This window comes from Coloeus monedula, assembly GCF_965178545.1.
Source record: "Coloeus monedula genome assembly, chromosome: 3".
Taxonomy (NCBI): domain Eukaryota; kingdom Metazoa; phylum Chordata; class Aves; order Passeriformes; family Corvidae; genus Coloeus; species Coloeus monedula.
This window is the reverse complement of record NC_138783.1, coordinates 31444566-31579889: the sequence shown is the minus strand read 5'-3', so window position 1 is coordinate 31579889 and position 135324 is coordinate 31444566. Positions and strand designations below refer to the sequence as shown.

At 43.5% G+C, this 135324-nt stretch overlaps 7 protein-coding genes across 11 annotated transcripts; 5 read left to right on the top strand and 2 right to left on the bottom strand.

The window, feature by feature from the left end:
• Positions 1-1018: 1018 nt before the first annotated feature.
• On the bottom strand, positions 1019-2139 carry LOC309571371 (mid1-interacting protein 1A-like). Its single transcript, XM_082278789.1, has 2 exons — positions 1677-2139; positions 1019-1395 (listed from the first exon to the last, which is right to left on the bottom strand). Exon 1 carries the CDS (start codon positions 2094-2096, stop codon positions 1695-1697), a length of 402 nt encoding a protein of 133 aa, XP_082134915.1. The 5' UTR covers positions 2097-2139; the 3' UTR covers positions 1019-1395; positions 1677-1694.
• A 4199-nt stretch (positions 2140-6338) lies between these two features.
• LOC309571736 (mid1-interacting protein 1A-like) lies at positions 6339-7369 on the top strand. Its single transcript, XM_082279507.1, has 2 exons — positions 6339-6801; positions 7083-7369. Exon 1 carries the CDS (start codon positions 6382-6384, stop codon positions 6781-6783), a length of 402 nt encoding a protein of 133 aa, XP_082135633.1. The 5' UTR covers positions 6339-6381; the 3' UTR covers positions 6784-6801; positions 7083-7369.
• A 4340-nt stretch (positions 7370-11709) lies between these two features.
• LOC309571373 (mid1-interacting protein 1A-like) lies at positions 11710-13164 on the top strand. The gene is made up of 2 exons (XM_082278791.1): positions 11710-12157; positions 12902-13164. Exon 1 carries the CDS (start codon positions 11746-11748, stop codon positions 12133-12135), a length of 390 nt encoding a protein of 129 aa, XP_082134917.1. The 5' UTR covers positions 11710-11745; the 3' UTR covers positions 12136-12157; positions 12902-13164.
• Positions 13165-17890: 4726 nt separating this feature from the next.
• KCTD14 (potassium channel tetramerization domain containing 14) lies at positions 17891-21299 on the top strand (the record flags this gene model as incomplete). The annotated part of the gene is made up of 2 exons (XM_082278797.1): positions 17891-17950; positions 20628-21299. 2 exons carry the CDS (start codon positions 17891-17893, stop codon positions 21297-21299), a joined length of 732 nt encoding a protein of 243 aa, XP_082134923.1.
• A 4839-nt stretch (positions 21300-26138) lies between these two features.
• INTS4 (integrator complex subunit 4) lies at positions 26139-59359 on the top strand. Its single transcript, XM_082279446.1, has 23 exons — positions 26139-26205; positions 27000-27194; positions 29144-29261; positions 29952-30058; positions 30264-30449; positions 32313-32363; positions 33025-33113; positions 33371-33491; positions 34004-34075; positions 35070-35244; positions 37341-37546; positions 39857-39999; positions 40930-41045; positions 42897-43030; positions 43809-43966; positions 47237-47330; positions 49515-49595; positions 51370-51500; positions 52404-52463; positions 54135-54294; positions 54613-54756; positions 55493-55613; positions 57905-59359. Exons 1-23 carry the CDS (start codon positions 26152-26154, stop codon positions 58096-58098), a joined length of 2910 nt encoding a protein of 969 aa, XP_082135572.1. The 5' UTR covers positions 26139-26151; the 3' UTR covers positions 58099-59359.
• Positions 59360-61365: 2006 nt separating this feature from the next.
• AAMDC (adipogenesis associated Mth938 domain containing) lies at positions 61366-74417 on the bottom strand. Of its 3 annotated transcripts, none has more exons than XM_082278296.1 (4): positions 73796-73866; positions 70184-70334; positions 65842-65937; positions 61366-65089 (listed from the first exon to the last, which is right to left on the bottom strand). In XM_082278296.1, exons 2-4 carry the CDS (start codon positions 70313-70315, stop codon positions 65069-65071), a joined length of 249 nt encoding a protein of 82 aa, XP_082134422.1. In that variant the 5' UTR covers positions 70316-70334; positions 73796-73866; the 3' UTR covers positions 61366-65068. The 3 variants fall into 3 exon arrangements, with proteins under 3 accessions (XP_082134422.1, XP_082134421.1, XP_082134420.1); XM_082278295.1 differs by lacking the exon at positions 73796-73866 and adding an exon at positions 74289-74417 and having other exon boundaries at positions 61370-65096; XM_082278294.1 differs by having other exon boundaries at positions 61371-65096.
• Positions 74066-134506, top strand: RSF1 (remodeling and spacing factor 1). 3 transcript variants are annotated; one of them, XM_082278291.1, is made up of 16 exons: positions 74066-74351; positions 99136-99227; positions 103540-103632; positions 104236-104441; positions 106366-106523; positions 110315-112044; positions 114439-114636; positions 115809-115913; positions 117274-117353; positions 122030-122084; positions 123375-123481; positions 126398-126465; positions 127548-127755; positions 129483-129706; positions 131665-131856; positions 133579-134506. In XM_082278291.1, exons 1-16 carry the CDS (start codon positions 74153-74155, stop codon positions 134151-134153), a joined length of 4290 nt encoding a protein of 1429 aa, XP_082134417.1. In that variant the 5' UTR covers positions 74066-74152; the 3' UTR covers positions 134154-134506. The 3 variants fall into 3 exon arrangements, with proteins under 3 accessions (XP_082134417.1, XP_082134418.1, XP_082134419.1); XM_082278292.1 differs by lacking the exons at positions 74066-74351; positions 99136-99227 and adding an exon at positions 100478-100509; XM_082278293.1 differs by lacking the exons at positions 74066-74351; positions 99136-99227; positions 103540-103632 and having other exon boundaries at positions 104316-104441; positions 110275-112044.
• The last annotated feature ends 818 nt before the right edge of the window (positions 134507-135324 follow it).

The window sequence follows — 135324 nt, the reverse complement described above, 5'->3', positions numbered from 1 at the left end:
CCACCCATTCCTTGTAGTTCAACACTGGCTCTGCAATCAGCATGGAGGCAGAAGAGCTCCAAAGGCAGAGCTCCATCAAGGCCCAGCCAGAGGTGGCATTGCCATGGGGATGGCCCAGGTCTCTCCCAACATGCCCCTCATGCTCCATTTTCTCTGGATGAGGCAAGGCTGCGACTCTGCCGAAGCTGAGGACGGACACAGAGAGCAGATCAGCTCCGAAATCCTCTCTGGCTGCAGGGAACTGTGTTTGCCCTCATGTGGGGAACTTGCTGATTGGCAGCTGCTTTCCTAGAAAAGCAGCACTTCTGGGTGCTGGTGCAACGAGCTCCTTGGGTCTCTGTGGCCACGGAACTGGTGTTTGGGCAAGCCTGCCCCGCGAGCCACCATCCTCCTGGGGAGCCCATCCCAAGCCATGGCTCAGGAGGGGGGAAACGTCACCTCATGTGTCTCCAAATGACCCCCTGTTGTCCCCAGTAGCTCCTGCTGACACATCTCCCATGGCTCTGACTGCCCCAAACCCCTCAGAACTGTCCTTGTCTTCCGTTGAACCTGACCAGGACCCTTTCAGATGTGGGGCACCTCTGGGTCTGGCTCAGCTGCCTCCTCCAGAGTCCCCAGTCCCCTCAGCTGCTCACTCAGCCACAGCTGGCTGGAGACCCTGTCCCCGCTGCCCACACTCGGGCAGGACAAGCCAAAGCCAGAGTGGTCTCAGCAGCTGGGAGAAATAGCCTGATCAGGTGAGAGGAGATGGGAATCTCCAATGTGGTTGGACACAGCTCTGAGCTACCTGCTCTGGTGCAAGATGTCCCAGCACACAGGACGGCATTGCACTAGGTGGTCTCTGAAGATCCCTTCCAACCCAAACCATCCCATGACTTTGGGATTCTTTGTCCCTTTCTAATTCCCCGTTACTGTCCTGGGAAGTTCCCTCCCCACAGAGCCAGTGTCCCCCTGCCCCGCTCTGGGGCACTCCATGAGTGAAAGCACCACACTGACAACGGCTTCACAGGGCTTCTTTTATTAGCAGAAACAGGGGGAAGCGCCCTTGGAGTCCAGGTACCAGCTGGAAAAGGGCTTGGCAGTCTCAAGGGACTGTTGGAGGCCGGGGCCACCTCAAAACACCCCCAGCTTCGTGCCATTCTTTGAAAATAAAGAGGAGGGCACAAGCCTGCAGCTCTTCCAGTGGCCTTCCCGGCACAGCCAGGTGCTTCTTCCTATGAGGATACGGCACCATCTGGATCTCCGGTGGTCACAGCCATGGCCGGTGTCAGGGCCAGTGCCGGTGCTGGGAGGTCAGATCAGCTGCCACGGAGTGGGGAGTGCGAGTGTGACTGGGAAGAGCCTGCGCTGCTCAGCGATGGGGTCGTCTTCTGCTTCCTGACACCAGCACCTGTCCTGCAAGAGCAGCATTCCTTAACTCCAAGGATCATCCCAGGGGGACACACAGTCCACCAACCCTGAGTCCACAGACCCTGAACCCCCGCAGTTTCTGCACAGAGCAATGGCCTGCGTTCACTTCTCCAGCGTGGAGAGGGATATCTGACCCCAGCTGAGGGGCCAGCCCCCATTCCAAGGCTCTTCCCAGCAGGTTCCCACCCCTGCACTGTTGGGGACCTCTCCAGGGAGGCCACCCCTTGTCTTGCTGCCCCTGCACTCTGCATCCCCCCAGCTCTTACCTGGTGGCCAGCACAGGGTCACCAGCTGGGCTGCCCCTCGCTGAGGTTGATCTGCTCCAGGATCTGGCTGTACCTCCGGGTCAGGGCGTTGGTGTCCCTGGTGAGGTGGGTGAGGACCTGCTGCAAACCACTCAGGTGGTGGGACAGGCGCTCCTCCAGCTGGGCGTCCCCGGCCTCGTTGCTGTCCGAGGATGCGTCCATGTCGGTGTCGGCACCGGTCGGGCTCTGGTCACTGACAGAGGCCAGGCCTTTCTCCACCATGGGCTTGATGGCCTTGAGGAGCTGGTAGCGCTCGTAGAGGTCCGTGTGGCTCTCGGCGTCTGGGGCTGCCCCCTCCTGCTGCGGGAAGACCCCTCGGAGCAGGCTGGGGAACATCACCTCCTGCTCCATCTTCTGGGTGGCTGAGAAGTACTGCTCCATGGCCCCTCTCCTACAGCTCTGGCAGTGCTGCTCTGGGCTCTTCTCAGAGTGCCACCTGCTCCCTGTCCCTGCTGGGGCCTTTTTATGCAGTGCTGGGACCTGTCCCTCCTCTGCTGTGCCCTGCTGTCCTCCCCTGCCAGCCCTGGTTGGCCTGGATGGCCTTGGGGTTGGGCTTGGCTCCAGCCCAGCTGGGGCCCGGCCATGCCATGTCCCTGGCTCTGCAATCTGTCCTGGCCCAGCCTCCCCGTGGCCTTCGCCCGAGCTGGCCGGGGGTCCCGCTGCCTCCCCATGCCAGGAACTACGGGGCTGTAGCCAGGAGGAGAGGTGCCCAGGGTCTCTCCCATCCTATACTATCTCAATCCTCCAACACATTCAGTTCTGGGCCCTGTGGGAGTGGGTCCAGCTCCTGCCCCACGGTGTGGGCAGGCTGCAGGGGACCGTCATCTCCCCTCATCCTGGCTGCCATGCGCTCAGGACATGAACACTCCAGGGACATTGAGCAACCCCTTTTGCAGACATATGGAAATCTCGCTGGAAATACACTGGGACATGGGTGTCTGGGCAGAGTGGAGCCTGCTGGCATGCAGAGATTGGGGTCCCCAGAAACATCCCCTTGCCCCGGCCCCTCCCCGTGAGCTCGGCTGGGATGTGGACAGGGACAGGGACCTGGCTCTCTGAGTGTAACTCCTGTGGCAGCAGCAGCACAGAGCCATTGCTGCCCCCAGGGGACTGTGGACATGGGTCCCCTGCCTCTGTCCCCATCTTGGGAGGGCAAAAGCCACAGCCAGAGCACCAGCCAGCATTGCCTGCCCCCGCATGTCCCTGTGGCATGTGGCAATCAGGGTAGATGGTTCTGTCTGGGGAAAGGCTGTGGGGTACCTCGGGCTGAGCTGAACTGGGGTACCCAGCCCTGGTTTGGGCCCCAAGGAAGCTGCTGCAGACCACCAGGGCCCCCGGGAGCTGCACTGAGATCCTCAGGTCTCTGCTGCCAAAGACCCCCAGATCCGGGCAAGCCTACCCCTGACCTGCCACTCCCCCGGGCATCCCCACCCCAGCCCCAGCTCAGAGGGCGGCCCGTGCCACCACATGTGTCCCCAAGTGTCCCTGTATCATCCCTGGCACATCCTCCTGTCTTATCCCTCTGCGGCACCAGGGGAAAAGAGTGTGGCACCATGCTCAGCACGTGGAGCACCAGGGGAAAGAGGGAAGAGAGGCACAGTCGGAGTGCTAGCAGCTGCCTTGCCAGGTCACCATGACATGCAATGGAGCCCTGCTCTCCCGCAGGTGGCTGAACACCTGAGTGCCTGTGGGAAGTGCTGAATGAATTCCTTCTTCTGCTTTGCTTACTTGTGCAGCTTTTGCTTTGCCTATTAAACTGTCTTTATCTCTACCCACGAGTTTACTTTTCTTACCCTCCCGATTCTCTATCCCATCCCACCTGGGCAGGAGTGACAGAGCAGCTGAGTGGGACTGAGTTGCCAGTGCGGGTCAAACCGTGATACCCACAGTGAAGCTCCAGGCTCTGGGCAGGTGTGTCCCACCCCCAGCCCACCCTGCGGGGACACTGTGATGTCCCTGCACCTCCAGGAAGCTCCATGGTGGCCCAGAAGTCCCAAGAGCGTGGAGCTGGCAGTGTGTGCACACACCTCAGTGCAGCCCCACTGGGCCCCACTGCAGGACACCCAGGGATGCCACGGGCACCCAGAAGGGGAGAAGAGGAGCCGTGGGTTCAGGTCTGAGGGGGAGAGGGCAGGTGGCAGAATGGGCACCTGGCTGGGGTATGAGGGGACAGCGGGAGAGCTGCCAACACTGAGGGTTGCAAAAGGGATGAAGGACCCTGCGGTCTTTCCCAAAATAGAACCATTTCCTCCAATTGCCACACACTGCAAGATAAGAGGGGACAGGAATTGTGGCCATCGACCAGCCCCAGCCTCTGCTCCAGAATGGCAGTACTGGAGTGATGTGGGCAATGATAACTTGCATGCAGCCAAGCACTCCCAGTGAGATGTGTCCACACTGGTGTCTGCTGCCCTGTTCGGCTGGCAGTCATGGACAGAGATTGCTCAATGTCCCTGGAGTGTTCACATCCTGAGCACATGGCAGCAAGGAGTGGGGGAGGTGATGGTCCCCAGCAGAACTGCCGCCTGCAGCCTGGCCACACCTGGGAGCAGGAGGTGGAACCACTCCCACAGGTCCCCAAAACTGAACATGTTTGAAGGTTGAGATAGTATAGGAAAGGATAGGAGAGAAGCCAGGGACCTCTCCTCCTTGCCACCCCTGGCTCTTGGCCCAGCCTCTCTGTGGCCATGGCCTGAACCCACCATCACCCCCAGTACCACCATTCTGGAGCAGAGGCTGGGGCTGGTCGATGGCCACAATTCCTGTCCCCTCTTATCTTGCAGTGTGTGGCAATTGGAGGAAATGGTTCTATTTTGGGAAAGACCGCAGGGTCCTTCATCCCTTTTGCAACCCTCAGTGTTGGCAGCTCTCCCGCTGTCCCCTCATACCCCAGCCAGGTGCCCATTCTGCCACCTGCCCTCTCCCCCTCAGACCTGAACCCACGGCTCCTCTTCTCCCCTTCTGGGTGCCCGTGGCATCCCTGGGTGTCCTGCAGTGGGGCCCAGTGGGGCTGCACTGAGGTGTGTGCACACACTGCCAGCTCCACGCTCTTGGGACTTCTGGGCCACCATGGAGCTTCCTGGAGGTGCAGGGACATCACAGTGTCCCCGCAGGGTGGGCTGGGGGTGGGACACACCTGCCCAGAGCCTGGAGCTTCACTGTGGGTATCACGGTTTGACCCGCACTGGCAACTCAGTCCCACTCAGCTGCTCTGTCACTCCTGCCCAGGTGGGATGGGATAGAGAATCGGGAGGGTAAGAAAAGTAAACTCGTGGGTAGAGATAAAGACAGTTTAATAGGCAAAGCAAAAGCTGCACAAGTAAGCAAAGCAGAAGAAGGAATTCATTCAGCACTTCCCACAGGCACTCAGGTGTTCAGCCACCTGCGGGAGAGCAGGGCTCCATTGCATGTCATGGTGACCTGGCAAGGCAGCTGCTAGCACTCCGACTGTGCCTCTCTTCCCTCTTTCCCCTGGTGCTCCACGTGCTGAGCATGGTGCCACACTCTTTTCCCCTGGTGCCGCAGAGGGATAAGACAGGAGGATGTGCCAGGGATGATACAGGGACACTTGGGGACACATGTGGTGGCACGGGCCGCCCTCTGAGCTGGGGCTGGGGTGGGGATGCCCGGGGGAGTGGCAGGTCAGGGGTAGGCTTGCCCGGATCTGGGGGTCTTTGGCAGCAGAGACCTGAGGATCTCAGTGCAGCTCCCGGGGGCCCTGGTGGTCTGCAGCAGCTTCCTTGGGGCCCAAACCAGGGCTGGGTACCCCAGTTCAGCTCAGCCCGAGGTACCCCACAGCCTTTCCCCAGACAGAACCATCTACCCTGATTGCCACATGCCACAGGGACATGCGGGGGCAGGCAATGCTGGCTGGTGCTCTGGCTGTGGCTTTTGCCCTCCCAAGATGGGGACAGAGGCAGGGGACCCATGTCCACAGTCCCCTGGGGGCAGCAATGGCTCTGTGCTGCTGCTGCCACAGGAGTTACACTCAGAGAGCCAGGTCCCTGTCCCTGTCCACATCCCAGCCGAGCTCACGGGGAGGGGCCGGGGCAAGGGGATGTTTCTGGGGACCCCAATCTCTGCATGCCAGCAGGCTCCACTCTGCCCAGACACCCATGTCCCAGTGTATTTCCAGCGAGATTTCCATATGTCTGCAAAAGGGGTTGCTCAATGTCCCTGGAGTGTTCATGTCCTGAGCGCATGGCAGCCAGGATGAGGGGAGATGACGGTCCCCTGCAGCCTGCCCACACCGTGGGGCAGGAGCTGGACCCACTCCCACAGGGCCCAGAACTGAATGTGTTGGAGGATTGAGATAGTATAGGATGGGAGAGACCCTGGGCACCTCTCCTCCTGGCTACAGCCCCGTAGTTCCTGGCATGGGGAGGCAGCGGGACCCCCGGCCAGCTCGGGCGAAGGCCACGGGGAGGCTGGGCCAGGACAGATTGCAGAGCCAGGGACATGGCATGGCCGGGCCCCAGCTGGGCTGGAGCCAAGCCCAACCCCAAGGCCATCCAGGCCAACCAGGGCTGGCAGGGGAGGACAGCAGGGCACAGCAGAGGAGGGACAGGTCCCAGCACTGCATAAAAAGGCCCCAGCAGGGACAGGGAGCAGGTGGCACTCTGAGAAGAGCCCAGAGCAGCACTGCCAGAGCTGTAGGAGAGGGGCCATGGAGCAGTACTTCTCAGCCACCCAGAAGATGGAGCAGGAGGTGATGTTCCCCAGCCTGCTCCGAGGGGTCTTCCCGCAGCAGGAGGGGGCAGCCCCAGACGCCGAGAGCCACACGGACCTCTACGAGCGCTACCAGCTCCTCAAGGCCATCAAGCCCATGGTGGAGAAAGGCCTGGCCTCTGTCAGTGACCAGAGCCCGACCGGTGCCGACACCGACATGGACGCATCCTCGGACAGCAACGAGGCCGGGGACGCCCAGCTGGAGGAGCGCCTGTCCCACCACCTGAGTGGTTTGCAGCAGGTCCTCACCCACCTCACCAGGGACACCAACGCCCTGACCCGGAGGTACAGCCAGATCCTGGAGCAGATCAACCTCAGCGAGGGGCAGCCCAGCTGGTGACCCTGTGCTGGCCACCAGGTAAGAGCTGGGGGGATGCAGAGTGCAGGGGCAGCAAGACAAGGGGTGGCCTCCCTGGAGAGGTCCCCAACAGTGCAGGGGTGGGAACCTGCTGGGAAGAGCCTTGGAATGGGGGCTGGCCCCTCAGCTGGGGTCAGATATCCCTCTCCACGCTGGAGAAGTGAACGCAGGCCATTGCTCTGTGCAGAAACTGCGGGGGTTCAGGGTCTGTGGACTCAGGGTTGGTGGACTGTGTGTCCCCCTGGGATGATCCTTGGAGTTAAGGAATGCTGCTCTTGCAGGACAGGTGCTGGTGTCAGGAAGCAGAAGACGACCCCATCGCTGAGCAGCGCAGGCTCTTCCCAGTCACACTCGCACTCCCCACTCCGTGGCAGCTGATCTGACCTCCCAGCACCGGCACTGGCCCTGACACCGGCCATGGCTGTGACCACCGGAGATCCAGATGGTGCCGTATCCTCATAGGAAGAAGCACCTGGCTGTGCCGGGAAGGCCATTGGAAGAGCTGCAGGCTCGTGCCCTCCTCTTTATTTTCAAAGAATGGCACGAAGCTGGGGGTGTTTTGAGGTGGCCCCGGCCTCCACCAGTCCCTTGAGACTGCCAAGCCCTTTTCCAGCTGGTACCTGGACTCCAAGGGCGCTTCCCCCTGTTTCTGCTAATAAAAGAAGCCCTGTGAAGCCGTTGTCAGTGTGGTGCTTTCACTCATGGAGTGCCCCAGAGCGGGGCAGGGGGACACTGGCTCTGTGGGGAGGGAACTTCCCAGGACAGTAACGGGGAATTAGAAAGGGACAAAGAATCCCAAAGTCATGGGATGGTTTGGGTTGGAAGGGATCTTCAGAGACCACCTAGTGCAATGCCGTCCTGTGTGCTGGGACATCTTGCACCAGAGCAGGTAGCTCAGAGCTGTGTCCAACCACATTGGAGATTCCCATCTCCTCTCACCTGATCAGGCTATTTCTCCCAGCTGCTGAGACCACTCTGGCTTTGGCTTGTCCTGCCCGAGTGTGGGCAGCGGGGACAGGGTCTCCAGCCAGCTGTGGCTGAGTGAGCAGCTGAGGGGACTGGGGACTCTGGAGGAGGCAGCTGAGCCAGACCCAGAGGTGCCCCACATCTGAAAGGGTCCTGGTCAGGTTCAACGGAGGACAAGGACAGTTCTGAGGGGTTTGGGGCAGTCAGAGCCATGGGAGATGTGTCAGCAGGAGCTACTGGGGACAACAGGGGGTCATTTGGAGACACATGAGGTGACGTTTCCCCCCTCCTGAGCCATGGCTTGGGATGGGCTCCCCAGGAGGATGGTGGCTCGCGGGGCAGGCTTGCCCAAACACCAGTTCCGTGGCCACAGAGACCCAAGGAGCTCGTTGCACCAGCACCCAGAAGTGCTGCTTTTCTAGGAAAGCAGCTGCCAATCAGCAAGTTCCCCACATGAGGGCAAACACAGTTCCCTGCAGCCAGAGAGGATTTCGGAGCTGATCTGCTCTCTGTGTCCGTCCTCAGCTTCGGCAGAGTCGCAGCCTTGCCTCATCCAGAGAAAATGGAGCATGAGGGGCATGTTGGGAGAGACCTGGGCCATCCCCATGGCAATGCCACCTCTGGCTGGGCCTTGATGGAGCTCTGCCTTTGGAGCTCTTCTGCCTCCATGCTGATTGCAGAGCCAGTGTTGAACTACAAGGAATGGGTGGGCACTGGTTCCCAGTGAGGTGAGGACCACGGAGGTGGTGATGTCCCTCTGGTGGTTTTCCTGGTTGGAGCTCAAGGATGGGACCTGTGTCCCCTGGAGAACAGGGCTGGCTGTGCTGGTTTCGGCTGGGGTAGTGATGATTTTCTTCCCCGTGGCTGGCATGGGGCGGTGTGTTGGATTTGTGCTGAACACAGGGCTGATAATGCAGAGATGTTTTGGTTATTGCTGAGCAGGGCTTGCACAGAGCCAAGGCCATTGCTGCTTTCTGCACTGCCACGCTGGTGAGGGGACTGGGGTGCATGGGAACCTGGGAGGAGTCACGGGTGGGATAACTGATCCCAACTGACCCAGGGGATATTCCAGACCATATGACATCATGCTCAGTATATAAGGTGGGGGGAAGAAGGAAGAAGTGAGCCACGCTTGGAGTGGTGGCCTTTGTCTCCCCAGGTCACCGTTACCTGTGATGGAGCCCTGCAATCCTGGGGACTGCTGAACACCCACCTGCCCGTGGGAAGTGGTGAATGAATTCCTTGTTTTGCTCTGTTGGCATACATGGCTTTTGCTTTCCCTATTAAATTGGTTTTATTTCAGCCCACGTGTTTTCTCGTTCTTCCCCTTGATTCTGTCTCTGATCCCGCTGGCGGGGCAGTGAGCGAGTGGCTGTGTGGGCCTTGGGGGCTGGCTGGGGTTAAGCCCACCAGTGTCACAGCGGGGACAGCCTGCAGTCACCTGCAGCGATGGCTTTGGGCTTGGGCAGCGTGCTCAGCGGCTGCAGAGGCTCGTGGTGCCCCAGGGAAGCGTCACAGCAGGACACGGGGTGAGTGCTGACCACGGCTGCTGAACGTGGCCAGTGGGAGATACAGGATGCCCCCAAAGGTCTGTGACCTGGGACAGCTGGAAGGGCTTGCTGACGTGTTGTGGGCCGCTTGCATCCCCCCAGGAGCCGTGGGTCTCTCTGAGAGCCGCTGTCCCTGCAGCTGGCTCCGAGCCCGGTGTGTCACAGGAACCTTCTGCCTGCTCCGATTGCAGGGCATTGCATCACGCTGCCCCAGGGGCTGCGTCAAGGCCTGACGGTGCCCTGCTGCTGGCCACCGCTGCTGGCCAAAGCTGATAAGAGGTTAGATGGCCACAGAAGACTTCTTTGTCCTGGGATAACTCAGCGCTGGTCCCAGTGGGATGCTGGCAGACAGAGCAGATCAGGCGTCTCCGGTGTGGCAGGGGGTGCTGGCTCTGCACTGCCCTGGACAGGCTCCCAGGGCATCCGCACTGTTGCCTGCCACCACGGGGAAAGGGTATTTCCTTTCACTCTGTTGAAGCAAATCAGGGTGGCAGCACTTCTTTTAAATCTGTTTAGGGACTTCATATCCATCAGAGAGCAGTGACCTGGCACAGGGGCTCAGTGTGAGGCAGACAAGAGATAAAGCACAGTTTTCACCCAAAATGTTGGATGAGTATGAAACCCCAAATTCCCTTCTCTAACCAGTCCCAAGATGTCCTAATCACACAACCTCCCCACCCCCAACAATGGGGGGGCTGCCACTACCCCTCCCCTCCCAAAGGGCAGGATCCCTGCCTGTACACCTTTCAATTTGTGGGGTGCTCGGGCCTTATCTCTGCCCCCCGCTGCTGCTACTGCCTTCCTGGGCAGATGCTGGGGGAAAGCACCCCACACATTCACACCTGCTCACCCCTGATCTGGCTCTGTGGTCAGGCAACTTGGCTGAAAGTGAGCCAGAAAGGTGTCCTCAGGGCAAAGGCAGTGAAGGGAGGGGATTCTTCCCTTCTGCTCAGCCCTGGTGTGGCCTCACCTGGAGTTCTGTGTCCAGTTCTGGGCTTTCTGGTACAAGAGAGACATGGACATACTGGAGAGAGTCCAGTGAAGGACCATAAAGGTGATAGAGGAGCAGGAGTATCTCTCATATGAGGAAAGGCTGGGAGAGCTGGTGGTGTTCAGACTCGGGAAGAGAAGGCTGAGAAGGATCTGATCAGTGTTTGTAAAGATGTGAGGGAGGTCAAGGGCTGAATTCAGAATCTTCCCACTAGTGTTCAGTGACAGGACAGGAAGTGAGTGATGGGCACAAACTGAAACACAAAAAAAAAATCCCATCTAAACATGAGAAAACCTTTATTTTTCTCCTAAAACTGAAGGTGCTCGAACATTGTCACAGACTACCCAGAAAGGTGGTGGAGTCTCCATTCTCAGAGATATCCAATATCCATGGTCCCATTGTTGACCTTGCTTGAGCAGTTGTTGAAGCAGATAATCTCCAGAGGTGCCTTCCATCCTCTCCAGCACTGACTCTGGCTCTGTCCCTGCCTCATGCCCCTTGTGCTGTCAGCCCAGGAGCTGGCTGCAGGCTGCTCACAGCAGCTGACCAGGAGGATGCCCTCCCAGGCCTGGGTGGAAGCTGGAATACTGGGAGGGCTGCTTTGGGCTGGGTCCCACAGTCTCTGACTCCTGTCACTCTCCCTCCAAAGACACTCCTTCAGACTTGGAACTTTCATGTTTCTCCTCAGGCTGACAACTTCTGAATTTTAAAAGTACCTTCTCTAACTCCCTAGTCACTTTTAAATCCTACTGCTGGTCATATTACTCCTTTAATAAGCAGTTTGGGGCAAGCACCCTTCAGACAAGTATCACCTGTTCATTATCACCTTCTTTTAGCAGGGCTCTCTAGGCCAGTTGCCATGGCTGGGCTGGGTGAGACTGCCAGCACAGAAGAAGGTGGGTTTTCAGGCAGAGCACATGGGAGACCCCCTCTCTGGATAAACCCATCACTTGTTCTCCATCCCCACTCCTCAAAACTGCCCAGATCAAAGCAGCTTTCCCATGGTGCTGCCTGCAACCTGTCTGCCCTGGGGGAAAGGGCTGGACTCACCATCCTGGGCCTCCAGGAGTGGTAGGGATGGTGGTGACAGGGCAGGATGGAAAAGTACCTGACAGACCCCAGGCACCTCCTCACCAGCCCACTCAGAGCACGGGGAGGCGGTGGGACCTTTGGCCAGCTCGGGCGAAGGCCACAGGGAGGCTCAGAAGAGGCTGCACAGAGCCAGGGACATGGCATGGCCGGGCCCCAGCTGGGCTGGAGCCAAGCCCAACCCCAAGGCCATCCAGGCCAACCAGGGCTGGCAGGGGAGGACAGCAGGGCACAGCAGAGGAGGGACAGGTCCCAGCACTGCATAAAAAGGCCCCAGCAGGGACAGGGAGCAGGTGGCACTCCGAGAAGAGCCCAGAGCAGCACTGCCAGAGCTGTAGGAGAGGGGCCATGGAGCAGTACTTCTCAGCCACCCAGAAGATGGAGCAGGAGGTGATGTTCCCCAGCCTGCTCCGAGGGGTCTTCCCGCAGCAGGAGGGGGCAGCCCCAGACGCCGAGAGCCACACGGACCTCTACGAGCGCTACCAGCTCCTCAAGGCCATCAAGCCCATGGTGGAGAAAGGCCTGGCCTCTGTCAGTGACCAGAGCCTGACCGGTGCCGACACCAACACAGCCTTAGATGAGGGTGCAGACAGCAATCTGGAAGAGCGCCTCTCCCATCATGTCAATGGATTGCAGCAAGTTCTGACAGACCTCACCAAAAACACCAAAGCCCTGACCCGGAGGTACAGCCAGATCCTGGAGCAGATCAACCTCAGTGAAGATCAGTCCAGCTCTTGAGCCTGCACTTCCCATCTCTGAGGTAAGAGCTTGGGGACATGCAGTGCCAAGGAAGAGCTGGCTGGGGCATGACATACTTTGTCCTCATGCCCCATCAGCTGTGTGGTGTTATAATGTTTGCATCACACCCCCAAATCCCAGGAGTTCTGAGTTTGCATTTCACTGCTCAACAGAAGCATCCTCCTGGATTTGTTTTTCTCAGTTGCCACTGGTGCAAGCTGTGTCAGTAACAAAGGCAACTCTGTGAGCTCCACACTGTCCCCAAGACTCCCCAGTTTGCAGCATTAGGAAATGTCTTTCTGCTGCTGGCCAGACACAAAAGATCCCAGGGACAAAAGGGATGAGTGGTTGAAGGACCCTGAACTTTGGACTCCAGGAGCTGCCAGACACTGGTGCTCTGGCTATTTCTCTTTTTTCTCTGATGGAAAATGCAACAGTCATTTTTAGGGAGGAGTTTGGCACTTCCAGGTCTCCAAATATCTAACTGACACACCACCTGCAAACAGCTCAGACACTTCAATCCCACAGCCTGAAAAGCAAACCCATTCTCTATGCTGGTGGGACTTTCATCCCTGAGGCCCCTGGGGAGACATCCCCACGATCCATCAGAGATGGGGCTCATGGCCAAGGTCCTTGTAGTGAAATGGAGAGCGTAGAAAAATGACAGCAACAACAGAGGGCATTAACGGGACTTTACACTTATTTAAGAAGACACCCAGACAGGAATGAGGACATCCTGACCAAACCCTCTGCATTATCCCCACAGGGTTCTGCTGTCCAAGCCCAGCGGCACTTCTTCTCCTGCGCCAGGTCCCACTGAGGAGCGTCCTTCGTGAGCAGCGCAGAGCGTGGCCGTCTGCCTGCCGGGTGCCATCTCACTCGTCCCGCGGCCGATCCTGCCGGCAAGCTTCCTGCTTCGTTTCACCCCTGTCCCAGGGGGATTTCGGCAGGACAGAAATGAGTGGTTTGTGTAGTTGCTTTGCAGAAGGCGTCTGTAACTTTGAAGCGATGCTTTTCTGTGTGTGCCTAAACCCCTCCAAACCGTTCTCTTTGTAATGTAAATGAAATGCAAAGCCTTGTGCAGAGGTGTCCTGTGTTTCCTACCAGCTGTCACTTCTGTCACTTCTGTAGAACTACCCTTCACATGTAGAACACCCAGCACATGAGGGTGAAGGACCTTGGCCACCAAGGCCAGGCTTCAGTGCAGGGAGACAAGCTGGGTTTCTTTGGCAGGGCTTTGAGATGAATGTTCCCCCAGCTCTCTGTCTCTCCCACCTTGCAAAACCTTGGTGTAATCCTGCCACCATTCTGTGCTTGGGGCTAGATCCCAACCTGCTCCCCAGCATACTTCCTTCCCTCCCACAACATCTCCTTCTCTCCTGGATTCCCAGCTTCTCAGTGCCCCAACCCTATCAGTACCTGCACATCCCATCCCTTGTCCTACACTCATCCAGCCCTTCATATCCAGCACCATGTCCTCTCCTGTGGACAACCTGTTGGAATCCTCACAAGCCCCAGCAAAACCTAGGTGGCAATTCTGCCTCCTCCCTGCTTAGCTGTGACACACTCCAGAGCTGGGAGCAGAGGAGGAGGTGGGAATGCTCAGCTGGGGTAGGAAGGCAGGACTTTGCTCACCTCTGATCCCTGTGAGCTGTGGGGAGACCAGGGGCAAAGCCCTCACTGGATGAGTAGGCAGGAGCTGCAAGCTCTTCACAGGCAGGTTGGAGCCTTCAGGACAGGCTGGGTCCCACCTCCAAGTGACTCCTTCCCTCCCAGACACACCATGCTTGGGAAGTCCTACTGACCTGGGCACTAGAGGGAGGTGTCCCATTGCCTGTTCAGAACATTTTAAAAAAACCTCAGCTGTTGAAATAGTGCTCCTTTGGCTGAACAAACACTGGTTCTCCATTAACTTTCCACTTCTGATTACAAAACTGGAGATCTCTGAGCATCTGTGGTGAGAGGAGGATTGTCACTATGCGCTACGTTGCAGGTCTGGTTGTGTTGTTTGTGTTGCTACATGTGCTCTTCGAATATGCTGTATCACAAAAGTGAAATAATATCCTTCAGACTGAAGTCAGAGACTCATCAGCTCTAAAAGTCTCCATCTAAAATGAACAGATATTCTGCAGATGGTATCCCTGTTTCTTCCATTCACCTGGAGGCAGCTCCATGCCTTGCTCGTGTGTTCATGTTAACCCCTTTGGTGGGGCCCTGATTGCTCAGCAGCAATTGAAGATCCACAGCACTGTAAAAGGAAGAAAAGAGCAGGAATTTCCTGCCTTGCTTTTATTTTAGTGAAACTCTAATTGCACAGAAAATAAAAGCGAAAAATTGTTCTGCTGTTTAACTGTGGAATGTACTGTGGCCAGCTCAGATCTCAGATACAATCCTTCAACCATCCAACCTGAGAAAGTGGGTGGGGCTGATAAATGGCTGGAAGGCACCAGTTAGGAATGCTGACAGTGTTTGCACATGGTATTTGATTTAGGAGTGGTTCTTGAACAGCTGAGTCTCTTAAAAAGAGGCTGCCAATTCAATATATTAAGGAAATAAATAATTTATAAATACTTTTATGGATAGTACTATTCTCCAAACTGATGCATAGTAACAGAATCATAGAGTGGTTTAGGTTGGAAGGGACCTTAAAGATCTTCTAGTTCCAAACCCCTGTGCCATGGGCAGGGATGCCACCCACTGGATCAGTTTCATCAGGTCCCCATGCAACCTGACCTTGAACAATTCCAGGGGTGGGGCAGCCATAACTTTTCTGGGCAACCTGTGCCAGTGCCTCATCACCCTCTGAGTAAATGTGTGTACCAGCACAGAGACATTCCAGCTCACTGTTACATACATATTTATACCATTTTCAAAAAACCACATATTCATTCCCCACAAAGCCACTGTCAAGTATTCTTCTTTGGTAAACCCAAATTTCTAAGCACTAATATTATTATTATGATTCATATTGGGGTTGCTCATCCAAGGCCCAGGCACAGGCTAATTCTTTCATGCAAAAATAGGGAAAGGATGGTCTCTGCCTGAAAGAGCTTATGGTCTTGGAAATATCCTTTTTACATCAAACAGAAACTGTGGGCAGAGGAACCAGACCAGTGTGTTTATCACACTGAAGGACCAGTCGTGGTTGGTGCAGCAGTAGAAGAGAGTTGTGGACATGAGCTGGCAACTATTCCTTTTGCTAAAGTGGTAAGGATTTCTGTTGCGGCATTGAAGGTTTGGCCTCAAATGCCATTAGTCACCCTTGATTATGATTTGGGGAAATCTCTCAGATGAGCAAGGTAAGCTCATCTACTGCCCTTCACCCTGCCCTGGTGAAAAGCTTGTGTGAGCAGAGAGGTGATGGCCTACCTGTCTATCCAGTTCTGCAGCTGCAGAAGGAAAGAGAAGCACCTCCAGCATCGAAGACGTGGTGGATGTGAACTCTGTCAGCTATATCCAGGATATTTTCTGAAACACCTCCATAAGCCAGCCCAAAGAATGGGATTTGCAGCACTTAGAAGTCCAGAACATGAAGACCTTCCAGGCCTCCCTGTTTTCCAGTATGCATTTATCTTTTAAAATTTATTTTAAGTCACAAAACTTGGTGTCCTAAGCAGACCCCACTGGTGCATCCAGCACTACCAATTCTGCTGGTCTGGCATAGGGAAAATTCATGCATTTGTATTCAAAGCAGCAGAGAGAACTCAGAGGTTCTCATTGAGGATCCCTCAGGATGCTTCAGAGAACCAGAAGCAAAATGCAAGATGGGTTTAATGACAGGTTTACCCAAATGCACAAAGCATTCAAAAGACTCTGGGCCCAGCTTTGACAGAGCCTTTCGTGAGGCCAGGCTTTTTTCTCAAGGGAAGGGAATGAGTCTAAATCGTAATTGTTTTTCCCTCTGTGCCTCAAGCTCCTGCTCAGATCAATGCTTCCTTCTGTGAGGATACAGATCCAGCAAAATCCCGGAGTATTCAAAAGCGACAAAGCTGGTGTCCATGAGCACAATGCAGATTTTGTGCAAATGATTTCCTTATACACCATGCTGTCAATTTTCATCATTAATATCTCTCCCCCAGGAAGATTTTTAGGAAGCGTTGTATTTGTCTGAGATTTTTCCTTTGGCTGCTGGTACAGCAACAAAAGAGAGTGAAGCAAGGTTGGTAGAGGAGGTAACACCTTTTATTACACCAACAGAAACTGGAAAAAATGGAAAAAAACCCCAAAACAAGCAAGTTGAAGCAGAATCTGACAGACATGGGAATGCCTCATGTGCCCTAAAGCATGGATAGTTTTATCCATCTGTATCAGGTGATCTAATAAAAGATATTGTCTCTCATTCCAAATGTTAAGTTACATCTCTGGACAATCATGCCCATGGCAATTTTGCCACCATAATGAAACAAAGACACAGAAGTGATGAGTGGCCTGAAGATAAATTTGAAAGCAACAGTGCACTTAGAATCACCTAGAATGAAGTAAAGGAGACCCTGCAGGGGTGTGGTCTGGTTCTGGAGAGGTTATTTAGGCTAGCTCTGATGTGATACTCTGCATTTAATAAATTAACACACAGAATCATCATAGAATCGCAGAATGGTTTGGATTGGGAAGAAACCTCAAAGATGATCTAGTTCCAATCCCCCCTCCATCATGAGTAGGGACACCTTCCACCAGACCAGGTTGCTCAAAGCCCCATTCAACCCAACCTTGAACATTTCCAGGGGTATCCACAGCTTCTCAACCTGTGCCACTGTCTCATCATTCTCACAGTAAAGAACTTCTCCCTTCCATCTAATCTAAATCGCTCCTCTTTTATCTTCAAGCTGTTCCCCCTTGTCCTGTCACTATGTGCTCAGGCAAAAATTCGCTCTCCTTTTTTTATAAGCCCCCCCTTTAAGTACTTTCAGGGTCACCTTCACTACATCCCTGTGAGTGTTTTGATTTTGTGATAGTCTTACAACCACTAAACCTGTGGTGCTGTCCACATTCTGTATTTGGTGGATACAGGATATTAGAAAACAATGTCATGCAAAGATAATAATCCAATATTTATGGCCAATTGAAAAGAATGGTTTATGCTCAAGCAGAGATTCAGGTTTGATTTTATTCACCTTGCACAAATGACTGTGTCCAGAGATTGTATGGGTGAGGAAGAAAATGCCACCACCTCAGACAGATTGTAGACACCCTGATCTGTCACCAGTGGTAGTGACAAATGGGATCAGTGAAATTGTTTGGGATAAACTGTGCTTTAAAGCAGCAGAGCATGGAGGCCAAAGAGCTGTGAAACTGTTTACTGGTTTTGATACAAGCAGTTGTCAAGGCAGAGGTGGACACCCAGGCACACGTCATGGGGCTCCTCGGTGGTGCCCTGGGCACTGGGCCTCCCTTGGAAGGGGTTCTTCGGCCCTGAGTCACTACTCAGATAGCAGTGCACGAGGTGTGTGCTGGCAGCCAGCCCGAGTCCGCCCTGAGCCCTGCTGGTTGCCAGAAAACTAATGAGCAAATACTTCTGCTTTCAGGCTGTCCCCTCCCCTCTCCCTGCACCTGCAACTGGAACCAAGACTGTGCCTGGGACAAACTGGAGCCTCCGTGGCTACAGCTGGGCTGGGAGCAAGGGAATGGTGACCCAACAAAGACAGAGCAAGTGAAAGAAGATTGGAGCACAGCTGGGAGCCATCCTGTGTGTGTGGCAGGACACCAGCACTGAGCAGCAGCTTTTCCCAAGCAGCTGAGCCCTCAGCTCCTGGGGAAGATGAGTATTCCGTCGGAGCACAAGCCCCTCGGGAAGCAGCTCACCGGCAGCCTGCACACGGTGAGTAAGTTCTGTGCTCAAGAGAACAATTCCCTCATGTGGGATCAAAGCACCCCTGCTGGGCTACATTTGAGTGGGTTTTTCCCCCATATGTTAATCTGAAGACACCAGGGCTTGCCAAATATATCCCTAAGAAGAAGATTCTAGTTAAAAAGCTGTGTCTGACTCTGGCCTGTTTGCACCTGCTGTGTCACAGAAGGGCCAGCTCTCTCCCAGGCATCCAAGATCTGACAACAGCAAATAACCAGAATGGTTCTTCTCCTTTGGCAAGAGATGGAATTCAATTAATATGAACTTTAATTGATCATGTCCCTAAACAAAAGCCTGTTGTAGGTTTGGGGGGGGTTTCAACAGTTCTTGTGAATCTCTAATAATGCAAAAGCTGCCCTGTGTTGTTGACATGCAGGATCATCAGCTGGAAGCAGTAGTTTTTCTAGCTATAGGGAAAATTAATGGCAGTCTCAGACAAGCAGCATGTTACTAGGAAGAAATCAATGATGAGATGATTTCCTTTTACTCTCCTCTGCCCTCAGTCTATTGCTAACCAGCTTGTCTTCCTGGGTGAAGCTGAACAATCTCTTCTCCAGACCTCTCTGTATTAAAAAAAACCCAACCTTCCTGTGTTGCACTTTTCACACGTAGGTTGCAAAATGCTTCCCCGTGGAAGTAACTGTTTTACAGATTAACAATCTGGGGCACAAATAGATGGAATGACTTTCCTGAGTGTCACCTTGCTGGCTAATTACAGAATTGGGAATCAGCTGGTTCCAGTACTTCCAGTCCACTGGGAACCACTTTGGTGCCAGGCTAAAACCATTAATCAAGATTTAAGGACATGAAGTTAGTTGGGCTACTGCGTTAAGGAATAACATGTTATCCATTTGTATTAGTGACAAACAGCATGAAACATCTGAGCTGCCATCTGAAAAAGGAGCAAAGGCTCAAAAACCTGAGACCCTCCTGTCAAGTGATCCCTGGTGGGGAGAGCTGTTGGTATCACTTGGACTAATGGCAAATCTCCTAAGGAGAGACTTTACTATAGAAACAGCTTTGGGCTGTGTTTTTCAGTGGGTGGAAATCACAAGATAGTCTCAGACAGAATAGTACTTCTCTCCTTGATCCAAGTGTAAATGATTGCTCTTGAGATGAAACTACCCACACTAGTGCAAAGCAACATTCCAGCAGGGTCTTTAGCCTGAATCTGTTGTTGTTTCCCTGGCTTGCTTAGGCTGTGAGCAAATTTCTGCTAAATCTGACAGTTTGCTCCTGTTTAAAAGGAAGGTCTCACCCTGCAGCAGGCTTTCCTTTCCTAGTCCCATCCTTTTGTCAGCTCTGTGCTTGTTAAATCCTCTGCCAGCCAATCCAGCTCACTAAGATGAAAGAGCAGCAGAGCTGGCATGAGGTGAGCAGCAGAGCACGTAGGTAGGTGCAAGAACAGGACGGGGAGAGGGCATGGGGCCCCCCCTTCTCTTGGTGTGGGTTGCGAGATCAGCTCACGTCATGGGCTGTACCCATGTGATCCAGCTAAGCACTTAAGTACACACTTCACCTGAGGCATGTGACCAGCAGCACTGAGGCAGATCCTTGTGTGATGGGATCCAAGGAAGTGCAGGTGAGCTGGAAAACGGGGCTGTTTATTGACTCACGCCTTCCCAATGGCAGGTGTGGCCCTGGCCTGGCTTGTAACTTGCATTGCAGTAGTTCTGGCAGGAGGGAAAAGAACTGTCTTCTTTCTTCCCTCTTCTTTTCATCTGCTGAGTACTACATAAAATGACCAAGTACAAAGGGAAGCTAGTAACATTTTTCAGAACTGAACTTACAGGAAGGTCCCAGTGAACACCAAGTCCAGCTTTCCAGGTATTCAGGCCTCCTCCAATTCAGATAATGGTGTTAAGACAGAGGGTAAAAAAAATGCAAACAAACCCACAAACTTTCCATTCTTCTCTCTTAAATCCATGTCAGTTGCATGAAATGTTTCCTTTACTTCCTAGCTAAAGCCATCATACATTTTTAAGTGCTTTGCTGAGCAGCTTCTGTCCTGTACCTGTGACATGATGGATTTTTGTGTCTTACTTCAGTGTTTGTAGCTGAAGCTCCAGATGAGTGGAAGCCAATTCCACCTATTTGTGAAGTTTTAAAGAGCTTTATTTCCCCCTTTGAAGAGAAAAGAACAGTTCAGGTGATAAGAATGAAGTGGCACAGCTTTGGGCTCTATCCTTGTCCGTGGGGTGGGTGAGAGCTCACATAGTGCTCTTGCTGTAAGGACAGTGGCCCATAGGGACAGCACTTGTGAGTGACTTAGGAGATCAGTGTTGAATCCTGTAGTCACTCACCATTTCCCTGGGCACAGTACTTCTTTTCCCTCCTTCCCACTGGGAAAATGACACTTTCCTACATCCCAAAGATGAAGTGAGGACTTGGCCATTTAGAAATGTCCACGTCTCTGCTGCTCTGGTTGCGAGGGCTGTATAAGCATCCTGCATCTGCTTTTTGCAGTAAATCAGGTGGAGGTTCCCACCTGATGCCCAAGAAATGGGAGCTCATACTGCTCTTCACACCTTCATTCCGTCCTCCAACCACAATCTTTTCCTTCCTCTTTTCCTTTCCTTTTACTTCCATGTTGATGACCTCAGACTGGTAACACACATGGCTTTTTGTTCCCTTTTGATACTTGCAGTTGTCACCAATTGTGGAGTTAAATGTGGGCGGGGAGATGTACACGACAACGCTGAGCACCTTGAAGAAGCACCCTGGCTCCAAGCTGGCAGAGATGTTCACCGGCCAGCCCAAACTCAGGACTGACTCCGAAGGGAGATTCTTCATCGACAGGCCGGGCACCTACTTCAAATACATCTTGGAGTACCTGCGCAGTAACCAGGTGCCCACGCAGTGCATCCAGGACGTCTACAAGGAGGCGATGTTCTACAACATCGAGCCTTTGATCAAGCAGCTTGAGGACTCCCCGCAGATCTTTGGGGAGCTCGTGGCGAGGAGGCAGTTTCTGGCTCGTGTGCCCAGCTACAGTGAGAACATTGAGCTGATGATCCGCATCGCGAGGGCAGAGGCGGCTGCATCCCGACAGTCCAGCGTCATCGTGTGTGTGGTCAGAACTGAGGAGGATGCAGCGAGGTGTCAGGATGCCTTGAACAGTTTGGACATGGATAAAAAACCCGTGGTGAAGTTTGGCCCCTGGAAGGCTGTGCCAAGTATTTCTGATCTGCTGGACTGCATTCAAATGGATGTTGAAGCCAAAGGGTATAAAATATCCTTTCAGCCCCACGTTGCTGACAAAGGTTTTCGTTTCAAGTCGCACGACTTCTTCTACAAGTTCCTGTTCACCTGGTGGTAGCAAAGTGCCACCATGGATAGGGAACGTTAGAAAGCAATTATTGGAACAAATGAACCTGGGCTGTGGAGACTAAACCATGGCCTACCAGAGGGACAGGAAGAAACATGCAGGCTAACGAAAGGATCTCCTTTGGCTGTTTGCCATATCAAAGAGCACTTAAGAGCCACTTTACTTGGGTTTTAGGGGATAACTTTTTAGGGGATTTAAAAGGCTTCAGGAAAAGGAGGAATTTTACTCTTCACTGTTGCTTACTATTCATTCAGTTCAGAGAGATGGCTCTGTGAATTGAGCCAACCTCACTCAACCTAAGGGAAATGAATAATGCCAAATATGTCTCATGGACATGTAGAGTTACTCTCTCTGTGGAAATGGGAACAGACCACAACTGTGCAAATCCTGACAGAGTGACATTACTCTGATATGACTCGAGTCCCATGCTCAAATTACATTTGGTTTCTTAATGAGAAGGCAAAAGCTATTCTTCTCCCTCCTTTCTACACTAGAATCTCAGCTAAAAGGAAGGATTCTGTGTCCTATGATCTTTTCTTATTCCTCCAGTAGACAGCCTACTCTCTAGTCAATGTATTTATTACTAATATTCATTATTTGTTCTGGAGGAAAGACAGAGAGCCTCAGCTACGGTCCAGGACCAGCAAAAGGCAAAAATACCATCACCTCCATGTGAGGAGTTTATAATCTAAGGACATGCACTCCTTTTTCAGACCACACAATCTCTTTCTTATGACACTCATTATTACAATGATGCTATTTCTAACTATATAAGCTTCTGGAAGAACTGGGAAAACCCACCATGATTTGGTGGGAAGGAAGTGGTACTGAAACAACAGCCTGCAAATTCTCTTTTACAGAACACAAGTTGCATTCTACATGGTGTTTAAAAAGTCTTAGAATTTGAAAGTTTATTTTTATACTGGAGATGGCTTGGGTTTAATCACTCTGAAAATAATAATGGCTGATTTGATAAAGATCATATTTCCTTCTCAGAAGATGGATTTCTTCCAGTTAAGGACAATAACCACAGAATGGTCCCTGGGATTTCAAAGAAATAACTTTTAGATTTTTTTTGAATGATGCAGAAGTGCTTTATTTACTGACGTTTTCCCCTCAAGATCCCCAGATTCTAAAGACCTGAAGTTTTGTCTATAGGGTAACAGATTTGAATCACTCCTAATTAAGCTGTGTTTCAGATGTGCTTATCCTAGCATGGACCTCCCCTGAGTGACAGGCATGAGTCACTCCATGGACTGCAGGGCAGTTGTGCAGAAGGTGTGAAGGGACTCTGAGATCTCCCACATTCAGAAGCTTGGTCAGAATGGACACAGTCAGTGTCTGAGAGGACAAAAAGGTTTAGGGAATAGGCTCTTTTGATCATAATCAAGTGTTCAGTGGTGCTCAGCCTGGAAGAAGAGAGATTGAGGGGGCCTCCCAATAGACAAAAGGCTGCTTTAAAGAGACCTGTTACACTTTGTACATACTAAGGGTGGGTGTCATAGGTTAGCAAGCATAGTCCCGGAAGGGATGTCCTTGCTAAGGGGTGCTTACAGTTTCCTCTGGCACCTGGTAGAACCTATCAGCTGGCCAGTTTGAATATGGACAATTCTCTAAGCCACTTAAAGTTGTGAACACCTCTGTGATCCACATTTAAGAACAGACAAACTCCCCCCCAAGCTCTCTCTCGTTTCCGGCGCTGGCACAGGTGGCTGCGGGCCCCGTGTGGGGGCCAGCGGGCACAGCCAGGCCCTGCTTGGGCCAGGCCGGGCCGGGCCACGGCCATCCTGGAGCCATGGACCTGTTCCAGCCATGGAACCCCCCCCACTGCCTTGCCGTGGGCAGCCGGAGCGGCTCGGCTCTCCCCCCTCTCCACTGCGATAAGAAAAATTCAACATTCCAGCTGCAAGGCTGCAAGGCCGAGGTGAGATTAACCCTTTTACTGCTGTGAAGAGCTGAAAAGCTGAGGGAAGAGAGAGAGGAGATGCTTAAAGCTGAAATTCTGTTGTGAAGCTATGATATATCAGAGTATCCTGTTGTAATTTCATGAAGATATGGGGGGTGGAGCGTTCAACTTGTGAGCAAAAGCACCTGCACTGAGATAGGCAGATGCTGACGCAGCTGTAATTTCATGAGAAGTTTGGACAGGGAGAGATGAACCAGATGAGAACTTTTGCTCCAAATGGGAAAGGAGAAAACCTCAGTCCCTAGAGATGCTCCCAGAGAGTCCTAACGATGAAGATGAGGAAGACCCTTTGCTCCCAGGGAAGGAGAAGGGCCTCTGTTTTTGTTTCTGAACAGCTCAACCTTAAAATTGTACCCCAAGAAACTTCAAGAGTGGACCCTCGAAAGCAGTTGTGGGAAAAACTGCAAGTTGGGGGAAGGGACTCACATACGAGCAGAGAGACTCCTCTTCCTAAATGGACTGAACAATATTTGGAAGTGGGTGGCTCTCTCGTTGTGATAATGTTTTCATAGCACAAGCAAGAAAAGACTTCTCTTTCTAAATGGACTGAACAAGGTTATTATGGAAGTGGTAAACAGAATGAATATCTTTTTACATTGTCAGTGGGAGAAGGGAGGAAGGTGGGGGGAGGAAGAGAGTTCTGAAGGTGGTATAAGTTTTTTCCTTCTTTTTAGGTCTGTTAATAAACTTCTTTATATTCTTTCAAGTTTGGTGCCTGCTTTGCATTTCTCCTAATTCTTATCTCACAGAAGATAAACAATAATGAGTATTTTGGGCCAAGCCACTACAGTGGGGAAGCTGGCTTAAGGCACAAAAAGGGAGGTGGAAATTAGGGATCAGGAGAAAACAATCTCAGTAGAGAGTAATTAAAGCCTTACACCAACCAACCTCCTAAGTCTATAGGACTGCTGCCAGGAGAAACTTTAATTGGCACGCACTCCAATCCTGTGTTCAGTTTGGGGCCCCTCACTCCAAGAAGGACATGGAGGGCCTGGAGAAGGGCAACGAAGCTGGGGGAGGGCTGGAGCACAGGTCTGATGAGGAGCAGCTGAGGGAGGTGGGGGTGTTTAGCCTGGGGAAAAGGAGGCTCAGGGGGACCTTATCACTCTCTACAGCTGCCTGAAAGGAGGGCATAGCCAGGTGAGGGACAGGACAAGAGGAAATGGCCTCAATTTGTGCCAGGAAAATAATCAGGAAAACCTTATTCATCGAAAGGCTGGTCAGGCATTGGAACAGGCTGTTGAGTCCCCATCCCTGGAAGTGCTCAGAAAACGTGTAGATGTGGCACTTGGGGACAGAGTTTAGTGGTGGGCTTGGCAGTGCTGACTTAATGGTTGGACTTGGTGATCTTGGAGATTTTTTCTGATTTTAGTGATTCTATGATACTGATAGAAATTATAACACTTTTCTAACTTTTAAAATTCATTGTTTTAGTTAACTTTTAAATTGTTTTAATTAATCACAAACAGTGTATTATTCATTAGCGTTTTATTAGTCTTAAGTCACTTTTAGCCAGCACATAGCTAAGTTTCTTTACACAGGCTGTTATTGTTAGAGTTTGATTGGGAAAAGCAGCAAAACTTGAAGTTTTGCTAAACTAACCCTGATATGCTTTGATGAACAAAACCTGGGAGAGAAAGATGTATTTCTAAAATCCGACACAAGAAATGCAGAATTTATAGACTACACGGGCATTTTGCTGAAACCGGAAGGTAACAGAGAGACTAACAAAGAATCTTCAGTTTGTGCTGCACAACTCCCTACCTGGGAAAAAGAGAACAAAAAGACGGAGAAATGTGGACTGATTAACATGAGAAGCAAGAATAAAAAACCAATAGAGCACGGAATACTCATTAATGAAGAGAATTGTGAAAAACGAGGTTCACTCTTTGTAACATTTTAGGGAAACAATGATGTAACATGCGAAAAGCCAACACCACAGTACATTTGTAACAGAGGGATCCGCCGGAGGGACCCGCGGTGATGCGGTCCTGGCCGCGGAAGGATCCTCCGCAGGGATCAGCGGTGATGCGACCCCGCCCGCCGAGCTGGGAAAAACGAGGCTCGCTCTTTGTAACATTTTAAGGAAAGTTTAATAAAAGGGACAATTAGGAGACAACAGCGAACAGGGTGTTACGGCCGGGTGCTTCGGCAGAGATCCAAAGGCACACCTTTACATCCAAAAGATCGTCTGTAAAAGGACATCGCTTATTCCGTATTCATCACCATCGTGCAGAATTCATTAATTCTGTGGAGTTGCTGAGTATCATCTTATCAGTCTTATCTTTTTCCTTGGCTCCATTCCGTCTGGTCTCGGTTTTTTTTTTTTTTTTCTTCTGATAAGATTTTCCAGGAATGTGAAGACCCCCCCCCCCCCTCCCCATCCTTCCCAAACTGACCACCCAAACCACAGACATTCCACAGCGTTACATTACAGAACCCCGGCAAAGCTTTTCTAACATTGAGGAACATGAAAAAACCGACATCCCGATCCATCCATAACAATTCTGGAACACGCGGAAAGCCAGCACCGCAGTACATTTACAACAGGGTGACACCATTCAGAACCGATGAGCATTAATTTCTCTCTCTGCTCACAAAGCAGGAGGAGGTGGGAAGGCTGCCCTTAGGCCGCGTTCCGGTGAGGCCGGCGCGTACCCGGCAGCGCAGCGAGAGCCGGGCGCCCCGGGCCGGGCCGGCAGCTGAGTCCGGCTGCGGGCCGGGCCGAGCCGCGCCGCCATCTTGGGGCCGCGTCGCCGTGGCAACGGGAGGCCGCCGGAGCACCGAGTGCGGCCTCCGGGCGGAAAGAGAGGACGCGCCTGTGGCCCCTCCGTGCGGCTGCTCCGTGCCTTCTGTTCCGGGTTGCGGTGCGGCGTCATGGCGGCGCACTTGAAGAAGCGGGTGTATGAGGAGTTCAGCAAGGTGGTCCAGGTAACACGTCCTCCCCGGGCCGGGATGGATGGCTCCGAGCTCTGCCATGCGGCGGGAAGTGCCGGCGGGTGAGGCGGAGCTGTGGGGAAAGCCGCCAGAGCAGGCCGGGGCCGAGCCTGGGAGCGCCGGCCGCCCGCCGGGCGTCGGCGTTGGGGCGGCCCGTGAGGGGTTGAGGAGGAGCGGGACGGGTCGGATTCGAGTTTAGGGAGGCTGGAGCTGCCGGAGGGGGGAGGTCTGAGAGAGGGTTTTCCCCTCCGTGTGGGGAAGGAGAGAGATTGTGCAGTCTCCCTCCCTGGAGATACCCAAGAACCGTCTGTAGGCAGCCGTGTGCAATGTGCTCTGGGACGACTGTGCTTGAGAGGGAGGTTGGAGCAGATGATGATGCACTGTGGTCCCTTCCAGTGAGCCCCGTTCTGTGAATCCGTGAGCTGGGTTGGGCTGCGACTGCTGCGGGGAAGACGCAGCATCCTCCAGCCCGGGAGTGGGGAAGGAGCTACGGCAAGTTTATGGGCTGCTCTCGGCCGGTGGGAGTGCGAGAAGTCGTGTTTGCCGTGGGTTGGTTGTTTGGTGTTGGAAGCAGCATTTGACCCAGGCTAGGGTGGGGAAAGGCCGTGCTTCCCGGGGATAGGGACTGTCTGGGCAGGTCAGTAAGAGCCGCAGCGGTCTGAGGGTGTATTTCTTGCTGAGACAGATGAAGGAGAGGCTAGTGCTTGCCGTGGGCCTCCCCATGTTGAGTGTGGGAAGGAGTGGGTCTGGATTTGCTGTGTTTCTGAGCCGTGTCCCTCTGCCCACAGCAGCAGCATGAGGAGCTGTCCACCAAGAAGCTGCGGCTGAGCAAGCCCAGTAAGTCAGCAGCGCTCCACGTGGACCTGTGCAAAGCCACCTCACCTGCAGATGCCTTGCAGTACCTGCTCCAGTTTGCCAGGAAGCCCGTGGAAGTGGAGAGTGTGGAAGGGGTTGTCAGGATCCTGCTGGAGCATTATTACAAGGTGGTGAAGCTGGGAGCCAAGCATGCTTGCTCCTTGTGCTCTTGTTTTCTTGGTGTGGGATGTTCAAGAGGGGCTCCCAGGCTCCTGTGTTGCTGACTCAGTTGCCAAAAGCCTGGGCTGAGAGTGAGGGACTGCAGCCCTTTACCCAGGTGTTTCTGATTGTGTTGCTTGGTCCCTGTGCTGATGGTTTCAGGAGCCTGTGACAAGGGTGTGGAAGTGTTATCCCTGCACATGGGCTGTGTGGAAGTTACCTTGGCAAGGGACAAAAGGCATGTCAAGTTTTCCTGGGAGCCCATCTGTCCAGAGCTGTTTCAACTTGTTCTAACTCTTTCCTGACTGCTGTTTCCTTACCTTGTTCTTCATTTCCTCTAGCAGTGGAGAAACCTTTTAGCTATTGCTTATATTGTGAAAAACAGCACTTTTTAAGTCATAGAATCATGGAATGGTTTGGGTTGGAAGAGACATTAAAGATCATTCACTTCTGGCCCCCCCCCGCCATGGGCAGGGACACCTTCCACTAGACCAGGTTGCTCAGAGCCCCATCCAGCCTGGCCTTGAACACTTGCAGGGATGAGGCAGCCACAGCTTCTCTGGGTGGCCTTCTCTGGGACGGTACCTTACCACCCAGTCAGTAAAGAATTTCTTCCTACTATCAGGTCCATGAAAAAAAGTGTAAGGGATCAGTCTCTTCTCCAATTAACACGCAATAGAACAAGCAGATGGCCTCAAGCTGTACCAAGGAGGTTTAGAGTGGGTATTTGGAAAAATTTCCACACTGCAAAGATTATTAAGCTCTGGAACAAGCTGCCCAGGCCAGTGGTTGAGTCAGCATCCCTGAAGGTGTTTCAAAGATGTGTAGATGTAGCACTTGGGGACATGGTTTAGTGGTGGACTTGGCAGTGCTGGGTTAAGGGTTAGACTTTATGATGTCAGATGGCTTTTCCAACATAAATTCTTCTGTGATTCTATGAAATACAGAGTTCCTGGACAAATAACACATACTATTTGTGCTTGAAGTTTGTTTTGTAGCCTGTGTTAGAAGAGAGACTCATGAAACTGCAGACGAGGTCACACTGGCAAGAGCACAGTCTGTTACAGAATGCAACTCTTAAAAATACTGCTTTTTAACTGCTGTAGCTGACATTATTTTACTTAAAGACAAAATCTTCAGAAGAACTTGCTTCTTAGTATCTCTGTAAAACTTGCACTTTTGATGCAGGAACCTGACCCTGACAGCTGTAACTGCAGTGGAAGTTATGTGATGATTTAGTTGTTTGGACTGTCATTGTTTTGTTTAAGATGGTGCTGCAGCCTCCTGCTCCTTCATCCCTAAATATTTTGGTAGGGCAGTCCCCATGCAGTGCTGATGACAGTATCCATTGTTCAAACACATAACTTCAACCCTAAAAAAACGCTTCTCAGTTCAGTTGAGAAAGGCACTACTCCTTTTGGTGTCACATTTGTCACTTGGAGGCTGTGTGTGGCACTAAAGTCTTTTTTAAACCCTTGAAAGATACAACAGTTGGAACGGTGAAATTCCTTGTTGAAAGATGGAGTATTTGTTACTGTACTATTTCTGCACCTCTGTGTTCAGTGTTGCCCAAATGCTTGGCAAGATCCAAGTGTGACATCCAGATGACTTTTTGTCTTTCTGCTCTGTATTGGATATCTTTGGCAATACAATGAAAGAGGAGCTTCCAGTTATGACCAGGAGCCTTGTGTGCAAGAGTCTGTAGAAGCCTCAAAATGAATCTTTTAAATGCATGAACTTTGGAAATTAATTTTAAAACAATATTAATTGATGAGGCTTACTTATGTAATTATCACCTGTGACAGCATTTGCTGTTTCTTAAATAAGTAGATGCATGCAGGTAATATATGCTGCTTTTTTTTTTTTTCCTTTAACCGTGCTGTTTTGGGGATTTTTTTGGGGTGTTGTTTCCTTCCAGGAGAATGATGCCTCTGTAAGACTGAAGATTGCATCCTTGCTGGGATTGTTGTCGAAGACTGCAGGATTTTCCCCAGACTGCATTATGGATGATGCCATTAACACACTTCAGAATGAGAGTAAGGCTCACTTTTGATGTGGTACTTGAGATCAAGGTGGAATCGTGCTGTCAAAGCATTTGGGACATGGCAAGGCCTTACATCTCAGGTGTATGATTGGAAATTGCTGGTTAGAGTATTTATTTTCTGGTTTTGTGAATGATGACAGATAACACCGTGTTCTGAGGAGGAGAAAAATGTTCCTCTGACCTGCCTGCTGTATATCTTTGTTGTAAAGGAGTGCAAAGTTTGCTTTTGCATCTCCATGTGAGAGCTGTTGCTTCTGAAGTTCTCTGTTCTACAGGACAGTTTTGCTTGAAATGGAAATGTGTTTGGAGTTTTTTTTTATACCATGCTAGAGGCCAGCTCACCAAGCTGTACCAACAGGAGTGTAGCCAGCAGGTCAAGGGAGGGTATTATGGCCTTTTACTCAGCACTGGTGAGGCTGCATCTGGAATAGCTTATCCAGTTTTGGGTTCCCCAGTGCCAGATTAGTGCTGGTGAGGTTGGGTGAGTTCAGCAGAACCACTGAGGTAGTGGTAGAGGAGTGGAGTAAGTGATGTGCAAGGCACAGCTGAGGGAGCTGGGCTAGTTCAGGACTTGGAAGGAGAAGGTTTCAGGATGGCCTTCCACCGTGGATCAGTCTGTGATCCTGTAGCTGGTAAGAGTTCAGCAAAGTGATCCATAGCCTTTCACTGTCTTGTTTTGCAGAGTCTCACCAAGTCCTTGCTCAGCTGCTGGACACCCTGTTAGTGATTGGCACAAAACTCCCAGAGAATCCATCTGTCAGGATGAGGCTGGTGGAGGTAGCCTGCAAGGTGAGGCGGCCTCCCTGGGGTCGGGAACTTTTGTTGTTGCCACAAGACAAAAAGAAAGGTAGTCAGTATTTAAATTATTTTCATTTTTCTCAAGAAACTGTTACAATACCAACGTGAGTAACTGCTAGGAAACATAAGATGATGTTTCAAAGGGCTGAAAGAAGGGTAAGAATCCTGTTCCATCTGCTTGTCTCTTGTTCCACAGCATCTGACAGATTCTTCTCACGGTGTAAGGAATAAGTGTCTTCAATTAATTGGCTGTCTTGGCCCAGTGGAAAAAGGTGTTGCAAAAGAGGCTGAAAGCCAGGCGGCCAAAGATGTGCAGAAGATCATAGGAGATCATTTTAATGATCAGGACCCTCGTGTTAGGACTGCAGCTATAAAAGCCATGGTAAGTGTTGCTAGTACAGTGGAAGAAATGGTTTGGGGTTGTATAAGGAAACTGAGAGAGGGCTGGAAACTAATGCAAAGAGGTTTGGTTTAGAGACCATTTTAATTAACTTAGTAAAAGTCCATTTAGTGTTTCAAAATTAGCTGGAAAAGTAAGATAGGTCTTGAAATATGACAGTAACATGAGATCTCAAAGGGCATTTGAGTGATTCATAACTTCGGTTTCAGCTGTAGCTGAAGAAGCTTTTCAATTTGTGGACTCCTTTGAGTGTGTATAGGCTCTTTCTTTTAGTGAGAGATTTATTTCTTGATTTATTGTTAGCAGAACTACAATAAGCCTCTAGTGCTCCAAAGTGCAGTAGGTAGCTGCTTATGACAGGAAACCTGCATGATAAGTCCAGAAAGAATTTTGTTTGTTTTAAAGCAAACATTTATATTTTGCCTCATGTTTGCATTCATTAGCATTCTCTAACTGTTCATGAGATATACTATATACTGGTTTTTTGTGTGGGAGCCCTTCAGAAGCTTTTAGCTTTGAAGAAATGCAAGCAAAGACTATGCATTTCAAAATATTGCTTAATGTGAGTTGTCTGTGAGTTTATGGGGATGCAGAAGTTTCTCTATTACCCTTAAAGTTGATAACAATGTTCCATCTAATGTGATGGTCAACAAGGATCTTTGAATTAATGTTACCAACCTCCAAACAAAGAGGGAAGATGCATTTGAGGAGATCAGATTGCACTTGAATCTCTCTGAAATCTCCCTCTGCTGGACGTTGTACTTACTCATCCTTCACAGAATCATTTAGGTTGGAAAAGACCCTTAAGATCACTGAGTCCAACCTTTAACCCAGCACTAAACCCTGTCCCTAAAAGCCACATCTGTATGTCTTTGAAATCCCTCTGCAGATGGTGACTCTGCCACTCTCCTGGGCAGCCTGTTCAGTGCTTGACAGCCCTTTCCGTGCAGAATTTTTTCCTAATACCCAATCTAGACCTCATCTCGGTCCAATTTTTGTTGGTACAATTTTTTGAAAGTAATTTGCATGACTTTTGTAATGGTGTTCAGCCAAGTCCGTAGCAAGATTTATGACCTTGAGTTTATAATTATAGCAGAAAAAAAGCTGTCTTTCTGTTGTTTGAAGTATGGGAACATCTTGTATGAATTCAGGGTCACTAACCACTTTTCAGCCTTGGTGATCATAGTTTTTCTTGCCATGTGTTTGTGGGTTTTTTCCTTTAAATCTGTGTTGTACTTTGAAGGATATAGAAAAGAAAATATTTCTGGTTGACTTTATTCAGCCAGATACTGTTCCTCTGTTTATAAGCCAGATTCATGACACTGTTACTCTAAAACAAAACAATGTAGGACTCACCTGGAAGATGAGTTTATAAGCCAGATTCATGACACTGTACTCTAAAACAAAACAATGTCCCTCTGGTTCAGTAATGGAAAGATTTCCAGGGCAGGAATACTCATCGTCAATACTACTTTTGACTCCATGTTTCAGGAATGGTAGGAATTATTTTGAGGATTCCTACATCTGTTTTAATTGTGGTTGAATATGGCTAACACTAAAGAATGTTTGAAGGTTGGGAGAATGGACAGACAGTGTATTTGTATAAATTGCTTTTCCCTAATCAAAGTATGAATGACTCTGAAGCTAAACAAACTATACTGAAGTCAAGGATATTATTTAAAACACTTAATGGTCAAGATAGTGCAATATTTTAATTATAGCAAGCAATTGAGAAATGCAAGTAGCTGAGTTTACTCGAACAGAAAAACAGTGGTGAAAAGTTAGTCTGTGTCCCTTAAACCTATAGTTACATTTTGTTGCATTGTTGTTTTTTTTTTCCTGTAGCTACAGCTTCATGAAAGAGGATTAAAGTTACAGCAAGCTATTTATAGTCAGGTAAAACCTTGTATTTGTTTTGTACTTGTTTGCATATGTTTCTTTGAATTCTCTGGCAGTGTATTTTGTGAGGAGGAGGGCACTGAGCAGAGGTGGAGTATTTTGCACTTAGGTTGCCGATATTCCTTGTTGTCATATGGCAGTGGAAATAAAAGGGTATTTTGCATCCGTGGTGCTTAAATGCACTAAGGCATATGCTTTGTTATATATTGTTTGCTGGGGAGGTGATCATGGGAAGGGCAAAGTGTGATGAAGTCATTCCTGTCATCTGACAGTCATAGTGGTAAAGTCTTAAATAGTCCTGAAGGCTCAAACCCTTGTTCATTGGAGAGTCCCCACGAAGCCTGTATTTGTTATGTCAGTAAAGCTGTGCAGCTGCAGCCTGTGTCAGATCAGGTCTATTGCAGACTCACATTTCATCCTTCCTCCATAGCACAGGCAGTTCTGGAGTTTCACACCATGTGCCTTGGTTGACTTGATTAGGACTAGTCTGCCTGATGGAACTTGGAAACACTAGGGAGTGGAAGGGAAGATTGGATTCATCTTGATTTTTAATCTGTCCTGACTGTTTTGTGGCAAGAATGCTGATTACACTGTGGGAAGTGAATGACAGCTCAGCTGGAGATGTTTCAGGAATATTGGACTGTGAATCTTCTTTCAGGCCTGCAAGCTCTTGGCAGATGATTATGAGCAAGTGCGCAGTGCTGCAGTTCAGCTGATTTGGGTCCTCAGTCAACTTTACCCTGAAAGGTATGTCCTGCATGCACTCTCCTCAAAGTACTGGCCAAGTAATCATCCTCATCCTGAGAGTTTTGTGCTAGTAGGTGTGAGGAGTAGCTGTTAGGAAAGTGATGTGTACAAATGGCTGATGCCTGATGGGAATGCACTGCTGCAGGGAAGTTTGGTTCCTGGTATTTGTTGCACATTCACAGGAATTCAGCATAGTTGTTTCTTATTGATGCCATCCAGTATGGAATGCAATCAACAAACTGATTTTTCTATGTCAGCATCGTCCCTATTCCTTCTTCTAATGAAGAAATTCGCTTGGTCGATGATGCCTTTGGAAAAATTTGCCATATGGTTAGTGATGGTTCCTGGGTTGTAAGAGTACAAGCTGCTAAGTTATTGGTAAGTTGCATTCTTTTCTTCTCTAGCAGAGAACAGTCCCTCTTAAGTTACTTTACTTTTCATATACATTTGAAAAGAAAAGTGGGAGGATGTTTCAAACTGTATAGGTAAATTTCTCCCAAAATTGTGAGGTGAAAGAAATGAGGGAGGTTGAGGAAAGCCAACACTTTTTCAGCTCAGCTGTGCAGTGATTCTTTGCTTGAGAGTAGATGGCTGAGCATTAAAGAAAAAAACAGATCCTTGTCGTAATTCCCTGCCCCTATTTCTCTGCCGCAGGACATGTGAAGCAACTGAACTCAAGAAAAGCCATATTAACCTCAGTGGGAAAATAAGATGTTCTGCCTCTTAAGTTCATTTTTTTTAGACTCTGACGTACAGTAGTGTCAGGCATTACACAAAGCTGTTAGAATGAGTGGGTAAGATTGGATACCCTGTTGGGATAAGTCAGGAAATGATATATATGGTGCAGTTCAGAATAATCCTGTTTCTTCCTTTTGATTTTTTTTCTTTAGGGTTCTATGCAACAAGTTAGCTCCCATTTCTTGGAGCAGACCCTTGACAAGAAGCTCATGTCAGATCTGAGGGTATGTAAATGTTTGGGTTTGTTTTCCTGTGTGTAGGTACTAAAATGACACAAGAGGTATGTTAATATTGAGTGTGCTTGTTCACCTTGTCCTTGCCTGAGGCCTGTTGAGAGTTAATTGGTGATGACAGGTTTTGTTTTAGATTAAAGTCAATGAAGCAATTGCTAGTTTTAGATTTCATTAACCGAGCACGTAAGAAACAGCTCTAAGCTATTCAGGTTTTGCAGCAGCTGAAAGGTAAATGTTTGTGGTGTTCTGATAGGTTTTTTGGCTAAAAGCTTTGTCCATTGTGTATGGAAAGATTGCATCCTAGTTCTAGGAGCAAGCTCATGGAAGCATGCTGCAAGATCTGATCAAAAAACATCACCATTTCAAGAGACATGAGTAGCTAAAGGCTACTTGGCCTTGTAGGCAAGATTTTTCAGTAGCATTCCTTCTTTAAGCAACATGCTCAAGGTTATGTTAATTTTTTTCTGTCTACAAAAGAATGGTGAAGAGCTGCTGTTTTTTGTGGACTGCTTTGTAAAGGCTGTTAAAGTGCTGCACAGCTTTATTTAGAGTGTGGGGAGAAAGGAGACAGCCTAGCAAGCACAATGAATGAATATGGCATTTTACACATTGCTGACCTCTGGATAGTATTGATAGCATTGAAGTATTTAATTGCAAAGTTGTAGCATTTTTGCCGATCACTTATTGGCTTCTTAACTAGATGGGCCTTTGTTCTGACCCGGTTTGGCTGTTTTTATAATGGATGTCTAAGAATCTGTTAATTGAAATGCATTTGTTATTATCCTTTCCCTACATCAAAGCTACAAAGAGTGACTGGCAGTCAGAAATAGCTGTAGAAGGGCAGGTACTGTTTGCTTTTCTTAGCACTTGCCTGTGTGTCAATGTCTAAGCCTCCAGCTACATCTGTTTTCAGATCCAGTTTAATATTTTGTTGAATCACCTTTTGAAGTTGACATGGTTGTAACTGAAACCCTTGTTTGGCCAGAGGAAGCGCACTGCACATGAACGAGCCAAAGAGCTCTACAGCTCTGGGGAGTTTTCCAGTGGCAGAAAGTGGGGAGACGATGCTCCCAAAGAGGAAATCGATACTGGTGCTGTGAACTTGATTGAATCAGGAGCTTGTGGGGCTTTTGTTCATGGCCTGGAAGATGAGATGTATGGTAAGTGTTAACTGGCCATGGAACAGCTAAAGGGAGAGATGTGTGTTAGCTGATAAGCATCATTGTGATCTCTGATATGGCAGTTGTTTCAAAGGTACTGTAGTGTTGCATGGAATTTTGGATAGAAATGTTCAGTTGAGTAGCCAAAAGCAAGTAGCTTCCTAGAAATTGTAAAGTTTTAGTAACATATACGGTAATAAGTGGTTTGCTTCTGTTCTGCAGAAACCCACTGGGATTATTTGTTGGTTTTGTTGACTTAATTGTAATAGTTGCGTGTGGCTCTAAATTGGCAGTTAGTTGCTGCTGTTTGAAATTGGTGTTTTGTCAGCAGGAAAAAAATTTCATAGAATCGTTTAGGTTGGAAGAGACCTCTAAGACCATAGAGTCCAAATGTTAACCCAGCACTGCCAAATCCCACTAAACCATGTCCCTAAGTGCCACATCCAGATGGTTTCTGAACACGTCCAAGGATGGTGATTCCACCACTTCCCTGCACAGTCTGTTCCTGTGATTGACAACCATAATGTTTTCCCTACTATCCAATCTAAACTTCCTCTGGGTAAACTTGAGGCTGGTATTTGCATAAACCATGAAAATTCCAAGCTCTGAATGCTCTTTCTGAATTTGCCTTTAATGTTACTGGAAGGACGAGGTTGAGTTAAAACGTACAAAACCACCATAACAAAAATATTGCTGTAGATTGTGTTGTAAAAGTTGGGTTATTGTTCCATGACTCCTGCAAATAAATGCATGTTTTCCCAATAGCTAAACTCTCCCTGAAGCTTGAAAGTGCACTTTTTTTTTTTCCTAGTAACAGTAAAAAATGTTTCACTGGTTCAGCCGCTTGACCTGTGAAATAGTTCTCTGGTTTCTTGTGCCACAGGTCTTGTGTCAGTATGATGCTGTTGAGGAACGTGGATAAAATTATCAAATGGGGAATATACACGGATCTCTCTCTCTCTCTCCACTGCAGCATTTTTAAATACTGCTGAGCTCCCCCTGCCTGGCAGCACTGCTTCATGTCTTGAATTCCGTGTTGTACCTTAAATCTGAATTAGTGTGTCAGCTTAGGAGAGCAGTATCGGCAGAATGTTTCTCTTCTCTTAATACCTGGGTTTTAATGACCATGGAGACTCAGAGTTGTGACAAAAAGCTTCATTACTGAGCAAGCAGGGGTCTTGCTGTCTGTGCCTTTTCGTACTTAATCAGAATCCTGAGGAGTCAGAGGTCTTCTTTAAGAACAATAGGCCTAAAAGCTCCACACAAGTTCAAGTGAGTGTTTTCAAGGCAGCTAATTTGAGTGAAAAATATAAGTATGTTTAAAACATTGTTGCAAGACATCAGATGAATTACCATTTTTATGACTCTAGCACATAAATGTTATGGAAGCTAATGAGGATGATTTTAGGGAAGAGAATCTCACCTCTGCCTAACCTTGTTATATCTGGGTATTCTTCAAATTCCTGCAATGTTTTACAGCATAAGTACACTCAGGATGCTTTCTGATGCTTTTTTTACTTTCATTTGAATAATTTTAATATTTAGATGGCACCTTTTTCCTTTGTTTTGAGGAATCTGAAGTCAGAAAGCAGAGGAATTTCATTCTGTTAACTGCCAAAATGTTGATTCTCTGGGGCTTTTCAGCAATTTGTAAAGTGCTACGTAGCAAGTTAAAAATGCAGTGAAAGCTCCAAGCAATTAAAATGTCAGGAAGAATAAAACAACCCCAGTTTAATTAACTGAATGAGTTTGCTTAAAATACCAGTGTTGATGCTATGCTTGCAAAGCACGCTATGAAATACACAGTGTTTATTGGTGGGTTGGAGACCTGTTTGTCACCTGCAGGTCCCTTTTGCAGATGTTTATGGCAGCAGCAGGGGCTCTGTCAGAGGTGAGACTTTTGATTTGAAGACTTGCCTGTGAAAAGATCCCCAGTGGGTCCCTGCTTAGGCTCTGTTGCCCTCAGCATTTCCTTAGCATCTCCTGTCCTTAGGCCAGCCCTTGAGTAGTACAAGACCTCGCTGTTGGGTGCATGTCCTTTAAAACCAGACAGTTTTAATTAATTGACAGTTAATTCCCTGCTCCTCTTTTAACAGAGGTTCGAATCGCTGCGGTCGAAGCCCTGTGTATGTTGGCTCAGTCCTCACCTTCTTTTGCGGAGAAATGCCTGGATTTTTTGGTTGACATGTTTAATGATGAAATTGAGGAGGTGAGGTTGCAGTCAATACACACAATGAGAAAAATTTCCAACAATATCACGCTGCGGGAAGACCAGCTGGATACTGTGTTAGCTGTCTTGGAGGTAAGAGATTCTTGAGGAGGGCAAGAACTGCTCTCCTGCTTGCTTTGGGGTGCTTAATTATGTACTGCTAATCAGTCCCTTCCTCTGAGAGCAAACCCACCTTTTTGTTGGGTTTTTTGGCTCTTTAAACACTGCCAGAGTTTTCTAAAATCTGGTACCTCGTGAGCCCCAGGACAGTAGAATAGTTCTGAAAGAGACAAATTTTAGATAGAAACTCTTCCTTTGATCACTGTGCTGTTGCCTCCATGTGTTTCTTTCTGTCTTGTGTTATGCTCCAGCACTCTGCACCACTTCATGTTGAAAGCAGCTTCAATTTCTTTCTGCTCCCTTGACTCAGCTGCTTTGGCTACAGCTTTGCTCAGCAAGCAGAGCTGGGCCATGGGCCTGAGATGTCCTTTCTGGCTGCTCAGAGAGTTTGTCAGTGCGCTCTGCCATATGATTTTGAGTTTTCCCAACCAGCATCCTCCCAGTCAGTGCTCAGCCAGGATTCAGGGAACAGCACGAGTCAGCTGCTCTTCCTGGTTGATGAGGTTGATCCAGGAAGAGGAAGAGATTTTGGCTGTGTGAACGGAATTATGTCAAACTGCTTCCTCTTAGACCTGATTGATTTGCTGAGCTATAGCCCCTGAGGCGCTTTTTTTTTATCTGCTGCTTGTAGTAGGCAAGTTTCTGCTGCTTTTGGGAAGTGTCCCAGCCTTGGGAGGTGGTGCAAATCCTCTATTTCTGTCTCTTCACCTTCTATTTCCTTGACCCAAGGCAGCAATTGCCACTCCCAGTTGTGCCTTAGGAAGAAGCAAACTAATTAAACCTATTTTATCAGTCTGTAACAAATGCTGTGGAATGTGATCTGGATTTGCAAATGCAGCAATGAGCTTTAGGTGCTTCACGTTTTTGTCATTATTTGCATTTGTTTAAGCTGTGGACGTGTGCATTGAGGTATGAAAATGTCCTGGTTAGGCTGGCTCTTCTGTCCTGACTTGCCATGTGTGATAAACCCTAGATGTATTGTGGTTTACATTATCATAATTATCATAATTATCATCAGACATTAGGATAGTGTAAGTGTGAGAATTATTAACGTTTTAATGGATTTATCTGATTCTGAAAGATGCTGGTGCTTTTCTGTAAAATCCCTCTTGCAGTGCAAAAATAAAGGATGTGGAAAAATACTATTAATTTTGGTGCCTAAATTGGATCCAGCAGTGTAAATATGGATCTCTTGGGTGTTGGGGGTGACTTCTTTTTTCAGAAGTTACTGCTTTCATTTCATCAGAATAACTGTACCAGCTACTCCTGCTTTTCTAACCAGACTTTGGAATTTGCTTTCCCTGTTGTCCTTGATCTCAGTTTCTGTTGAGTTGTGCTCACCTCTGTCTCTTCATGGTCTTCTGGCTCATTTGTCTCGGTACCACCTTTCTAGTGGGCTTTCTTAGTGGTCTGGAGTGTTTTATGTCTGTGGTCATTTCATTCCAGTCCTTAGAGTTTGTCTTCTCTGTGGTCATAGTTTGTCTTAGACCACCAAAACCCCTTTGATCATCTGTGTGTGTTGGCTGTCATTTAAGAGCCTTTACAAGAGGATTCTCTTTCTTATTTTGTGTAAGACAGTGATGGATGAGCTGTTGATAGTTAGCAAATTATAATTTCAAAAAGGTAAAATCCACCATTGAAAAGCATCCAGCTCTTGTATCCTATCAAATTTTCGTGTTGTGTCCAGCAGCACCAGGCAAATGCTGATAGCAAGGAATGTGGTGATACATGGATATGGAATGTCATTATGGTTTTTGGCAGAAGGAATGTCATTAATTCAGCTGAATGTTCTAGTCTGTCCAGCCATTGGCATGTCCTCAGTGTTTACTCAGACCCTCTGGAGGCTGGTGACTGGGCTGAAAGCCTGTGCAGTGGAGCTCCCTGGGTTGAAAACGATAAAAGGCTGCTGTGAAAATGCCAAAACAATCTTTGGTGATTGTCTTACTGAGCTGCCCAACACCTTCCTTTTCTGTGACTGCAAAGATACAACATCAGCCAAACCAAGTAGTGATTTTTGCTCTGCTTGAGCAGGTGAGCGGTGAAGCAGTTCCTGTTCATTCCAGTAAAGGAAGCACATAGGGGGATGAGACCAGGAGAGCCTGCAGCACTTGCCTGGTCACTCCATCTGTGCTTAGCTCTGGTAACTAGAAACAGACAGTGCTTATCACAGACCTCTTCTATTAACTCAGCCAAGGAACAGAAGCTGCCACCTTTAAAGTGAATGTGTGTGCAGGCACATTTCTCTCAGCACTCAGCAGTGTCTGGGTTGGGTTTTTATTTTAGGATTCTTCGAGGGACATTCGGGAAGCACTGCATGAACTGTTGTGTTGCACCAATGTTTCAACTAAAGAAGGCATCCATCTTGCACTGGTGGAGCTGCTGAAAAACCTGACCAAGTATCCCACAGACAGAGAATCCATATGGAAGTGAGTGTGTTCAGTGTCCTTGTGTGTCTGCTTACTTTGCTATTCTTTTTAGTAAGTGAGGTGCTAGGAAATACTGAGCTTGCTAAGGAGGTAACAGGTGTAGAAACTGGTGTAGAAACTCTGTGTTGTTCTTGCTTGTCAGTACTTGCCCTGGGAATCCAGAACTGATGACCACTCATGGAAATACCACCCTATTCCAGGCACTCAAAGCATTGACAGAAAAGATTAATTCAGTTTTCAGTTTAAAACCTGATCTCTTCTACACAAGTGTTTTTGCTTACTTGACTCTGTGTTAAATAGTAATATTTACCCGCAGTTGACTATATCAGATGTGCTAAGTGGATTGGCTGTGTGACATTGTGCTGTCCGAGGGAATTTTTTCTGTCTAAGCAAAAAGAAGGAACTTCTGTGTCAGATTTTTTGGTTGTTTAATGGAAGCAACAAAAGAAGTGGTGCTCCACAGACATGGTTTGAGATGGAATTCTTAGGTATTATTGGAAACACATATGTTAGCCTTAGCTTCCTTTGACTTCCAGTGTACTTTTACATTGGTTTTGGAGTTTGGTGGAGTTTAGGGGCTTTGGGTTTTTACCTCCTAACTTCCTTACTTCTGAAAAAAAAAAAAAAAAAAGGCACTCATTCGTTAGCCTTTAGTATAACAGCTTTTCCTGGATTGCACAACTCCAGGTGTTAAGTATTTTTTGGACAGTTTAAATAAAAAGAAATTTAATACTGCTTGTCCTTTCAGTTTTCTTGGATCCTATAAAATATTAATGCAAATGGTCAGTTGTAAAGAAACAGCTTGGACAGCAGGATTTTTCTTGCTGACTGTCTCAAAGTGTTGTGCAACATAAAGTAGTAATGCTTTAGAAGGTTGTATTTTGAAATGTGCCTGTTCACTAACATATATTTCAATCTGTGTATTTGCAGATGCTTGAAGTTCTTGGGAAGCAGGCATCCCACTTTGGTGCTTCCATTGGTCCCAGAGCTGCTGAGCACACATCCCTTCTTTGACACTCCGGAACCAGACATGGATGACCCAGCCTGTATCTTTATTCATGAAGCCAATTGATAATTTTGACTGTAGTAGATTTTATTAAGGATTTCTCAACACTCACATTTCTTAAACCATTTCTCATTGTAGCAGACAAACAATCCCGTGCCTATTTCTGAATCCTTTTGCACTTAGTTTGTTACTCAGCAAGTGATGGAATAACTGTTAGCTGGAACCATCTTCATAAGTACCAGTGGACTATAATTGGCCTTCTTTTTATGCTGTGATGAATAATCAAGCAATTTGCTATGGTTTAGGCTTTGCAGATGAGCCCTTTGATGTCAAAACATTTGTCTAGTTTGCATTCATTTTGAAGATGCTTTAGCTTTTAAATAAGAAGGACGTTTTTTCATGTCTGTTTTCTTTTTAGGTAAAACTTTTGCTATTCTCACTGTTGTGGAGTTTATAAAACAGAGCCATCTCTTAGTACAGCAGTGCCTGGATCCCCATAATGCTTTGAATTTTTCATTTTTTTGAGATAATTCTATGTCAGAAATCCTTATATTAATGTTGGCTCTTCCAGTGCTTTAGAATACAAATGACTATTGATACACTGTTATCCTCAACAACAGGAGACACCTTGGAAATCCATTTTTCCATTTTTATTCCCCTTGCTTCCCTTTTGTGCAATTGCAGAATATAATGTTATTTCTGATGCATGCTGAGACACATTGGACTGGAACCTTCCTCTAGAAGCTGCAGCTTATTTTTCTCACCAGTCACAGGCCATCGAGCAGAAATTCTATCGAGATTAAATGAGTGCCTTGTGAGGATTGAAACGGGTTAGAATCAGGTGGAGAGAGATGAATGTGTAATTACATGGTTTAGTAATAATTTGAGTAAAGTTGTCCTGTGAGTTGAGAGTTAAAGGAACATTGCAGGGGGAAGAAAGCTGTTGTTTAACTCAGTGCACCTTCCTGCCAGGAACCAGAATTATGTTGGAGAATGTTTTGGAGGTAACTTGCCACCAAATTTTACAGAGGCATATTATGTGAAGACAGGCCTGTGAGCCAGAAACTATGAAGTAAACCTGAATAGTGTGTTTCCAGTGTAAACTGATATTTAAAAACATGGTTTTGTTTACTTCAAAGCACTTGGGAAATTTGAATCAGAGCTTATGCTTGGAATCAGCCGTGTTGCAGGTGTCAGCCTTTGGGCTAACCGTGAAAGCCTTTGGCTGCTCTCTATTTCTACAGATCTCAGACTGGGAAAATGTGTTTTCTACTTCAGAATTCTCTTTCCATGTTGATTCTTTGGGTTGCTTAAAGTCTGCATAGAGTGATGTTTCTCAGGGCATCTTAGGTAATGCAGCAATGTTCAAAGACTTGGCAGTAAATGTACAATTTTAGATGTTGTTAGGGCACCAAAAAACCTGAGCAACCTGGTCTAGTGGGAGGTGTCCCTGCCTATGGCAGGGGGGGTTGGAACTAGTAGTCTTTAAGGTCCCTTCCAACCCAAACCACCCTATGATTCTGTGGTGCAAACTGGTGAGCACAGTGTAAGCTGTGAGGAAGAGTGAAACTCCACCTAATGCGTGTGTTCTGCATTTGGGATCCGTGGCTCCTTTCCTCTGTGTTGCTTCTGAGCCATCCCCTGTTGGCAGTGACACCCTCTCTCCAGTATGGCTCACTGTGTAATGTTTGCACTTTGTACTTGGTTTTCATCTGCTCAGACAGCTGTTTCTTTGGGTTTTGCTCAGTATTTTCCAACTATAAAGAACTTCTAGACAAATCCTGACCAATGAAAGAGTTGTTGAGTTGTTGTTGTTGTTGTTTTAACTTCCCATCCCCAAGTAGCTCTTCTTGCTGTTGTTTATTTTTCTTTAACAATGCATTTGTAATAGACATTGCTGTTCTGGTTCTGATTTTTAATGCTGCTAAAAGTTGCCCAACAATGCCTGCCCTGTTCTCTGACCATACGTTCAGACATTACGCGTATCTTCGGGACAGTCTCTCTCACCTGGTCCCTCCGTTAAGAGTGAGTTGAACCACTTGATTTGCACTTTGTCAGGTTAGGAATATTGCTGGTCTCTTCCGTGTCTGTCTGTGTGTAACACTTAAATTCTAAAAAGTTTTTCTCCTATGCACCACGGGAATTAATACTGAAATGTTCATTAAGGCAGGAGAGACAAATGTTAAATTGTTACAGTATGGATTTTGTAATATTTTGGGGAGAATAATAGCGTTGTTGCTCTCAAGTGAGAATAGTACATGGTTTGCTGGTTAGGTAAGAATACTGGGAGGGCAGTATTGCTGGGAGTTTTCAGTAGCTCTGGCTGTGTGTCTCTGGGAAAGGCCTTTGTAGATCTTCCAACACTTCCCTTGTGTCCTACCTGAACAGTTTATTTGTGGGTGAAATATGTTCCGTTCTGCTTTGCAGCATGTTTTTCCTGCACGGAGGTATGGGTGGGTTAAAGTTGGCTGTAAGTCTTATCACAGCTCATAAAATGAGTGGTGGTTTGTGTGGTCTTGGACTTCCCTTGACTTCACAGTGTCAAAGTTAATAGATGAGGAAGATGTTTCCCTACAAGGGCTGTTGATGTTTAACCTGAGGATCTCTAGTGCAAGTGAATTGTAAAGTGGGGAGAGTAACTAACAAAGATGCAGAGTTGAAAGCCTTGGTATGAATTTTGAATTTGAGAAATGAATTGGAGCTCTCAGTTGATCGTTGTTAAATAATATGGCAACATTTGAAATGTTATTACCTGTGTTAGACTTTTCTCTTATTTTTTTTTGGTGTGTGTGTTCTTGTTTAGTTGCCAGGTAGAAAGCTGGTGTCCTCTGCTGTCTCTCCCAGTATTAGCCCACATGAAGATCCTTCCCAGCAGTTCCTGCATCAGAGCCTGGAGAGGGTTTACAACTTTCAGCACCTCGACCCACAGGGCATACAGGAGCTGCTGGAATTTACCATCCGGTAGGGCCCCAAGCTGACCTGTTTATGGAAAGATGTGTTAGGATTCCAAATTTCTCTGATGCAGGTGCTTTGCTTTTGAATATCAGTGTTGTAATTTGCTGTCCAGCACTTAACTTGAGCCTTCCTCTAGAGACTGTTGTGCTAAAAGAGTGTTCATGACCTGTTTAAAATCAAATTGATGGTCTCAGGTCTGGCACTGCCCCACAAAATAATCAGTGTGCATTTGTGAGGGGGGGCAACTTTTCAGAGCGTGGTAAGAGTTAGGTAAAGGTGTTCTTTTTGGACTGATCACTTATGCTAAAATACACTCTTCATTTTTATGGTTTATGGGTGACAGCCTTGTGTGTCATTCTCAGTTTTGTGTCCTTGTAATTTTGATCATATTCTTTGTAATGTACATGCACAAGGTTTTCTTGTTTTGCTTTTCTGGGGGGAAAGGTGGTGTCCCCTTTGCTCTTGCATTTTCTGGGTCCTGTGACCTTTCATTCAGCAGGAAAAGACCTGCTTCTGGTGCTTTGGGTTCTCGCTGCCAGTCTCACTGACAAAGGACTTGGGCATTCCTCATCAGTTTTCAAATCAGAGAGCTTTTCCAGGAATAGACAACATTCTTGCATGCTGCTGTCTGCTGCTGTGTAGATAAGGAGGGTGTGTGGTGTTGCTTCTCAGTGTGGGTTTTGTGCTGCCTCTTCCATTTCATCTCTAGACTGATTTACACAAACAAAACACTTGAAAAGGGTCCTTTCAGTGTGATTCCTCTGCTTGGAAAGACCAAAAGAGCCTGATTGTGAGAATTAGAAAAACAATCCGAAATGCTTTGTTTGGAATATGAAATTCAAAAAAAAAAGCTTAATTCTTTTTATTCCTTCAAAATAGCTGCCTTCTGTTGTGTGTATGTTGCTGTGAATCACTGTCCCACCCATCTGCAGCAGAGAATAAACAGCGTGCTCCTCACTGTAAACCCAGCTGTGGAAACGGTGAGGTTTGTCCTCAGCTGTTTTGCAGCTGCTCTGTGCCAGCCTAAAATGCAGTCCCAAAGCATTTAATGCACTAAACACTTGAAACAGGTAATCTCTTGGCCAAGCATCCAGAGCCTTTCAGGCATGAGGGTGTGGGAACTCTCAGGCCATGACTGTTTCCAGTTTTTGAGTTGATGGAAATGATTGGCTTGGCTTTTTTCCTGATGGGATTGCCCCCCAGGAAACCATAGTAAACCAGCTGCTCTTTTCCATTATTAAGAGAAGGGAGAATTTGGACAAAGCCAGAAGTGTTAAAGGTTACTTTGCAGAGGGCAAGATTTCCCTGCACCAGCAATTTGGTTGCTGAGAGCAAAGGAATGGAAGCAACTCACAGCAGTGGATTCTGCCGTGGAACATAACTCCCTCCTCCTTTCTCATGATTGCCATCCAAGGAAATAACAGACCTTGTGGAGTTTGTGTCTACTTGGGACTTAGAGTTTTGGCTGCAGAGCCTGAGGGGAGCATCAGTCTGCAGTGTGGTTAGAAGTGTAAGACAGGCTGTTTAGCAAATCTCTCTGTGGTTTAGTTCCTCCATCTATACGAGAGGAACTTTTTTTTTCTTACAGAGATGTTGAAATCTGTTTAAGATTTGTAAGGAAATAGAATTAGTGGAATTGGGAGCTGTGTAAGACTAGGAAATTGAATATTTGCCTAGCTGTTGGTTGAGAGATGACATCCTCTTCCTCATTAGTACGTTGTGATGGATTGTGACATGGGAATTAAGCACCCAGGAGCCTCCTCTTCACTGCTGTCTGGTAAAAGATGAAATGGAGTATCTGTGTAAGGTTGAGGTTGGCTTGGCTGTTGTTGCATTGTTGTTGAAGGAAAGCACAACCCCTGACTATGAGAGACATTGAGGTGCCTGGAGTGTGTCCAGAGAAGGGCAACGGAGCTGGGAAGGGCTGGAGCACAGATCTGAGAAGAAGCGGCTGAGGGAGCTGGGAGTGTTTATCCTGGAGAAAAGGAGGCTCAGGGGGGAACCTTACCTCTCTACAACTCCCTGAAGGAGGCTGTAGCCAGGTGGGGGTCAGTCTCTTCTCAGTAACAAGCAAGAGGATAAGAGGAAATGGCCTCAAGTCATGCCAGTGGAGGTTTAGTTTGTATATTAGGAAAATGTCTTCATGGAAAGGGTTGTCAAGCACTGGAAAGGGCTGCCCAAGGAAGTGGTGGATTCACCATTCCAGGAGTGATTTGAAAGACCTGTGGCTGTGGCACTTGTGGTGGGCTTGGCAGTTCTGGCTTAATGGTGGGACTGGATGGTCTTTTCCAACAAAAATGATTCTATGATTCTCTGCTTAGGAAAGATTTTCTTTGGCTGCATGTTATACAGATAATCTCATGGATTTTTGTTAATGTCTCAGGGCTCAGCAACTCTCTGGTTTGGCTGAGCCAAAGTTTCAGAATTGCATCCTAAATGCAAAGATAAATCTAAAATAAAGAAAAGGAAATGATCATCTGAAAAAAAATATTTTAATGATGCAGAAGGAAATGTGGAATTAAAGTGACAATTTTAGTAGACTTTGGATCTAAGCAAAATCCAGAGAAGAACAGACACATGTTGAAACCACGTCAGCCAACCTATTTTCAGTTCTGTAACAAAAATTAATTTTGTTTTCTTAATGCACACTTTGGATCTGAAACATGGCTAGCAGTAGAGAACTAAAGCCTTTTTGGGTTCCATTAACTGACAATTTTTTTTGATCATATTAAAAGCTGCTTATATGGCTGTATGATTTACAAGAAATACCAGACAACACACACCATCTAGTTGGGCAAATACCAGTACATCAGATTCCAGCTTGGCTTAAAAGGGCAGCTCTGTTTCAGATACACTTGGTTGCATGAGCCTGACACGTTCCAACCAACCTTTCTTAGCCAACGTGAATAGTGTGATTTCCCAGCAGTGTAACACAAATGGGTCGTTAGCTGCTGTTGAAGGCTGGAGTGTTTTAAGTTAAATCTGGAACTGCCACTCTGCATGGTTCCCATGGGGCTGCAGAGTAATGTGGGTTGACAGACTTACTGCTTCCACTGCTGTGCTGGTGCCAGCTTCCCAGAAGAAGGGACATGCTGAGTCCCAAGGTGCAAACTGGTTTGTAGTGTGTGTTTTGCTGCTGTTTCTGGTGCTTGCTCTAAAAAACGCAGGCAGCAGGAGTAGCTGGATTTATTGTGATTGCCTTCTGAGTGTGTTTAGATTAAACTGTTCTGTCTCACTGTTATTTTTTTCTTTTTTTTTTTTTTTCACATGCTTCAGTGATCTTCAGAGACTTGGGGAACTGCAGTCAGAACTGGCAGGGATGGCAGATTTCACTGCAACTTACCTTCAGTGTCAGCTGCTCCTCATCAAGGTTTGACTTCATCTGGGTTTTTTTGTACAGTTCTTCAAAAATGCCCCCAGTCCATCGCAGTGGCGTGCTTTCTTGTTTTGATGTTCATGCTGAAAAGTGATGTGTGATGAAAGAACAGGTTCTGTGGATTTCTGATAATCCTGTTTCCCTCCTGTGGCAAATAATTATGCAGTAACTTTGCCAGTGCAGACCTCTGCTGCTGTACCTAGGGCTTATGTTGGTTCACGTGCATTTTGTCAGTGCAGAGTTTATTATCTGACAGGCTGAGGGCAACTGTGTTAGGAGAGTAACTTTTCCCTGCTGGTGGCCACTGGAATGTTTTTTGTTAGACTGCTGCCATGAGTGCAATTTTTATTGACAGTGATTTGCAGACAGCTTTATTGGCACCAGTGCCAAAGGAGCTTTTAAGACTTGATTGAGCTAAATATCAGTCAAGCTTTCCTTCATAGTGCTGAAATTACCTGTTTAGTATTAGCAGGTAAAGTGGCTACTTAGACACCATGACAGCAACCCTTTGCAAAAGCCCCTTTTCAAAGTTAGCTTAGTGCTGTAAACAGGAACTAATTTTTTGCTTCACAGAGCCATCGAAAATCTTGGGTTGGAAAGGACCCTCTAGTTCCAATGCCCCTGCTGCGGTCAGGGATTCCACTGGATCAGGTTGCTCAGGGCTGTGAGCTGGCAGTAGTGTTTAAGTCTCCTGGCATTCTTTGGTGTTTGAGTGTAACTTACATACATGTAAAGCAAGAACTAAAGCAAGCAGCAAACAGGTTTCCAGAAGGGACTCCATGAAAGCTCTGTTATGTAAAACCAAGGAGGGATTTCAGGTGCTTTGCTAATGCATAGCTGCCAGTTGGCACATCTCATGGCAGGTCCCAAATCCTTGGAATATGTTTATCACCCAAAGAAGGTGTTTCAGATGAGCAGTGTTACAGTTCGGTGCAATCCAGCTGAATCCCAAGTGAAATGTGCTGTGGAGGCAGAGGACTAGCATTTGGAGATAGCTTTGTTGCCCTTCTCCAGGGTTTGACTGGAGTGAACCAGATGGTTTTTGCATCTGGCAGAGGAGTGCTCTGTTTGGAAGAAGGGTAAAAGCTGTATCAGCCATTCTTGGCTTGAGCTGTAGAACAGTCAACAGATCAGTGATGCAGAGGAGTCGGTAACGTGCATGGAATGAAAAGTAACTGATAATACCAGGAATCACAGAATATCTTGGGTGGGAAGGGATTTTGAGAATCATCTAATTTCAGACCCCCTACCACAGGCAGGGACGCCTTCCACTCATACAATACAATTAGAAATTCTGATACTGCAGAGAGAACCTGAACGTCTGAGTAGCCCTTTTCAGTAGATTTCTGTCCAGTCGCTTCTTTCCCCAAGAGAAAAAAAGCTGCTGGGGGAAAAAGTATCTTCATTTCCCAGCCTCTCAAGGATCAAAAGGTTCCAGACCTTTAAAGGCTCTACATACCCTGTGATTCTAGAGGTAGTTAACTGGGATTCTTGGGCCAGCCTGGGTGAAGGATACAGTCTGTACATTCTTGAGCTTTGGCTGCAGCCAGCCTTGTGCATAGCTGTATCTAGGGACAGGCAGCTTCAAAAAGGAGGCAGTGATACCAATCATCCAGTCAGGCTTTCTACGTTTTTATAAAACGTCAATCAAAAAGCAAACAGAGCGTGGTAGGTGGTTGGGGTTTTGTTTGGCGTTTTTTGTTGGTTTGGTTTGTTTTTTTAATACCAATATCAGTGGTTGAATTAGACACAATATTTGTAGCAACTCCAGGATCTTTGGTGGGGCAGAGACTGTCAGCAGGAAAGTTCAGAAATGTGGCTGTGGAAGGAATTGTGTTTCTGAGTTATTATTGTTTCCACTTTTTGCCTGCACTCTGAGATTGCCCTGATCTTGGTCTCAGGGGTGTGATAATGCAGTGGGCTTTTGTTTGTCTTCATGAAGTACCAGGAGTTTGGCTTGACGAGTCTCTCATTCACAGCTTTGTTAATATTATTCTCAACTTCTTTTATATTTTCTGGTTGTATAGGTATCTCTGTGTCTTTATAGAACAATGTATATTTTGGGAGCTTTGGTTCCCTGTGTTGTATTTAAAAGCACAAAAGCTTTGGCATGCTTTTTCAACCAACTGTTTAGACTGAATTAGATATTTATCATCATTTCATGGTTTTTTCATGTAGGCCTTGCAGGAGAAGTTGTGGAATGTGGCAGCTCCCCTGTACCTGAAACAGAATGCGTTGGCATCTGCTGCAGCAAAGCAGGTGAGGTGGAAGCAGCTGAGCCTGCATGGAGGCCAGTCCTTGGGTAGGAGTCCTTCCTTGGCCATAGAACAATAGTACGCTTCTGGCCTTCCACTGCCATAGTCTGTCCAAGTAAATCTTAGTCCCCCAAACTGGGGTAAGTTTCCTTATCTTCAGAAGGTGAGTGGTGAGGGAGGGAAGTTCGTGACAGCTGCAAAAAAGCAAATATCACACTCATCTTCCAGAAGAGTAAGAAAGAAGATCCAGAAAACCATGGGCTGCTTGTCTTCCTTGCCTCTTTCCTGGGGAAGGTTATGGACCAACTACTTTTAAAAGCTGTTTCTAAATAAGATCAACAAAGCTACTTGGAACAGCCAAAATGCATTTCTCAAGAACAAGTTACGACTGACCACCAGCACTGCTCTCTGTGGTGAGGGGACTGGTGCTCTGAACAAGGGGAGGGCAGTGGGCATTGGCATCTTTGACTTTAGCATGACTTGACTTTAGCAAAGCTTGGATACAGTCTCCCATCATTTCTTTTTCACCAAACTTGCAGGGTTGTGGCTGAATAAGTAGGTGATGAGGCTCCTGCAAGTTGAGGAACTAGTTGATATGCTGGAGGGCATGGCTGCTGGTGTGGACAGACTGGGGAACTGGGATGACAGGAACCTCATCATGTTCAGTGCATTGAATATGAGGCACTACAGGAGGTCAATGGCAGCCGAGATGTCTTGGTTTGGGAAATGATCCAGCTCTGGGGAGATGACATCTGGAAGCCTGTGTTGTGTGCTGGGCCTCCCCAGTAGAAGGAGGATGCTGACAAACTGGGGCAAGTTCAGCAGGGGGCCACCGGTGTGGTCAGGGGCTGGAGCACATTACCTGCAAAGAAAGGCTGAGGGAGCTGGAATTGTCCAGCCTGGAGAAGAGCAGGCTTCAGGATGAATTTACTTCTGTCTACCATTGTATCATAGGATATAAATGAGACAGAGCCAGACTACTCTGGACAAGAGGCGGTCAGCAAACGATGAGAAATTTTGATCAGCTTTAAAGGGAAAATTTACTGTAAGGATGGTTAAATACTGTTGCCCAGAGAGGTGGGGGGAATGTCTGTCCTTGGAAGTGTTCGCAATTTGATGTGGCCCTGACTAACTGGATCTGAGACCTGCTCTGGGCAGGGGACCAGGCTAGATGACCTCGGGAAGTCCCACCCAATCTGGGATATTCTGGTTCTGTGATATATAAATGATCAGATCCTGGGAAAACTGAAGCTAAGCCCTAAGAAAAGGTAAAGAAGCAAGCAAGCTATTAAATAATCTGATAATAAATCAAGGGTAGAAGCAAGTTCATGGATCTGTTGGGAAACTCTGCTGACATTTTGAGTCTTAAGGTAATTAAGATGTAATAGACAGATACTGCTCTGCATCAAAGCCTTCTCTGCTGTTGATTAGTAGAAACAAAAGCCATCCAGCTTTTGAAATCTTCTCTGATTGAACTGTTTTTCTTGGGTGCCCTCTTGAGTAGTTTGTGAACCTCTGGAAAGTGTTACCTGTTGTGATGGTGAATGTAGGTCACTTGCTATCGATGCAAGGTGAGGGGGTATTTCCTGTTAAAGAACTTGCAAGTTCTTGGCCTCTACACAGTCATACTGAACTCAACTGTATTAATTTGGGCACTTCCTCTTGTCTGCTTAATGTGTTCCTCGGTATGAGATAAAAATACCAGAATCTGGTGATCATAGTTGTGCTGGAGTTTAACAGTCTGATGGTTTTTTATCCCTGTTCTGTCTGTCTGGCAGATCCTGGAAGAAACTTACAAAATGGAGTTCATGTACAGCGGAGTGGAAAGTAGACAAGTGGTCATTATTCACCACATGAGACTGCAAGCAAAGGCCTTGCAGCTGATAGTGACTGCCCGCACCACAAGAGGGTAAGGATGACCTGGTCTAAGGATCTTCTTAGGGTTAGCTCTAAGATTACTGTCCTTAAGTTTTGTTTAAAAAAACCAGCAAGGATAAATTAGACACATGACAGGGCAGCATGCCAATAACCATTTGCTAAAGTAATTCAGAACGAAGAACCTTCTTCTGCCTTTGATACAGCTGTATAGCTACACAGTCCTGAATTAGATGACAAAACTATTGGGAAGATGAGTTTTGGGGGTTGAGTTCTCTCATTTATGAACATATAAATAGGTTAAAACATAGTAGAGTTGATATTTGGGACCTGTTTAAATGAGGAAAAGTCATGTATCAAAAGAATGCACCAATCATGTTTGCTTCATTAGGTATTCATTGCTGAATTTTTAGCATCAGGAAAGTATTGTCCTCTTGACTGATCTGCAGCTACTGTGTGGGGGACTCAGAAACTGCTCCTGTGCAGGCTTAGGTACACGAGAGTCTCCGAGTGGTTTGTTTTGGCTGCTGAAGTTAAAGAAGTGACACGTGGTTGTAGAATGAGAACTCCAGCTGGTAGAATTAGAGCAAATTAGTTACTGTCCTAATTTACTTCTGTTTCAGGTTTGTTGCCATCAATTTACTGTGTTACTATGGAGGTCCATAATATATTTGCCTTTTAACCTCTGTTTTATAGGTAGAAAATGAATATTTTCTAACAGTGGCTTTGGGAACTTAATTAGTGCCTTATGCAAATGGGGTTTTTTTTTGTGGGAGGGGGATATAGACAAGTGAGGAACACTTTTTTAGTTCAAAAACAGTAAGATACTTCCATTTTTAGGAGGTTTAATGGGATTCCAAACCACCTAAATGTTTATAGCCGTAGAGCCATTTTTCTTCCTTTAAAAGTAAACCAAGGAATATTATTTTCATTGCAGAGTGGAGCCCCTTTTTGGGATGTGTGAAAAATTCCTACAAGAAGTGGATTCCTTTCAGAGGTGACAAACTCCATTGCTTCTTCACTTTATGTTAGAAAGTCCCACCACCATTGTCATCACGGGATACTCACTTTGTTTTTCATCTCTTCACATCTCCCTTCCCTGCTGTCCTACATTGGGAACTGTCATGGGATAATAATAAAGCAAGAAGAACCTTCGTAGTTGAAGTCCTTAACATAGAGATGTTATGCTGGTACTTCAGAAACATGTACTCTGAATTAATTTTTATAGAATAGCTGATTTTTTTTCTTGTATTTTTAAGGATTTATCTACTTTGAGTGGATGCTGTTTTGATAAATACTTAATTTTTTGTTGTTGTTATTCTGTCTCCTGGAGTCCTGATAGCAATTTGACCTTTCAAAGATTAATAAAAAAACAGATTACCCTTGATGTCATCAACATGGAGCAATAAGTCAGACAAGAATTCTGCAATATCTTTCCTGGCCCTGTCTACTGTTTTTGCCACCTCTGAGTAGTCACCTTTACTTCCAGGGAGAACAGATGTATTGTGTCAATTTGCATGAACAGATTGACTCTAGTGGAAGGTGTCCCTGCCCCTGGCAGGGGTTTGAAACCAGGTGATCTTTAAGGTCCCTTCCAACCCAAACCGTTCTATGGTTCTGATTCTATGAAACAGTGATGAGTTCTGCTGATCCTGAGGCTCAGTGTGAGGGAAAGGTGTACAGGAAATTAACAGTTCTGTTCTCCAGCTCCAGCTGAGCATTGGGGTAGGGCAGATTTGGTCCCTTTTTCTTACCAGTTAACCAGCCACAACTGCCAAGCCTATGGAATACAAATAAATGTGAATTTAATCAGAACTAGAAATAAAATTCTGCTCAGCCAGCTAAGGATGCCTGTATCTCTGGACTAGCTATCCAATTCCTTGATGAGTCATAAAATCATAGAAACACAGAGTCATTGAATGGTGTAGGTTGGAAGGGACATTAAAGAACATCTAGTTCCAACTCCCCTGCCATTGGCAGGGACACCTTCCACTAGACCAGAGCTCCATCAAGCCTGGCCTTGGACACTTCAGGGATGGGGCATCCACAGCTTCTCTGGGCAACCTGTGCCAGTGCCTCATCACTCTCACAGTGAAGAATCTTCTCCTAACATTGAATCTAAATTTTTCCCCTTCTAGTTTAAAACCATTCCCATTTGTCCTATCATGATCTGCCTGTGTAAAAAGTTACTTTCCCTCTTCTTTATAAGCCCCCTCTAAGTACTGAAAATTTGCAGTGAGGTCTCCCTGGAGCCTTTTCTTCTCCAGGCTGAGCAACCCCAACTCTCCCACCCTGTCATCATAACAGAGGTGCTCCAGCCCTCTGAGTATCTTCACGGCCTCCTCTGTCCGTCTTACACTGGGAACTCCAGAACTAGACACAGTACTCCAGGTGGGGTCTCAGGAGGGCAAAGAAGAGGGGGAGGATCCCCTTCCTTGACCTGCTGCCCACACCACATAGCCCTTGATGGTGTCAGTTTGAGCACGAGGCATGGTCCCAACATGTAGCCAAAGTCATCTCTTATGTATGAGACACATCAGAAGAGGAATGTAGGTATCTGATTCTGTCATTATAACTAAATATAAGGATTAACTAGCTTGACTGAAAATAATAATACTGTGGAAAAAGTTGAAAAAAGTATTTGATTTTTAATCTATTCTTGACACAGATGTTTCATCTCTGAGCTCCCACATATGCAAGGCAGTTTTGTAGATAAATTGCTGGACTTAATGCCCAGACTTGTGACATCCAAGCCTTCAGAAGTGGTCAAGATTCTTCAGACAACACTGCGGCAAAGTACCTTCCTCCACCTTCCTCTTCCAGAGCAGGTTGGTGTAACAGAAAATTAAAATGCAATATCCTTGTGGACTGTCTTGGCATCTTGACTAGTTTCTAATATACCATGAAGCTTTTAGAAGTCAGGGTCTTGGTCAGACTCAAGTGTTACTTATTTCTTCTTTGTCTTCTTATCTAGTATCCTCAGGACTACTGCTAAAAACCTGGAAAACTTACTAATTCCTGGCAGTATAAAAAAAAAATCCGAAGTTCATGCACATCTCTGTTAAGAACAGTACTAATTACAATTTTTTTTTTCTTTCCTCTTTCACCCACCTCCTTATTTTTGCCAATCACTTTGCCCCTAACAGCTCCATAAAGCCACTGCAAATATCATTGAGCCTACTGGTGAATCTGATAATCCCCTGAGGTTTACATCAGGGTTGGTTGTGGCACTGGATGTTGATGCAACTGTGGAACACGTGCAGGATCCCCAAGGAACTGTTAAAGTTCAGGTAAGAAGTCACTTGACATAAATGCAAACAAGATTGTGTCTTGGGGGGAGTTTCTTTAAGGATGTCAATACTTTTAGATTGCAAATAATGATATACTTTATTAGTAACGATGCTGGATTTCTGTGTTTTGACCACATTCAGAACCTGGTTTGTCTGTAGTGCACTGAGAGTTGACTTGGGTGCAGTTCTGAGAGTTTGCTCTGAGCGCTTGGATGTCATTCTGTTCTTCCTCGTGCACTGTGCACATTGTGGACACAAACGCCAATTAATGCTGGTGAACTTCCAGCTGGTCTAGTGGGAGGAGGAGGAGGGGCAAAAGAAGTTGTTCTGAACGGCACACAAATACACAGGCTCTTGGCTCTCCAGCTTTTCTTCCTGCTGCTGAATCACCAGTTTTAGATGCAGCTGAGGAGGTAGGAGTGGTATGATCCAAGTAAAATACGCAAAGTCACTGCTTAACAAAGAAACAAAAACCTCAGTTACAATGCAGAAGAAGCAGCTGATGTCAGTGTGGCCTTTTTTCCACCTGTGCTGTGGGTTTGAATTGCAGCATGTGGCTGTTACATCTGGGACAGCTGAACTCCTGGCTCCAAGCTAAAGCCCACTTTTCTTGCTTTCCCAACTCAAACAGAAAATACCCAAGTAACACACTGTGCAGACAGATCCCCAGTCCAGTTGTCATTCCTTTGTTGTTTTCTCTTTTTTTTTTTTTTTTTTTTTTTTGGTTCTCCTCTAGGTGTTGTATCCAGATGGACAAGCACAGCTAATCCATCCTAAACCAGCTGACTTCCGAAATCCTGGCCCTGGAAGGCACAGGCTGATAACTCAGGTTTACCTCTCGCACACAGCCTGGACAGGTAACATTAATGATACAAGTTAACATGGTTGTGTGGCTGTGCTTTTATTAGACACAAGTAGGGTACCCACAGTCTGGGGGTGCTCTGAGGATCCTGGAGTTTCCAGCTGTGGTTGGTACTGCCCTTAAGTGTCAGTCAGGCCTTTGAGCAGTTACAGCTCCCTGTTTACCAGGCACTGCTGCTCCATAGGGAATTAGAGGGGCTGCTGTCTTGGGAGAGCCCTGGGAGCCTTCACATGAGAGCTGGGTTCAAGGTGAGGTCACCCACTCGTGTGCAGAGCAGTCAGCTGTAGGAGCCAGGTCTGCCTCCTCAGGTAAAGGCAAGGGGTCACAGTAAGGTCACTGACTTCTTGTAAGTCATTGTTTTGGGTCTGACAGGTGTTTGAGCATGGCAGAGAACAGTACAGCAGTACAATTGCACTGCTGATTAAACTTCCATCCTTTTAATGCCCTAAAATCCCACCCTTTAGCTCTAATAATGATGTGACTCCAACATTCACCTTCAGTCTCAGCTGCTGTTCACACTTCCCCATGGAAGCACTTCAGTAACTGGCTTGTGGACTTCAAACAACAAAAGCAGAGTGTATTTCATTCACAGCTCCCTTTGTCCTGTTTTCTTTTAATCCCTACATTTTTACTCAAATGTGGGGTTTCCTCTGAGAGGTTTTTTTTGAGCAATTCTTCATTGGATTGGGTGATTTTTTTTTTTTTTAACCAACAGAATTTTGTTTATTGCTGTGTTCCTTCAGATACTTATTTTTGTATAGTGCTTCCATGGTGTACTCACTCATCCTGCTGTCTTTGTTTTGTTTTGGAGAAGAAAACATGGTACTGTTTCTAGGACTGGAAGTATCTGGGTTTAAGGGTTGATCCTGTACTTCATCAGATGGAGCTGAAATCCTTATTTCTACTTCTGCAGCATTCACTGGAAGGGCATTTTAAGCATGGCCCTGAGGGATTCTCTTCTGGTGTCTCCTCTAGGCATTATTTTGTTCATTAACTTTGACATTGGCACTTGGGCATATGAAACAAGGGGAAGACACTGAGCTGGGGGGGGCTCAGGAAATGGTCAGAATTCAAAGTGGAGAAATTGCCTTAATGCAAGACCATGAAACTTGTTAAAGGCCAGTAGAAAGAGTGTGCTTGGGAAGGAGAATGCAAAGCACGGATTAAGTGCCAGGTGTAGAGCAGAAGAGAAAGAGATGACTCCAAACTGCAACTAAGAGTGGAGTGATGAAAAGGTGAGCTCAGGGTGGTGTTGGTTGAAGTGTGGAGTAACTGTGCAAAAGGGTTATTTCTTGTGTTCTGTCTGGTGCTGATGATGTCTCAGCTGGAGACCCACTGCAGTTCTGGATAGGGCATCTTAAAATCCTGTGGGTTTCAGCAGGTTTAATTTAGGTTTCATTAATGTAGTCCTGTTGTGGGTTATCCCTGGTATCCAGTTAAGCCCCGCAGACCACCTGGTGCTCACCCCCCAGTGGGACAGGTAGAGAATCAGAAGGGCAATGTGAGAAAACTCCTGGGTATTACACTGTGCAGGAATAGCTACAACATCCCTGTGTTATTGACACTATTTTGGTCACAAATCCAAAACAAGGCATCAAGCGAGCTACTATGAAGGAAAACTAACTTTATCCCAGCCCAAATCAGTACAGTCCATAAAGAAAACTTAAACAAACCTGGTTTTCAGTCTAGAAAGGAGAATTTTGTTGGGGATGTAAGTCCAGCACTAAGTCCAGAGTAATACTATGTATACTGAAACCCCACTTTTGTTATGACCACAGTGAGAAGAGTAAAGTGAAATCATCCTATGGACAGTATTAGTAACCTTGCTCTGCCCAGCTGCAGAGTGAAAGAGAGGAAGAGTCTGTCTGGCGTGCAAAAACTTCCAACAAAAGAGAATCTTCAAGTAATCTCCTGTGCCACAAGTCTTAGCAGATGTCATCTGGGCTGATCCTGACATACAGTGAGCAGGGCCTGCTAGTTCTGTGGGGGTTTTAATGATTGTTATTATTTCATTGGAGTTACTTTCAAACAGTTATTTTTGAAAGTTGCAAGTTAGTGGTAAAATTTCTTAAGTGATGACAGAGGGGGATAAACCTAGAACAGTCCTTAGTTCTGCTGTGCTGAATGTAATGCCAGAGGTTTGTTTTCAGACACTAGACTCGATTCTGGTCAGCCCAGAACAGCTCTGTACTTACCCAGCATACATGAAATTAAAGTTCATTTGATGTTGATTGTTCACTGTGCAATGACAATCACGTTTGGATTGTTCTATTTTTTTCTCTGCAGAGCCATGTCAGATTGAAGTGCGATTGCTGCTGGCTTACAATTCCAACAAGAGCAAAGCATCTACCAGAATTCCTAAATCTACCTGGAGTGACAGCTCAGAGACTCTCCCACCCTCTGACAATGGCATAGAGGGGACCATCCCCTTCAGCAAACCTGTCAAGGTGTATATAATGCCCAAACCTGCCAGGCGGTGAAGGCTGGCGCTGAAAGAAACCTATTTATGGGTTTGTTGGGTTACATGAAAACAAGATGCTGTGTCCAAGATAGCAGCAAACCAAGGCAAAACAGCCTTTTATGTGCATAAAAGGAGTCAGATGTCAAAATAAAGCTGCTGGTGGTGTCCTAAGCAGCAGGCAAATACAGGAGTTACTCGGCTAGTTAGGAGTGGTTTCAAGGAAACACAGGTTTTTCTATATTGACTCAACAGAAACAGGACAGTTCTCAATCAGCATTCCAGTAGTAATTTCGCTGGGCCGTACCTTCAGTTTTTACCTATCAAAAGTCTGTCTCCAAGGCCTCTAGGTTTTCTGCTATGTACTTACTATGTAAATACTTGGGCACATAAATCAATGTTATTTTTACAGTACTCTGAAGGGAAGCTGAGGAGTTCAGCATTTTGTGGAGGGTTTTTTGGGTTTGTTTTTTGGTTTTGGGGTTTTTTTTGAATGTCTAAAACTTGCATTTGTGCACTGGTACCTAATTTCTTAACACAAATATAATATTCTAAAAAGTACTATTCTTGTGTGGGAACAGCACCTCGGAAGGAAATTGTCAGTTGCTGTTCTACATCCTCTGTGGCTGTGCTGAAGCTGGTCCAGCTCTGGGGAGGGCACAGGTTGTTCATGGTGCAGGGGGAGGAGGAACCTGTTTGTGCAGGTGGCAGAACTTCAGTCAGCAGGACGTGGAGTTTAACTGAGCTACAGCACCAAAACAGTTTGTCTCCTGTTGCACCTTTGTACAGCTTGAGGAACAATGGGATTAAGTACCAGTTGGAAAATTCCTAACCACTTCCCTCTAAGTTTTACAGGATCTATTTCTGTGTGATAATCCTGGCCTGAACCAGTCTTAGTGGGATGTGAAAATCAATGTTTTTCAATTCAGCAGCACTTCCGGTACTCAAAGTCTTTCTTGTCAGTTCAAGTAGCCAAACAGACTCTGTTCAGCAGCAGTTGGGCAGCTTGTCAGTGTTCCCGTCTGCAGGTGAGCTGGGAGTACAGAGGGGCAAGAATTTAGTTAAAACATGATCCCATCTGGCATTCCTGTCAGGAAGTGTGTCTGTGTATCACTTCTGTGTGCCAGGCTCAGCCGACTGAGGAACCTCCTATGATTTGTAGCAATCCTTTGGTAGGATTTTTTAGGAGGACCTAACGTGTGAAACTTTCTAGTGCAGCAGCCAAATGTTACCTGTGTTCATTAATCAGTTGGGGTTTTTTTCTTTTTACAAAAAGGTGTATTTTTAGCAAGTAAACAAAACAGTGAAGAAATACTTTTCAGCTGTATTTAGTGTAAATAACCCCTTACATGCTTTCCTATAATAAAATTGGCAAACTCATGCTATTCTGATTCTTTTTTATAATATGAGGGAACATGGATGCCTGCATGGTCCTTGGCTAATAAGATTACTGCATGTTTTTTGTGATTTTAATTTTTTAGCACTGGTAAGTTGTAGCCCAAAGGCTCATAACCATAAAACTTTGCTGCTGCTTTAGGTATTCTTGAATTAAATACACTTTCTTAGTGCTTCTGCTCTTACAGACTGGTTTGTGGTGTTTCACCTTTAGGGCACTGCTTTGAAAATCTCCTGCCCATCTGACAGCTGAGTTGTTATCGTCTGACTTGTCTTCGGCATCCTCAGTTCAGTTCCCAGCAGACAGGGTTGATGGATCTCTCAATTAGGAAGCTGTGTCTGGGCAGATGCTTGACAAGTTGAGTGAGCTCATTACAGACTTTTTTCTTCCTCTCATTTTTGCATTTCACCAGTATTTTGTGCAGTTTGTCATCTCAGTACTGTTTCTAATTTAAATGGTGTCCATAGGCTCCAGACCACAATGGATGGTGTGGTAGGCACAGTTGATACTTCCAATATCAAAATGTTGGCATCTTTCTCTCTTTTTCTAAGTACTGGATCAAATTTCTGCTATTTTGTTCCCCTCATGCTGTCCTTGACCTCCTTCCATATAACATACCAGGCAAAGAGTGAGTGCCTTCTGTATTGCCACCAAGAATTAAATACTGCAGGGCTGTGGAAAAGTTATTCCATCTGTAATTTCAAGATGCCTAAAACAAGCTGAAAATGTAAGGCTGCTATAACATTTCCAATCTCTTAATGAGAGCATTCTGCAGTTGGCTTCTCTTCTGTAGATTTTTCTCTGATTCCTGGTTTGGATCATGGAAGAAATCACAGCTTTTGTTTTCCTTCTTCAGTTTTACCTGTGCAAGCAGATGACAATTCATCATCTAATCTAAACCTTCCCTCTTTCAGGTTAAAGCCATCCCCCCCCTTGTCCTGTCCATGCCCTTGTCAAAAGGGCATCCTCCTCCAGCTCTCTTGTAGCCCCTTCAGGTACTGGAAGGTGCTCTCAGATTTCCCCAGAGCCTTCTCCAGACTAAACAATCCCAACTCTCTCAGCCCGTTTCCACAGCAGAGGTGCTCCAGCCCTTTGAGCATTTCCGTGGCTGCCTCTGGACTTACTCCACATGTCCACATGCTCACGCTGGGGGCCCCAGAGCTGGATGCAGCGCTACACGTGGGGTCTCACCAGAGCACAGGGGGAGAATGCAGAATTTCTGCAGCCCAGAAAGGCAGCCGTGTCCTTTCTGGACAAGTCAACTTGAGCTGCTCACCCACCAACACCCCCAAGGTGCTGCCCCCTCAGGGTTGCTCCCAATCCATTCTCCACCCAGCCTGTATGTGTACTTGGGACTGCCTATTTCACACCATGTTTCAACATATGGGGAATTGGAAAAGAAATCTGTATAAAAAGCAAGGGTTATTTCAGTTGTTGAAATCCAGATGTTGACTTTTTCTTCCCATCCCCAGGTTTGAGACATTTAGGTTTTCTGTTCTCAAAAATACCAGAGTTCATGCTCTTTGTGTCATCTCAGAGGCATTCATGCCATTCACCCGCTGTCCTTTAATTCTGGATAATTGTTGGGCTTCTGCACTGCAATAGCCTATAAGATGATTGATCTCAGAATGAAAAGAAAAACAAAGGACTCTAGTCATGCACAAAGATAATTTGCATCTTTCATCTCTGTTGAAGGGGGAACAGAGGACTTCAGATGACAGTCACCCAAGTACGGGGAGTTTCTGTTCTCTCAGATGGTTCCAAGTGTAGGAACAGTGTGCCAGTACAGCTGCAGCCACAGGGAGATATGGCAATCTACAAAGGAAGGGCAAATAATCTGCTAAAAACCAACTATGTTCAAACACCCCTAACCGATGTTCAAAAATCCCTCATCCTAGCTAGACGGAAGGAAGAGGGAAAAGAATCTAGCAGAGCAAGGAAAATGCTGACCTCACATGAAAGAGGGGTAGCTTAGTGGTTTGAAAATGTGTTGTCCTATTTACCATTAACTTTCTGGATTTAATTTACATAAGGCATCTGTGTATGTGGGAAACCCAGCTTTGAATGCTTTTAGTGGAAAATTCATAAATCAGGACTGCATGACATCACTGAATCATTTAGGTTGGAAAAGACCTCTAAGATCATGGAGTCCAACCATAAACCCAGCACTGCCACACCCACCACTAAGCCATGGTCCCAGGTGCCACATCCACACACCTTTTGAACACTTCACGGGTGCTGACTCCACCACTTCCCTGGGCAGCCTGTTCCATGCTTGACAACACTTTTGGGGAAGAGATTTTTTCTCAATATCCAGTCTAAACCTCCTCTGGTGCAACTTGAGGCTATTTCCTCTTGTCCTGTCACTTGTTACTGACCCTCCACTGGCTATGCCCTTCTTTCAGGGAGTTACAGAGAGCGATATAGTCCCTCCTGAGCCTCCTCTTCTTCAGGCTAAACACCCCCAGCTCCCTCGGGCCGCTCCTCATCAGACTTGTACTCTCCACCATGCTGTGCAGGTCATCATCTTGGGTTCAAGCTCACAGAAATGGATTTCCTCTGGAATCCTGTCTTGCTTGTCTAAGTTATAATTACTTTTTTCATCTTATTTCACTGGCATCTTCCATTTTATTCTTAGTAACAGACACTGGGAAGGCAGAAAAGGCTGTCTTTTTACTTTACAGTTCGCTAATGCAGTATCAGTGGGACTTCAAATTACAAAGTTTGAAGGCTTGTGGATGCCAGGCTTTGCACAAATGCTGCCCAATGTCCCTTAAAAATGCTGGTCGTGTTGCATTTGGTGTCTGTGAGCCTTTTATGGCCTGTTTCTCCTGGCTGCCAGCTCGCACATGCTGCTTCACAAAGATAAGGGCTGGGGACTGACCCACTCGGCGGCAGAGCAGCTGGGGTGGAATCTTCCTGGCTCCCAGCCCAGCCGCAGCTCGGCTTCAATTTCAGCGTCAGGGTGGGAGTTCACTGCCTACTGGGAGATCGTTTTCCTGGTGGGAGGCAGAGCAGTGGTGTATGTGAGAAATCCTGCCCTATAAAAGTGCATTCCCATGATTTGGGCTATGAGCCCATAATTTTCACAAATTATTTATGGCTCTAGCTGAAAGCAGCAATTTAACAAAGATACCAGTTTGAGCTCTGCTGGAATTTTTTGATGAATCAATCCCAGCTGCTTCCACCATCTAGCAAAGCAATTTCAGGCACCAAGAAGGAAATCGGGCTTTCAGTGACTGGAGCAGCCCAAGTGGAACAGATGCTGTTGTGGGAACTGACAGTGCTGACTCAGGAAGCTGTGACGAGAGCAGCAAGAGAAGACATGGATGGAAAAGACTTGCAGCAGATAATCTCTTTGTTGACACCAAAATTTTTTACTGGTGGTGAAACTTAGCAGTTTGCCTTAAAAAAAAGAAATTCATTTCTTTGCACACTGCAGCTCCCTGTTTTGGAAGTGGAATCTTCTGCATCCTACCAGTTGCCAAATGAAGGGAAGAATTAAGAGGCTGCAGCACAAAGCTGGGTAGGGTACACCTCTAAAAGTCACCTGGCAAAATGGGCTCTGCTCCCTGCATGCCTTTTGGGAGGATAAATCGTGTGGCAGCAGCACTGTGAGAAGCCCACAGTATTTGTCTCCAGTGTAGGACCTGGGCTAGGCAGTTTTGGTGAATGTGGCATCACCATTAATGTGCCACATTAACATGAAAATATGTTAAAAAAAACCCAGTAAAAAACAGAGCTGGAGGAGAAAGAGAAGATGTTTGCTCAACTTCTAACAGTATAATGCGCATGTTTCCATTTTTTTTAGTACTGCAGTGTCCTCTCAGTCAAAGCATTACAAAGCATTTTCCCATTTGAGGCTGCCTTAATGCCCAGAAGCTCATAAAATAACGCAAATACACGACCACGATCAAGAGAGTCGGACCACTGTCACTATCAGATAACATTTAGTGCAAAAGTCTCCACACTCTGCGGGCTGGTAGGAACTCTTTCTACTGGCATTCCCTTGGGATGACCACAGTCTTCTGGGTCAGCAGTTCACCTTCTCCTTCACACCAGGCAAGTTATGCAGAAAAATGTCACAGCAGCTACAATGAGCATTATACCAGCTGCTGCCTCAGACAACACAGATGCAGCTGGAAAGGCAGTTCCTGCAGGGTTAGGTAAGATTTTTCTTCAAATGTAGCTACACTAACAGAAAACATTGCACTATTTAGGAGATTGCAAGATAAAACTTTGATTTACTTTCCCTTTGCTTTTACACCACTTTGTATTTTATCAGATAAAAGGTTCTAAATGATTACTAGAGAAAATAAACAGAAAAAGAACATAGTATTTTGTGCATCTTGGGGAAGTCATTGTGCTCTTCTATCAATCTAAGCCTCTACTACTGCTTGGATAGCTCCAAGTGCCTCAGGGCTTTTACAGCTTCATCTTGGTACTTTTATTAATACAAACAGAATTAATATGCACAGAACAAGAAATGGTGAGCCTGGTGGGAAAAAAATCTACAGTAGGTAACTTGTAACTGGCAATATTGATAGAAGCCCACCAAGAACAGCAACCAAGAGAACTCTTTAAATCCTCAGTGTTTGTTGGCACATTTAAATCATCAGATAATGATGACCAGTAGCAATTCTCACAAGCATCCCCAGCTTGCCAGCAGCACCTTGCTAGCAGCAATTTAGACAAATTTCCTAAAGATCAATGTTTTATTTTATGCTGCAAACTCTAGTTTTGTAGCGCACCTTTCTGATGATTTTAAGCATGTAGGAATTTCTGAATAGGTATGTATTGGACAACTCAATCCTCACAACTGGCAATTAATAAGAACATTCTTTAAGGCCCAGGTTTTATGTTTATACCCTGTTGACATTTTTTTCCCTTTTCCAGGTTCAATGAACAATTTAAAAGTGCTACATTACATAATGTTCATAAATTGGCAAATACCCTGACTGAGGTCACCTGCAGGAGGCAAAGTTGCATGTTCTGGGTTTGCTTTTTAATTTACTTTATTTTTAACTTATTTATCCAGTGGTGGTAAAGTGCTTCTTTACTACCACTTCATATCTACAATTTGATTGTTCTCATCAGATATTTTATGGCTGCATTCCAATAGCCAGTAATGTAATTTTGGGCCATTTTCTAATAAAAGTATTCAAAACATAATCTCCTGATTTAGTCAACAGGTGAAAAGTTAAGTAACAAGATTATGGACAGCCTTCAGAGGAAAATTAGGTCAATCTCAACAATACATGGAAATGATTCTGTAATTAAACAATTTAATTATATTAACAGCCCCACCTTTTGTGAGCCCTCGATTTGTTTAAATCCTGAACTAATAAACTGTCCTTGCATTTTAGATTGTCAGTGCACAAATGCCTTGGCACGTAAGTTCACGCTCTGCTGAGTGTAATTGGATTCAGCAGAGGTGTGTCCGTGATTTGGCTGCGGGCCGGGAACGCGGAATGAGCCGCGCTTCAGCAGGTGGAATGGAAGACCCCGCCCACTTTGACACCCTGAGCAGCCAGGGCATTGTACTCGGCCACCGCCTTCTCCGTTTGCAGCACCAGCACGTCAATCCCGTTCTTCTTCAGATAGTCCACAGTGGATGCTGGAACCTCGGAAGAGAAAAGAAATCAGAAAAGCAAGTATCAGATTCTATTCCCCTTAAACTTTAAGACTTGTAGTACACCAGGTACTGATGCCATTTGTTAAGCACGACTTAAGAAACTGCCAGTAGCCAAAATAATGCTCAGATAGTTCTAAGATTGATCTCATTTTTTTCTCTTCGATAAAGCTACTTTTCTACACACACCTCCCATATCTCCTTAGCACACTTTAAAATGCAGTCCTCTCTCACAAAAATAAATAGAACTGGAGCTAAAGGAATTTAATCTAAAGAAGGTGTTGTTCATCCCACCAGAAAGCTAAAAACTTGCTTCTCATCAAGTAAAGCTCAGCACTTCTGAGCTTTCTGTAGCTAGTTTATCTGCTGAAATCATACCCTGGCAACATTAGTGACAAAAATGCCTAATTACCAAAGTATTTAGAGCAGCCTAGAGAGCCAGTTATAACCTCTTGCAAGAGGAAGGGACTAATGACATTCTGAAAAATTCTCCTTGTTTCAGTTGCTCCTGTAGCAGAACTATAAACCTGTTTACTGCTTGATGTTGACACTAATACAGAGGAGCTCAAATGATGTTTCTTTCAGGACCTGAGAGACCCCTGACAGGAGCTCATTCACACTGATCCTCATTTTTTTCCCCTCTCAATGAAGCATCATCGATTTAAATTTTTCCCCCAATCAGAGGGAGAGGGAAAACAAGCGGTTCTCTTTATGCTTGTCACAGAACAAAAACCTACCTGCAAAGCCTCACTCATGCCGCGACCAATCACCACAGTTTTAACACCCTTCCTGACGACTTCTTCAAGGTCAGCTGGCTGCACTCCTGGAGAATGCTAAGTGTCAGGGAAGGAAAATAATAGTCTGTGTACTGACAGCATCAACTAGGAAAGCTGTGTCTGTATGTCCTGAACACAGAGCAGCAGGGTAAATTAGCAGTACCAAAATGTAATACAACACTCTTCTGTACATACACACAGTAGACAACATTAGAAACTGAAAAAGGTATTTAATATGCAGATGAAGGATGACAATTAATTGATTGATGGCAAGATTACTCTGTATTAAACAGTCAAAACCAAGAAGATGCATTACACATTTCTAAAACATTTATGTCTACCTTCCGGCATTTTATAAATATTAACAGTTAAAGTGAAATTAAAAAGTTGCAAGAGTACTGCTGTTTGATTTCAAATTAACAAAATCTCCTTTGTTGCAAGCCAAAGTTTACTTACTTTAATAGGTCCTCAGATAATTGAAATGATTAAATAATTTTCTTGTTTACTTTGCAAATCTCACCGAAGAGGACTGAAATGTATTGGGTAGCTTCATTTCAGTTAACAGTTTCCATTTCTGCACTATTCTTTATTTTGAAAAAAGAGTATTTGCAACCAAACTCCTCGAAGAAAGAAGGAACTTTCACAGTACAGTAACAGAGGTTTTAAAGAAGTCCACCCATTTACTGCTATTATGCTTTAAACACATGAAAGCATAAATACACCTGTAATGTTAATGTAAAACATTATTACATAACACTAATTCTCTTCCTGGATTCAGTTTCTGTGTATCTCCACATGGTCAAAAGTATGATACTGGACAACCTGTGGCTAGAATTTGGCCCCTCTTTGGTGTGCATTTTTATTTTTAAACCATAAATACTATTTGTGCCCCCTTTTTTTTTTTAGTAGAATTCTGAAGTTCTGAAGTTTTTTAGAGGTCTGAGATCAGTTTCTCACTTGAAGTAGGTAATCCCATGGTGGACTCATAGAGACTGGAGCAAGACTTTCCAAGCTGAAACAAACACATGAGCTCCTAAGGTTGCAGGTGAAAAAAGCCTTTCATGGTAGAGTGCCACTTCCATTGAGTGAATTATACTTATTCCACAAGCAAGTCTTTAGCACGGCTACTGTCTGAAATTTCAGTAACAGAGATGATTTACCTTTATGGCTCTCCAAGTTCAGAGAATCATAGAATACCTCAAGTTGGAAGAGATCCATGAGAATCATTCACAGGACTACCTTAAACTAAACCACAACTTAAGAGCATCATCCAGATGCTCCTTGAACTCTGACAAGCTTGCTCTCTGACCACTTCCTTGGAGATCCTGTTCCAGAGCCCAATCACCATCTGGGTGAAAAGCCTTTTCCTAACACCCCATCTGAACATCCCCTGATGCAGCTTGACTGCATTTCTGTGGGTCCTGCTGCTGGTCACCAGAGAGGAGACCAGCACCTTCCCTGCACTGCCCTGCCTCTGGAAACCATAGACTGCAATGAGGTCACCCCTCAGCCTCCTCTTCTCCAAGATGAAAAAGCCAAGTGACCTCAGCTGCTCCTCATAAGCCTTGCCCTCAAGGCCTTTCACCATCTTCATCACCCTCCTTGGAGCACAGTCTAACAGTCTGATGTCCTCCTTATGCTGAGGTGCCCAAAACTGCACACAGAATTTGAGGTGGGGCTGCTCCAGTGCAGAGCAGAGTGGGATGAGCACCTCCCTCAGCTGTGCTGTGCTGGACACACTCCAGGACATGTGTGGCCCTTTGGGCTGCCTGGACCAGAGGCTGTGTTCCCCTTAGTCCACTTACATTCCATATCCACACCTGGAATGCAGAAGTCACTTGAACAGGCAGAGTTTTCTCAGCCCAAATCACTCTAAGCACTTGTTTATGACAGAATAGGCAACGCTTTTCCTTTGGGGCTTTTTAAGTAGACTCAAAACTTAGACAACAAGAATTGATATGTTTTACTGCAATTACAATAATTAGAATTCTGGGGAAGGTTTGCTGTCACATGAGAAGCGCTCCTGAGACATTAAAGCCATGGAGCAAAAGGATTTTCTTTGGTAAGAGAAGACACTTTGATGCTAGTAAGAAACTAGTGTTACTAAAGGAAACATGTAACATAATGAAATAACTATCATTGTTGATTTGACAGCAGATTTTCTTGCCTGTTCTGTTCTCTGGCCTGCATTTCAGCAATGCTACTTCTTTTCTTCTGCCATCAGCAGACGGCACTGAAATGCAGCCAGCCAGGGAGAGAGGCTGTCATTCATCCCCAAGGGTTAAGGCCACAATATCTGTTAGTGCTTAGTTACAGAACCTTGCAGGGCCAGTTATACAATATTCCCGATGAAAGAATGCTCCACTAGACAGCAGTGTAACAGCAGAGAACGAAAGGAACCAATTTATTTCCAACTAGAGTGTAGGACATGACCAGCACCGCTTGTTTTCCACACTTCAGTTCCAGCTACCTGCAGGAAAAACATGCTCAAAGAAAGTAGGCTAACTGTAAAGTAGTCCATTGTTAAAAAAAAATGGGCAGAAAATGCACCTGTTGAATCCTACTGTTTCCAGTGCTGGCAAAAATAACTTTTTTACAGTTCTTCTCAACATTGGAAATGCAGTCTAGAAAAGCCTTGGTTCTATTCTTAATATTTGTTGTTTCCGGTTTATTTTAAAAGCAAATCACCTCACTCCTCAGCTGCAAGGACAGAACTGACCTAAAGCAGGAGCTTTACAAGCGACTTACATAAGGCTGTACTTTAGATACTTATTTTTTACTTCCCAATTAAATAAAAAGGATCCCAGAAAACCTACCTCTCCAAAGAACCCAACTATTCTTTTACTCCTCCAATTTTAATTTAACACAGACTTATTTTTCAAGTCCTCTAAAGACTTATGGATTTAAACATTTACTTGTGACAAGAAGATATTCCTTGTTAGAAACTTTCAAAAGAAAGCACAGCCTCCTTAATGTTAGTAAGTGCCTATAATTTGAAACCAAAGTTTTCCAGTGGTTGGAATAAATATAAAAATGTGACTGAGCTGGGAACTAGTTGGGAACTTTTCAGCTACCGTTACCTGTTCTGCTTCTCCAGTCATGTGCATGTAAACCATGAAAACAACATTGCCAAACAAGCAGACAGCAACTCTCACCACAAAACCCAGCCCTTTGAACAGCCAATGAAAAGTTATTTTTTTATAATCAGGCCATAAATGAAATACATTTTAAAAGGTTACATACACAGCTACCTTTGTCTCTGCAAGGTGCAGGTATCTTTGCATGACAGCACCACCTTTCTCTTGGTATTATGTATTCTGCATAAACCAAACTCTGACAGGTTAAAAAATTCTGTTCCCCCAAAGATAACAGATAAAGTTGCAAACCCAAATGCTCTGCATTTCAGTTGTGTCAAAATGAATCCAAGAGAGCTGCATCCTCTGTGTGGATACAGCTGCAGGTGCTGGGCCTGGTCAGTACATTGTTATTTTGTGCTTTAACTTTTGCTTTGAAAGTGTGGAACTTTTTTTTTCTAGCCACTTACCTATCCCAGTGCAAGTCCTAATACGGGGAGAATTATCAAGTTCCTAATGCAATATATGCTATACTGTTTCTAAATCTGAAACATCAATACTGCTCCATGTACTTTCACCCAATTCTGATTGCATTTACAGATAAACTTTTAACAATTACAAGGGCAAGCTACCAAGAGAAGTCACTGTGTCATTAGCCAGACTGTGAGCTTTTCACAGAGAAAATAGTGCATGAGACACTGTATCTGCATATTTTTCCTCTGAAATCTGTACAATGGACTCCAAGGAAAAGGATATAAACCGCATGCAATGCTGTCATCCAAACATGCAAGGTCAGTCACTGTCTATTTTTTTTTTTTTTTACTTTTCATAATTTCCTACCTCACTCAAGATAACTTTTGTTTAGACAGTCTGAAGAGAGGTTGTTACTCGCATCTTATGACAACTGCACTCTTAAGCAGATGAAGAACATTGTTTGAGAGCTCTAAGGTGTATGAGAGTTGTCTGGTCAGGGTGGCTATCAGAACTCATGGCAACAGTTGCTACATCCTGCTGCGTGTAGGATGTTGTGTGACTGCAGCCCTCTGACCCTTCCACACAGTCACCTCCAAAACATACACTCAGTTCTTCCCAGGAAAATCTAATGGCTAGATGAAAGAAAAAGGCAGCCCACTGAATTTTAAAGTTCCACTGGCTGGAATTTTAATTCTCTTCTCTGGAACATTCTGAGAGTCCTGTTTTAAATGCAGGGTAGTAAACAGCAAACTTACATTAGTCCCAGTTTCTCGCCAATCCCACGTCCGGCTTCCTCCTGGCCATACTTTGCAGTCCTTATATGTTATAGAGCAGCCTTTCACCTTCATCTGACCCCAAGAAAGGGAAGCAATTTCAGGGGAAGACATCACAAAGTTGAACCGAAGTCTGGAAAAAGGATATTTAATACTTAACATCAGGCCAACATATGCAGCACATTAATAAAAATGGAAAATTCTGTCCTCGCCCCAAGGAGCTAGGAAGGAAATGCTATTACAGATTTTATCCACGTGATTTTGTGACAACAGACTTGAACTGAGGATCAGCAGATTTGTTGAATTACCAGTCCTCTTGGGGATTTTATGCAGGATTTTGGGCAAATCATTTTACATGCTAAATCTGTTCAAGTATTGGATGTTCAACTTTTAAAACTATCATCAAGGATCAGGTCCCAGAATATCATCTCACATATGGGTTTTAATCTTCTCCCTAAAATGAACAATAAGGATGGCAATAATTTTCTAAAACATCAGAAATCTGCACTATTTCTTTGGCCACTCCATTAAAGTGGTAAATGAGGTAAAAAGAAATGCCAAACAAACCAAACAGTAAAGCCATGAACCAAACAGTGTCACTGTCAGATTGCTATAGAAAACAAGACTTTCAGGGATGTAAAGGGGTTGAGCCTTTGCCCAGACACTTCTGAGAGAGACCAAGTCTCCTGGGATAGTTATACATCCAAACAAGGACTTGTCTAATTGTTTGACCTCCATTTTCATTGTTTCAGCTTAAATCCATTATTTCTAATCCTTTCTGCTGAGGACAAGTAGAACAGCTTAATCTTTGTCTTTTTCACCATTTTTTTTTTGTTTTCTTGAGGACTTGACTCAGTATTTTTCTCATCTTTCATTTAGATTAAACAAACGTCCCTTCAGTCGTGTTTCCTAAGTGTCTGCTTATTTTCTCTGTTTTTCCTTTGGCAGCCAACCACTGCTACACATCTTCCTTTGAAGTCTGTTGCCTAGAACTTGACAGAGCCTTATCAGTGCCGCTGTAGTCCAACCGTTTTTTGGTGTGTGTCGCAGTGATGTTGGGATCTGCTGCCACAATCACTGCTGGGTACCAGCAGGGCAGGGACTCTGCCTCACAAGGACTCTGTCAGCTCCCCACGGAAGCTTTTGCCTCCTCACAGTCCCTCACGGTACTGCAGTCTGATTGCTGGGGTGATTCTGGCAGTAGACAAAAAGAGAGGAATCACAGGGTGATGATACCCTGGAAGTGCTTTGGACTAGCATGGCAGTCCACTGAGATGTCTCCAGGGTAGAGTCACCTTTCTGCCCTTCCAAGTCACATGCTCTGAAATCCACATTTTGAAGAAAACTTCTTGTTTCTCTAGTAAAAAGAGGTCCACCTCTGCCTAATCCAGAAAATCTCTGTGACAGATCCTTCCAGATACACAGATTCTCATCCTTTATTTTTTAATTGTTTACATTCACCAAGAATCAAATAGTTTAAATTCATCATATGAACCCTGGTGGCACAGATTAAAGGCACTGCCCTTGCAAAAGAGAAATCTTTGGATGACCAGGCTTCTAGTCATCCTGGAAGCCTTCCTTCCTGTCTTGAATGTGCTACAAAAGATGCAGCACCGCCAGACAGGACGTGCTCTCCTTGGATTGCTTTCAGTATCCCGCCTAAAACACTGCATGAAGGAAAAAACTGCATTATTTTGGATTCAGCACAGGACTGAGTTTGCCAGAGGTGCTTCTCACACAGGATAGTGGGGAAATTATTTTCCTTCTTGCTCCTGTGAGAAGTTAGTGGCACATGTGTCCTGTCAAACAGGAAGCCAGGCAAGCAGCTAGAGGGGACTGAAACTTGCTTGGATTCATATATTCTTGATCCTCCCATCACACATTCACGATGCAAAGGATTCAAACAAAGATTTGTAAGATTATTTTTCCAAAAGTCTGCCTGGAGGGAGATTATAGCTGAAGAAATGACCAGCACTAGTCCCAACAGAATGAAATCAAAGAGTAAAGGCCGAATGAAGTACCCAGAATCTGGCTCTGAAGAATGAAAGTAATTTTTGCCTGGGCTACTTTTTAGATGAAATGGTAGAATTAGACCTGGAGGTTAGACAGAGATGAACGAACTGTAAAATGATCAGGAATATCACCTTCCCCAATCCAAACAGTATCACAAGGCTGGAACTGTGCAATCAAACAGGCATAAACTGCAAATGGGAGAGCAAGGATTCCATGCTATCTTTTCCAAACAGCACAAAAGTAAGTAAATAGCAGAAATGATGCAACAAAACTTACAAGATACACATAAAAATTTGTCATCTACAACTATTTCCCATAATATTGCCAAAGAATATCAGTAAGGTCAGGCCACTTGAATAAATAAGAATTTCTTAGAGTAAGAATGAACTCATTGACAGAAACTTTGGGCATCCTTTGATGTAGGGTGTGGTCCAATCACTGAGGAGTAGGAAAATAGTTCTCGAACAAATTCTTCTTTTAATTATTCACTGTGAGAAATGTCAAGTATCAAAATACACAGTAACACTTAAGATCAAAAGAGACCTTGAATTAAATGACTTGCACGTACAACCTAAAATAGCAATTTCTGTAAACTGCAGTAGTCCGAACACAAAGAGAAAGGAGCAGAAATGGCTCAAGACTCTAAAAGCAAAGTCATGAGGGTTTAAAAACATCAGAAATAAAGGAAGCAGAACTTAAAAGGAGACAAAATGCAAGTTTATGCCAGGAGACTGTACTAAAAGAGAGAAATGAAGCGGTGGCTAAGGATGGCAGAAGACAAAAGCAGCTGAGAAGGAAGCAGAAGAAAGTTAAGATTGAATTGCAGTTGGGCAAGCTGGTGGATTTTAAGATTGCCAGCACACCTTTCTTCTGTGGAGGTAACCAGCAACAAGTGGAATAAAAAAGGTGAACGAGAGCAGTGCACCAGATAATATTATCTGCAGAAGAAAAGGACGTTTCGTAAAAGCCAAGGGGTAACCTGAGACTGAATAGGATAAAAGTGAAAGAGTAAATCGGTGTACGTGAAGTTTTGGGCAGAACAAACTCCTGTAAGGTGTCAGAAGACAACGTGGTTCTCCAGCGCTGCCTGGGAGCAGGGTCAGGAGGCGGGCGACTTCCCATTCCAGGGGATACAGCAGCCAAAGGAAGGTCAGGATTAAGAACTGACATCAGCAAGGCAAAGAGAAAGGACGGGAGAAGTTTAGATCAGCTGTGTAGGGAGGGGGAAGGTGTCAAGTTCACGAAGGAGGAAAACACTCTTCGGGAACTTGGCAATTCCATTTCGCTGGGGAGCCTTGTGAGGGCAGTTAACCGGGAGGTCACGGAGGTCTGGTAGTAAGAGAAGAGGGGGAACAGCACTTTGTGAATACAGCGGAGAGAAGCAAAGAAACAAGGACAGAAAAACCTGAGAAGCACTGCGGGGGGGTGGGGAGAGGGAGTAGGGAAGGGAAGGTGCTGTTCAGGACCCCCCGAAACATGGCCTGGCGTGACGGGGCACAAAGACCGGGACTGCCACGGGCCCGGCCGCGCCCTCCCGCCCGCTCCCCTCACGCCGAGGGTCCGTCACGCGCTCGCACTCACCGCCCCGCGCGCGCGACCCCACTGCCCCGCCAGGCTCCGCCTCCGCCTGGCCCCGCGGGGAGGGGGCGGGGTCCCCGTTGCCACACTCTCATTGGCCAGCGCTCCCTGCCGGCCCCGCCCCTTCCCGTTTCGATTGGTCGGTCGGAGAGTCTATCCCCGCCCCTGCCCCGCCTTGTTTTCATTCCCCCTCGCCGCGCGCGGCGGAGGGGAGCCGGCTCGCGCCGCTCTGGCCGCCGCCCCCTGCCCTCCCCTGCCTTCATCGTCCCCCCGGTGCATTGTGGGATAGTGGCGGCCCGGCCCGGCAGCGCCCCCTCCTCCCTCCCCCTCCCCAGCTCCTTCTCCATCCCCAGGTCCAAGATGGCGGCGGCGGCGGCTCCTCCGGCCCCATCCCCGCCGCCCCCTGCCCCGGCGGGCCCGCGTTGCCCGGGCTCCTGGCCCAACTTCGCCGTTGTCTGCTCCTTCCTCGAGCGCTACGGGGCCCTGCTGGACCTGCCTGAGCTGCCCTTCCCCGAGCTGGAGCGCGTCCTGCAACCGCCGCAGGAGCCCGGAGACCAGGGTGAGCGACTCCGATACCTCTCCCTCCCGCCCGCTCCGGGGCGGCTGGCTGAGGGGGGCGCGGGGGGCGGAGGGGGGGCCGGGGCTGTCCCCCCCCCGCCTCCTCCCGGCCCCGGGGGTGGAGCGCGCCGAGGGAGAGGAGGGGCCTGGGATTCCCGGGGGGGGGGAGAGGGGGGGGAGCCCTCGCTCCCTGCTTTTTTTGGGGGGGAGCAGCTATTTGTGTGTGTATGTTGGGGGGAGAGCTTCCTTCCCCCGCGGCGGGCACGGGAAGGAGGTGGGGTACTTCCCCCTCCCCTCTCCTCCCTCTCAGTGCCGCCTGTGACCCCCCTCCGCCCCCCTTCCCCCCCCCCCCCCCCCCCCCCCCCGGTTTCCCTGGGTTCGTTCCCGAGCTCTGTGCGGGTGGGACTCCTTGCAGAAAAGAGGGATAAGCCGAAATAACTATTTTTGTTCAGCTTGGCGCTGGTAGCCGGTCTCTCTTCCACCTCATCCCTTCCCCACAGCCTGGGGGGCGCTTCATAGCCTCTTTCCCCTCCCCCCCATCTCTGTCCGTTTACACCTCTTCTCCGAAACAAGAAGGGGACACAAACACACATAATATATACAAACACACGGAATGTCCTGATCCCCAGTGCCCTCCCTCCCTTCCTTTCCTCTCTGTGTATGTGGGATGAGGAATGGGGGTCACGGAGAAGCCCTGAGCCCCCCCACGGCTGCTGTTGTGGGCCGTCTCCTCCCCACAAACACAGCCAGCCATTGTGTGCCACCTCCATCCCTCTCTTCTCCCCCCTCCTCCTCCCCCATCCCCTCTTCCAGTTGCGGGGGGGACAAGCTGTGGCTGCTCGCTGCTGCTCCCCCGCCGCCACCTGAGACGTGCGAGGTGGAGGGATAGGTTATGCACTCCGCTGTTTGCTTTCGAGCTGCTCGCCCTCTTCTCCCTCTCCAGTAGCCGGTCTGATTGCCAGACTCTCTAATCCCAGCCGCCCGCGATGGATGCGGAGGGCCCGGGCCAAGAGAGCAGCCTGGGGAAGGAGGGCTGTGTGGAGGCGGCCGCAGGAATACAGAGGGGAGGGAGCTTGTTGCTCTTGATCTCTTGTCTCTGTTATTCGTTTGGTTGTTGCCTCTGCACTCTTGCCACATAGGGAGCCCGTGCAGCTCATGGCGCATGCTCGGCAAGGCCCCTTGGAAACTTCCTGCTGCTGGAGAAGCCCGGCTCAGGGCTGCTTCTGGTCCGGCAGCTCCTGCTTTTTCCCGAAAACGCGCTCGCTCTCTCCTCCTTTCCCACCAAACCCACCCTGTTTTGGGCAGGGAAGGTGGGTGTGTGATTAAATCGGCATGTAGGTGTTTCCTCATATAAAGGAAGTTGCATTTTGCTTAAGCGCAGGTGTCCTTGTCTGAATTCACAACAGCCACTGCTGAAATAGAATGAAATAAGATTAATGTGTTTTCTCCTCATGTTGTCAATATGAAAGAGACAGCTTTCTTAAAACAGGGTTAGCTTTGTGGAAAATACATGTTTAGATTAAATTCCCCACCACTCCTGTACCTCTTATGTTATATAAAGGACTCATTAGAAGAAACGTTGTTTTGTTAAGCTGTTGCAAAACTTATTATTAAAAACCACCAACACATTTAAAAGTTTGAATTTTTAGTGCAAACAGTCATTTTAAAGTGATGTCTGCAAAAAAAACTAATGCTCTTACTGTGTGGCACAAAGTGAGTGGATATGTAGGAGTAATTTAGTTGTGTGGACTGCAAAATAAATTAAACTGAAAGGGTGAGATAGTGGCCTGTGTTTTAAAAATATGTATTTTATTAAAAAAACCCTAACACCCTAATTCCTAATGACTTTTAATTGCATGATGGGGGTTGTCAACAGGTCAGTGTTTACTGCATGACTCTTTTCTAAAAAGATTTGAAATTACTTGTCTTATGGAGTTTGCATTTTGGGTTGATTTGATACTTGTCAAATTTTTAAACTTTTCTTTGTATTGCCCTTCCTGTTTGGCAGGGGACAGGTTATTCTTCCTGCTTTAGAACAGGCCCCCCAAATGGGAGCAGATGCAGCTTCTGAAAATGTAATGTCTGAAGTACTGGGGTTCTTTGCTTGTGGCTGGTGTAGCTGATGTAATGGCAGAGATAATTCTCATCTCTAAGAGAGAAAGTGTGGAGGTGTGGAAGACAAACTTGGATAATCCTTGATGCTTTGTGTGATAATTAATGGATATCCTGGATATATTTTCCTTTGATAAAACCAACTCGCTGGGCTTGGTCTGTGGGCTTGGTCTGTGGTACACACCATTACCTGGTGTATTTTACACTTTTGGGAAAATGGCTGCAGTGACTAGATTTCTCTACATGATTTTTACTTCAAGTAGTCCTCAAGGTGGTGTTTTTAAGGGTAAAAGTCATAAAGCTACTACAAACTGATGGAAAACTGAAGGGGTTCTTTTATTTCTGAACATCTGTTGTTTACAACTGTATGTAGTTTTTCTTGGAATGCAAAAGGGATTTTGATTTCAGTTTGTAATGTACAGTTAGTTTCACTTTTGATACCAGTATTGCTTGACAGTGGATTTGCAGTGACGTAACAAAATCTAAGGAAATAGCTACAGAACCTCAAAGCGTTTGGGTTTTTCTCCTGAATTTTTTAGAAACTGGAGCAAGTTTCAAATCTCAACTGCACATAACACCTATTTGTAACTCCTCTTCATATTAGTGGGAGGCAATCAGTAGTTTGAGGGTTTTCTGATTTATCTTTAAAACTTTTTTTATGCTCAGCATTTTAAAAACATTTTTAGTGGGTTTTTTGTTTGTTTTTTTTTTTTTTTTAACATGGTCTGTTGTGTCTTGTCTGAAGAGTTACTCTTGGGAGATGCCAGCAGAAGTTACTTCCTTTATATTAGGAGTCCCAAGGAGAACAAGGAGCTTAAGTTTGGATGTTATTCCATAGTTGTATAACAGTCATATTTTCTCTCCTGTTAATAATTAGAACAAAGTACTTGCTCATTATTAAGGAAGCAGGGTATAACCTTTCCATACTGGAAGGGATGCTGAGCAGATGCTGACAGCTAGGAAGCTATCAGTTATTTCATAGAGGGTTTTTAGATTTTTGTTATTGCATAGACTGCACTTGAACTTTGCTGTATTACCTCTCCGTAACTGAGAATTTCAAGACAAATAGTAAGGACAGCAGTGCTCAGGTATGAATAGTTTTCAATAGTAGTTTGACTAATTGAGAGATCAAATTAGCCTGTATTAGTAGCATGTTATATGCTTTAACCAACTGTACACAGGTTGGGATTTAGTGGGTAATGTAAAACATACTTGATTTGGAAAATAAGAATGTGTGGTGTTGATTTCACCCTATTTCACCTATTTCAGCTATTGAATAGTGGGATAAACTGATAGATCTGGAAATAGTCTGCAACTTAAAAAAGCTCTTTGATAAAATAGCTTAATTTTTCTGGCTGATGGCTCATTTAAAAGTTGCAACCATTCAAAAAAAGTAATGAGACCTATAGTTATCTGGTGACTATTTCATTTTATAAAGAATAATTATCTTGCCTTCATGGGTGCTTATTCTTGCTTTAAGTACAATGTTGTGACTTGGGTTGCAATTTTGACAACCTCGAATGTCTTAGGAAGGAGTAAAGTTGAGTGTCTGTCAAGATGGTGACAGTGTTAACTCACAAAATTTGCTAGTTGATATGCCTCAGAAAGTAAATTGTTTCTTACAGGGTTTATTAAAAAGCAGCTGCTGTGGTTTAACCCCAGTTGGCAACTCAGCCATTCACTCACTCTCCCCTGGTGGGGTGGGGGAGAGAATCAGAAGGATGAAAGTGAGCAAAAGAGTGGGCTGAGATAGAGACAGTTTATTAGAGAAAGCAAAATGAGGAAATCATTCACCACTTCCCCATGGGCAGGCAGGTGTTCAGCCATCTCCAGGTCAGCAGGGCTCCATCCCATGTAATGGTGACTTGGGAAGGCAAAGGCCATCATTCCCAGTGTTCTAGTCTTCCTTCTTATTAGCCCCAGCTTTGCATGCTGAGCATGACACTGTATGATCTGGATATCCCTTGGGTCATTTGGGGTCAGCTGTCCTGGCTGTGTCCCCTCCCAACTCCTTCTGCACCCCCAGTCCGCTTGCTGGTGGGGTTGGTGAGGAGCAGCAAAGGCCTTGGCTCTGTGTGAGCACTGCTCAGCAATAACAAAAGCAACCTGGTATTCACAGGCACAGGTTGCCCAGAGAAGCTGTGACTGCTGCATTCCCTGGAAGCGTTTGATGCCAGGATGGATGGGACTTTGAGCAAGCTGGTCTAGTGGGAGGTGTCCCTGCTGATGACAGGGGGTTGGAATGAGATAATCCTTAAGGTCCCTTCCAACCCAAACCATTCTAGGATGATCAACACTGTTTTGAGTAAAAATCCAAAACAAAGCCCCATACCAGCTACTATGAAGAATATTAACTTGATGCTCTCCAGGTCCACCACAGAAACCCAGTATATGATTTTAACTGGAACTTCTGGTGGCTGAGAGCTGTCATTACAACCATCTTACTGTACTTCTAGATGCAAAACTAAGGTAATGATACAGATCATCCTGCAGTCTGCCATGGTACTGCATCTCCTTTGCCTCTGGTTGCTTCCAAAAGCAAAACTGCAAACTGGAACAAATTATCACAGGAAAGCAGTACTTGTTCTTCTTGTTCTTACAAACATATGCTGTGGTGGCTTTTTTGTTTGCCTGTGATTTTTTTGTTTAGTTGTTTGTTTTTTTTTTTTTTTTTGAGAGAGAGTTATTACTGGCAGTAGAAGAGAAGCTGCAAATTTAAATACTAAAAAAATGTGGCAGAGGGGAGCAAGAACTATATTTGTGTTTAGGGCTGTGTTTAAGGAACCATGCTATCAAGTCACCACCTCCTTTGTGTCGGTAAATAGCTGGAGAATTGGTATAAATGTTAATTAAGCACTTGGTCTCTTGTGAATGAAAATATTAGTAGAATGTTAGCTTGCACAACAGAGATCTAATTTTACACATGACTACGCAAAACACTCGCTGGTTTGCCAGGTTCCCTGGTGTGTGAATGGGAGAATCTCTCCCGGAGGTGAATGGCATCTTCTAAAGTGTGCTAGGCTGCGTTAGCTCATCGATTTTTGCAGGCTTTTCTTAGCAGTGTGGCGTTTGATTTGTTCTTCGTTGAAATGGTCACAAGTACACATGCTTGGTGTGTTCTTTCAGCAAAATTGCATCAAAATCTTGTTGGTGAAGATCATGCTAAAGGTGGTATTGAAAACAGCAAGTGTATTTTGTGTGGATTTCCAATCTGAAGCACTCTTCTGTACTCTAACTGCAGCTCAAACTTCTTTATCACCTTTGACTCTTGACAGTCACCCTGACAGACTGACCTAGCCTGGAAGATTGATGCTTAATTACAGCATGAGTGTGTTACATTTGTTTGGAGTGTGGTAGTAAAAACACTCTGCATGTATTGACTGGGGTTTAAATAATTTAAAGAAGGACATGGTGAGGTGCAAATGCCTGGTAGGAGGTTCATTTTTCTGAATATTTTCTCCCCTTTTCTGTCTTTATAATGAGTGCTTAGGTTAATGGCAGACAGCTTATGGAAAATCTGTACGAACCATTTATGGTTGTTTTTTTTTTTTTGATTTTATTTTTGGTAGCGAATACTTGTGACTACATTGCAGACCTAAAAAAAAAAAAAAAAGTCTTTGGAGTGACCATGCTTCAAAGCAGTAAGTTATATTTTGTAAGATGCTGTATTTTTCCTGAATCTTCTAGACACCTAACACATTTTTTCAAATTAATTTGGATATTGAAATGATTTGTTTTCAGTAGGTTGTGTTTGTGGTTTTTTATTATCATTCCAATACCTCTGGAAAGCAATACATTAATCTCAAGGGTTCTTACCATTCTCTGAAGAAGTTAACAATTAACATTGACTTAAACTGCTGTTGAATATATGTATGGCTGAAAGGTACCTGAAGCTTTGTAGCTGTTTATTATAACAAGAAAAGGCAACTGTATCTAATGACAAGGCGCTTGACAAACTTTCAAGCTCAAGATTAGCTGTGTTCCCACTGAAGAGTGAAATGGTGTTCTGTTAATGTGACTGATTTTTCTTGTATTTCATATTTGATATCAAGCATGTTTGTGTACTGTTGATCAGAAGTTACAGGATTTGATGTGACTCTTAGGTAAAGTTGTGATACATTGCAGTAACTTGTAATATCTACAGTAGATTGGTTAGTATTAAAAGTAGGTGATAAACGTGATGCGGAAGTACTGTCAAACATTGCTTCACTTTAAATTTAATAATTGATATTGTACATGAGATTTGTTATCTGATTTCAATGAAGAAAGATTAATTCATGTGGTGTCCTCTTACGTAAATGGCCAGGTTCTGACTTAAAGGTTGGTAGTGTCTGTAATGCTGGGTGTGTGTAGTTTATTTGCACATTATATATTGCTGCATCTTCTTCATTAACATATTAAGCGTGTGGCATTATCAATATTAGAAGCTTTCTTCTGCCCTAAAGCTGTATCAGCTTGTCGGAGGTAATGCTTTTCATCTGCCTGCAGGCCTGAGTGTTCCTGTCTTTTCACACCCTTTCCTTTGTGAATAAGAAATTTTAACTGCTGTTCTGAATCAGTCAAGTAGTTACCACCTTAATGCAGGCTGACCTGACTGTGTATTTGTGGAATGTAAGTATATAATAGTGCCTTCCTGCTGCATCTAGGGACTGAACAAAAATATTTATGTCAAAGCCATTAATCCACAACCTGTTAGTAAAATACTGCATTTTTAACTTAGCAACTAACTACTGGAGAATAAAAGCATAGCTAGGAAACTTTAGAACTTGGTGTATTTCTTCTGTGCTTGTTTCATTTTTTACTATGATGGAGGCTCTACACTCATGTTTCTAGACATCAAATTAACTCATTTGTTGAAGGTAGGCTCCAGTGGCTTGGAGCTGATATCCTCAAACAGCATAACAGGGTTAAATCTGGAGAAAGTAAGTAACAGGGGATCATTCCAGTCCTGACTTCATGGCAAGTAAGTCTCTAACGCAGAATAAACTCACCTGGTCTACACTTCAGTTACTGTAGATTAATCTGATGTTAAGGTCAACATGCCACATCTGCATGTGCTTTTCAATTATTCATTTGAGAAGTGACGTTTTCCTCGGAAATAATTATCTCATAACTATTCCTATTTTGTTGGTTTTGCCATGGGGAGACTTCACACCTTTATGTGCATTGAGCTGGCATGTCAGCTCATCCCAGTCTGCTTTCATATTTATGCTGTTAATGCCAGTTTTAGGTAGACTGCATCTCATGATCTAGTATAGAGGACAGGAAAACACTGTACTTAGGGTGAGAGAAGCAGTTCCATCTCTTTCCAGTAACACTGCCCATCTGAAAGAGATGCCAGAATGCCATATGGAGTGGAAAAAAGGAACTTGGGGCACTGCTCTCCAGGCCCAGATGAGCTACAGAACATCTGAGGCGCCCTTGCAAGCTCAGCCTTCTTAGGGATTATGCACATTCTGTTGGACCACATGCCTCCACCAAGGAAGAGCAGTATGCTTTCAGTAGGTGGCTTTATTGAATTCCAGCAGTTTGGGTGGCACAGAACTGGAGGAAAAGCTTCTGATATTACTTCCAAGTCAGAGTCTTAAGGCTTATTTCAGGACAAGTGTATAAGAACCAGGAATGTTGGTGGAAATTCTTGTGGCCGGTGTGAAGTGGTGTTCAGTGAAAGAAGCTCCATGGCAGTGCTGTACTGTGGTACATTTGTATTGGAGAACCTTATAATCATCTTAAGTGAGTTGTGTGTGACACCGTTATTGCATACAAGATGGAAGTTATGTTTTATCCAGCAATCCCTTAGCACTCTGCCTTGGCCAACTTCAGAGGTCAGCAGACGCTGTAAGAGTTTCTCAGAATATTCTCCCTGCGTCCATCTTTGTAGCTCAAGATCTTAGTGAATTTTCAACACTTACCATGAACTTCTTTTCTCTTGTTTGGAATTACTTCATTACTTATTGTCTAGTGTAAGAACAGTTAGCTGATAGACATGTACAATTATTTAGTGCCCACTGCTTGGTACATACATTTCTGAGCTCATCCCAAAGCTGACATTTAGATTACAGAATCACAGAATAGGTCAGATTGGAAGGGAAAACAGTGGGTCATCTGGTCCAGCTTGTGTGCTCAAGCAGGGTTATCCTAGAGCACATTGCACAGGATTGCATCCAGACAGTTCTTGAATATCTCCAGTGTGAGACTCCACAACCTCTCTGGGCAGCCTGTTCTAGTGCATGGTCATCCATGCAGTAAAGAAGTTCTTCCTCATATTCAAGTGGAACTTCCTGTGCATCAGTTTCGTTCTTCCTGTGTATATGCCCATTGCCTCATGCCCTGGTGCTTGGCACCACTGAGAAGAGCCTGGATCCATCTTCTTGGCACCCTCTTTAGGTACTTATATACATGGATGAGATCCCTTCTCAGTCCTCTCTTCTCAAGGCTGAACGGGCCTCAGCCTTTCCTCCTAAGAGAGATGCTCCAGTCCCTTAATCATCTTTGTAGACCTCTGCTTCACCTGCTCCAGGAGCTCCATGTCCCTCTTGTACTGAGGAGCCCAGAACTGCACACAGCACTCCAGATGTGGCCTTACTGGGGCATTTCCTAAGGCACCCCAGGATACCATTGGCCTTGGCAACAGGGGCACTGCTGGCTCATGGGCAGCCTGTTGTCCACCAGGACCCCCAGGTTCGTCTCTGGAAGGAGCAGAGCTGCTTTCCAGCAGGTCAGCCCCCGGCCTGTGCTGCTGCATGGGTTTAGTCTTTCCCAGGTGCAACACCCTGCATTTGCCTTTGTGGAATTTCAGAAGGTTCCTCTCTGCCCATCTCTCCAACCTGTCAAGGCCCTTCTAAAGGGCTGCACAGCCCTCTGGGGTGTTGGCCACTCCTCCCAGCTTTGTGTCAGCAGTGAACTTGCTGCAGAGGCATCTGCCCCTTCATCCAAGTAATGGATGGATAAGTTATCCAATACTGGGCTCAGTATTGAACCTTGAGGGACCCTGCTAGTGACAGGCCTCCAGCTAGACCCCGTGCTGCTGATTATGACCCTTTGGGATCTGCTGTTCCACCTCGCTGTCTGCTCGTCCAGCCCACACTTCCTGAGTTTGTCTGTGAGAATGTTGTGAGAGACAGTGTCAAAATCCTTGCTAAAGTCAAGGTTCACAGTATCCACTGCTCTTCCCTCATCCATCCAGGTAGTTGTTTTGTTGTAGAAGCCAATTGGGTTGGTCAAGCATGATTTAGTGAGTCTGTGCTGACTACTCCTGATCACAGTAACAGAAAGAATTCCTTTGTGTGGGGTGAAGCAGAGGACAGGAGCTACCGAACTGTCAAGAAGGGGCAGATGATGGGAAGATGATGAATAGATAACTTGATGAAGAATGCTGTGGCTATGTGCTCACTGCTGCCTCAAAACCAGTTGTCTTGCAGTTCTTTGGAAGTGCCCATTTTAATGTCAAGGTCTCTCCCTGGGCAATAAAATACTTCTTGGTACAGCTGTGTTCCTCCATGTTTCTGACAGCTGGGAGTAAATGGAGGTATTCAGGACTTCGTATTACCTGCCATAGTAGGGACAAGTGTCCTCTGGAATCCTCCCAGGACAATCTCTGTTGTGCTCCTCTGGGAGGAAAACCAGGTGTATGGTTGGCGAGAGAACTGAACTTGCATTCCAGGAGTACCTCCTGATGCAGGCAGTGTGCACTGGGAATGCAGTGTGCACTGCAGGGATCACCCATCCCATGGTGGGGGAACTGCCAGGCTGCCTGTGTGGGCTGTAGCACCCTCCCAGTGTGCTGCTGCCTCTTCATTACTCTCTACTTGAGCGCTAGTGATGGGGCAGAGCAGTGCAGCAGTGTTTGATGGTTGGCTGTTGATGTTTCTTGAGTTCAGTAAAATGTTTAAACTGTTGAGAAATAATAAAACTTGTAAAAGGTGTGTATATTTTTTTATTTCCTTCAGCCTTGCAGTAAGAGCATAGTGTTCCAGTTGTGCAATAGCAAGGTCTGTGGCTGGTCATAACATTAAGCTGATCTTTTCACCCTATTTCATTACCCTTTCTCTTGTCCCATTTTTTCTCCAAATCAATGAACTTTCCTTTGCTTCAACTCATCTGTAAACCTCAACAAACATTTTAGCATTAATAGGTATTTCTTAGTAGCTTCTAGCATTTGTCAGTCTCTCATATATTCCCCAAGAACTAAAGAAAACTCTTAAAGCTCAAGCAGAGAATTTCTCAGAACTACTGTAGAAATTTTGACCGTGTTGATGTCTAGTGGTCTGGGGAAAAAAACCAATTTCTTTAAGTGAGAGGAGGCTTATTTTTCAAGATTCCTGTGTTTCAGCAGCTCTTTTCTAGTATTCAGTTTCTTTCCATTAAGATCATTTAGGTCTTTTAGTACTTCAGAGATAATGCATCTTATACCCTTGAACTCACAGGCTTGATTGGTATTTGAAGAACGGGTATCAAGCAAGTTGTACTTTACCTACCCTAACCTTGAAAATCCTCTTTTCCAGGAAAATGGTTCTTATCAGCATGAAGCTCTGCCAGGTTTTTGGTTGTCTAGGGCTATACCATTTTTCTATTCTAACAGTTGTCCTGAACTAGTAGTATGCTGAATAAAGCTGGTTAAGTTTGTGTGTGAGTAGACACTTTATTTCCTACTCTACTCAGTGTCCCTCTGGTACTACCCTGGCTATTTTCCAACTCATCTACAGCTATCTAGGAGCACCAGTGCCAGGGCACGTTTATTGCCTTTTAGTATTAATGACTACCAGGATTATAAAGGTTTCCTCTTGAGAACAAACTGTGATGGTTCACAAAAGCTGTATTAATTAGTGAATGACAAATTGTAGAAATTTTAGTTTGATCCCAGAGCCTGCAGCGTGGTGTTCTTGTAGTTATCAACAATATATTGCAATAAAGCATCCAAGGTGGAGAGCTGTGTGGTGGAGTGCCACAACAACAAAAAGGAACACTTAACCCCTCTCCCAGTATAGCCTGGAGGTGGTAGTTGAAAGGGAACCAGTTTAAGCTGGCATAAAGTGGCCATGTGAATGCCCTGCTTTGCAAAAGACACTTCCATTAAGTGGCAAGATTATCCCTTGAAATGTATATTTAAGCTTAAAAAAAATCTGTAGCAGACAGCATTAGCTGACTTCCTAAGTAACATATTAACAGTGTGTATGAAGGTTAGGAAAGTTTAGCAGCAGGTAAGAAAAACTGATATGGCAACAAGGGAGCTTTTGGAAGACCTAACCTTTATGAAGGGAGACCAGAAGGAGTAGTCATAAGTCGAGGAATAAAAGCACTATGTCCTAGATGATGGAGCATCTTCACAAAGCTAGTAGATGTCTCTAAATGCAGGCTGGACAAATGGGAGCAGGATGGTGAGGATAAGCCTAAGGGCTAAATGTTGGTTTGTATGCCAAGTAGAAATTGTTTGAAAGGTGGAAATCTCACCCTGCTGAAATCCAGGCAGGGAACGTATTCATAGCTAGCGGTAAAAAGTCCAAGGTGAACTTGCAGAGCATGTGGAGAGAGAAGTGTCTTGTGTAAAAAGAAGAAAAATCTAGGAAACATGAATAGCTAAAATCATCAGCCATAATGCAATGATTAAAACAACTATGTTGCTGAGAACTTAAATAACCTCTTTGCATGAGGTGTCATTATTAGGCTAATTTGTGATATCTTGCTTCTATTGCCTTTCTGGCAATAAAGATGAAATATGGTAAAACTGACATATTAGGAAATTATGTGGAATGTGGTTCATAATGTGGAAGCATGCTGAGCTGCCTGGATTAGGTATTAACTCGGCTTTCTAAAAAAGTTTAGAAGTACAGCTGGTAAAAAAAAAAAATACAGGTGTGTATTTGAGTAAAGAAATGGAAACCAGAGTGATTAGCATATATTGAAGATTGTAGCAAAGATTTAGGGAATCAAAAGCAAGGAGCTTTTACATCTAGTTTTGATAAACTCTATGAAATTGTAATTTCATAGTTCTGATAGTTGTAGTAGTTATTCTCCAGAGAGAAATATTCTGCTGATTTCTTTTGAAAGCATGGATAGTTCCTGTGAAGCAAAGGTAGATGGCTCATGTTTGACATACGCTTACATATAGATGCAGTCTTTTTAAGGAGGTCGCCGATTAAAGTGGTTGCCTTGGCGTTCCGGAGTAACCTTATGTGGCGTGACCCAGATAGTAACTCTCATGCCCAACCCTTTCTTTGATGTTATTCTTTGTGGCAGGAGGAATCAGGTGAGGCATGGAGAACATTTTTAGCCTTTGCAGTCTACAGCCCAGCATGTTAATGCAAACTGATGTTGCCAGTGGTCTGTGTTCTTGCTGTTGATTTTAAGTTAAGACTTGCTGAGGAGGGGCTTTGCTTTCTGTTCAGCCCTGACAACTCTACCTGGCAGAGGGCTGGAGGAACATGAGGGGGTGCATCACTCAAGCTGAGTCAACCACTGAATGTGACTCAGCGTCCAGAGTGGTCATCAGTTCAGATGGAAAGCACCATCATAAACCTTAAACTGATTAAATAACAGGAAGTTGGTTAGAAAAAGATTATTTTATATTGGTCACTGTAGTATAAATAAAGTAGAATTCCTAATTTCTTAATTTTTTTTTTTTTTTTTATATCATGGGCTATTAATCTCATTTGCCAAGAAACCAGAAGGACATAAGTTGTTTTTTAAAAAGATCAAGGTGTAAGATGGCTAATTCAGCCTAAGGGGAAACACTGCTGTGGATAAAATAATATTGCCAATGGGCAACAAAACTGCAAATGAAGGAGAGTTGTAAGTGTGTATTATAAAGGAAAATGTTTATAAAAAATACATCCCAGAATATTTAAAATTAGCTGTTAACAAAATACTCTAGGTAATATTGTGATAAGTCAGGAAAGCATGGCTATTAACATGGACATGGAGTTTTAAAATTAAAGAAATACCAGATAGCATGAGGAATGGGCTGAGAATCGTACTAAAACTTGGGGGATATATTGAGTATGTGTATCTACCTCCTGTTTTGTCGTTTGCTTGTTTGCCTCTGTCGTGATTTTAGTGTTCAGCAGTGGCAGCTCCACCTTGAAAGATAACACAGAAAGTAGAGGAAGGAGGACTGCATGACAGCTTATACTATTAACTTCAGAGCACATTTTTAAAAGTATTCAAAGCAAGGCTCCTAGAGTTTTGCATTTCTTTTATATGGTAAAACCAGAAAAATGGTGCGTTGAATGAAACTCAAAAGTAGTTGAGATTTAGATGCCTTTCACGTGTTCCGTAATTGCAACAATTGCTGCAAATTATTACTGAGGCCAAAGCTCAGAAATATTTAGAAACTGATGAATGTTGAGTTGTAGTGAAAGCATTTAAAAATAAAACTAAGAACACGAAGTTTCTTGTTTTTATGTTAAGCCAGGCTCTATGTAAAGAGGTGATTTAAAGCTAACCTATGGGCAGGTAATTTTGTTCCATGTGCTGTGAGTTTTCTTTACCCACGTTCTGAAACAGCAGCTGGTGGTCACTGTCACATTGAGTGATATGCACTGTGGCTCATAGTTTTCTTTTCCAAGTGCTGTGCATAAACACTTTTTCTACTGCCTGGGTGTGTTCACCTTCCTTTCTGTCTGTTTTGTCTTATAGGGGAAGGGGAGGATTTGATGGCAGAAGTTTTATGTTTTCAGACAATGTTGTGTGTTTGGGTTACTTTGTAGCGCTTTCCGTCTGTCTGCAGCCCAAGCTGCCAGGTTCTTCCCAGATGTGGTTGTGTAGTTTGGAGGGTTTGTATCTCAGACATGGGGAGTGAGTGGTGGCAGGCAGTATGGAAATGGTAGCTAGAAACTCAAGTGTCCCTTCATGCTGTTACCCTTGTCTTACTTTCTAGCTCAGATTAAAAGTTGTGTAAGAGGTGGCTGACAGCAGCTGAGCCTGAGTTACTGAGAGAGGCAACAAGAGATGCAGCAGTGCTGCCAGTCTGGCAAAGGGGTCTGGGGCTTTTAGGCTGCTTGGATAGACCGGAGATAATGTTGACCCGAAAGGTAACAGTCTTGGCTCCCCTGGGGAGCTGCAATAGCCCCACAGTTACAACCGTTTCTTGCAATTAAAAGAATTACGTTAACGGCGGTAGATATTTTAATAGTGTTGACAGGTCAAAACATGAGTTTGCTCATAGAAATTCATACTTAAGAGTTGGGCGTTTCAAGGAATGAAACTTCTGTAATCTTCACTTTGTGCATGATTCGGTTACCAGCTTTCAGGAGGACATACATGGTTTGCTTTTTCTTTAAGTATAAAGCAGTCTTCATTTTAGATCTAGACTTAAGGAAGTTGGTGAAAAACCACACTGTTTTTATGTACTACTAGCACTTTGTCAGACAACTGTCTTGGACAATTCTGCTTCTTAAATTTCTATTCTCAGATACTTCCTGGGTTTCTTAAGACATAATGGACAAAAAGTTGCTGCTAGCTCTGAAATGATTTAAAAGAACCCTCAAATTCTGTGCTAATTGGGTTAAAGATGGAGAATTCTTTGTTTGGGATCATGAATTCATCTGTAGAATGACTTTCATCCAGCCATGTGACTGCTACCTTTCACAGAATCCTTGTCAGCTCCTAGAAATGTTGCTGTGTTATGATTGTTTTGCCCAAGTCTCTGAGATATGATGTGCCTCATTCTGGATATCTGATATTTTTATAAACTGTTTTAAAATCTCACTTGCACTACTGATAGATTAATGAACTGATATTACCTTAGAGCAGAACAAACATGCAGTTACTTATTTCCAGCTGACAGAGGAGCGTGTTCTGCATTGCAGAATGACTTGTGTTGGCTTCACCTTCAAAGTTTGCTTATCCTGATCCTTAAAAAAACCTCATGTTCACATAATGCTGCTGCTTGTCAAATACCAAATGCTTACTGAGTAGTACTCAAATGTTTCTGCACAAGTTTGTCACTGCCGGATGTTTTGAAAAGTAGAAAATGTGTGTCTTTGCACTGTAGTTTTATTCTTACACTTCTTTAGGGTCCAGTAAATAAAAAATATTATTAAAAAGATTATGGTTTGCAAGACTAGGTTTTCAAAAAAAGGTGTCTGCAATATTTGACAGTTACAGAGAAACTACAAAGAAATATTTACCTGTTGCTATGGTTCAGTAAAATTGTTGGTAAATGAAAGATAAAATGGTGAATCCCAGAGTGTAAATGAATTTTATTTGAATGCAGGTTGGATCACCAGTGACTAGAGAAAAAACATACTATTTTAAAAATTAAATCTGAAAAAGGACAGAAATGTCTTTGTAGTATCTCTCATGTGATGCATGGAACAGGATAAATATTTGGGGTTCTTTGGTGTTGTGGGGTTTGGTTTTGTGTTTTTGTCTTTTTTTTTTTTTTTTTTTTTTTTTTGGTTGTTTTTTTCCATCTGAAGAGAAGACTGAGGAATTATAACCTTGGTAATGAAACTTGCTTTAAAAAAGTGGTTTTTATTCAAGATGAGTTTTTTAATATTGCCTTTTTATTTAAGTGAGAGATGTGGGAGAATGTGATTTTGTAATATAATCAACGTTCTCTCTCTGTAATGCTGTTAATATTAACGCTTGGACGGTACCTGAGGAATATGGGAAAATTGACATCAGAGGGGTGTTTCTAGTAACAGAACAAAATAAGGGATTAAAATGCATTTACTTCTTTTCATATAATGGAGTGAAAAAGGACTTTCATTCAACTTGTCCTAACAGAAAGTGTTAAAAGAAGCTTGTTATGTTCATTATGCGAATAAAGCTAAATAAAGCTGGCAGCTTCTTAACTCCTGATGTATACAACTCTATGCTCATGTGTATTAAACACTTCGCTTACTTTACTGCATTGATGATGCTTTACTTTAACATAGCAGGCTAGAAGCTTTCATCTGAAGTTAAATGCTGCCATGGTTAGACATTTAATTTTGTCTGCTGGAAGTGTCTGTGTACAGATAAACTGTAGGAGCTAAAGTCACATCTGCAATGGTAATTCGGTGTCTAGTGGGGAGCCTAAGAGCTTAGGGAAGAGTTTAAGAATGAGATGTACCCACCCCCAGTAGTAACTGATAACACTCCTTTAAGACCTTCTCCCACTGAAAGAGGTGGTTTTCACTGGAAAAAGTTGCCAGACACTCTATAACAGAATTAATCTCTTCAAATTTATTTAACAGAGCTCAGATGTTTTACTTCAGGATGAGCTGACTATTCCTTAAAGTGTGTTTCTCTCTGTGGGCTGTAAATGGATTATATGGAATTAGCTCAGGTGTCAATATCTACATTTGCTCAGATGAATCCTACTGCTATGCTGCTGCTCTTTCCTATTTTTTAATGGCAAAATATCTAAAAAATTCCGGGAGTTTGGTGTAGGAATGAAAGCTCAGGCTCCTTTTCACAGGAAGTAGGCTCATAACTTCCTTTTCTCCTTTCTTTGGTCCCTTGAATTTTGCGTTTCTTTTCTGGCTGCTTGCCTTCTGTCTGGGCCACCCTCCTTGGAGAGGGAGTTGTAATTTTGATCCTTCTGAGAGTGATCAAGGACACTGAATTAAATTTTACCCCTTGAATAGCTGCACGGCTACTTAGTGTTAGATCAAAAGGTGAGGACAGTGAACACTGCCGTCTCAACTTTTGCTTATATCCTTTCTGCAAGTGTGAGCCTCCCTGATTGTAGTGGCCAGCAAGTGCCTCAGGCCAGACTGATATCTGGATGTAAATCCTCCTTTTGCTACCGATATTTCTGGAGAGGGGTTGTGCTTCTGGATGTGTGCCTTTTTAGCATTTCTTATGGTAGAGTTGGATCAACCCATCTGATCAACCTGCTTGTTCTTTTTGTTACGGCCCTTAACCACTTGTGCTTTCTGTAGGACACCTTTGTGCCTGACACAAGCAAAATAGGCAAGTGTATTCTGCAACATGCTCCAAAGGCTGGCTCCCAGTGCCTGAACTGGACATGTTGATGCCACCCACTGCAGCTCATCTCTGCCTGCTTCTTCCAGTGGGAAAAAAACAAACTACTGAAATATCTCTGAAGTGAACTTATCCCAGTGTATCCAGAAGCCGTGGAGATGCATATTTGCACTGAGGAGCTGTGAAGCACTCCAGAGTCCACTACTAAAGTGTAATGTTTACAATTGCTTTTCACCTTTGTCCTACTTACACTTTAAGAATTGTAATTACACAGTTCAGGGCTAAGGAAGGAAACGAGGAGGATTTTCTGTTCATGTTCTAAAAGTCTTGGTTGTATTGGAGACTGAGATGCATGAGCAGGCAAGAGAATCCTGGAATAATTCTAGTTTCCTGTTTGTACCAGCTAGAATGAAAGATACCTGTGCTGCCGTGTCTTTGCTTTTATGGGGTGTGGTCCCAGCAGTTTCAGTCAGGGTTTGCATATGCCCAAATGAAGGATCAGCACGTCAAGTGATTGTAGACAGTAGAAATGTACGGTGTTGTCACTGCATGTGAGGATCACTCACCTGAGTTAACTGCCAACAATGGCCATCAGTGACAATTTCAAATGTTTTCAGTACCTGTTTTTAAGTGCAATCTGCTTGTTTGCGTATTGCTCCAAGGCTTGATTTTTCTTACTTGCTCTTCACATGTCCTAAGTTTGTGGACTGGAGCCCATTTTTTATTCAATACATTTTTTGAGTCAGTAAATTGGGCTTTCATTTGCTGTCTTTCCTGGGCTATTTCCAGTTTCTAAAATAGATTCTGTGCTATTTTTCCTGCATTGTTTTCAAAGTAATTTTCTTTTTTTTTCCTACCTCCTATTCTTTTTCATTGCACAGTACAACACGCTTTTCTTGCTAAATTTTATGCTTTATTCTAACATCAGTGTTGCTTTTGTTAACCTTTCTGCTGTTGCTTATATTAGCTTAAAAAGTCCCCAACATTCCTAGGCACTTAAGAACCAGAGAATGAAATAGGGGGCTTGTGAAAGATTAAGCCATCTTCTATCTGCTAAAGGGCTGCTGAAGAACAGCTCTCCAGGGATTTTATTTACTTTGGTCTTTAATTCCAGCTTCAAGAGTTAATGCTGGTGACAATGAAAGTGATTTTTTAAGTCTCTTTCATATACAGTGAGAAGGTGACTGATGGTAATGTGAGCATTAGGAAGGCAAAGCATAATTAGATTGAACTGTAGACAAGGGAAGATTGTAGAATAAAAGATAAGGGAAGAAAGGGTGCTCAAGGTGATGCTGTGGGTTTAGGAAAGAGTGTTTGGGAAGCTGTTCGTGGGGAAAGAATCCAGGGGTGTTGCTTGACAGCCCCTGAACATGAGCCAGCTATGTGCCCAGGTGGCCAAGAAGCTCAGTGCCATCCTGGCCTGTATCAGCAATAGTGTGGCCAGCAGGACCAGGGCAGTGATTGTCCCCCTGTACTCAGCACTGGTGAGGCCACACCTCGAATCCTGTGTTCAGTTTTGGGCCTCTCAGTACAAGAAAGACACTGAGGGGCCTGAGTGTGTCCAGAGAAGGGCAATGGAGGTGGTGAAGGGTCTGGGGCACAGGTCTGGTGAGGAGCAGCTGAGTGAGCTGGGATTGTTTATTCTGGGGAAAAAGAGGCTCGGGGGGACTTTATCACTCTACAACCACCTGAAAGGAGGTGGTAGCCAGGTTGAGGTTGGTCTCTTCTGCCAAGTAACAAACAATAGGGCAAGAATTAATGGCCTCAAGTTGTGCTGGGGAGGTTTAGTTTGGGTGTTAGGAAAATGTCTTCATGGAAGAGTTGTCAAGCACTGGAACAAAGCTGCCCAGGGAAGTGGTGGAGTCACCATTCATGGACTTACTTAAAAGACGTGTAGATGTAGCCCTTGGGGACGTGGTTTAGTGGTGGACTTGACAGTGCTGGGACTTGGTAGTGCTGGGTTGGACTAATGCAGTGAAGTCAGGATGCAACTCTGCTATCAAGGTCTGTTATGCTGGTGATGCAACTTACTAAAAGAGCTGGGGGTAGAAAACGCATTTTTGTCCCAGTTCAAAGCACTTTCCATGTTGGTCATGATTCATTTGCAAGCAGCAGTGAAAGAGGTGGTGTGCTGGGTTCCTCACATGGAATGTGTAGAAGGGAGTTTACCAGCAGGATAAAAAGGTTACCTTTGCTGGATAATGTTAGAGTGACCTGTGCTCTGAATAGTCCAGGTAAGAGTAGAATGTTCTAATAGGTATTTGTACAAATAAGAGAGATAAATGTACTCAGATCTTTGTGTGTAAATGATCTAGCTGGTGAGCATCCAGATTTCAAAGTGCTTTCCTAGGATAACAATGTCATTTAAATGTGAGCGTGGTTTGTTTGTTTGTAATGCCTGCCAACAATCTTTCTAGGAACAGGATATAAAACTGCTACTTGGTGACTTGTTCGTTCTGTTTTGATCTGCAGTTTAATTACAGCATGTTTAATTGCTCTTTTCATTCACTCAGGAGGCAGAGGAGTTTTATTTTTTCCCCTTTCTGTGTCTTTTTTTTTTTTTTTGTAGGCACACAATTTGGTAGGATGATACTCATCAAGTGACTCAGAAAATAAGATATTTAGATAGTCCTTTCAAACAGGAATGACTGCTCTTTTTCTCATGAGGTCACGTGATTCCAATTTATTATTTTTATGCCAAGCTTGCTGCATGAAGATGGGGCTCCTTATTGCCACAATTTTTTGTCAGAGGTTTACTGAAATTTCTTGCCTGGTTCAAACTAGGGGGTTTTGTCTTTCTGTTTATTTATCATGCCAAGTTCATACCAAGGCTGCTGTTTTTCTCTGTGATGTATAAACTTCTATGAATAAGTAAAAGGATCTCACATTTTCCTTATACTGAGTTGAGATAGAAACAAGTTAGATAGTTCTTCAAGAAGAATATTTATGTTATCATAAACCAATGCTGGTGCCAAAGGGGAGATACTATTTCCTTTCTTTTACTCAGTGTTTGCTAGTTGTTTAATGAAATAGATGAGGGACTTCTCTTTGGTTGAAACTAGTCTGGAAGACAAGATGTTTGCTGACTCAGACTGCTCATGGGACTTTAGACTTGACACAGAAACCAAGGATAATATTAAAGGTGCTGGAAATGTGGTCATGTCTAATGGGGACTCTTGTGCCTTTCATAAGGGATGCAGCTGACTGGATTTAAGCAAATTTATGCCTAAGGACCTGTGAGTAAAGGGAACTAAATGCATGGCCAGTGTGGGATGGGCTAAGTGGTAAATTATAGAATGATTTGGGTTGGAAGGGACCCTAAAGATCGTTCCAACCACCCTGCTGTGGGCTGGGACACCTTCCACTAGACCAGACTGCTCCAAGCCCCATCCAGCCTGGCCTTGAACACTTGCAGGGGTGGGGCATCCACAGCTGCTCTGTGCAGCCTGTTCCACAGTGGCCATGTACGGACTCTTTACTGTTGTCTGAGGAGATGCTCTTGCTTTTGCCTGTGCCTCCAGGACAGCTCCCTCTGGCACTCACAGCAGAGCTATTTGAGCAGGGTGGAAACCATCTCGTATTTGCCATTAAACTCTGTGCAGGGTGCCAGTAGCTAATCCACATCAGCTATGTACAGGTTGCTGAGAGCTTCCTTCCCTTAGCAAAAGGAAGGGGAGGTGGGAGATTATTAATGATTTCGTCAATCTCGGCCGTCCTCTTGCTCAGTGTGGTGTTATTTGATGGTGCAGTCATAGAGGGCATAGCGTGCTTTGGACAAGGCAGAAAGATGAAAAAGAGCATATGGTTAATGGAAATACTTGCCATGTATGTCTTATGAGTCATTTTATTTCCTCCACTTGCCAAAACAAGTTAGCATGGAAAATGGTTTACTAGTGTAACTGGGAAGACCTGTTTGTGTTCATGAAGCATAAAAACTGCCAGCAGCCTTTGCATCCCACAGTTTTAGTTTTGTTCCCTTCACCCCAGGTCCCCCCAGCACTAAGAGTTCAGTGTTCTCTTCCCGGGTCCCTGAAGGAGGACATAGACTTTGCAATCCACGTCAGTAACAGGTGCTGTGTGTACATCATGGTTCTGATCCTCCTCTCTGTGTCCAGCGCTCCAGATGTGCTCTGATACCAAGGTTTTTCATTTATAATAATTTTCAAAATAACAGATTCCCTCATCCTCCCTCTGGACTCAGTACCTTGTCATGTATGTTTTCTGTTTTCATCCGCTATTTCAGGTTTTTTTTAGGTGAGTTGTGAGCATTTTCATTTTGGCAGGGAAAATAAATAGGGATGAAATGGGCTTATAGTTACATGAGAAGTTGCCTTTTATTTGTGGTTGTGTAGGTGTTTGAAAGTTACAGCTTTTCTAGCCAGATGATGGGGTTTTCACGTTTGTATGTTTTCTCTTCATTTCAATGATTTTGTTGTTCCCGAATTTATTAGACGTGTGACTGATGTATAGGATGCTCCCTGAAATGCTGGAGTAGACAGAATAGTGTTCGAAGGATATTGTGTGAGGCCCAGATGGCAGCCTGCCCTCTAGGGAAGTGTAGGACTTTAAAAATGGGCTGAACTCCACCAGAAGCCTTATAATTGTTCATAGTGACTCATTCTTCCTGGCTTATGACTTCTTCCTATGAAAAGTATGTATTTTTCAATATCTAGCAGAATGCACTGTGCTTTAATTATAGCCAATTCTTTGAAATAGTTCTTCTTTTACAGTAGTGCCGTACAAATTCTATTAGCCCTGTGCACAGTCCTGGTGTTTTCTCCACTGTTTAAGTATATTCTGTGAAGGTTTTAGAGAACTCCTGTATTGCTTTCCAGAGAGCTCAAAGTTTCATAAAAGTTTGAGAATATAATTCAGATTTAGAAGGGTGTTTTTTTATATGTTCCATCGCGCTTTTTTGACCAGAACCTTACACACAATGGCAATTATGCAAGAAGGAAGCTACGTATTGTTCCTTCCCTTATGTGGAATTTTTACAAATGCAGAACATTCTTACACATGTTCCTGAAATGAGTGATGCAGGTCCCGTGTGAATGCAGATGAAATTTTGCAAAGGAGATGGTAGTCTACTGTTGTTACTTGCTGAAACCAGCCAGCAACACAACCCAAAATAATTATGTTGTGTTCATTCTCTTTGATATGTTACATGTAGGATAAAACAGCGTTCTAAAAATGATCCTTATTGATGTCTCAATTCAGTGAACTCTTGTCAGGAATTCTCTCTATAGTCTGAACAGAAGTTAGTTAATTTAAAGTTATACAGGCTCAATGCATTTCTGAGAGGATTGAAATGTTAGTTGTTTACTAGTGCACTTTTACTTCTTGCCTGGTAAGTGATCTGGGAAAGGAGAGATTTGCCACCACTCTTTATCCTTCCTAGGCCATCTCCCTTAGCTGATGTTTTTGGACAAGTCAGGTGTACATCCTGATCCCTGTATTATTTACAGTTACTTTGCATTTAATAAAGAGTTTGTTTCTCGGTCCTGTAGGCTTCTGCTTCTGTGGTTGTTCGGGCACCTGGCTGGTCAGGCTGCACTTCACACACTCTCTAGAGAGCAAACTAGACATCAGTTTTCTTCTCCAAACCTCCTGCCTCCTTCATTACTCCACGAGGATACTGTGTGATTCCTCTAGGCAAAAAGCCAGCCTAGAAGTCCGGTCATTAATATTAGGTGATACATGAAAAGCATCTTGAAAGGGCAGTAAACAGAGAATAGATGTGAAGTGTTTTGTGAAGTTTGTAAAAGTAATCACATTGGTACATCATGAAGGTCCTAGAAATACAAGAGCTGAAATGCTTAAACTGAGAAAAATGAGGTTTCTGTAGGTACTAACACAACTCACAGGAAGTGCTGACTCAAGGGTATGCATATTACTCCAGTTTTTAAAATTTTTCATGTTCTCCATTTTTTCTACACTAAGGCTCTAGCAGAGATTTTTGTGGTGACTGGGAATTTGATTATTTGAAACAAATCACCGGTGCTTCTTTAAACTAGGATTCCTATCAGTAGGTGCCCATAAAAAGAGGTCTGATTAAAAACAAACAAACAAAAAAAGATGCTGAACAAAAGCTTTGATTCAGCAAGACTTTGAATACTCTGGCTCAGTTCCATGTCACACAAACACAAGCAGAGGTTTAACTGTATGACTTAACATAGATAGAATTGCTCATGTGTATAAAGTGCTTTGTGCTTAATTTTGTTAGTGCCAGGTGCTTGGCACTTACTGGGCTTAAGACCTTTGATCTTGTTCCTTTTAAAATAAGTGTTAGTTCAAAATCATCAGAAAAGCATTAATTTTCAGGAAAAGCAAGGAGATGTACTAGGTGTCTTCAATATGTCATGGTAATGGAAATACTATATGCAAATGTAATGAAAGAGAAAAAGTCAGGACTTTTTGCTTATGAATTATCTACATTGAAAAGAGGTCTCTTTGAGAGTACCAGGTTGGTACTTTCTATATTTATTTATTGAAGGAGTTTGTGTATGAAATATCTTTATTTCTGAACCAAAACAAGCATTTTCATCTAACTGATTTTTTAGCAACTCAGTATGTTCACCTGAAAATAGAGGCAATTGATTGAAAGACAAAGAAAGGTTGGGTGAATTCAAGTTAAATATTGAAAAGATTCATGCAGGTGAGTTTTATAAATGAGTAACAGAAAGAACATCTCGGTGATATCTAGTTTAGAACAAACACATTTGATGTGTCAAATAATGCTACTGGACTAGCAGAAAAATCATAGTCATAAATTATGAGAATGAAAGTTCTTGAGTTTAAAGCTTTCAATGTGTATGTGCATAGAGTACTGAAAATGCTTTTAGAACATAAAATTGTATGCAAAGAGGTGAGAAATAAAAATACTTGAAAAGTTAATTTTTGAAGTTTTTCTCAACACATTACAGATGAGAAAGCTGATGTTACTGGGCATGTAGAATTGCATTAATAATTATGAATTATGCATTTTTAAGAAGTTATGCTACTCATTAACTTTAAAATCAATGTTCTGCAAATTTGCCACTTGGTGGTGCCAAATTGATTTATAAATCACAGATGTGAGCTGAGACAAGCTGTTGAAGTTGTTTCTGAGGAGTGTACACTGAGAGATACATAAATTTGGTTGGAAAACTTTGATTTTATGACAGCACTGGTGCAGCTGTGCTCAGCATCACTTCTGGCCTGCATTCCTCAAGCCCCATATCTTGAGTACCTCTCTGTCTTTCCAGTACAAGAGAGAGTAAGTGTATAGCAAAGCTACATCTGTGAGAACAGTGTTTCAGGAACGTTTCTTCCGTACCATGCACCTGGCAAAAAATAGTTTGGATCCAGTGATATTCCAGGCATGGTGCAGAATATGGCTTTGGGGTTTCTGGAGGCAGCTGCAGGTGTGCTACTTGCAGTGTTATTTTTGTAGGTGTTTGACTGGAGTAGTTCCTGTCCAGTTGTGGTTTTAACACTGCCAGAATTTTCACATGTTTGTCACTGAGGTCTATATCCTTGAACTGAAGGGTGATGATTATCCTAAATGTAAATCTAAACAAAAAGACTCATGATTAAATTAACCTTCCTCCATCTCTCGGATTCAGGGTGGCTCTTCAGCAGGCTTGAAGTTTCTGTTTTGTTAAAATGTCTTGGTTTGTCACAGTGTTTCAATGTAATCAGTGTTTAGCATTGAAGAATATTTGCACCAGACTTAACGACTTTTTTTTTTTTTTTTCTTTTTCTGTCTCTCAATACTGCAGTCCCAAAAGAATTGGTGGAGCTTCACTTGAAACTGATGAGAAAAATTGGGAAGTCTGTCACAGCAGACAGATGGGAAAAATACTTGATCAAGGTACAATATGCATGTTGTATTGTTCTGCAGTGCTGGAATATGGCTGTGAGGAGCAGTTGTGTGAGCAATCCCTGGTATGAGTTATAGGAGCCTTGGGCTGTGCCAGCATCGACATGCGTGCATCAGATCCCAGACTTGCAGTCTGCCTAAGCTTGTGGAAAAAAGCTGAAAATAGGCACCATCTTCTGCATGTGAAAGTGTCCACCTTCATAATTGGTAGGAAAATACCTTCTTGAGTATTAAGACTCTAAATAAAGAAGATTTAGTAGCTTGCAAATGGGTTAAATTGAACAGAGATTTATACAGTAACAATTCGTTTGTATATCACTTGTCCAGATATGATGTAATTACTGTGATTTGGCTAATATTCATATAGGAACCGTAGAGAGGTCTTGTAGCATGTGTTAATAATGTAAGAAAGTATTGCAGTGATTTATGTCTGCATGCTCAGAATGGCACAGCTAAGATGAAAAGGTAGTTACGCATCAGTAAAAATAGAGCATCCCATTGTTTTACATAATTCTGTCTTGGTATTTTAATTGCAGCTGTGTCTCTGTTGACACTTTACATACAAATAGTTTCCAGTTTAAGGAATTTACACTGCTTCAACAAATAAAAATATAAGGGTAGTCTAAATTAATAGGTTACCATTTCCCCTCTGGATATGTTCCATGTGTCTTTTGATCCACAGAATTGTAATCGTGTTATTGTCTGTACAGCCATGATCACATCTTGCTTAGAAATACAGCATCGTGGTAATAGCAACCATACAAATAATGGCACTTGGCAAATCCAGCTGCAGTTCTCCCCCTTAAGTGCTATCTATAAGCTTTACAGAGATATAAATTTGTCTTGAGGTTTGCGTACCCTTTAAGATGATGTTTTTAGGGCTGGGAGTGTGTTGGGGAATGACCTGCTGAAGGGCCTTTGTTAATCCTAACCCCTTAACCAATTTTAAAGTATTGATGATAATTTTTAAAAATAGCAATGTAATAATTTATGTAACTTGTGTGTACTTTGTGTATTACCAAGTACTGTGGTTACTGAATTGTGTTAAATTCCTTAATAAACCCAAAACCCATTGCAGCAAACTGAGAAAACCCAACTCTGACTCGAGAACTTATGTACCCCACTGGAGCCACTTACCAGTTGTGTGGTAAGCAGAAAGCAGGGCGATAAAACAAGTTTGAGGGAGTAGTTTGGAAAATCTTCAAAGCAGTTTGGAAATTCTTCTTCAGGGAAGCAGTAAGGAAACCCTCCCTCACACCCCTGTTAAGACCAAGTAAGTGTTAATAAATTCTACTTCATTTAACAGTCTCCAGAGCTAACTTGAAGCTTATTCTGGCCAGTGGTTCAAAGGAACCTTGAAGAACAAAGGAATTTGAATATAACTAATTAGAAAGGTATGCTAATATTGTCCCCATTTCAAAGGAGTATGATTAATTTAGAAAAGCAAGGAAGAGTATTGGGAAATGCTACAAAAGCCAGGAAAAACTGAAAAGGTGTGGAAGCACTGAAAGCATTCTTCCTTGATGCCTGCAGTATTGTTCCACATATCATGGATGACATTCTAACAGGCAAAGTTGACCTGTTTTTCCTTTGTTAGAAACTACTGATGTGTTGCTTTGATAAAACAGGGTTTGATATATTCTAGATGTTCTTACATAGGTGGAAGCTTTAGTGGGGGACATTCAGACTTACATGCTCTTAATATTTATGTGTGCGTGTATTACTGTATTTTGTTTATATACCAACTAATTGTAAAATGCACTTCACTTGACGGTTGTGTTTATAAAGAGTATCTTAAAAATTGTCTCTAAGCTGTGGCTGGTATTTTGGCAGATGGGATATATTTTGGGATAGGAAGTGAACACGGTAGTTGAGAGTGCCTTCCCTCTTCTGATGGTGAACCACCCAAGTTGGATCACCAGCATGTGCACTGGTGAAGATGCATTGGCACATCTTCTTTTATGGAAGAAAATGGCTGTAGGTCTCTGTGAGTCTGACTTTCCTCCTCTGCACAAGGAATGTTGTGTAGTGACATATGGCTGACATAATCAGCCATAAATGCCTGGTCCTAAACATTCCAACAACTAAGAGGAACTGTCCAGCTTAGCTGATTTTGAGAAACATGTAGTTAAGTCACACTGCACTGTCTCCTGACAAAGTGTTTTACTTGAACTATTGTCAAACATAACTTAAATTTTTATACAGAGGACATTTCTCTGCACTGGTCCATCTGAAACCTTCAACCCAAAATCAGCACATTCTGAACGCATTTGTCTTTTCTGATTGTTACAATTCGGGTGTCTGTAGTCCCACCCAAGGAGACTCCTCTGCTGTGTCTTTCACCCTCCTGTTTTTCTTGTTTAAAGTGAGTATTTAGAACGTGGTAATAGTGTTGGATGCCATCATAGCTGCTTTGGAATTATTTGAGAGATGTTTCAGCATTTCTTGCAGGGTGGGAAGGTGCTGACCACTCTTAGCATGCAGAAGCCAGCAGTTGCTGCAAGCAGCAGCTATTTGATCAGTGTGAAGCATCCTCTCTGTGAAGGCAGAGACTTAAGATTTCAGCAGAGCTTGGATCAATGAGATCTGTAGCTCAGGGTTGTGACAGTACTTGTCAGGAGAAAACACAATTATCTAGTTTTTAATTGTCAAAATGTAGTCTTTTCAGTTTGAACAGATGCTTCATCAGCTCTCATGTCTCAGATCTTTTGCTTTGACAGTCACACACTTCCATAGCACATGAAGCTTCTCATTATTGCTCTCATACTTAATGACTAAATAATGAACAGCAACTAGCATATGCCCTGAGCAAGGGTTTTGATATACAGTTCCCCAGTGCTCTTCACATTACATAGTTGAAAAGGAGAGAGAAAGTGGAGTAGCCTCATTTTGTGAGCGAGCAGCGATTGTCTCCTGCTGTGAGCTTTGGCTTGGCATCAGAGAAGTCCCAGTGTAATATTCCTTGACCTCAGAGCAGGAAAAACTGCTCTTCAGCAGGATCCCTTGTGACCAGAGTGCTCTTCACAGTTCTCTGTAGGTCACAGCTTAAAGTCAGAGTATGATTTATGGTGTGGCTGAGCTGACCTAACTGCTGGCTTACCCTTGTGCCACCTGAGAAATGGTGTCAGTACTAGGGATAGTGGAAGGTTGGTAGTGTGGCTGTGGGGACAGTGGAGGGTTAGCTGCCCCTTTGCTTGGTCGAAGCCCAGATAGAGTTTTAAATTATGAATCAGTTGATCTTTACTTCTGGTGGGTGAAATTTAGAACTATTTTTGCTGCTGTTTCCAGAGAAAGCTGCTTTCAGATGTGATTGACAGGTTTTAAGTAGCTTGGTAACTGTATCTTATGTTTCATAATAGTCTGTTGTTGAGGAGACTACACTGTTTTAATTGAGTCCAGCCTTGCAGACTGAAGGGCACTGATTTGCACTGATTTGACAGCTGTGATTCAGCAGTGGCACTTCAAAATAATCCCAAATGGAGTTGATCATCTTTGGCCTCCTCATGGATATTTCCACTGGAATAGCCTCACTGACTGGAGATCCCACCATGTGTCCTCAATTGATGAGCAGCTTGTCTCTGTTCATGAGAGTTGTCTTAAGCACATCAGAGTTGTTTAGGAGGGAGAGGGCATTTCTTCTTCAGCTTTGTTATTGGAGCTCATGCTGATTCAATCTATTTCTCCTCTACTGCTGCTTTTTCTGGTGTTAGGTTTTCTTCCCCCCCGTATTGGGGTGGTGGAATTTATTTGCTTTAATAAATTGAAATTTGCTATACTTACAATATTTTAAAATATTTATCAAGCAGCTTGAAGTCCAAGATATTTTGTAAGGAATGATAGTTCCACAGTGTGGAGTGAGTAGCAGTTGCATTTATCTGCAGTACAATTGAAGGGCTTCAGGGGCCCCAAGAGACCCTGGCAACTTATGTGCTAAGTGTTGTAAGGAGATATAGTAGGAAAACATGTCTGCTTGAGAGAATTTATGTTCTAAATAGACAGAAGTAGAAAAATATGTGCACAACAAAAATAATAATACCTTCCCATTCTAGAGTTGTGCTACCTAATTTAGGATGCTTAGAGAATGTGGTGGTGATCAGGGCCTCGATGATCTGCTCTTCCATGAAAGTTCAACAGTGCTTGCTAACATACCTCAGTTTTACTTTTTATTTTTGTGTAAGACTTTGACTGCAATCCCAAAGAGGTCATGTATGATTAATTATTGTAGTAAGGTACTATTAATAAAACAATTTAAAGTTGCTTTTTTCTTCTAATCTTAGAAATCTGCTTATTCTGTTTGTAACAGATATGTCAAGAATTCAACAGCACTTGGGCTTGGGAGATGGAAAAAAAAGGATACCTAGAAATGAGTGTTGAATGCAAACTGGGGATTCTGAAGGTAAACATTCATCATCCTAAGGTTCTAAATTACTGCTTCCTCACTCACTTTAAGATCTTGCAAATTTAGCTTGACTGAACCATAAGTACATGTATTAAATATAGAGCTGATCTTGGAGCAGACAGTCCAAACTGCATATTTTTGTTTTGTTTGCATATTTTTCACACTTTGTATGACAATAGTCTTGTGCTTACTGTTTTGTCAAGAGCTCTTTGTCAGTGGAATACACACTTTTAAATGTGTTTGTTATCTTGCTGAATTCCAAAGGCAAAATGGGACTTCATCTTTTTTGATCTTGACAGATTTGTCAGTATTGGTTTCAAGTTATGTATGGGTTCTACTGTAGAATGAGATCAATTTTACTACGTAATAAAAATTTAGAATAAGCTTTCTAAGCTAGCCAGGTTAAAAAAACCCAACCCAAAACCTTGTATATCACTTAAAAAGAACGTGGTCTGGAAAAAACTGATAGCTATAGCTGATGCACAGATCCAACAGAGAGAGGCCCAAAAAGAAGCTCCAAATTACACTGAAATAAAATGAGCTGGTTTTCTTCTTTCTGTTTATGTTTTTGATATCTTAACAGTCTTTCTACTTTTTCAGTATCTCTGTGAATGTCAGTTTGATGACAATCTAAAGTTCAAGAATATCATTAATGAAGAGGATGCTGACGCCATGCGTCTGCAGCCCATTGGTCGGGACAAGGATGGCCTCATGTACTGGTATCAGCTGGATCAAGAGCATAATGTCAGGATGTACATAGAAGAACAGGATGACCAGGATGGATCCACATGGAAGTGCATTGTTAGGTATTCCTTCTTTTTATTTTGTAGGATTTTTAGCTATTTGTGACTGGGGCTCAGAAATGTATTTCAGTAAATCTTCATTTCTCGCACAGTAGGATTCATGACAGTGCGATTTCCTGCACTTGTATCTATGTTCTAGTGAAAAATCATGTACAGAAATAATTCACAGATTTGTTGGTAACAGCCATCATGTAATTTGTTTCCTGCTTGTTTAAGCTACAATGAATATATAGAAAGGGTAGCAAGAAGAGACTGTCTTGACAACCATGGCTCCATGTTGCTTACTGGCCAGCTAAATGCCTTAGGAAATAGAACACTAATGCTTCTTTAACTTCCTTTTGTTAGGAAAGTTACAAGTGGACAGATTTGTTCTTGGGGAAATTATATTGCAACTACTCCTGTTGGAAGGAATCCAGAGGAGGCCAAGGAGATGCTCAGAGGGCTGGAGCACCTCTCTCATGAAGACAGGCTGAGAGACTTGGGATTGTCCAGCCAGGAGAAGAAAAGGATCCAGGGAGAACTCAGAGCCCTTTCTAGTATCTAAAGGGGCTCAGGAAAAAGGGAGAGGGATTTGTTACAGAAGCGTGTAATGACAGGACAAGGGGGAATGGTTTCAAACTGACAAGAGGGCAGGTTTAGATTTGACATTAGGGAAAAATTCTTCTCTGAGAGTGGTGAGGCAGTAGCACAGGTTGCTCAGAGAAGCTGTGGCTGCCCCATTCCAGGAAGTGTTCAAGGCCAGATTTGATAGGGCTTTGAGCAACTTGGTCTTGTAGAAGATGTCCCTGCCCATGGCAGGGAAGTTGGAAGTAGATGGTCTTTGAAGGTCCTTTCCAACCCAAACCATCTGCAGGTTATTTACGCTGCCATAACTTCAGTAACCAAGGGAGGTGTACAGAATTGTGTAAACCACTTAAATGATAAGCATTACTACGAGTTACATGTGGACAGCTGTTGTGGGGGAATAAAGTAAATTTATCCAAACAAACAGATCAAGAGCTGCTCCATGCATCATCCATCTCTTCCATGCATTATAGACTCCAAAATTCATTGCCAAAAGAAGAAGAAATCAGGGTTCTGCTGCGAAGGTTCTAACAGTCCACACTCACAGCAGAAAACCACAGTAATGCATTAAGAAATCTGAAATGGTTTTGAAACCTGTGGGATTGTTGCAGGCTTCCTTCCCTTCTCTAAAACTGGGGGAAAACAAATTGCTGAACATCAACTTTAAAAAAGAGGTGTGAGAGCCTTATGATTCTAGTCCATTAAGAAAACAATGACTCTGTTCAATCATGGCTCAAATTCTTTATAAATTAAGGTGGTTTTTTTATAGTTGGATGTGCAGTTTAAGTAAGGAGTTACAGTGCACTGAGATCCACGCTCATACAGCTATGCACCAACATTTTTTTGCTGTCATAACTTGACTTGGAGTTTTCTAGACAACTTGGTGGTGTTTGTTGCATGTGCTTAGGATGGGCACTTGCAAAAATTATTTAAATTATTTTGCTGGTTGCTTTTGCAAATTCCACCTAAATTATATGGTTGCTTCTTTGGTGCATGAGCAGAGAGCTGTAGCTTGTTCTCTGTTGAGAGAAAAAAAGAAATAGCAAAGAATAATCAGTGATGGTTAACAAGAGGATAATAAATAACAGAATAATAGTAGCAGCTTGGATTGAGACCCAACAGGAACTGAGACAGATAACTTCCAAAAGCATAATTTTATTTTAGTATGGATAAATTGGAAGGTTTCTAACTGCAAAGTTGCAGCCACTGGTGGGACAAGCATTTCGCTGTGCTTGTGTTTTCACTATCTAACTCTATAAGGTTTTCAGGGTAATTCATTTAAGCAGTTAATGTTTGTTTATTTTTTATTAATCCCTTTGGGGTAAGAAAGTGGCTTATCAGACAGTGTGTTTTTCTCTTCCAGAAACCGCAATGAACTTGCTGAGACCCTTGAGCTCTTGAAAGCACAAATTGATCCTGCTCTGTTGAAAAACAACAATTCTCAGCAGGAGAATTCATCGCGTGAAAGTCCAAGCATAGAAGATGAAGAGAGCAAAAAGGGTGAAGAAGCAGCCACACAAGGTTTTCTGCCTTCTTTTCTCAAACTTTAAGTGTTTTGCTGCAGCAATGTTAGAATTTTCAGCTTCACAAAAAGTTACTGTGTTAGATTAGGACTTAAAAAAAGTAAATCAAGTAAATATTGAATGCTTTGAAATTATAAATATATTTTGGAGTTTTTCAGTACATATTTGCTCTCAAACATTTATTTATAGGAAGATAGCTGTGTAAAAATGTTTTCTCAGTAACTATTTTTTTGCTGTACATTTTGTATAATAATGTGAATGCTCGTTATTGTATGTTTTTGTGGGGCATTGAACTGCTGCCAAACTTCTTCTGTTTTAGCGACATTAAAATTTGAAAAAAAAAAAATCTGCTTGTGCAATGCCATGATTGAAATCAAGACAGTATTGGGTGCGGTGTTTATTCTTGCTTTTGAGTTACAAAAATATAGGTTATTTCCTCAAATGTTTCGCAGTTGACATGATGTTTCAAGAAGACATGAGCTTAGGTTAAAACAATTTAAAATGCTAAAACATTGTAGAAGTGAGGCTGTCCTTATCTGCCTCCACTATATTGTTGTTATTAAAATCACAGAATTATTTAGGTTGGAAAAGATCTCCAAGATCAAAGCCAAGAACCTTTTTCCTTCCTTATTATCATGTCATTGCACGTATTTAGTAACTTGCCTGACCTGTTGGTTTTTGCATTGGTTTTGCTAAGTATCAGTCAGCCTGAAGTATTTGACTTTTTAAGAATCTGATCTTCTTTCAGGTCATGAAGAACTAAAAGCTTGTTATCCCAAGTAATTTTACCCCGGTTTTACTACTTGGTTTTATTATTTTGTTAAAATACAGGAAAATATTATCACAATCAGAAACAAGATTTCAGTATTTCAGTATGTTAATAGATGCTTCTGCAAACGTGTAGAAGTTAATTGGATTTATGGAATTAGCCAAGGCCTGTCTTGGTTTTGAGTATCAGAGAGAAGGACTTACTATTCTATTCTTCTTCTTTGCAACAAGCAGTGTATAACAGAAGAAATAAATAAACATTTAGGTAAAATTGGAGTTGTTGTGGAAGTACTAAGAGATGATTGCAGTCATGGCAGTAAATTGTGACAAACACCAGCAGAATTCTCTTTCGCTCTAAGGCATTTCCAGTATCTAACTCTGCATGTAAGTGCCAACACTACCTGCATAGTTACCAACACTGCAGAATTAATTCCATGTACTGATCACGCTTTTGTCTCGGTCAAGTCAACTTAAATCTTGAGACCTAAAACTTAACTTAAATTTTGAGACCTCTTCTTCATATACGATTTTGCTTTACATTGAATTCAGGAGCAGCCATTTGAAAACATTTTAATTAATGTCCCTACTGTAGATAATTCCCCAAATCCTGTGGCGCACTCACCTGGCTCATTACTTGCATTAGGCTGTGTATTGGTGTAAAATCATCTCTAGGCACTAGGTGCAGAATCATAGAATAGTTTGGGTTGGAAGGGACCTTGAAAGGCCATCTAGTCCAACCTCCCTGCAATGGGCAGAGATATCTTCGACTAGATCAGGTTGCTCAGAGCCTCATCCAGCCTGACCTTGAGCACTTCCAGGGATGGGGCAGCCACAGCTTTGCTGGGCAACCTGTGCCAGTGCCTCATCACCCTCGCAGTGAAGAATTTCTTCCTCATATCTAATCCAAATCTCCCTTCTCTTAGTTTAAAGTCCTTCCCCCTTGTCCTGTCTCTCCATGCCCTTGTCAAAAGTCTTGTAAGACCCCTTTAAGTACTGGGAGATGCTTTAAGGTCTTTCCAGTGTCTTCTCCAGGCTGAACAACCTGTCTCTCAGCCTGTCTCCATAGCACAGGTACTCCAGCCCTCTGAGCATCTTCATGGCCTCACTTCTACAAGTCCATGTCCTATCTATGTAATAAATAATGAAATTACTCACATTTGCAGTGATTTGAGTGCTGTCAGTGTGTTCACAGAACATTCCTTAGAGCCTTTCAGTTGAAAATCTGTAGTATCTCCTCTTTGTAGTCCAGGATTGCACTGAAAGCCCTACTGAGATGCAGGGAAAACATGCTGGAAGACCTGATACCTGTTTGCTTTGGCCATTTTCCATTAAAATCAGTTCATACAAATTAAGTATCATTAAATTAGTTCATACAAATACACGGCAAACTGACCCAATGCTTGCATGTTTTCTGCTGGCCTGATTGATTGACTCGAGTAGCATTAGGAGAGCTTGTGCATTGACTTAGTCATTTTGTGTATATGTGAAATGTTTTGTGATAAGTTCAGGGAGTTAAACTGTAGAACATCTGCTGATTTTTGGTATGGAGAGGTTTTGGGATTCTGGTGATCCTTAATGAAATTTGGGAGAAAGCAGTAGGCGAAGGGAAGAAATGGTTGAACAAAGTTTAGACAGACAGAAAAGAAGGGAAAGTGGAAGAATTTGGACACAGAGAAAATACTTCATTCTCACTGTTAGAGACAGATATCTTTGCAGAGGCAGTTACAAGGGCTCTGAGTGGACATCATTCTATGAAGGGGGAAAAACCAGCCTTGAGCCTTCAAGATGTGCATCTCTAAGGCACCTTACCACTTCTGGAGCCTTAGAGATACATCTTTACTGTACTGATACTGGGATTTAATGGATACATATCTTGTATTTGAAAATACAAGATCTGTGAATTCCTCCTCACTGTTCTTTTCTCAAACGCCTAATTTCTTAGATGTAATAGATAGCTGTGTCATGTCCTTTCCCCTGTATATTTCTAACCACTTTTGGAAGCTCTCATCATGCAAAAAAAACTACGCTAGCTCTGATGGAGAGGGGTGAGGTAGAAGGAAAAAAAACCATTTTGTTTGCAGTTGTGGCATGCTTGCAAAAGCACCTTCCAGGTGGCAGGAGCTGCTGTTGTGGTATATACAGTGCTATTGTATTTGTTTTTTCTAATTAGTTCTCTTTCTGGCTGATACAAAATGGTTGGTAAAATACAAACACCTGAGATACCAAGAGGCTATGGTAAAAATAAATAACAAGTTTAAGTGCATAGTGACAAAATAGCTGTATGGTTTCTTCTGAATGCTGGAACTGTACTTCAAGCCCTAATGATCTTGAGTTAGCAAAGTGGAATAACCTGATTCTTTAAAGGTCTGCAGGTTTTTCTGGGATATGCAGCTATTCATTGCTTTCTTTAAAAACAGCAGATGAAGTGAGTGTGGAGTATTGTCTGCGTGTAGGAAATGCCCAGAGAACCCGGATGAATTTCGCCGTAGGCCATAATGCTGAATGTCTTTTCTCTGAACTGTTGAAATACAATAGTTAAGTATATCTTGAAATAAAATCATGTACAAACAGGGGACTCATTTCTCTGAGGAATTTCCCTTGAAGGCCATGGAATCTTACATGACGTTCTGTTTTCTGAAATAGTCCAGAGACTCGAGCGAGATTTCATGCCTCTGCCTAGGTTTTGTGTATCCTCTGGAAGTATTGTGGTAATACTGAAGAAGGGACTGAGATGTCTGTTGAAAGAAGCATAAATCTAGAGTTCTGCTGCTGGCTTCTGAAATTTAGATTTATCTTGGTATAGAATTAAACCGAACAGTGGTTCTATAGCTAAAAATTGTCAGCCCACTTACTTAATGACAGTGTTAGACAAGCCAGATTTCTACTAACTCAGTGAGAGAAGAGTCCTTTGTGTGAGACTTAGGCTGTTGGGTTTTTTAGGTATGCCTCTGTTTTTAATGAAGTTCTTTGTAATCCTGTAGGTCCCGTGGTTGTTTCATAGCTGTTTTTCTCTGTCAACAGAAAATCAATTGAAAATCAAAGAAGAAAAAGAGGAGGTGGAGGAACAGTCAGTGGAATCAGAAAGCCTTCCTCCTCCTGTGGTCAAAGAAGACGAAAATATGCTTAAAAGTGAGAAAGTGGAAGAAAAAGAAATTATAAAATTACCAGTAATAGTGAAATTAGAGAAACCTTCAGAACACAATGAAGAAAAGCAAACTGTCAAGGAAGAAAGTGACTCCTTTAAGGAAAACGTCAAGCCTGTTAAAGTAGAGGTGAAGGAAAACAAATCAGAACCCAAAGACCTAAAAGAAGTAAAAAGCTGTATGGACAAAATAGCAGTTCACGAGCCAGAGAGGTTAGAATTTTGTGTTAATGTCAAAACTCCACAAGAAATTGTGGAGAAATCTGTGGAAGAAAGTGAAAAACTTAAAAATGACCAACAGGCAAAAATACCACTTAAAAAGCGAGAGATCAAACTGACAGATGACTATGACAGTCCAATAAAAGGGCCCCTGTGTAAATGTGTTACTCCAACAAAGGATGTCTTGAAGGAAGAAGGGAAACCCGAAGAAGAAGCTTTTAAGAGAGTCCCTACAATTACTGCTTTATGTCCTGATGGGAAAGTGCTAGTAAATGGAGAGGTTAGCTGTGAAAAAATAACCCCGAGTGTCATACAAAATAATAAGTCAGAACACTCTGCTAGTGCAATGGAAGACAGTACCTCATTAAAAGAGAAAAATGGAAAAAGTGGGGAAAAAGTACTAGACTCCCTAAATTCTGTTAGTAAAATTATAAAAACATGTGAGATTGAGAAAAATGCAGTAACGGTGCTGAAAGAGATCGGGGCTGTGGTCTCTGAGGTTTCTAATCAGCAAGTGCCTTCAAAGGAGGAATCTAGTCCTGTGGAAAAAGAGTCCCTTGACAGCACAACTACTGAGACGGTAGCAGAAGAGTCTTCAAACTCTGAAGACTGTGCCAAAACAACTGAAGAGAAGGAAGCCGCCGATCTCAAAAACGACAGCCTGCCACCACCCAAAGAATGTTCAGAGAAGCTGGAGATGTCCCCAAATGCATCTGCCCCTGCAGAACTGCCTAAGCTTGCACTGGCTGATGAAGAGACTTTGAAAAGTAAAGATGAGCCTGAGGAGAAAAACAACTCTCCAAAAGCTGCTGAGATACCTCCTGCATCCACTTCTCCTGTTACAGTAGAGAAACCTGTTTCAGGAAAGGAGGACTCTGATAGTAAAACAGCTTTACCTGAGGAGAGCAAAGCAGAAGAAAAATCCAGCCCTGAAAAACAAGAGGAAGAGCCAGAAGCTGCCAAAACAGAGCCAGATAGATTAGGTGATGCCCATGCATCTAATCTAGAGGACTCCTCAGAGAGTAAAAAGGAATCTCCAGTACCTAAAAGCAAATTTAAATATAAGCTAGTTTCTGAAGAAGAAACCTGTGCAACAGAGAATAAAGAAATAACTTCTGAAAGACAGAAAGAAGGAATTAAATTAACGATCAGGATCTCTAGTCGGAAGAGAAAGACAGAAACACCACCAGAAGAGGTCACCATTGGCCGCACATTAAGGCGGTCACCAAGAATATCCAAGCCTACTCCGAAAGTTGTGGAGACTCGGGATCAGAAGCCTGAGAAGAAGCGACCTGAAGAGGAAGAGGAGAAACCTGCAGCAGCACAAAAACCAGAACGAAAAGAAGATGCAAAAAAACAAGAGAAGGAGACAAATTCTAAAGTTAACAAGGTAAATAGAGTTTTATTACCTGGGAGTAAAGAAAACCTGCAATCTTATCTATAAGGAGAATATACTCTTACATAGGAATACTGAGGATTATGTTCCTTTGGTCAGCTTTTGGAAGAAACTAGCTTTGCAATCGAGTCAGTGGACTCAACCAATTTAAAAACACCCCCTAGGAGAGTGCTAATATCTGTTGACTTTTTATAAACTTTGACAGTTTATAAAATCTGTCACTTAAACCAACCTAAGTAGACCAAATCAACCTGAGTGAATTCTTCTAAAAAATGACATGATCAGATACGAGTCTGTGTGGCTGAATGGAGACTTGTAACCCCTCTGGATTTACTAGATGGATACTTGCTGGTGTGTGGTTGGTCACGAACATAAGTTAAAAAGGAACCAGCAAATGGTAAAGAATAAAAATATTATGACATCTATTTCTAGCTGAAGCTAAAGGTATTGTGGTGAATTCATGATATAATTTAGCTTTTCTCACAAGTGGGATGCATATTTTAATGTGGGTGATGGTATTTTTTTCATTATTAACTTCTGTTTATTCAGGATAGATCTCTAAAAATACATGCGGTAAATATATCACAGGAAGTTATACATTTGTATGATGTGCTTCTGAGACGGTGTATTTATAAATAACCCTTTCTTAATTTATCTTCTGTTTTTTTTCTGGATATGCAGTACAAAACAAAAGAGGAACAATGAGTTTGTATTTTTAAGTGCACTTTTTTATATCAACTTGTAAAATCCTATTAATTTTCCACTGCAACACATTTTTGACTGATGTTGTAGTTTTCCCAAAGCATTCACTCATTTAGCAAGTTTCTTTCACATACTGCTATGTTGGATAACCTTAATAAAATGAACAGACAGTTGATTTTTCAGTGAATGGTAACATCTATACTGCATGAAGAAATGAAAAACAAATTTTTCATTTAAAGATTTTAATTAAAAAAGAAAACATATGAAAATAAGAGTGATTGTAAGTCCTAAACGTCCTTAGAATTTTGAAGTACTGTTGCAACAGGTGTTTTAACTTGATCTCTATTTGTGAAAGATTTAAGAGATCTAAAGATGTTTACTTTTTAGAGATATTTTAAAATAATTATGATAGAGGAAGAAGTTTGAAGCTGTTAAGTTTCTGTCATTTAAACAGGATGAATACCAGAATCTTTATTAGCTTACTTTGTATCTTGGGGTTCCTTTTCTTTATTTAAAGATGGGTCTTATAAAAACCCGATTTGAAATTATGATGCTGTATGATGAATCCTAAACCTAAACTTACACTATAGTGGATTTGAAGTACCTTTGCTGCTAAATCTTAGAGAACAGTAAAATCCCTAAATAGGTAGAAACTGATGTTAAGAACCTGAAATGAATTTTATCAATGTGACGAATACTACTTTGGTATGAGTCCGTCCTCCAGGAGTAATAGAATACTTTGTGGATTTTAGTTTATTCATCTTACTCAGTTCTGTGAGTGGTTTAGTCAAAATTCAAAAAATGTTTTGAGTTGAAAAATCTGGAAAAGTTATTTTCCTTTTTCAGTGTCTGTGAGGAGTGAGGGTATTGAGTTGTGAGAGAATGACGGGTGTGAGAAACAAATCAGTCAATGGGAACAAAAGTTTCTTCTGTTTGACATGTTGCTTTAAATCTAAACTATCTTAGTTGCATGAAGTAGTTTAAATCAGAATTGTCTTCTGAATTTTAATTGAAACCTGTTTTTCATTCAAAATGTGGTAATATATATTCAAAATATGATATTTCATTCATAATATGGTATATTATTGAAAGGGGTAGATGCCCCTTTGATTAGCAAAAAAGAAGCACCAACTGAATCATGTTTCACTTGAGAAAAATAATGAAAAAGTATAAATGTGAAAAAAGACCTGGACAGAAGTTATGCACTTATAAGGTGCAATGATCTTTTTTCAGAAACAAACACACTTTCTAAAGTAAAATAAAATGCATAAACTCTTTGGGGGTGGGGGGGGGGGGTGGGTAGGTGAGAGGAAAAAAAAATCGCTTTGGGTTGAGACAAATTATCATGAAAAAGTCAGAAAGTTTAAATGTGGAATTACCATGTTCACTATGAAGTTTGCCTTGCCAAAATAGAAAAAAAGGGGCTGAGTGAAAAAATTTGTCTTCCTACTTTTAAATCTTATCTGAAAGTTTCTTTCTGCACATAGATGCAATGTTTTCTCCCTTTATCTTGCTGCATTTTAAGGATCTTAAGACAATATATTCATTGAAATGCTCTGCTGCAAATTTACTGCAGCTGTTCTGACTGAAATGAATCACTTTACTCTGGAGACAAATTTTTTTTTTAAGATCTAGGAAGAAACTGTGAGCTTCCTTTGTGTTTTTTCTTTAAATGGTGTCTCACAGAGAAGCAAAGTTCGGTGGACGGGTACACGGACACGTGGCAGGTGGAAATACTCAAGTAATGAAGAGACTGAGGACTCTGAGAGTGAAAAAAACTCTGAGGAGGAGGAAGAAGAGGAGGAAGAGGAGGAAGAAGAAGCTCCACCTGCTGATGATGATGAGCCGTGCAAGAAGTGTGGCCTTCCCAATCATCCTGAGCTGGTAGGATTTTGGGGAAAGCCTCTGTGGATTGTTGTGTCGTATTTGGTGGATTGACTTTGATGGTGCTGAAGGCACATCATCCTTCAGGGTGGCCATACGTAGGAGGGCATCTTCTACGTTTTAGGTGGTAAACTCATGAGAGTAGGTGAGTTGCCTTTGATAAGGAGGGAAGGAAGTTATTTTTCCTGTTTGCCAGAACAAAAATACCATGTTTTATGAGGTATAAGTCACCTTAGCCCATTGAGAACCAATCTGTGTGAGGCTTTGAGATTGTGCCTGCAGTTGCAATGAATACAGAGGAAACAACATTAAAAAGATTCCCAGCAGTGTGATATCTACTTTCCAATATCTTATGACATAGCTACAGCTGCATAGTCATCTTCATTGGATGTAGCTGCATCTCACCCTGAGGACTGAGTACAGTGAAATCCCAGACACAGCACAACATGATTTTGCTGTTTCTCATGGTTCTCATTTATTTGTGGTAGATACCATCATGAATTCCTCTGTTTATCTGGGAAATCATCATGTGCAGTCCTGATACAAATCCACAAAATAAGCCCGCTCTTGGCTGTTTGACAGATATCCTGGCACAGCTGAGAGAAAGTTTGACCTTTAGGATGTTAGAGATAAACATTTCAGTAGATATACACACAGCTTATGCCAGCTTTGTTCCTCAAGTTTTATGGCAAGGGATATCTCAAATTTTACCCAACTAAGGATGAACTTCTGGTAGTTGCCTAATTCTGGCTGTCCTGCAAGCCTGCCAGACTTTGTCCCTACTGCCTGGGTCATAAAATTACCCTGACTAAGGAAATAGGCCAGGTTTCCTGCATAAGAGTGTACAGGGAAAACAGGTCATACCACATCTTGGTCAGATGGAGTTTTCCACTTAGTCTAGGGTCTGGAAAACATTACCAGATTCTACACTAAGGGCACATAGTCTACATAGTCCAGTAGCACTAAGTACTGAGAAGATACAGTAAGGGGAAATCTGGAGTTAGCATGGAAAACTGTGATAAATAAACTTCCCCATAAAAACCGTGGTACAGGATTTTTGGGGTTTTTTTGGCACAGTCCAAATGCTTCTGCATTGGCTGGGGAAATAGTTCTGGAGCTTGTTACACGTTGTGAGTGCCAAAAGATATTCATGACATGTTTTGTTTGCACAGATTTTGTTGTGTGACTCTTGTGACAGCGGCTACCACACAGCCTGCCTTCGCCCTCCACTGATGATCATCCCTGATGGAGAGTGGTTCTGCCCGCCTTGCCAGCATGTATGGTTCCTATGTGACTTCACTCTTCTCCTTTGCAGCTTTCCTTGTGGTTGTGGAGATTGGCTGGGACTTTAACAAGTTCTTTCTATAATCTTTTTTTATCTGTTAACAAATAGACTGGGATGAATGGTAGGACTGCTGATCTTCTCTCCTTTCTGTTAGTAAAACTGAGTTTGTGATGTGGTTTTCTCTTTCTTTCTTCTGCTAGTGATGAGTGACTGTGTGTTGCTGACTTGTAGATGGGAATCTCCAGTCACACTGAGCATCTCCCTTCTCTGATTAAATCACCTCAACACTAGTATAGTATTGAAGATATGTCTTAATTTTTCCCAAAAGAAACATTTAAGTTATCATCCTGGAGGCAGAAGCAGTAGGCAACAAGGGATGGATCAGCGGCCAGAGCAAGCAGCTGTTTCTGAAGTGCTATTCCTTCTTCAGAGATGTTTGCTCAGAAGCTGGTTAGAGAAAGCTGCTGTACTGATGAAGCTCAGGGTATAGTTTGTCTCTGCTGGGAAAGCCAGGGTTGTTCTGTTCAAGTAATAGACAAGTGTGAACCCTTTTTTCAAGGTTAGAAGCAGAGTTGGTACTTGGGAGGATAAGCAGGAAGTGTGTGATACTGCTCTTGTTAAATTAATGGGAAATAATTTATACACATTTTCAGAATAATCTGCTTGATCCCAAACCCCTTCCTTGGTTTTAGAGAAATTCTGTGCCAAAAAGGGCTGTTGCCCTACAATAATCTAGTGACATTGGGCATGATGTGAGATGAGTCTATTTGGTGTTGATTTTTAGTTGTATTCTGAGGAGTGTTTTTAAGTAGTGATGATTTTGAATATGTTAGAATGTTTTCTTTACACTTGTAGTTAGACCATATCCTTGTTCTGTTGCTGTTAAAGTACTTGTCAATGTGAGAAATGACAGATGTTAAAAGGGTGAAGATCATCCTTGGAAATAGTATAATGAGAGCATTAACATGGAATAAGGCAGAATTTGTCCATTGGAAGTAATTTTTACATACAGCTCCTTGAGTATTTGGTAAGAAAATGATCCTAAAGTGTATCTCTGCTTTTTGCTGTACTGTCCACTGAACTCACAGAGTTCCAACCTCCTTTGCCATGGGCAGGGACACCTTCCATTAGAGCAGGTTGCTCAAAGCCTCATCCAACCTTGACTTGATGCTGCAGCTCATGTTTTAAAAAGACAGGTTTTATTGTAAAGTCTTGTTCATTGAAGAGGAGCCTCCAGTGTAGCAAGGCTTCTTCCAGGCAAATACAGACAGAGTGAATGAAGAGTCTGAATGTAGTTCAATGTGAAAATAGCTAGTTATGAAATAGACTAATACTGTGTTTCCTTCCTTTAGAAATTACTCTGTGAGAAATTAGAGGAACAATTACAAGATCTGGATGTTGTCTTAAAAAAGAAGGAGCGTGCAGAGCGCAGGTACTGTTGTTTGGATGCACTCACAGCAGTGCTGTGCAGGGGGTGGTAATAACTGAGCAAGCATTAAAATAACCGGGGACTGGGGAGAAAAGCATAGATGAGACTAGGAATTGGTAAGACCAGTTTTGACTTCCCACCGATTATTGCTGGCTCAGTGCTGGGACAGCTTGCAAGAAGGGAGAAAAAGTCCAATAATTGGAAAAGATAAGCAAATACATTTGTACTGAACTTTAGTTAAAGTGCCTGAACACAAATTTGACTTTCTTATACCAGTAGTTAAAGGGTTTCCAGCACTGGTTCAGCTTCTTGTGTTCAGGAATACTTCAGTAATACTGTCAGTCATGTGTAGACTTCCTGCTGTAAGCAAGGTTAAGTCTTGACTTTGCTCCAAAAGTCATCCAGATTATTGTGGGATTTGAGTGTTGTTGCTTTAGAGTCTATTAAACTCTGTCAAATGTACAAGATTATGCAGCAATTGGTGTAGGGCAGTGGGTCAGTGAAGTTTCACAGAATCACAGAATATTCTGAATTGGAAGGGGGCCACAAGGATCGAGTTCAACTCTTCAGTGAATGGCCCAGGCAGGGATTGAATCCACAACCTTGGCATTATTATCACCCTGCTCTGACCAACTGTCCACCCCTGCCATTACCAAAGGCTAAATGCAAATAGATTTACTGCATTTAGGAACAACAGTCTTAATAGTTCGAACATTCTGTTGGCAGTTTTCAGACCTGAGAATGAGGGACATGAAACACAGTCTGCATAATTTATATCTTTTAGGACATGTATTGATTACTTTGCAGAATTTAATAACATCTGTATGCATTATTAAACAAAACTTTGCATGAATTTTGTCTTAAAAGGCAAATTTCACCAGAAGGTGACACCCTTTTAAAGAAAGTAATTGTGCAGGCTTGTATTTGTGGCAGGGACTGTAGTATTGAGATGTAGCGAGTCAGTGCTGGGAAGATCAGAGCACAATCTGTGTGTGCTTTCAGCTTTCTTCAAATCTGTTTGTTATTGCTGTTGCAGCAGTAACAATGATAGTGACAGATCAAGTACCAACTGTTCCTGATGTCACTACTTCTGCTCAGAGTGTATCTACATCATACTGTGGTGAAATTACCCATTGCCAATTCTGCTGAATTTGTAGCTTTGGGAGTGAAACTATCAGCTATTTTTATGAGTGAGCTCAGCATATACACAGCCTCCATCTGTGCAGGAGTACGGGACACACAGGAACTCTGCTGCTTTGCTTTGTGGTGGGAGTGCTCATTACTAGTGAACAATATTTTTGGACCTACTTTGGTAATTATTCTGCTGGCAAACATTACATGGCATGCAAGCTTTTGCCAGTCTGTCTTGCTTTCTTGAAATCACCAGTGTTGCATAAAAACACAATCTTCTGAGGAGAAGATACAATTGATACCATAGCAGTTTTCAGTGTCTGAAACAATGTTTAATAACTGTTTTGCAATTTGATCCTCATACCAAATGAACCTAATGCTTTATATTGTATGTCATAAAATGGAGGTTTTTATTTAGTTATTTTTAATGTTTTTTCTTAGAAATAAGCTTGAGTTACAATAGACTTCAAAATACAATAGTCGAATATTGAAGTCTTCCAACTTAATGGTGTATTGTAGCAAACAGTAAGGTAAAAAGGCTGAAGAATTATAATGCCAGAGAAAATGATAGTCCTTATTACAGCTCAGTGTATAAGTTAAAGCAGGTTGGTTGTTTGGGGCACAGACATACTTGAATGTAGCGTTTCTGAAAACTTAGTATATGGCTGGTGTCTGTCTTTTTTGCAAAGAGAAGAGATCAAACTCTGTCATTATGGATCTGTCTACCTAACAAGTTCTTTGAACCAGTGTTACTATCATGCTTTTTGAAGTAGTGATATTGTTGTGCTCTTTCCAGCTCTCAGGAATGACTGAGGCTGATTCAGCTGCTCAGCCGTGTGCTTGCGCATCCCAACTGTTACGTCACTGGTTTTTTAAATGATACCTTCAGCTTTCATGTTGACTTACAAATACATGGATGAAGTCATACCTTTTCCCCCCCCCCTTTTTCTCTTCATGAATCCAAGGTGCTACCACAACAACCTGGCTGAATTTCAGGTTTCTCATGTACAGACTAACTTCTATAGTTGTGTCCTACCACCAGCTGGAGGGATTAAAGCTTTTTAGGATCCCCCTTTTAATCCATGTTAGATACTCTCAGACTTCTTAATTGAAAATCTGTCTAGGAACTACTTGTCTAATTCTCCCTGGCCAAACCAGGGGGAGTACTTGCTTTCATGCACACTTTCATGACTTCCCTGTAGAAACTCTTGCAGCTGCTTAATTGATACAAAATATTTGCTTGAATTTGCCTAGGAAGACTTTATAACCAGTCAGTGCTTATCTGCTGCTGCGCTCTGAGGTGGCTTGGTTCAAATGTTCAAACTCTTGGCTGAAGTCTTGAGCTCCTGTCTGCCACAAAAGGAATAAGGAATTCATTTGATATAATTTTGCACTTCCTTTCAAGACCTTTACCCTCAGCCTTGTTCCATTTGCTGCATTCTTAAGCAGTGTATACTCAAGCCAGGGAGAAGAACAGCAGAACTGGAAAACCTTGCTGATCACGTTTAAAAACAGATGAATTTTTCTCCTGTCTCTTGATGTTTTGCATTACAAGAAATGAGAAGTTGAGTAAACCATCCGAGACACTTGCTGAATACTAAAACGTTTGCACTTCTAGTTCCTTTCTCATTTCAGCAATTGTATTCCTTGCCTTAAAATGTTATTTTAATTCATTTTCAAGAGCAAAGTAATTTTGCACAGCCTTCTTCCTCCTCATCCAGCCAATCTCATGGTGCCCAGGTGGATGAGGATTTCTTTTTATCTATCACTTAGAAGCATTTACATTCCTTTTATAGACAGCCAGTCACTTCAGTAGGCATATTGATACCAAGTTGTCAAAGTCCAGGGTCTTTTTAGCTGTAAAACAACCTAAAATCCATTTTTACTCTTTGTAAGTATTACTTTAGGAACTGTGCTTGTTCATTTTAAGAAAAGAATATTATGCTAGAATGTAATAGTGCAGAAGGCTACTCAGAAGACTTTCCAAATTTCCTTAGATTCTTTAGAACTTAATGAGAGTACTGGAAACAAAATTTTTACACACAGATGCTTGTATTTGCAAAACATAACACAATGAAGTAAACATATCTAAAATTAATATGTGTCTTGGGCATTTGTGTAGTTATGTGCATAATGCATCCTGTTGCAACTCAAGTGTAGTGTGACATGCTCATGCGAGCACTCCCTGTAACTTCAGTAAACTGATTCTGATTGATGGAGACACTTCAGTTCAAAAATCCTGAGTCCTTCCACACACCAGTAAATGCCACCAACTTTCATTGCGCTCTTAATTTGTTTCAATTACCTCATTTTTTCTTAGAAAAAGGCTAGTAGGGACTTATGGTGATAGGAATTTGGTTACCCACCCTGGTCTGCATTAGTACTTGGCTATTCTTCCTGAGACACTGCTTTTTTGAAAGCTCAGTTCAGCACCATGGAGATCAGCATCCTGTTTCTGAAGTGTTAGGAAATCCATGTCTAGTTGAGACTGACAGATACAACAGGCTTAGAGGAGACTTGTGTCCTTCAGGAGCCAGAGTTGTCCCTGAGGCAATTCATGTGATGCAGGATGTCTGTGTTGAGGGAAGCCAAGTCTAAACTGAATTTTGCTTACGAAGATTTAATCCTGTAACGTGCTGTGCACAAGGAGGACAGCCTGCTTCTCCTTACAAGAGTCTTTGCTGTATTTGAGTACTTCTCTCTCTCCCATCTTTGGTCAAGTGTTCTCTACACCAATCCATCCTATTTTTTTAGTTCTTCTCTACAGAGCATGTCTGCTGCCCTCCAGTAACTCCCACTGGCTAACTCTGAACTCTTCAGCTGGATCACATCTTTCTTGGAGAATGTGTGGTGCCCAGATGGCTTTAAGTACTCCAGCCAGGTGTGAACAGGGCTGACTGCCATGGCAGGTGTCCTTCAGGTGTCCTGTCAGCTGTTTTCGTATTTGCACATCCATCTGTCATCATAGTTCTTTGTGCAGCAGTTTGGCTCTGCTGATCTTTGCTCAGGCTGTTCTTCTCTGGCAAAGAATTGCTCTGTAGGCAGTTATTTTTCCCCTGGTGTTTCTAGAGTTGGTTGTTCCTGCTTGGGTCTAAGATCTGGCATTTATCCATTTTGGATTGCATCCTATCTTTATGTATTTTTTCCAGTTCAGTGTGATTTTGAATTCCCATTTTATCTTTCATCGCCTTCACGATTGGTGGTAGTTAGGATCTGACAACACAGTCTTCATCACAGCATTAATATTTTTCAGTCGGTTTTTACTTTTTACACCCCAAATTCAATAATTTCTGTGGTGCCCACAGTCTTCGAGTACTGTTAATTATCAGAACTCTTTGGCTGTATCTTACATTATACATGCAGGAAAATGTAATCACATGAGAATTAGCACATAATCCCAACTTCAGTAACTGTTTTCATTTGGAACATCCTCTTGGGATGTTTCTGCCTAATGATAGTAAGAGCTTCAAATGGTGCTAATTACATCATTATTTTAGATACCTGCAGACTTTCTGTAAGCTTATTTTCATTTTCTTTCTCTCCTCAAGAAAAGAGCGATTGGTGTATGTGGGCATCAGTATTGAGAACATCATTCCACCTCAGGTAAGCTGCTGTTTCTATGTGGTATTATTGTTTTATTTTCCAAACTTCTCAGGGAGGAAGTTCCTCAGTGCTCTGTCAGAGGTGGTAGTAGCATCTTGGAAAGAAAAATCGATCTATGTGCAGATCAGAAATAATTCTAGACCCTTCATTTTAGACAGAATATAGCAGAGAAACCAAGGGAGCTTTATGGTGTTTACTAGAGCCACCTGATGCCACACAGAGTCCTCTCCCAGTGAGAGATTGCAGAACCACCTCCCTGCCCATTACAGTTGGGTTTCGCATTGAGTGCTCCAATATTCAGTAGTTTATAAAGGTGGGATTCAGTTACTTAACTCCGGTGTTTGCTGTGCAGTTATCTAGGTCTGAGCTAATTGTCAAGGCTTTCCTTTGGAACTGATGGAAACAAACGTTTCTGGCTTATGATTCAGAGGGGAATATGTAGTATCTTTTAGCAGCATAGCATTTGCCTTCAATGAGGGGATGTTAAGGTCATGTGATTAAAAACTGTAAACATTCAGTATTTCATTAACAGATGCTTTTTTTATGGTTTCCCTTGGGAAAAGAGAAAAATGCTTTGATTCACATGAAGAACAGCCTCTTCTCACTTAAATACATTCTAAAGCAAGTCTCTTGAAGTCTTAGGCAAATGCTTTCATCTGGAATTGTATAATCTGTTCTTTGCAGCTTAAAATGGGAACTTTTGCTCATTTTAAACATAGACTTTCCACTCTGCCTGGCTGTAACAAGGCCAGCTTTTCTTCCCTGTCTCTGAATAACAGAACAATAACAGATTTTACAAACTTGCAAAAGAGTCGATGGCTGAGAGCAAATATTTGAAAAATGCAGCCTGGGGCAGATTATGTTGCTTTTAAATTAATAACTTGGAAACAATATAATAAAACTAACCTGCATGAAACTTTATTAAAACTGCACTGTGTAAAGCTATCCTTGTGCTCACTATGTAGAAGTGGTGGCCACAGTTTGTTCATTTACTAGTCCTGGGAGTATCATCCAAGGCGTGATCTCAGCATTGCAGTATAAACACAATGATCCAATAGCCTGAACCCTTAAACTCTGTGTTTGGAAAGTTATGTAGCCAGTAAGAGAAAAATGTGCAAATTCACCTGAACTGCTGTAATAAGTCACTGTATTACGAGTTCAAATGTGCTGTGTTGGGCACATGAGCTTTCTAGACAGAATGAATAATCTGTATCACATGAGTTCAGTCATAATGACTGCGAAGAGAGAGAGAAGATAAAGCTTTTTGACACTTCTGTCTAATCTGAGCAGGAGCCAGAAATACCTGAAGGCCAGGAAGAAAAGAAGAAAGATTCCAAAAAGCCCAAATCGAAACTCGAAAGGAGATCTACCAGAACCCGAAAGTGCATAAGCTACAGGTAAGCAGCTTGTTTTAATAGCTTGTACAGCAAAAGTAATACTGTTGTTTTCTTTCTGAATCATTCCACCAATTCTCATGTGAACTCCTACATTTAAAAGAGAAGCCCAGCTAAAGTGTCTTTGTTCTTTCCTCTGAATACTGGTTATGCTTGGTGGTTGTGAGAGCATGAGGTGGTACAGTAAAGGGGTGATGCATTAAAAAAATGGAAAGGTATCTGATGTTTTGTTCAGGAATAGTTGAGAAGGTTTTGGTACTACTGCAGTTTCTGAAGTGAGTTAAAGCAGGTGAATCAAACCTCTCCTTTTTGCAAGGGAAACTTCTGCTTGTGTCTAAAGGCCTTCAATTCCTTGCTCTCTTCCCCCTCCCTGCTTTAGACCTTCCTTACATGAAAGGGGCATGAAAGTTAAAATGTAATTATCACACAGTACATCTAAAAATGTACCTCTTTAGAGAAATCTGTAACTCTTTAGAGAAATTGTGACAAAAAATGCTATTAGTAAATGAAAGTGCTAAGATATTTGATATTTTGATATTGAGCATTCTGAAAGTAGAATAGGTCACTAAGGTTTCCAAAATTCAGCATGATCTTAATAATAACTTTTGTTCTCAGTGTATTACCAAGTTGTTTCTATAAACTGCTTTCTAAATAATACCTTGTGACACTGTATCGTCTTCAGTCCACTAGGCAAGTAGAATGCCTTTGGGATTAGAAAAGAATGTGGTTGCCTGAGAGATTGTGGGGGTTTGACCAAGATGCATTAGGAATGTTAAAAAAACCCTCTACCTTTCCAGTAGTTGCTTTATGTAGACCTTTATAATCAAAAATCAGAACACTCCAGTATTAGAACAGCAAACCTTGCAATAATACCATCATTGAGTTTAAAGTCAGCCTGGTTTTGCTGCTGAGGAGAGGCATCATGTTTGTATAGGCTGGGTTTTCCAGCCTGGTCAGAACACTCAGTCTGACCTTGCTTAGCTGTTGGACTTTGATGACTTTTTCGGCAGAAGTCACACTAATGAAAATGCCACTGCTGCTTTGGGAAATTAAGTATTCCTGTAAGGAGTGTTATGCTAGAGGCAAGATTACATAGATCTGCTATTACATTAATGATAAGTCAGGCAGCATCTGACCACAGGGAAAAACCCCTTGCCTGTAGGGTGTGTGGCATGACTTCAGCAGGATCCATCTTGTGCAAAACCAGTACATTTTTATTGAAAGTAATGTTCCAGAAGAATCAGTCTTCTGATCAAAAGTGATAATCCTTCTTACAGACTACATCATGCACATAAGTTTGAGCTTAGAGAAATATTACATGTATTCAGTGTGTTAGATTTATATGTCTGCAGTGAAATTCCACTGATATCACTGAGAGTTGTGACAGCAGGGGAAAATAAATACTAAAGGTCTTATTCCAGTTTGAAACAGATCTGTATTGTGGAGCATCCTGGTTCTCTAAAAGATCTGTAATCCCTTTGTATCACCTGAGTCATCTGTTGAGTCCTCCCGTGAGCAAGTTAGCAAAAACCTGTATCATGAATAAAGCAGCAGCAGAAGAAATTATGTTCCATTACACCTAATGGACAAGCAGCTGCCAGCTTGTGGCTGAGCTCAGGTTATTTGGTAGCAGTGGTTTTGAAAGCATTAAGTGATTTCTCACATTTTAAAGAGGGGATTTTTTTAGCTATGTGGAGGGACAACAGTGTTTGAGTAATGTGGAACTAATCTTACTAATGGAATAACTTCCAAGTTATTTCCTCACTGGGTAAAGCTGCCTTGAGCATGGTATGCAGTTGTTCTTAAAGAATATAAAGATATCAGAAGTTCTTCACCTTACTTTTAAAGGAGAAAGTGTTTTATGCTTACCATTGGAATACAGAGTAAACTATTAGACTGCTGGAGGTTCCTATGGAGGGCCAAGGTAAATATAACTGTAATCTCTCTTTCATGACTGAGAAATGGAATCTTTAATGAATGTATTGTCCAATTGTTAGCTGTCTGTATCTGAAAAAAATGCAAAAAATTAACTTTTTGAAAAACGAGAAGAAAATTTTACATCTAAATAAAGTATCTTTTCTATATAGTTAATAAAATTTGTACCTTTGCATGTCAGAGCTCAAGGCCTCTATTTGTTGGAACAGGTAACAGTCCTTTTCTATGGAATTGGAATTCATAACTGAAGAAACAAACTGAGGTCATCTGTGTTGAAAGGATTGGATCTCTTCAGTTTGCTGTTCTCCTTAAATGAGTTACTCAGGGTGCAGAGGTTGATGCAGTTTTAGAAAAGCTGTTGCAGGACAAACACACTCAAATACTTTGCTTTTGTTTGTCCTATTCAGTAACATTGCATTACAACTTACTTATGTAGATTTACAAGGAACTTTGTACTTTGTATTTTATCTGTTCAGCTTACAATGTTGCAGATCCATAAAGTATCATGAGCTTTAAGAGTAGAAAGCAGCTATATGAAATCAGGATAAAGACAGAATAAAGAATTTTACATTGAGTTTAATAGATGATTCTCAGGCGGTTTTGAAGGTTGGTAGAGCTAATGTCATCTAATAAAAGTGGAAAAAGTGATGAATACTTTGTGTGAAAATGCCACTGAAACTGTTTTAAAGAAGTTTCAGATTATATATTGTTAAATTCAGAGGCATGTTGTGTAAAATGGAAGGGGATTTCTGTTCATATAACTCAAGAGAGGCAGTGGTAAATAATTTGCAAGCAAATAGAAATAAGAAACACAACTTTGATAATAAAATAGCCATTTTTTAAAAATCTGGCCCATTATTTTAGTTTATTATGTATCCAGCCCACTGTCTGTGCAGTGTAACCTCTTCAGATTTTGAGGTGTGTTTTCATAACGATTTAATTAAGGTTCACTTCTAAGTGGTAAATGAAAGCTGTTATTTTTAGGTTTGATGAATTTGATGAGGCAATTGATGAGGCAATTGAAGATGATATCAAGGAGGCTGATGGAGGAGGTATGTTTCTGATGTTACTTGTTTTCCATTGCAGTGGTGATAAGAAGATGGAGACCAAATTTATTTTGATACGAGAAGCAACAAATATAATCCTCTCCCTTTAAACTTTGAAGTTTGCCAGGGTTTTTTTTACTGCTGTATTTTTGGACATGAAGTAAATTTCCCTTAGGAATGGTCATCCCAAGCTGGCAAAAGGTGTCAGAAAATTAGTAAAAGTTGATAGTTACATTCAGCCTGTACGGGTTTTTATATATGTAATGAGTAAATTTTGGATTTGAGATTGGAGTGGCAGCAGTGCTCTTGACATTTGTCCCCTGTAAAAAGAGGGCTCACAAATTGCTCTGCAACTGGATCCTCTGAAGACTGTGTGTACCAAATTTTCTTAATATTCATCCAGCTCTATAAGCACTTCTCAGCTGAATGTGAGTAAAGTGAAATTCTGTTCTTTGTTGCCTGTTAAGGCAAAAGAGATCTTCCGCACTGTCTGAGGGGTGGAGGTGGATCTGTGCTTCTGTATCACCTTCACTTGCCTGGAGAAAACAGCCATGAAGTCTTGTCCCTCAGTTGTTTGGCCTGTGGCATTTCCATGCACTCACCAGATTCAGAAGCTCATGGATGTAGGCAGACAATCTGAAAATCGTGTGTCGGTGGGTGTGTAACACAAGGTCCACTACAGTAAACATAACCAAGTCTCAACACTGAAGCAACTTCTCAAAAACTCTACTTCCTGGCCAAACAGCTACTCAAACACTTAATCTCCCAAGAAGGGTATTCAGCATTACAAAAAAAGTATATTTTTTGATAATTGCCCTCTCAAAAGGCATTGGTGGGGTAATAATGTGGGTTGGGGTTGAGCATCAGAGTGCTGACACATAACCATGACCTTCTGCATGGACCACAGTATTTCCAAGCGACCACAGCTGGGCTGTGTGTGTCAGGAGCAAGGCTGGACAGAGTCTTGCTTGACAAAAAAATATTCTGCTTTACAGAAAATAAACTGAAGTTAAGCACATGCAAGATCTGTGGAAAGTTAAGCAAGAAATAAACTTGCTATTGATTCCCCTTTCTGTCTCTGAATTCAGGCATTGGCAGAGGCAAAGACATGTCAAATATCACAGGTCACCGTGGAAAAGACATTTCCACAATCCTAGAGGAAGAAAGGAAGGAAAACAAGCGACCACAAAGGGCTGCTGCAGCACGACGCAAGAAACGACGGCGACTAAATGACTTGGATAGTGACAGTAACATGGATGAAGAGGAGAGTGAGGATGAATTCAAGATCAGTGATGGGTAGGTCTGCAATTTAACTTCCACCACAAATCACTGACCTCTACAGGCTTCTGTGACTCTGCAGTGCCCCTGAAGTGATCATCAGGAGCATGTTCCCAGTGCTGGGATGGCACTACACAGTGCCAGTAAAAGTCACAGAATGATAGAATGATTTGGGTTGAAAGGGACCTTAAAGATCACCCAGTTCCAAACCCCCTACCATGAGGTCCTCCTTACCTAGGGGAGCATCATTGTACTGGAAAAACTGCACTCTGGATCCATGTGCTGACATCATCCAATTAAATTTTAAGCATAACACATTCTGGAAATGTTACTGGGATGTTTGAGGCCTCACTACAGGCTTCTGTTGGTGAAGGAGACAGGTGGGCTCAGTTCTCTGGCTGATGTGACTGTCCAGCAGAAATCCGTAACAAAAATGTAGCTAAAATGAAGCTGCTTGTTTCCTTTTAAAAATAAAAGTTGAAATTCCTATTCTGTGGGATTTTTGGCCCGATTGTCATTTAGAAATTGGAAGAGGAAAATCTTCATTATTTAGAGCATGCAGAACTTGTCAGGCAGATTCTGAAATTAGTTCTTCATTGCTGCTCTGTAGGAGGTAGAGTTTGAAAACAGCGAAAGAAGTGGCTTATACTGTAGAAAACAAATACATGTCATGTGAAGCTTTAAACTACATGAGTATTGCTCTGGCTGACTGAAACTCACTTTCCACAGAATTTCTCATCATTCAGTCTGGGCAGTTAGTGATGTTAAAAAAATTGATAATTTTAGATTAACTTTATGCCTCAATGAAGCAACATAATAAAGCAAGCATGAGGCTGTAGGCTCTTCACCAGCAACATTTGAAGCTTTACACCAACCACTGGAGTCAATTTACTAAGTGTATGGAAAATCTATACAAGATAGATGCAAATTTTGAGCTTTGTATTTCACCTGTGACCGTGCTGAGGACATTTCAGTGGCACCCTGAATAATTGAGCTACGTGTGCTGGAAATTTCCAATCAATGAGTGTGGCTTGTGGAAATGTCATAGAATTAATAGTGCATTGATCTGTTAAAGTGTACTCATGCATTTTCAGCTCCATCCTCTGCTTAGGACCTTCTGGATCTTACACTGGAATTTAGATTTGGCTAGCAGCCAAATGCAAATGACTGTGTACCTTCAGTGCTCAATGGTTTTTAAAAAAGCCTTGTCTCCTTGGAAATCGTGGGAATGTTACAAGTTTATGAGGTTGTGAGGTGCATGTTTTGCATTAGAGCCATAGTTTTGTGTTAAGACACGATATTCTAATTCTCAGAAATCATGTGGGGACAGTTCTTGGTTTGTGAAGGAGAGGTCAGCTTTGCTAGAACATGGTTGGTGTTTTTTCCCCTCCACAGGTACTGCTATGCAGACATTACGTTGCAGTGAACCATATGAATGCTCCAGAATCTGTCCTATGTTAATGCCTCCTGCAGTGTTGGTTTGACAGAGTGTTTCTATCCACCTGCTGTTCTGGTCTGCTGTGTAATGTCATGCACTGTGGAGCCATATCCCAAATACACAGCTGAAACCTTATGTCAGTGATGGCAGCTTGCTCTCTCTGGGTCTTTGCCCCTCATTATAAGATTTGTGCTTCTTTTTGTTTTGTATAAAACAACACTTATCACTTGCTTGTAAAATACAAGTACTATTTCAGTCCTTTAGTTTTGATACCTATCTCTGTTGTCTGGGGTTTTCCTTTGAACAGATCTCAGGATGAGTTTGTTATATCAGAGGAGAATCTAGATGAAAGTGAAGATGACCCACCATCGAACGAGGACAGTGACTCCGAGTTCTGTGCCCGCATCTCCAGACGACACCTCTCTAGGCCCATGAGGCAAAGCAGGCGGTTACGAAGGAAAACAGTCAAGAAAAAATACTCTGAAGATGATGAAGACGAAGATTCTGAGGACAATTCAAGCCGAGAGTCTGGTGAGTATAAGCAATCTTAGATATTTTAAGTACTCTGTTCTGGAGAGAGGAAGATTGGGAGTCTGAGTTCCTGTCAGGACTGACACTAACTTTTTTTGCTTGCTTTGGTCAAATCAGATATCATCTTTGCTGTAAAGCAGTTTGCTACTTGTTCTGCTGTTGGTATTTTTCAGGAAACTGGTATTAAACACTAGGTTCTTGGCATTTCTAGGTAGTTACGTATTTAAATAAATGCTTGTCCTATAATTCTAGAGGCCACCTTTGTGGATAGTTGCAGCTACCTCTGCACCTCTCCTGTTTGACACATGATTACAGGAAAGAGGATGGAGACAAAAGTGTGCTTCTTTATAGCTACTAGAAGACCTTCTGAACACATCTATGAAAAAGATTCTGAAAGAAACATTTTCTGTCACTTTTATGGAAGAAAACTTCAGTTGTATGGCATTCTGTGTTTTCTGGCAGGCTTGAAGGCAAGGAATAACACCGTGAATCTCTCTCTCCTAAAATTATCCTTAAAATCTTTAATAAATGAAGACTCTTGCATCACAGGAGAACCTAATAATTCACTTTATTCTACTTGTCCTTCAACTATTTCATTTTCTGTTGGCACGGTTTGAAGTATGAGAATAGTACCTGCAATACTTGAACCTTTTCATGATCAGCATCTTTCTCTGAAGACTGTCCTCCTTGTTTTGCCTCATTTGAGACACAGACTAGAAAGTGCCATATACATGAGCACTCATGTTTTCTCACTCTTGCTGTGAATTTAAGGTTCTAGCTATACTGGAGTGTTAACTTGCTGCAGTGTGTGTTATCTTTCCAGTGTTTTGTCTGTCTGTGTAGAATATAGATGATGAACATGTTGGAGTAAGTTGCTTTGGAGTACTGATTTCCAAAAGGAGGGTTCATGCATGGACAGATGAAGACAGCTGTATGAGTGGTTAGAGTGATTGTTGTCTCCCTGTCCTCAGTGCATCACTGCACTGATCATAAGCTCTTATCAATGAAGATACTGGCAGAAATCTAAAGAGGTTGCTTATCTGTTCTATAATGCCCAGGAGCAAGTGTTTGTTTCCTGGTGGACACACATCTGTGATAAAATCAACTGATTTCAGTATAATTCCATATATATCTGAAAGTATAATCTTAACTGTGTGTTTCTATTTCTCTCTCACCTTTATTATTGTCCATCAGGATCCTGCTTTAAGCCTGTTTTGAGCTAAGGAAATCAGGTGCCCTGCAAGTGGCTTTGTTTTCAGTTTCCAGAGATGGAATTTCTTTCTGAAGCTGGTTGTTCTTGCTGACTTGCTCTGTTTCTTTGTCTAATGTTTTAGGAAGTAAAGAGGATGCCACTTTGATCTGTGACTCATGTCAATCACTAATTTAGGAACAGTGTGTGACTTTTATAGAAATGTATCTTGGGATAATTGTTCTGGCATAGCTCAGTGAAAAGCAGCTGAAGTTGATTTGAGGCTATTTTCAACTGATGTAAATAAATTTAATTTTTGAAGACATTAGCTGCAGTAGACTGGTGCAGGAAGAATTGTGATTACTGGTAAGTTTCTTCTGTATGGTTTCTGTTTTAAGCAAATTCATGATTGAGGGAAACTGATTTTTGTTGTTAACCGATATAGCTCAGGTCCTGGAGTTTCATCTTGTCAGTCGTTTTTCCTCTACCTGTTCTTAAAGTCTTCTAGTAGAGTACAATTTATTTAAATTTTAAATACAGAACAGACTCTCCTGAGGCATTGGTAACATGCGCCATCAGCTCCAGTTCAGTAAGTGAAGTGGTTGTTTCCACTGTCAGGAGTTCTAGAGATGTCTTTGACACCAATAGAGATGAGGCAACAAAAACACTGTAAGGAAAAATATCTGAATTAGGAAACTTAACTAAATTTTTTTTGTGAGGCAGTTTTGCTTTGATGGAATAATGCATGTCACTGTTTTGTTCCATACAGAGAGTGGTGATTACACAGATTACAGTGATGATGATTACCTGGAAACCAGGAGGAGAAGATCAAGACGGAATCAGAAGAGACAAGTTAATTATAAGGAAGATTCAGAAAGTGATGGCTCACAGAAAAGTGTCCGATATGGGAAGGAGTTGAGAAGAGTTCATAAACGCAGGCTCTCCACTTCAGATAGTGAAGGTAAAATAAACAGTCTGGCATTTCCAGGAGCCTGGTGTATGTCAGCATTAGCACGAGGGGAAAGCTATATAATTCTGAGATTTCAGAGAATTGTCTTTCTAGAGTTTCTTGATGTTTCTCAGAGACTCTTTCCTTCTGAAACAGCCCACTGGTACTTCATGATGCACTGAGTCACTTCTCAAATTCATCATTGCCCCTAATCCTGACTTACAGGTCTGAATGTACTGTGCCTGGCACAGAGTTTTGGGATTCCAGAATTGGCACTAATGCAACTATTTCACCATGTTTCTCTTAAGAAAAACTGCATCCCACAAGCCTCTAAAGATTGTCTTATGTAAGAGGAAGGGCATTGCCTCTGGTGCCTTGACTGTGTTTGTGCTGGTGGTTCAGACTCATTCTATCTCCTGTTTAAGGAGCTGTGCAAAGTGCAGAGGAAGCCTCTCTCAGTAATGCCAGTCACACTGTGAGTGATAGGTGTGCTTTGTGTTGTATAACTAATTAGCTTTTACGAAACCAACCACTGACTTGAGCTGTTTTGGATTGTGGGTGCCCAGCTTATGAGACCTTAGGTCCGGCTTTCCAAATGCTGAACGGTGCAGGTTGCGATGGATACCAGGCTTCATCAGAAAATGAGCCGTCCTTGACAGCCCAAGTGCCTCAGCTTTGGAAGGGCTGTCCTGAGATTACAGAGTGGTAGAGTATCCTCTAGGTGAAGAGAAACAAGTATGTGATGCAAGTGTGTAGTATCTCAAAAACATGATCTTCAACACAGCCTGTTCTCAGGAATCTGCTCTCTGGTGGCTTTTGTTTTTCCCAGCACTAGTGCCTTTAAACATTCCTTGACTGACACTGTCTTTTCTTCATGAAATCCCATCTGCTCGGGTATTTTTGATACTGGCTTTCCATGCATTAAAATCAGCACCATCTAGCACCTTTCCAGCACTCTCCCACAGTTCCCACAGTATATCATAAAATGCATAAGAGCATTACTGGAATTGTAATTACTTTGAAAATAGAGGAACACTGACAGTCTCTCTCAACTTGAACCTACATTAAATAATACCCTTTAAAATGAAAATTCACAATTTCTAATGGAAATCACAAAGACACAACAAATTGTGTTTGCCATTTGATTTTTCAGTTTCCATCTCTTCTCACCACAACCATCAAAGATCAGTGTAAAGGCTGTCAGTGTGTAGGCAATAAAACCAAGCTTCCCATTAAAGAGCAGCAAACTTTAGGTGACAGGCAGCATTCCTTTACTTTAGAAGTTGTATATAATTTGGGCGTGGCAGGGGTATAGTACAGCTTTGTGTGTGTGTGTAGATATATGAATTTTATGACAAAGCAGCCATTATTTGGGTTCTCAGTTTCTGTCAGGGCGCAAATAAAGCGCATACTGTGAGATGAGGAATGCAGTTCTGCGTTATTCACAGCATGGAGTTACCAATTTTAGGGGAGAATACACCTACTTCCAAAGCCTTTGGTACTCCTCATCTTGGAAACAGAATATCCATAAGTTGTTGATACTTGCTACATTAGAAGTTTATTTAAAAAGTAAAAAGAATGCAAGCGTTTGGGCTTGGTTGGGGAACATGGGGAAGGAGACAGAAATGTGTGTGCTGAGAGAGCTGTCTTGTTAATGAGTGTGAAAGGTGAAAAATCAAGTGTAAATGTTGCACTGAGATTTGCTAATGGCTCTAAGTCTACTGCTTCTTCCAGAGAGCTACACATCTAAGAACTCTGAAGATGATGAATCCACAAAGGAGTCAAAGCGATTGATTCGAAAACGTCGGCGAAGTACGGATGACTATTCTGAGGAAGAAGGAGAGGATGAGGAGGAAGAAGGGAAGCCTGTCCGCAAACGCCTGAATCGAATCGAGACTGACGAGGAAGATACCTGTGAAAACGCGAATGACGACACAGAAACCCCCGCTCCTGCAGATAAGCTGCCAGCAGCACAAGCCCCCCAAGACAACCCCAAGAAGCACTGCTACCGGATAGAGAGCGATGACGAAGATGACTTTGATAACGTAGGGAAAGTAGAGAGCCCTTTGGACTACAGCCTGGTGGACTTGCCTTCCACCAATGGACAGAGCCCAGGGAAAACCATTGAGAACTTGATTGGCAAGCCAAGCGAGAAGACCCAGGCTCCCAAGGACAGCACAGCCAGCGCCAGCCTGGCGCCCAACGGGACAGGGAGTGGGCAGGAAGCAGTAGGGCCGGAGGAAGATGAAGATGAACTTTTGAGAGTGACTGACCTTGTTGATTACGTCTGTAACAGTGAACAGTTATAAGACTTCCATTTTTGTGCTAATTTATTCCACGGTAGCTCATACCAGCGGGCCAGTTATTAAAAGCTGTTTTATTTTTCCTAGAAAATTCTCCACTACAGTATCACTTTCTAGAAGCAAGAATTTCACCAGTCCTGCAGTCTTTCTGTGAAGTGACCAGTTTTGAACTTTGAATTGCTGTAAATTCCCTCTCTTACCCCCCCTCCTCCTTCCAAGTCCATGGTCCTGGGTAATTTCACTCACAAAAACCTTATAACAACAAGAGATTTGTATATTTTTGACTTTATATTTCCTGAGTGCATACAAATTTGTGGAAATGGGTGGCCTAAGAAAGCATTCCAAATTGGTCAGGGCCCAAACCGGAACTGGGGTGGGTTTGACTCAAGGGGTGGGGGGACGGGAGGGGGGTGGTGCAGAAGCACTTGTGCTTTAGCTTTTTCATATGAGATATATATTATATTTAAATGTTCACAACTTAGATTACAACTTAACAGACAGTTAAAAGCAAAATTAATGTCTGTACTGTCGCATTTTGTGAGTTGTAGGTTAACATACCATAGCTCATTTTAGTAATCACCTTCATGGAAGCAGTTTGATTTTAATACTGGAGGCAAACAGAATTATTAGAGGCCAAGAAGGTACCATAAACAAGAACTCTGCTATCCATTATGACTTGCAGACTTTCCTAATAAACATCCTTTAAAGTGTTTGTACAGTGAAGTGTACTGTAATGAAGTTTTTGACAGTCGAAACACTCTAGCCATGAATTTCTAAAGTGATCTCATGCACAGTTCATCAGATGGCCTTCAATGCACAGTGTCTAGTGGGAGGATGTATTGACGTCAAGTTAGTCTGTAAGCTGGATGTCAAGTAAGTCTGTAAACACTGCAAACTTTTACAGACAAAAGAACACTGCGGTCGCTGCCCGGCCACGTGAGTTTCACCACCAGTTGGAGTATTCTGAACAAAATGTGTTTGTACAAACAGCATTGACCACAGAATGACAGTGCATCAGAGGATGGAGGGATTTTCAAATAAACCATGACTGGTCCATTCATGCCCTTAATATCTACTTCAAATTGAAGTAAACAAATGGAACAGTTTTCCTTTTGGAGGTTTCCTGTTTGGGGTTTGTGTGTGGTTTTTTTTTGGTTTTACTTATCTGCCTGGATGT

Excerpts from the sequence above, each read along its gene's own strand:
- LOC309571371 (XM_082278789.1), bottom strand. The coding sequence starts at position 2,096 with ATGGAGCAGTACTTCTCAGCCACCCAGAAGATGGAGCAGGAGGTGATG.
- LOC309571736 (XM_082279507.1), top strand. The coding sequence starts at position 6,382 with ATGGAGCAGTACTTCTCAGCCACCCAGAAGATGGAGCAGGAGGTGATG.
- LOC309571373 (XM_082278791.1), top strand. The coding sequence starts at position 11,746 with ATGGAGCAGTACTTCTCAGCCACCCAGAAGATGGAGCAGGAGGTGATG.
- INTS4 (XM_082279446.1), top strand. The coding sequence starts at position 26,152 with ATGGCGGCGCACTTGAAGAAGCGGGTGTATGAGGAGTTCAGCAAGGTG. Across the intron at positions 43,031-43,808 it reads ACCTGGTCCCTCCGTTAAGA|TTGCCAGGTAGAAAGCTGGT; the intron begins GTGAGTTGAACC and ends GTTCTTGTTTAG. Across the intron at positions 51,501-52,403 it reads ACTGCCCGCACCACAAGAGG|AGTGGAGCCCCTTTTTGGGA; the intron begins GTAAGGATGACC and ends TTTTCATTGCAG.
- AAMDC (XM_082278295.1), bottom strand. The coding sequence starts at position 70,315 with ATGTCTTCCCCTGAAATTGCTTCCCTTTCTTGGGGTCAGATGAAGGTG. Across the intron at positions 65,938-70,183 it reads GGCGAGAAACTGGGACTAAT|CATTCTCCAGGAGTGCAGCC; the intron begins GTAAGTTTGCTG and ends CCTGACACTTAG. Across the intron at positions 65,097-65,841 it reads GCATGAGTGAGGCTTTGCAG|GTTCCAGCATCCACTGTGGA; the intron begins GTAGGTTTTTGT and ends TTCTCTTCCGAG.
- RSF1 (XM_082278291.1), top strand. The coding sequence starts at position 74,153 with ATGGCGGCGGCGGCGGCTCCTCCGGCCCCATCCCCGCCGCCCCCTGCC. Across the intron at positions 106,524-110,314 it reads TGAAGAAGCAGCCACACAAG|AAAATCAATTGAAAATCAAA; the intron begins GTTTTCTGCCTT and ends CTCTGTCAACAG. Across the intron at positions 123,482-126,397 it reads CGAAAGTGCATAAGCTACAG|GTTTGATGAATTTGATGAGG; the intron begins GTAAGCAGCTTG and ends TGTTATTTTTAG.